This window comes from Thalassophryne amazonica, chromosome 22 (genome assembly GCF_902500255.1).
Source record: "Thalassophryne amazonica chromosome 22, fThaAma1.1, whole genome shotgun sequence".
In the NCBI taxonomy this organism is placed as follows: Eukaryota; Metazoa; Chordata; class Actinopteri; order Batrachoidiformes; family Batrachoididae; genus Thalassophryne; species Thalassophryne amazonica.
Window position 1 is genome coordinate 23,025,015 of NC_047124.1, and position 144,179 is coordinate 23,169,193.

Genomic DNA, 144,179 nt, shown 5'->3' on the forward strand with positions numbered 1-144,179 from the left:
CCGGGCGATGGTGACGCGTCCGTCGCCGTTTGTGGCATCTGGTCCCGCCCGGTGTGAACGTGGCATTAGCCTGTTTAGTGAACCACTCCATGCTACCAGGTACTATTCTTAATCTTGTCAGAATATGTTTCAAGACAGTGCCCTCTGGTGGACTTTTGCTTAACATCCATGCCAGCATAAAGGACATATGACCCATTTGAAACACGTTCAGTCATAATTTAATCTTTACTGCGTTTCTTTGGCTCTGTGGTGCTGAATTCGATCAAGTTTGCCACAAAGTGTGTCTTGACATCTTTTAGCTGGATTTAGAAAATCCACATGGATCAAAATTGTTTCCAGTCAAGGTGAGTTTTGATTATGATGGTGATATAAGATTGCAAATTCTTTGTCAAAATGCTAAGGAACAAAATTATAGTAGTACCTAATAAACCCTTTTTTATCAATGGCATAAAAAAATTAAAAGGGACTACACCGTTAAATGTTCTTGTGGCGCAGCAATGTGTGTGTGTGTGTGTGTGTGTGTATATATGACCCAATTACATTTTAGGTTTGCTTGCATCGTATATTTGGACTTTTAATAAGCATAAACTTAATTCAGTTCTGAACCCATTAGCTCACTAACAACACATGGTAGATAATTAATTCCTATGCAATAGATACCCTATATTACCTGTTTACATTTTAGGGTTCTTGGTCACCTCCCTGACTAAGGCTATTCCCCCTCGATCGCTCAGTTTAGACAGGCGGCCAGCTTTAGGAAGAGTCCTGTTGTGTCCAAACTTCTTCCATTTAGGAGGCTACTTTGCTCATTGGGACCTTCAAGGCAGCAGAAATGTTTCTGTACCCTTCCCCAGATTTGTGCCTCGAGACAATTCCTTTGACTTCATGCTTGGTTTGTGCTCCGATGTGCACTGTCAACTGTGGGACCTTATATGTAGACCTTATATGTGTGCCTTTCCAAATCATGTCCAATCAGCTGAATTTACCCCAGGTGGACTCCAATTAAGCTGTAGAAACATCTCAAGGATGATCCATGGAAACAGGATGCACCTGATCTCAATTTTGAGCTTCATGGCAAAGGCTGTAAATACTTATGTACATATGATTTCTTAGTTTTTATTTTTAATAAATGTTCAAAAATCTAATTTTTTTTTTTACTTTGTCATTATGGGGTATTGTGTGTTGAAATTTGAGGGGAAACAGTATTTCATTCATTTTGGAATAAGGCCAGAAGTAGAGAAGCTTGAATCTTCGACTGGACTGGGTTGCGTGACGCGAGGACGTTTCGCTTCAAATCGCAGAAGCTTCCTCAGCTAAAATTCTTGCTCTGGTGGTCTGACTTCGGTCTTGACTCTTGTAGAGAAGAATAATCAAGAAGTCACAAAAGCTGGAGGTTTAAACCTAACCAGACCCCTCCTACCGAGAGGCAGACTGCTATAGGCTAGTGACTAAACAATAGCTCTAATTAGCACCTATTGTACTCTAGTTAGCACCCTCCTAATGACAGGGTAGCTGTCCCTCCTAATGATGGGACGGACCCTCTCATGATGGCTCCCTTGACGACTCTGCTGATGACGTGAATGACTCATTACCATGAACAAAAGACTGAAACTGCTTTGACCTGAGTACCCCATTGTAAACAGGGGATAAAGCGTGTCTCAGACCCCCTCCCCGGTTAAGGCTGGGTTTCAAATGTTTCACAAAGAATGCCTCCTTGACCCCTCTCTCAAACCATTTCTTCTCTCTGGCTAATATTTTAACTTCCTTGTCCTCAAATGTGTGGTTAGTGTCTTTCAGGTGGAGATGAACTGCAGACTGAGGTCCACTGGCGCCCTCTCTGTGGTGCTGGTATAGTCTTTTGTGTAAAGGTTGCTTAGTCTCACCTATGTAGTGTTCGTTACAGTTTTCCTGACATCTGATAGAATACACTACATTGCTCTGTTTGTAACTAGGGATCCTGTCCTTAGGGTGAACTAATTTCTGTCTGAAGGTGTTAACAGGTTTAAAGTAAACTGGGAGTTTGTGCTCTCTGAAGATCCTCTGTAGTTTTTCCCATACTCTGCTAAATAAGGGAGAGACACTCCTCTTCTTCTTGTCTCCGTCTCCTGTCTATCTGGTCTCTTAGTTCTCTGGGACTTCTGCACTTTGTCCAGGGACCATCGTGGGTACCCACATACTGTGAGGGCTTTCCGGACAAGTTGTTGTTCTTTAGCCCTTCCCTCTGCAGTTGTGGGCACCTGTAGGGCTCTGTGTTGAAGCGTCCTGATCACCCTGAGCTTGTGTTCAAGGGGGTGGTTTGAGCCAAAGAGCAGATATTGGTCAGTGTGAGTTGGTTTTCTGTAAATCCCTGTCTGGAGCTGCCTGTTCTCTCCAATCGTAACATCACAGTCCAAGAAGGCTAAATGGTTGTTTCTGGCATCCTCACGTGTGAACTTGATATTGGCGTCCACTGAGTTGATGTGTTCTGTAAAGTCCTCAACTTCCTGTTGCTTGATTTTAACCCATGTGTCATCAACATATCTGAACCAGTGACTGGGAGAGATGCCTGTGAAAGACGTCAGGTCCATGTACAGATTGGCCACAATGGGGGATACCGGAGACCCCATCGCACAACCATGAATCTGCCTGTAGTAATTCCCCTAAACACGAAATACGTGGTGTTAAGACAGATCTCCAAGAGTTGGAAGATGTGGTCTGGTGTGAGTTTGGTCCTTTCAAGTAGAGACACATCCTCCAGCAGTCTCTGCCTCACAGCTGAGACGGCCTCAGCGGTGGGGATGCAGGTGAACAACGAAGTCACATCAAATGACACAATTGTTTCATCTGCCTCCAGCTGCAGGTCCTTGATCTTGTTCACAAAATCTTATGTGTTCTCCACATGGTGGTCTGAGTTACCCACTAGAGGAGCCAAAATCCACTTGAGGTGCTTGACCAAATTATACGTGATGGAATCTGTGCTACATACAATAGGCCTGAGTGGCAAATGAGTCATTCACGACTAATGAGTCATTCACGTCATCAGCAGAGTCGTCAAGGGAGCCATCATGAGAGGGTCCGTCCCAACATTAGGAGGGACAGCTGCCCTGTCATTAGGAGGGTGCTAACTAGAGCACAATAGGTGCTAATTAGAGCTATTGTTTAGTCACTAGCCTGTAGCAATCTGCCTCTCGGTAGGAGGGGTCTGGTTAGGTTTAAAACTCCAGCTTTTGTGACTTTTGTGACTTTACAGAACACATCAACTCGGTGGACGCCAATATCAAGTTCACACGTGAGGATGCCAGAAACAACCATTTAGCCTTCTTGGACTGTGATGTTACGATTAGAGAGAACAGGCAGCTCCAGACAGGGGTTTACAGAAAACCAACTCACACTGACCAATATCTGCTCTTTGGCTCAAACCACCCCCTTGAACACAAGCTCGGGGTGATCAGGATGCTTCAACACAGAGCCCTACAGGTGCCCACAACTGCAGAGGGAAGGGCTAAAGAACAACAACTTGTCCGGAAAGCCCTCACAGTATGTGGGTACTCACAATGGTCCCTGGACAAAGTGCAGAAGTCCCAGAGAACTAAGAGACCAGATAGACAGGAGACGGAGACAAGAAGAAGAGTGTCTCTCCCTTATTTAGCAGGAGTAGGGGAAAAACTACAGAGGATCTTCAGACAGCACAAACTCCCAGTTTACTTTAAACTGGTTAACATCTTGAGACAGAAATTAGTTCACCCTAAGGACAGGATCCCTAGTTACAAACAGAGCAATGTAGTGTATTCTATCAGATGTCAGGAAAACTGTAACAAACGCTACATAGGTGAGACTAAGCAACCTTTACACAAAAGGCTATACCAGCACCGCAGAGAGGGCGTCAGTGGACCTCAGTCTGCAGTTCATCTCCACCTTAAAGACACTAACCACACGTTTGAGGACAAGGAAGTTAAAATATTAGCCAGAGAGAAGAAATGGTTTGAGAGAGGGGTCAAGGAGGCATTCTTTGTGAAACGTTTGAAACCCAGCCTTAACCGGGGAGGGGGTCTGAGACACGCTTTGTCCCCTGTTTACAATGGGGTACTCAGGTCAAAGCAGTTTCAGTCTTTTGTTCATGGTAATGAGTCATTCACGTCATCAGCAGAGTCGTCAAGGGAGCCATCATGAGAGGGTCCGTCCCATCATTAGGAGGGACAGCTGCCCTGTCATTAGGAGGGTGCTAACTAGAGCACAATAGGTGCTAATTAGAGCTATTGTTTAGTCACTAGCCTATAGCAGTCTGCCTCTCGGTAGGAGGGGTCTGGTTAGGTTTAAAACTCCAGCTTTTGTGACTTCTTGATTATTCTTCTCTACAAGAGTCAAGCCAGAAGTCAGACCACCAGAGCAAGAATTTTAGCTGAGGAAGCTTCTGCGATTTGAAGCGAAACATCCTCGCGTCAAGCAACCCCGTCCAGTCGAAGATTCAAGCTTCTCTACTATGGAAACCACCTGGACAACTGAGAGCCTACACAAAAAAAAAAAAAATGTGGAAAAAGTGGAGTGCTGTGAATAATTCCAGATGCAATGTAAATGGCTGTAATAACTGAATGGTTTAATACAGTATTTTTGTTGAACTCCTTGAACTGAAGCTGAATGGTGTGTGTGTATCAGCATGAGTTGATACGTTTGGATGTCATCCGTAACACGCCATCCTGTCTACTCCATCTCTGCCTCTGTGTCAAACTGCTGAGCTTTTTTTTTTTGTTGTTTTTTTTTTAGCTGCTGGATGCTGTCTGCTTTGTTCTGTCAGAGCCAGAGAGCTTAACTCACCTTGGGGTTTTTTTTGTTACCCGACGTCATGAATGCATGCACGGCTGGTGCTGTTGTTGCACTTTATAATATGAGACGGTACACTTCATTGGAGGAAGGCAGATGTTGCAAATCACTCTTGTGTTCCACTGTCTGACATATCATGTGTTACAGAATATCATTAGGCTTGGCTATGACATTGCAAACTTTTTTTTTGTCTTAAATAGTGTTTTTGGGAGGCAGGCACACATGAAAGGATGCCACTGATCATTGCAAAATAAATTGCAATAATTAATTCTTTGCTCAATAATTGGAGGTCCTTAGAGGGTCTTGGTGAAGTTTGATTTTGCTCAAATTTATAGTGGTTTGAGATGCACATATTTGGGATGTCCACTTCAAATTTGGTACAAATCCATTTAATTGTGTTCAAATTATCATGGCAACAAGATTTAATACAGTTCAGCAAAATGGGTCTTGGTGACACTGGTTTATTCAACATACACTTATTTAGCATGTCCTTTTCAAATTTAGTGAAAATCCAATTGTGTTCAAGTTATTGTGGGAAAAAGAAATTGTTACTGATATGTCAGTATAAATGTGCACGATATCGTCCTGGATGATAAAGGAGAGGGTGACACTTTGTCCTAACCACCAGCCCAACAACACGTTTCCAAATCTTGCATTTCTTTGAATGGCTGCTTGAGATCGGCTCCAAAATCAAGCAAATTTCCATAGAAGCCCATGTTACAATGTCCATCTTTACAGAAGAAATAGCTATGTTTACTACCTGGTACATAAAAACAGTTTCTCTATACCTAATTTCCCCATATGACAATTGTAGGAGTGCAGAATTTTTTATAACTCATCAATTTAAGCTATTTTAAGATACAAAGTTATGAATAAATGGGGCCATGGTCACTTTGATTGATAGCTGTTGTGCTGGGTGAAGGTGGCCACTTGCTAGTTTGTCCTTTCTAAGGATTTTATTATCCCTTTGGTATGAAATACGGGGAGTATAGCAATCATTATGTCCGTCTGTCCGTTTTCACTCATTCGGGTGATATCTCAAGAACCAGTTGACCAATTGCATTCATATTTAGGATAACAGTGTACTTGGGTGATCCCCTGACATCAGTCAATTAGGGGGACATTGGTGTAAATGTCAAGCGACATATTCAAGATATTGTCATTACCACCCTTGTTTGCGCAATATCTCAAGAACCAGTGAACAAATTTCATTCCTATTTAGCATAATTCAAGGTCACTGTCAAGATATTGTCATCGCCACCCTTTTTAGCGCGATATCTCAAGAATCAGTTGACCAATTTCATTCAGATTTAGCATAAATACATGGGTGATCCCCCGACATTTTGTATTAGTGATTTGTGGGGACTGGGGGGATATGTGATGACCTGATGCGTTGGCCAGGAGTTAGGTGAAGTCTGTCACTGCCAAGTTGGCGACATTTGGAACTACTCCATTTGAGCTTCAAACCAGGTCTTCAGAAAACCTATGGGTGATGTCACAGAGGGTTTGTGTTGGTGCATTCCATTGTACTCTGTGGTTGTAATTCTGCAGGTGAGAGTAGGAGCTAATTTGAATTGGAACACCCCTTGAAGTCATAACTACAACTCGTCCAGTCATTCCAACATCACCTGCTCTTCACAATCCAAGATGGCTGCTACCAGCATCAACAGTTGTCGTTGATGAAAACTGTAGTTTTTAAAGCCTTTTTTGTGTCTATTCATAGAATGTTTGAATGAATGTCTGTAATTTCCTGCACAATTTGCTGAATTTAAGCAGGAAATGAAGTGTAGTTGGAAACTTCTTACCTTTTTTCGCATCATATCCAGTCCACTCATTGAGGAGTTACTGCTATGTGATCTGTATTACCTGCAAGCTCTTCACTCCACAAAAGGTCCATTAATCAGTTGGAAGCTGAGCAACATCTCTGAAATGGGTATTGCATGCTTTTCCCACGGTGGTTTCCTCTGTGTGCAGTCATATTCTCGAGTAACAGGCACTATCACATGACCAGGGAGTGTCTTTTAACCTTTAGACCACATTGTCCATACAACCAACATCTTAAATATACATAATAAAAATGTGCTTTTTTTATTTTAACTTTAAAAAGTTGGTGTCCAGATTGCTTTAAAATTTTTATTGAACTTGAGAAGACCAAGCAGAATCTGTTGTGTGGGCCGCCAGAAGAGGAGGTACTGCTGGCCCACCACCAGAGGGCGCCCTGCCTGAAGTGCGGGCTTCAGGCACGAGAGGGCGCTGCCGCCACGTGACAGCTGTCACTCATTATCTCATGACAGCTGTCACCCATCTACACTTCATCATACCACTCCATAAAAACCGGACGTCATCTCCACCTCATTGCCGAGATATCATCGACCTGTGAAGGTAATATTCTCAGCCTTAAAACTAACTGTGTCTTAGTCTGAACTCGTTTTACAGCTGTTTTCCTGTGGAGTGCCTTATCTTCGCTTCACACCCCAGCCAGATAAGTGTTTGAGACAGGAGCTGCACGAGTGTGTGTGAGAGGTGGAGGTGGAATCTCCACCATTGTTGCTACTGGGTGTGCACACACCCACATCTTATTGTTTCTGCTCCTCGCCAGCAGTACCAGATCCGACATTCGAGCCTGCCCACACGTCACCTTTGTGGATTGACTGTTTGCAAAATTCTGTATTCCTCTGTATTGTGGTTGTGCTCATTCACAACAGTAAAGTGTTCATATTCGACTCTTTCATTGTCCGTTCATTTACGCCCCCTGTTGTGGGTCCGTGTCACTACACTTTCCCAACAAGAATCATTATATTTGAGTTACCTCAACTTATCTTCTCAAGTTCAGTCAACTTAAAGTTTTAATGAAGCCCAAACATCAACTGTTGTAAGTGGAAATAAAAAGTACTTTTTTGAGAACGTATTCTCAAGTTCAGTCAATTAAAAATGTTTTAATGAATCTTAAGAACGAAGCGTAAAGTTGAAATTAAGAAATACTTTGAGAACCTATATTCTCAAATTTAGTCAATTTAAAAGTTTTACTCAGATACTAACAAGGCTATTTCACAAGGCACTGTTCTGCTACGATCCGCCACAATCCCCCCAAAAAAGTGCAAAAATGAGATTAAAGGGTTTAATCCAGTTTGCTTTGTAACAGGTGGGTTTACCGTCTATTTTTATTCTATTTGGATGCTCTTATTATGCTTTTATGTGTGTTTTTCGTACTGTTCTTTTTATTTTTTCTTTAGTTGGTGCTATTGGAAAGCACTTTGGTTCAGTGAAAACTGTTGTAAAGTGCTATAGAAATAAAACTTGATTGATTAATTGATTTTACAAAGTGCAGACCTGGCAACTTCCCCTCAGCCAGACATGATCAAAGTGTTCAACTTTGAATAAAATTCACAACAAATGCTGCTTTGGTTTCAAATTTTGACCCCGGTGAAGCACAGTCAAACAAATTTCAAGCCATAGTCATTACGAATTACGCGTATAAAGACATTTGAACATAACTGAAGCTGTTAAGACTGCAAATAGCCGGACGTTACCACGTAGTATCAACGATTTCGAGAATCGGCATGGGGCAGTTTAAAAATTGGATCTCGATAATGGCTGTAGCTACTGCGTGTACCGAGTTTGTTCAAGATTGATAAAGATGGTTCAAAACAATGCATCAAAACATGCCTTTGCTATTCAGGATTAAACAGGAATGGCACTCTGTGAAATAGCCTCATAATTTTTTAAAGTTGAAAGCTTTTTTTTTTTCTTTTTTTGAGAACTTGTGCTCTTAGTTTCAGTCAGTTGTGTCTGCCACCTGTTGGATGGTTAGTGTATGGTGGATGTTAATGTGAAATTAGAAACAACTGCCCGCCTTGATGTGAGTGTCAGTTAGCAAGCTAACAAATACAGAACAAAATATACAACAAAATGGGCAAGTAAAAGCATAATTACAGAATGGATAGAATGTGTGCCTTGGGATTATACTAAAACCTTTACACAGTACTGCATAGCAGTGATGGCAACCTCAAAACACTGTTCCTGAATACATTTAAACATTTGCAATGACAGTATTTCAGAACTTTCAGTGTCCTTATGAAAAGGTGTGCTATGCTAACTAGGACACCATTATATTAGCAACTATTTTCAAACAAATATTGAAACGTTGGAGCTCAAACTTTAATCAACTCTACCCTAACTTGAGAACCATCTGTCTGCAAAATTTGTTTGAATACCATCCATTTCTTTTTTAGATATGTGGGACAAAGCCAAAGGGAGTTTTGCCCCAATGAGGCAAAGCCGCTAACACAACCGGAAACAAGGAACACATTGAAACAGCCTGACCCAAAGCAAACCCTGTGCTGCCAGATAGACTCATTAGCTCACACAGCATCTGTTTTTTAGAGCACTATAAAGTGCTGACTGGGGCTTTTGTATAGCGATGGCTTCCGCTCGCCTTTTTTACCGCTGAGCCACAAGCTCAGCACTGCCGAGCAACAACGCGGTGGAGCCCTGTGGGCGGCGGTCAGCACTCTGCGAGGTGTCATGCGTAATGAAAAGGGCAGTTCAATTATTCTCTGAGAAATGGCCAAACCTTTGGGCATCCCTGATAATTTTCATGATTTTCCTTTATAAATCATTGGTTGTCTGGATAAGAAATTTCAGTTAAATATATCATATAGCAGATAAACACACTGATATTTCAGAAGTGAAATGAAGTTTCTAGTATTTACAGAAAGTGTGCAATAATTATTTAAACAAAATGGGCACCCTTGTCATTTTATTGACTTGAATACATTTAGCACTAATTATTGGAACACAAAATTGGTTTGGTAAGGTCATTGACTCTTGACCTCCTTACACAGGTGAATCCAATCATGAGAAAGGGTATTTAAGGTGGCCATTTACAAATGTTTCATCTCTTCTAATGAGTGGCAACATGGGAGCCTCTAAACAACTCTCAAATGACCTGAAAACAAAGATTGTTCAACATCATGGTTTAAGGGAAAGATACAAAAAGCTATCTCAGAGATTTCAACTGTCAGTTTCCACTGTGAGTAACATAGTGAGGAAATGGAAGACCACAGGCACAGTACTACTTCAGGCCCGAAGTGGCAGGCCACGAAAAAGCTCAGATAAGCTGAAGCAAAGGATGGTGAGAACAGTCATAGTCAACCCACAGACCTGCTCCAAAGACCTACAACATGATCTTGCTGTAGATAGCGTCTCTGTGCATCGTTCAAATATACAGCGCACTTTGCATAAAGAGATGCTGTATGCTTTTCTGCGTACACACCACAAACATTTGGACAAGCCAGCTTCATTTTGGAATAAGGTGTTGTGGACTGATGAAACTAAAATTGAGTTATTTGGACATAACAAGGCTGAAAAAGAACACAGCATTCCAAGAAAAACACTTGCTGCCAACAGTAAAATTTGGAGGAGGTTCCATCATGCTGTGTGTCCAGTGCAGGTACTGGTAATCTTGTTAAAGTTGAGGGTCACATGGATTCCAGTCAGTATCAGCAGATTCTTGAGAACAATGTTCATGGATCAGTGACAAAGTTGAAGTTGCACCGGGGCTAGATCTTTCAACAAGACAACGACCCTAAATACTGCTCAAAATCTACTAACACATTCATGCAGAGGAACAAGTACAATGTTCTGGAATGGCCATCTCAGTCCCCAGACCTGAATATTATTGAAAATCTGTGGTGTGATTTTAAGTGGGCTGTCCATGCTCGGAAACCAACAAACCTGAGATGTTTTGTCAAGAAGAATGGTCCAAAATACCTTGAACCAGAATCCAGACCCTCATTGGAAGCTATAGGAAGTGTCTAGAGGCTGTTATTTCTGCAAAAGGAGGATCTACTAAATATTGATGTATTTTTTTCTGTTGGGGTGCCCAAATTTATGCACCTGCCTAATTTTGTTTAAATAATTATTGCACACTTTCTGTAAATCCTATAAACTTCATTTTACTTCTCAAATATCACTGTTTGTCTGCTATATGATATATTTAACTGAAATTGCTGATCCAAACAACCAATGATTTAGAAATTAAAATAATGGAAATGATCAGGGGTGCCCAAACCTTTTATATATTTATATAAAATTTTTGCATGGTCTCAGACAAGTGGTGCACAAGGTCAAAGAGGAATGCATGAAATGTGCAAGTATTTTAAGAAAAAACATCCCTTGAAATATTGAATTCTTTGGCACCAAAAGCGAAAAAAGGGTATTTAAGGAGAAAGCTCATCTAAAGATTGATGTCACATAATGAGGTTAATGGGACTTGCATAGAAAGTGTCACATTTGCATAAGAGTGGCACCAAACATGTTATCATTCAATTTGCACGATTTTGCAGGAGGGCTACTACTGTTAAAAAAATAACCAAGACTTCTGTTTTGCACAGTGTGCTTTCATTGTCAATTTACTGAAATCCCGGGTGAAAATGAGAAACAAATACTGGCTGCTCAGGCGAGATCGCATTCACGGATGTCACAGTGTTTACATGTGTCTTCTGTTCCCTTTGTTAAAGCCTGTTTTGAATTATGCAAAGCTGAGAGGCAGACAGCGTGCAGCAGGCCACTGAGGCTTTATTTGACCTCTCAGATCGTAAAGAAACACAGCATTTATAAAGCAAACAAGCAGTGTTGTAGTGGATAATGCTGCCGCGCTGCACTTCAAGTGTTTTTCATAAGTGGTCTGTTAATGTCGAGTCCCAACCCATCCAGTCGAGCGTGTTTTCCACCTTTCACATTTGATCGAGTGAAACGGTAGCGCAGTGAGTAATGAGTCACTTTGTGTTCAGTGTAGACATGCACAGATTTTCACAGCCCAGTTTTAGCACTTGGTGTTGGAAATAAACAATATGATGCCAGACGCCAACAGGTTCTAGAGCTAAGATTTATACTCTTTGGTAAAATCACCCAATTGTTCTGGTTTAAAGCTACAGGGTATAGAATTATAGGTGTGTATTAGCAGAAACTCAATATCGCATTTATAACCATCTGTTAGTGAAGCAGTTTGTATCGAGTTCTTCTTACCTCATGCAATAACATTAATTTGCCCATTAGCTTGTGCTTGCTAATACAATGTTTATATTACAAATAAATAATGTGTTAATTAAATTTATTTTGCCTGTTGTTGCATGAAGTGGTAGCACCATGTTTTTAAAAATAAATGCAAATTGTAATCCAATTTTTTATGGATTGTTTTGACAGATGTAACTAGTATTGCAGTGCGGCATATACAAAAATAGGTTAAGTGACTAACTGCAGTCCCTTTGCGCCTTGCACCATACTTTGTGTTTTTCATAGTAAAGTCGAGTTGGGCATGCCCCAAATACACTCACAATATATGCTGGGCTTGTGACCAGAGGATTCTTAGTTCAACAGAAAATCATAAAATTGCTAAGGTCCCTTGGGCAAAGTCCTTAATCCTGAAGTTGCTCCAGATGTACATTTGAGCACTTTGCATGGCAGTGTTTGTGTATTGGTGTGTGAGTGTGTATGTGAATGGGTGAATGTAAAGAATCACTAGACGGGTTTCTATTTCATATTTTGGCAAAATTTCAGTGGTATTTTCAGAATGTTGACAAAACACAACTGCAAAATGACCACACCAGTCTTACACATTTTTTTTCATGCTCCTGTCGCGAAATGAGGCACATTTTCATGACGTTTTTTTTAACTATGTCTAACCCTACCCCTTTCCCCTAACTCTAACCACAACCTAATCCCTCCCTTCCCCTAATCCTCACAGGACTCCCCCACTCACATCACCCTGCATTTCATGCTTCTCTCATAAAATTAATTTGTGCTCCTGTCATGAAAATGTGACGCTTTTCATGACGGTATCACAAACCAATAGATTTATGAACTTTTCATGATGCCATCACAAAATGCCGTGAGATAGAGAAAATGACAGCGTTTCCATTGAATGATTTTTTATTTACTTATTTATGTTTGTAATACGTTGACTAGGTTTTTGTCCTCTTGCAAATAGCGGTCATTCCAGTAATCATGGCAACTAATGTACAACTCTGGCTAAATATTGGAATTTTTTTGTTACTATAACTTCTTTGTCACTTGTAAGGCTTCAGAAGATCGCGGTCTCTTCCTCTGCCCACACTTTCTGCACCACAGAGCTTAACATGCCATGTGACTTTTTCTGGATGTCATGTGACCTATAATTGCAGAAATTATTTCCATTGTAGCTTTGTGAAATATGTTTTTTTTTAGAAAAAAGCCCGAAAAACAACCAAACAAACAGGTTTTTGCCATTTTTGACAGTTTTTCAAAGTTCACGTGTTTCTACCGAACAGATTTTCCCTTTGCAATTTCAAATCGAGTAGTTTGAAGGGTAATGAAAACCCGACTTTTTAAAGCATTTTGAGCATGTGCATATAGTGCAACAGAAATCCAGCCCATTTACTGTGTGCTACAGATAGGGGAAGGTTTTGGGCCACCACAGGTTCATTGATCCAAGGCACTGAGTCTCAAAGTCTCTGGAACTCTGGAGGGATGGAATAATATTCTTTCAAAAAATATTCCTCATTTATTTGGGATTTTGATGATGGCAGTAAAGCGTGATCATGTTTGGTCCAAAATCTCCTGTAGGCTTTCTATTGGGGTGAGATCTGGTAACTGTGAAGACATTATGCTCATCAAACCATTCAGCGACCCCCTTGTGCCCTGTGGTGAGAGTATTTGTTGTGTGTCTCTGCCAATTTATTCAGGTTTTTCCTCTAATTTGTCACCGGTCTGTATGTCATAGCCAATGGCAGACGGCAGCAAACCCGTAGAAGTGAAATGCAAGTCCTCATTTTCCTTTATTGTCTAAAAATAGCTAATTCTGTCATTTCACCCGCTGCATTCACTCATTTCCAGATTTGATCTTCCTTCAAAGTACCATGTCTTCTTCATGTGGCAGCACTGGAGTAAGAATATGAGCTACTTGTCTTTTCTCTGTAGGCTAACACCGCAATCTGGTTTTGCTCTTCTCGCTGTAGTTTTGTGGATGTAAATGTTACACACGTTCCTGCCAGGCAACAACTGCGCTGCCAAATGGTTTCTAGACATAGTAATATCGGGGCACCATTGTTCCACATCTTTATGCATTTCTATTAGCTTGTCGCCTCTTCATCACAGCTTTGAGCTGGAGACGGAGGTTCTGTGAGGAGTCCAAAATTAACGAGTTCATAGAGAAATCCCCCTCCACTGGTGTTACTATTATTAGGAGGCCTTGATCCTCTGTTCTCCTTCTGCCGACTCCCTGTTATAGGTCGGAGATGTGTAGTCAATATTGGACGTATCCCAGACATCCTGTAGACATCCACACTGTTTACCCATGCTTTGTCAAAAGGTCTTTGTCGACCGCTTTCTCATTTCCACGTTCTTACTTCTATTTGCATTCTACCTGTTTGTTTCATGGCTCTCCTCTATCCTTCTCTCTATCTTTCTTTCCCATTCCTTTTATAGGTTTTCTTGTATAGATGGCACCATGGACGCACAGCTGAACAGTTCATATATTCCCGTATCCAAGGCTTTGAACCAGAAACAATCATAGTAACCAGAAACTTTAGATTTTTTTTTTTATGTTCTGGAACAGGAACATTTATTTAGAAACACTAAATGACTAATTTTATTATTTCAGTCTTTTTTTTTTTACAATTTAAAATATTCCAGGTTTCATTGACTTGGTGTTGAGTTCAATTCCTCTTTTTCTCCAGGCATCATGCATGCCTTTGAATGTAACAAAAGTTACGTGCGAAAAGTTACATGCTACATTATACGAGGTCTGTCAATAAAGTATAGGTCCTTTTTATTTTTTTCAAAAACTATATGGATTTCATTCATATGTTTTTACGTCAGACATGCTTGAACCCTCGTGCACATGCGTGAGTTTTTCCACGCCTGTCGGTGACGTCATTCGCCTGTGAGCACTCCTTGTGGGAGGAGTCGTCCAGCCCCTCGTCGGAATTCCTTTGTCTGAGAAGTTGCTGAGAGACTGGAGCTTTGTTTGATCAAAATTTTTTCTAAACCTGTGAGACACATCGAAGTGGACACGGTTCGAAAAATTAAGCTGGTTTTCAGTGAAAATTTTAACGGCTGATGAGAGATTTTGAGGTGATACTGTCGTTTTAAGGACTTCCCACGGTGCGAGATGTCGCGCAGCGCTCCCAGGCGCCGTCGTCAGCCTGTTTCAAGCTGAAAACCTCCACATTTCAGGCTGTATTGATCCAGGACATCGTGAGAGAACAGAGAAGTTTCAGAAGAAGTCGGTTTCAGCATTTTATCCGGATATTCCACTGTTAAAGGAGATTTTTTTTAATGAAAGACGTGCGGACGGATTGCAGCGTCGGCTCGCAGCCGCTGCGACGCTCCGCCACAGGAAAAACACCTCTGTTGGAAGCCTTAAGGACAAGTTGGAACATGTCCAGCTGTTAAACAATTTCTCATATACTCACTCCACTGAAAGCCATCAAAAGCCGCCTGGATTTTACAAATGGTTATCAACACAGAGGTGTTTTTCCTGTGCCGCCGCACCGCGCCGGCTGCGTCCCGACGCGCGGACCCATCCGCACGTCTTTCATTAAAAAAATCTCCTTTAACAGTGGAATATCCGGATAAAATGCTGAAACCGACTTCTTCTGAAACTTCTCTGTTCTTTCACGATGTCCTGGATCAATATAGCCTGAAATGTGGAGGTTTTCAGCTTGAAACAGGCTGACGAAGGCGCCTGGGAGTGCTGCACGAAGTCTCGCTCCGTGGGAAGTCCTTAAAGCGACAGTATCACCTCAAAATCTCTCATCAGCTGTTAAAATTTTCACTGAAAACCAGCTTAATTTTTCGAACCGTGTCCACTTTGATGTGTCTCACAGGTTTAGAAAAAATTTTGATCAAACAAAGCGCCAGTCTCTCAGCAACTTCTCAGACAAAGGAATTCCGACGAGGGGCTGGATGACTCCTCCCACAAGGAGTGCTTACAGGCGAATGATGTCACCGACAGGCGTGGAAAAACTCACGCATGCGCACGAGGGTTCAAGCATGTCTGACGTAAAAACATATGAATGAAATCCATATAGTTTTTGAAAAAAATAAAAAGGACCTATACTTTATTGACAGCCCTCGTATTCCTATGAATTCACATACATGTACAATACACATTTGACTTAAAACATTCCAAAACACAAGTTTATATTTTGGTTAGCATTAGGATCTGCAAAATAATAAGTAAAAGATGACTTACCACGTTTTATTTTCACTCGGATAATCTGGCATCTTGGTGTCAGGTGATATCATCACAGATTTCCGGCAGCAAATACGAGGGATATACAGTGAGGAAAATAAGTATTTGAACACCCTGCGATTTTGCAAGTTCTTCCACTTAGAAATCATGGAGGGGTCTGAAATTTTCATCTTAGGTGCATGTCCACTGTGAGAGACATAATCTAAAAAAAAAAAAAAAAAAAAAAAAAAAAATCTGGAAATCACAATGTATGATTTTTTTAATAATTTATTTGTATGTTACTGCTGTAAGTAAGTATTTGAACACCTGTGAAAATCAATGTTAATATTTGGTACAGTAGCCTTTGTTTGCAGTTAGAGGTCAAACGTTTCCTGTAGTTTTTCACCAGGTTTGCACACACTGCAGCAGGGATTTTGGTCCACCCCTCCATACAGATCTTCTCTAGATCTTTCAGGTTTGGAGTTTCAGCTCCTTCCAAAGATTGAGTTCAGGTCTGGAGACTGGCCAGGCCACTCCAGGACCTTGAAATGCTTCTTACGGAGCTCCTCCTTAGTTGCCCTGGCTGTGTGTTTGGGGTCATTGTCATGCTGGAAGACCCAGCCATGACCCATCTTCAATGCTTTTACTGAGGGAAGGAGGTTGTTTGCCAAAATCTTGCAATACATGACCTCACCCATCCTCCCTTCAATACGGTGCAGTCGTCCTGTCCCCTTTGCAGAAGAGCACCCCCAGAGTATGATGTTTCCACCCCCATGCTTCACAGTTGGGATGGTTTTCTTGGGGTTGTTCTCATCCTCTAAACATGGTAAGTGGAGTTGATTCCAAAAAGCTCTATTCTGGTCTCATCTGACCACATGACCTTCTCCCATGTCTCCTCTGGATCATCCAGGTCACTGGTGAACTTCAAATGGACCTGGACATGTGCTGGCTTGAGCAGGGCGACCTTGCTGCCCTGCAGGATTTTAAACCATGTCAGCATCATGTGTTACTAATGTAATCTTTGTGACTGTGGTCCCAGCTCTCTTCAGGTCATTGACCAGGTCCTCTTGTGTAGTTCTGAGCTTTCTCAGAATCACCCTTACCCCACAAAGTGAGATCTTGCATGGAGTCCCAGACCGAGGGAGATTGACAGTCATCTTGTGTTTCTTCCACTTTCTAATAAATAACCATAACAGTTGTTGTCTTCTACCAAGCTGCTTGCCTGTTGTCCTGTAGTCCATCCCAGCCTTGTGCAGGTCTACAGTTTTGTCCCTGGTGTCCTTAGACAGCTCTTTGGTCTTGGCTATGGTGGACAGGTTGGAGTGTGATTGATTGAGTGAGTGTGTGAACAGGTGTATTTTATACAGGTAACAAGTTCAAACAGGTGCAATTAATACAGTTAAAGAGTGCAGAATAAGAGGGCTTCTTGAAGAAAAATTAACAGGTCTGTGTGAGCCAGAATTCTTGCTGGTTGGTAGGTGTTCAAATACTTATTTGCAGCAGTAACATACAAATAAATTATTAAAAAATCATACATTGTGATTTCCAGATTTTTTTTAGATTATGTCTCTCACAGTGGACATGCACCTAAGATGAAAATTTCAGACCCCTCCATGATTTCTAGGTGGGAGAACTTGCAAAACCGCAGGGTGTTCAAATACTTATTTTCCTCACTGTATGTGAAACTCACAAAAAAATACAAATGAAATGCACAGATACAACTGAGTATTGAAAAATTCTTCGTCATTCGATGTCAAATTTCAATACCCAAGCTTTAATTATCAGTATTTATGAGTCAGAGCCAAAATAATCATGCTTGTATCAAGATTTATGAATGCTGGTGATAAACTGGCTAATGTACCATTATAAAAACATGTCATAGATACATTAAAGAAAAGTGCGAGTTCCAGGGAACTAGGTCACATGTTCATGTTGCTTTTTAAAAGCTAATATTGCAGTGGTTCAGGAGTTCCAGCAGTTGACCAAGTTTTTAGGTTCCTAGTTCAAAGTTGACTTTCCCTATGTTATTTTATTTATCTTATATTGCCAGATGTTCAAGTTGTGGTAGATATGTTTCTTTAGATCTTTGTACCTTTTAGTTATACTGTATGTTTTTATGTTGAGTGGGAAAAACGGCAAATTGCAGATTCAGGAACAGGTGTCAAACTCAAGGTATCAGCCCTGGTTGTGGAATCAAACATTATGGAATGATATCCATCACTACCACTGCACCTTACATCAGGGTATTGTTAAATTGTCAATACTAGTGCTTGTACTTTGCCTTTGATATCTGACTTTGAATAGGGCAGTGCAGTCTTGTTTGGGGGTGAGCACTAAAGGGGTAAAATATGATGCATTTGATGTAGTTTCTCTACTGCTGGGGTACAAACCCCAGCATTTTCAGTGGGGTTTTGGCCAATTACACACAAACAAAGTGAAAATGCAAAGAAAAAGTGACGACGCGGTAAGCAAATGGACATGTGTTACGGTTTGTTTCTGATCCGGAGGCAGTTTTGCAGGCGACAGAATGGAGCTAGTCTGGTTAGCTGTGTAGGCTAACACTTACTGACAGGGCGTCTCCAATCTCCACTGGGAACTGAAAAAAAATATTTTTCAGGACTGCTTTGGTGATTGCTGCCGAAAAAAAAAAAACCCGTACACCATTTATCCGTGTGAAATGTGTATATACTGTGTATATACACACTTCAATGGAGTTCCCCGTAAGTGGTCAAATCCCGCGATATCACGGAGGGTTCAAACGAGACTGTGGTCTCCTATACCTATGTATATATATTTGAACAAGAAAATTACATTACACATTACAGTGTAAGCTTCTTTTTTCAGCTCCATGGCACATTCTAAGGATTTTCATATCATAAAAAAACACAAATTGTGTATTTCAACAGTTCAGAGGGTGTTGACCTTGACTGGATTTTTTTTTTGTGGTTCAACTCAGGAAGAATTCAAATGTCAGTAAGCGTCAAAATACCAAACCCTCTATTCCCAATGCAGTGGGTATGCTGATCCTTAATGATAGCTCTCATGATATCAATTATCAGTGGTCTTTCTGCCAGCCCGTGTTTGTGAAACATTCATGATTGTCTGGCGTGGCGTGGAAACAGCTAGGATGGAAGAGTTGACCTCTGGAGGGAAGGAAAAACAAACATTAAGGCAGTAAATCTCTGATTAAATCCAGCTCCCTCTGACTGGTCCACTGGTACACTGTGTGTGTCAAGTGAAGGATGTGGCAACTGTTAAAATAAAAACTAAATACTCTGAGAAGCCATGGTTACCAACCCCAGTCCATTTGCCTTTCTGTCACATACAAACATTGCAAGGAATTGCAAGGTTTGAACTGTTGGGTGTTGACTCCAAAAGCACCTGGAACAACCATAATGACACTGACATGTGGCATTTTTCAGTCTCTTTACTTCAGTAACTATGAGCACAGTTGCAAGAATCACACAATCAGAGTGGAGAGTGCGTCTTTATCATTCAAATGTTGGCAGCTCTACCAAAGTGTTGCAGCCATCATTTCTACTGCAACTATATAGGAATTTCCCCGTCTTATCTGTCCAATGGAATTACAAGAGCAACTCCTCCCAAACCACTTTTAATTACTTCATGCATTGGGTATTGCCAAAACTAAAAAAAAAATGGCCTCAAGCGAGATATTCACGATGGCATCCAAAATGGTTACCTCAATAGGTTTGGTAATTAAAACAAATTGGATCGACATTCAAAGGATGTAATTTTCAAAAATAGTAAATAAGAGAGTGTTAAATTCAAAATGGCTTCCAAAATGGCCACCAAATGAAGTCTTCCATTAAAATGCCCCTGAAATGTAATATTAGCAACAAACCAACGAATTAACAACATCACATCACATCATGATGGCCATTTTGGACACCATCTTGAAAATGTGACTTTGGTGATCCGACCTGCTGTGCATTAGCTGATGTTAGCAGAGACAGAGCCAAACATCAAAGTTTTCCTAAAAGCAGACATTTTGTTGGTAAGCCGTTTGTTTTGCGTTTTATATTGCATTGCTTAAAATTTCCCTTTTTTCAGAGGCTACATGGCAATAGTAAGCCCCTTCAGCTGCTCCCTTGTTTGCACTCGGGGGGTGCCACGGCAAACCCAAGGTGGATCTGCATGTTGAATTGGCACAGGTTTTACAGTAAAAAAAATAGCTTATTTAAAACTACATTTAATGTCTTGATGCACACGTGTTTCACACAAATGATAGCAGTGTTTGGGAAAGAAAGCCAGAAAAACACCGGACTTTTCCATGAGGAAGCACCATCAGGCAGATTGCAGAACGCTATAAAAATGCAACGTTCCATTCATTCATCGAAAACATTAAAGTCGTCAGAAAAGAAAACACCAATTCAATATTTTTCAAGTGTTTAGAAACAGTAAAAGGTGCACTGTAAGCTCTGGAACTTTTGGCCAGTGGCGTAATTCTTTACTTTCGTTTTTGGGTGGGTTGCCAGGTCTGCGCTTTATAAACCAGCCTGTTAGGAGGCCAACGGGATTGAGCCATTTTATCCTGTTTTAGGACTTTTTTGGAACATGGCCAATAGTAGTAGAACAGCGCTCTGTGGAATAAGATGTGAGAGCCTTTCCTTATATGCATTTTGGACAAATAGGTACTTAACGTTACTCATGCCAACAGCGGAGTTCATGCAAAAGTTACACACTACTGAGCATGTGCATTGAGAATGCAACAGTCAAGTAGTGACCATCTTGAGTGTTTTTTTTCTTTTTGTGCAAGTTTTGGGCAAGTTGAGAAAGCTGTTGCCCCCAAAGTGTTGATGCCTCATAAATTTGAAAATGATCCCTCGACCAGCCTTGTCAATTTTTTCCGCTGGTCTTTGGTTCGTAACTTCGCCAAGTACTGGTGTCTTGTTTCATTCAGTTGTCATTATAGGTCAGTGACAGCTCTGTAAAGTATGTGACATTTTTGCAAACAGTTGTTTGTTGTTGGTTGTCGTCCCGTTACTTAGAAGTCAAACACTAACTAAAAGGTCCCCACAGAGTCTGGCTGGAAATGTGCCAGTGGATTATCTGCCATTTAAGAGATTATTTTATACTTTTTCCTCATCAGAGAGACAGGCATAGAAATGAGGTCAGATGCATTTGGATTGTAGTGAACACGTGCTATTGTTATAGCAAGTTCCAAGGTTCTAGCTACACCATTATTAAATGGAAAACAGCGCTACTGAAGCAGCTTTGCTCTACAGTTACTACAATAGTATTTCAAGGTGACAGCAGACGGTGAAGAAAAAGTCCATCGTATCTTCTCACTGGATTGACGAAGTATTGCACAGTATCGGGAAATAAATCAATCAATCAATCAATCAATTTTTTTTTTATATAGCGCCAAATCACAACAAACAGTTGCCCCAAGGCGCTTTATATTGTAAGGCAAGGCCATACAACAATTATGTAAAACCCCAACGGTCAAAATGACCCCCTGTGAGCAAGCACTTGGCTACAGTGGGAAGGAAAAACTCCCTTTTAACAGGAAGAAACCTCCAGCAGAACCAGGCTCAGGGAGGGGCAGTCTTCTGCTGGGACTGGTTGGGGCTGAGGGAAAAAACCGGGAAAAAGACATGCTATGGAGGGGAGCAGAGATCGATCACTAATGATTAAATGCAGAGTGGTGCATACACAGCAAAAAGAGAAAGAAACAGTGCATCATGGGAACCCCCCAGCAGTCTACGTCTATAGCAGCATAACTAAGGGATGGTTCAGGGTCACCTGATCCAGCCCTAACTATAAGCTTTAGCAAAAAGGAAAGTTTTAAGCCTAATCTTAAAAGTAGAGAGGGTGTCTGTCTCCCTGATCTGAATTGGGAGCTGGTTCCACAGGAGAGGAGCCTGAAAGCTGAAGGCTCTGCCTCCCATTCTACTCTTACAAACCCTAGGAACTACAAGTAAGCCTGCAGTCTGAGAGCGAAGCGCTCTAATGGGGTGATATGGTACGACGAGGTCCCTAAGATAAGATGGGACCTGATTATTCAAAACCTTATAAGTAAGAAGAAGAATTTTAAATTCTATTCTAGAATTAACAGGAAGCCAATGAAGAGAGGCCAATATGGGTGAGATATGCTCTCTCCTGCTAGTCCCCGTCAGTACTCTAGCTGCAGCATTTTGAATTAACTGAAGGCTTTTTAGGGAACTTTTAGGACAACCTGATAATAATGAATTACAATAGTCCAGCCTAGAGGAAATAAATGCATGAATTAGTTTTTCAGCATCACTCTGAGACAAGACCTTTCTGATTTTAGAGATATTGCGTAAATGCAAAAAAGCAGTCCTACATATTTGTTTAATATGCGCTTTGAATGACATATCCTGATCAAAAATGACTCCAAGATTTCTCACAGTATTACTAGAGGTCAGGGTAATGCCATCCAGAGTAAGGATCTGGTTAGACACCATGTTTCTAAGATTTGTGGGGCCAAGTACAATAACTTCAGTTTTATCTGAGTTTAAAAGCAGGAAATTAGAGGTCATCCATGTCTTTATGTCTGTAAGACAATCCTGCAGTTTAGCTAATTGGTGTGTGTCCTCTGGCTTCATGGATAGATAAAGCTGGGTATCATCTGCGTAACAATGAAAATTTAAGCAATACGGTCTAATAATACTGCCTAAGGGAAGCATGTATAAAGTGAATAAAATTGGTCCTAGCACAGAACCTTGTGGAACTCCATAATTAACTTTAGTCTGTGAAGAAGATTCCCCATTTACATGAACAAACTGTAATCTATTAGACAAATATGATTCAAACCACCGCAGCGCAGTGCCTTTAATACCTATGGCATGCTCTAATCTCTGTAATAAAATTTTATGATCAACAGTATCAAAAGCAGCACTGAGGTCTAACAGAACAAGCACAGAGATGAGTCCACTGTCCGAGGCCATAAGAAGATCATTTGTAACCTTCACTAATGCTGTTTCTGTACTATGATGAATTCTAAAACCTGACTGAAACTCTTCAAATAGACCATTCCTCTGCAGATGATCAGTTAGCTGTTTTACAACTACCCTTTCAAGAATTTTTGAGAGAAAAGGAAGGTTGGAGATTGGCCTATAATTAGCTAAGATAGCTGGGTCAAGTGATGGCTTTTTAAGTAATGGTTTAATTACTGCCACCTTAAAAGCCTGTGGTACATAGCCAACTAACAAAGATAGATTGATCATATTTAAGATCGAAGCATTAAATAATGGTAGGGCTTCCTTGAGCAGCCTGGCAGGAATGGGGTCTAATAAACATGTTGATGGTTTGGATGAAGTAACTAATGAAAATAACTCAGACAGAACAATCGGAGAGAAAGAGTCTAACCAAATACCGGCATCACTGAGAGCAGCCAAAGATAACGATACGTCTTTGGGATGGTTATGAGTAATTTTTTCTCTAATGGTTAAAATTTTGTTAGCAAAGAAAGTCATGAAGTCATTACTAGTTAAAGTTAATGGAATACTCAGCTCAATAGAGCTCTGACTCTTTGTCAGCCTGGCTACAGTGCTGAAAAGAAACCTGGGGTTGTTCTTATTTTCTTCAATTAGTGATGAGTAGAAAGATGTCCTAGCTTTACGGAGGGCTTTTTTATAGAGCAACAGACTCTTTTTCCAGACTAAGTGAAGATCTTCTAAATTAGTGAGACGCCATTTCCTCTCCAACTTACGGGTTATCTGCTTTAAGCTACGAGTTTGTGAGTTATACCACGGAGTCAGACACTTCTGATTTAAAGCTCTCTTTTTCAGAGGAGCTACAGCATCCAAAGTTGTCTTCAGTGAGGATGTAAAACTATTGACGAGATACTCTATCTCCCTTACAGAGTTTAGGTAGCTACTCTGCACTGTGTTGGTATATGGCATTAGAGAACATAAAGAAGGAATCATATCCTTAAACCTAGTTACAGCGCTTTCTGAAAGACTTCTAGTGTAATGAAACTTATTCCCCACTGCTGGGTAGTCCATCAGAGTAAATGTAAATGTTATTAAGAAATGATCAGACAGAAGGGAGTTTTCAGGGAATACTGTTAAGTCTTCTATTTCCATACCATAAGTCAGAACAAGATCTAAGATATGATTAAAGTGGTGGGTGGACTCATTTACTTTTTGAGCAAAGCCAATAGAGTCAAATAATAGATTAAATGCAGTGTTGAGGCTGTCATTCTCAGCATCTGTGTGGATGTTAAAATCGCCCACTATAATTATCTTATCTGAGCTAAGCACTAAGTCAGACAAAAGGTCTGAAAATTCACAGAGAAACTCACAGTAACGACCAGGTGGACGATAGATAATAACAAATAAAACTGTTTTTTGGGACTTCCAATTTGGATGGACAAGACTAAGAGACAAACTTTCAAATGAATTAAAGCTCTGTCTGGGTTTTTGATTAATTAATAAGCTGGAATGGAAGATTGCTGCTAATCCTCCGCCCCGGCCCGTGCTACGAGCATTCTGACAGTTAGTGTGACTCGGGGTGTTGACTCATTTAAACTAACATATTCATCCTGCTGTAACCAGGTTTCTGTTAGGCAGAATAAATCAATATGTTGATCAATTATTATATCATTTACCAACAGGGACTTAGAAGAGAGAGACCTAATGTTTAATAGACCACATTTAACTGTTTTAGTCTGTGGTGCAATTGAAGGTGCTATATTATTTTTTCTTTTTGAATTTTTATGCTTAAATAGATTTTTGCTGGTTATTGGTGGTCTGGGAGCAGGCACCGTCTCTACGGGGATGGGGTAATGAGGGGATGGCAGGGGGAGAGAAGCTGCAGAGAGGTGTGTAAGACCCCACCTCTGCCTCCTAGTCCCAACCCTGGACAGTCACAGTTTGGAGGATCCAAGAAAATTGGCCAGATTTCTAGAAATGAGAGCTGCTCCATCCAAAGTGGGATGGATGCTGTCTCTCCTAACAAGACCAGGTTTTCCCCAGAAGCTTTGCCAATTATCTATGAAGCCCACCTCATTTTTTGGACACCACTCAGACAGCCAGCAATTCAAGGAGAACATGCGGCTAAACATGTCACTCCCGGTCCGATTGGGGAGGGGCCCAGAGAAAACTACAGAGTCCGACATTGTTTTTGCAAAGTTACACACCGATTTAATGTTAATTTTAGTGACCTCCGATTGGCGTAACCGAGTGTCATTACTGCCGACGTGAATTACAATCTTACCAAATTTACGCTTAGCCTTAGCCAGCAATTTCAAATTTCCTTCAATGTCGCCTGCTCTGGCCCCCGGAAGACAATTGACTATGGTTGCTGGTGTCGCTAACTTCACATTTCTCAAAACAGAGTCGCCAATAACCAGAGTTTGATCCTCGGCGGGTGTATCGTCGAGTGGGGAAAAACGGTTAGAGATGTGAACGGGTTGACGGTGTACACGGGGCTTCTGTTTAGGGCTACGCTTCCTCCTCACAGTCACCCAGTCAGCCTGCTTTCCCGACTGCTCGGGATCTGCCAGGGGGGAACTAACGGCGGCTAAGCTACCTTGGTCCGCACCGACTACAGGGGCCTGGCTAGCTGTAGAATTTTCCACGGTGCGGAGCCGAGTCTCCAATTCGCCCAGCCTGGCCTCCAAAGCTACGAATAAGCTACACTTATTACAAGTACCGTTACTGCTAAAGGAGGCCGAGGAATAACTAAACATTTCACACCCAGAGCAGAAAAGTGCGGGAGAGACAGGAGAAGCCGCCATGCTAAATCGGCTAAGAGCTAGTAGCTACGCTAACCTAGCGGATTCCTAAAAACACGCAAAGTGAATAATGTGTAAATAATTTAGAGGTAATTCAACAGAAGGAGTGCTTTAGTTAAGGCACCAGACAGGCCATGAAGCAGCACAGGTAACGCACGGCAGCAGTGCTAAAAACTAAAATAAAATAAAAATCCACCAGACAGGCTGTGGAGCAGCACAGGTAACGCACGGCAACAGTGCTAAAAAATAAAATAAAAATCCACCAGACAGGCCATGAAGCAGCACAGGTAACGCACGGCAAGAGTGCTAAAAAATAAAATAAAATAAAAATCCACCAGACAGGCTGTGGAGCAGCACAGGTAACGCACGGCAACAGTGCTAAAAAATAAAATAAAAATCCACCAGACAGGCCAAGAAGCAGCACAGGTAAGGCACGGCAAGAGTGCTAAAAAATAAAATAAAATAAAATCCACCAGACAGGCCGTGGAGCAGCACAGGTAATGCACGCCAACAGTGCTAAAAAATAAAATAAAAATCCACCAGACAGGCCAAGAAGCAGCACAGGTAACGCACGGCAAGAGTGCTAAAAAATAAAATAAAATAAAATCCACCAGACAGGCTGTGGAGCAGCACAGGTAACGCACGGCAACAGTGCTAAAAAATAAAATAAAAATCCACCAGACAGGCCATGGAGCAGCACAGGTAACGCACGGCAACAGTGCTAAAAAATAAAATAAAAATCCACCAGACAGGCCATGGAACAGCACAAGTAACGCACGACAACGGTGCTAAAAAATAAAATAAAATAAAAAATCCACCAGACACGCTGTGGAGCAGCACAGGTGAAGTGAAAAAGCACAAGTGAAAAAGTCTTGAAAAAGTCTTGAAAAAGACTGTTAGTTCAGAGTCCAAAGCAGCAGGTAGCAGTCTCTGTGTAAACAGTTCGGCGTTCGGTCACGCAATGACTCACTAATGATATATATATAATAAATCTCTTCCATTCAGACTTGTGCATTTTGGAAACAATAGATATGGACTTACAGATGTTGAAATCATTGTATGGCTGAAAAATCTGGACACAAACTTTAGATTCATTAAGTTATTCATTCATTAATTTTCTGCTACTTATCTGGGTCTGGGTCGCGGTGGCAGTGTATCAAGTAGTCAGTATTCCCTACCCTTGGGCAACTTTTCTAACTCTATCCAGGGGATCCTGAGGCATTCCCAAACTAGGTGGGAAATGTAAGCTCTGCAGCGTGTCCTGTGTCTTCCCCAGGGTCTCCTCCCATTTGGACGTGCTTGGAAGACGTCTCGAGGGAGCCGACCATGGGACATTCTCATGAGATAACCCTTAGGGATAGGGTTATCTCATGGGAAATAAATCTCTCTCTGATCTGTATTCAGCTAACAGACAAATAAAAGGAACAGAAGAACTCCTTGACAGATACTTTCTTAAAGGAAATTGTATTCTTATTTCTGTCAGATCCGCCGTCTCTTTCTCCCATCTCTAATTTTTGTATCCATGGTGACGTATTGAGGGTCAGCTCTTCCAGCTCTTCTCTTCTGTTCTCTTTCCTTTTATATCTCTTTCCATCCCCCCTTGTCCCTTGTGCTGTGATGAAGCGCTTTTAGATTTGTCACTTAATAATGCATGTTTCTGATTCCCGTTTACCCTTCACGGTTTTTTTTGTTTTAAATGTCTTCTCTCTCCCTTTTGCTCCCGTTCTGTTTGTCTCCCCTCCTTCTCCTTGCTTGGCCCATCTCGCCGTGGTTTTTGTGGGACTTTCCCGTCGGCATTAATTAGCTTCTCCCTCTCTTTATTTTATTCCCCCAGTTTCCTTTCAGTGTCTGTCTTTTTCGGCCTCAGTTTCAGTTTTTTATTTCAGATAAAATCAGCTCAGTGGAATTAAATTCCATTTTTCAGCATCCCTACATTCATTTCTGTTTTCATCCAAAATATAGTTCAGCTTCATGACACTTTTAATCAGATACACCAATTTTACACATGACTTTTTTTAAATGATGCACTCCTCCATCATTATGTTTCCATAGCAACAGGTCATGGTTTTGCATTGGCTTTTTTTTCCCCTAATGGCACCCGTTCTATTCAGCGTATCCTCACCGGGTGGTCAACGGAACGGCCCCTCTCTCGTCTTTGACATTATCCAGAGGTCAATCAGTTTGACCTCGGCTTATTAATGACCACACACATAATCTGTCTCGTCTGAGCTAATGACACTTTTAATGGTCCCATGCCTAAATGGGATGGTGTTTTAGTGCGTAACATTTGTTTTGTTAATGTGAGATGAATGGAGAGTCTCTCTAGAGATTATCATAATGCATTCACAGTCACGGATGGATGCCTGTTTGCAGGAGGTGGGGGCTACTGTGGATGCGCCGGTGGCTAACCTTTAATACGTGTTACTACGCTGGAGGGAAAAATAATAAAAGTGACTGCAGATGTTTGGGTTATTGATAGAAGGCCTTGTGTTGAGTAAGACAAAGTAATTTACTGGATATTCCCTGAAGACTTGGGAATATGTTCATGTAGAGCCTTTGTGTCACACATGATGAATGAATTCTATTCGCTTAAAGTAGTGGAAATTTTCCTCGGGGTGCTTTCACGCTTACCGTCTCTGATCCGTTTCAATCAGACCATGGTTGTTGATGATATGGGTCGCTTGTGGGGAGAATGCAGCTGGGACTGAAGGACTATATGCAACTCAAACGTAGGGTTTGACACAACATATTTTCCAGAGTATAAGTTGTGTTTTTTTTTTTTTTACTAATTTTGGGAGGTCCTGCGACTTACGCTCTGTTGCAACTTATATAATGAAAAATCACGCTTTCGTCATTAATAAGTGTAATAATTATAACTATTTATATAGGGCTTCACTACAAATCAAAGCTCTAAACAAAATAAACTCCATTAATAAAAGAATAAATGTCAATCAACCTTATGTTCAACACATAAGGTTTCTGTGGTGTGCACAGGGCTTCCTGCATAAATCCATGTCACTGTGGGCCAGCAATCTGTGTCCACCTTACGATTTTCATCCGTCCAAACTAACGTCCAATATACTGTTCAGTTCATGTTTATTTGTTGACCTTGGTTATTTTTGGAATCTAAGAATCCTTATGTTCAAAATCAGCACATGATGTGGTGTGCACATGTGCTACACTGAGTTTCTGCGTATTGTTCAACTTAACCCCAGGGAAATGCTATGTTACAAAGTGAGATCCACATACAGAAACAAGGTGAGAGTTATACGCCGGTGTGACTTACATATGTTTTTTCTTTTCACAATACATTTTTGACAGATGTGACTTACACTTACTTACACACCTGTTAATTCCAGGAACATGTACTGGTACTGCACCTCACCACATCCAGCACACTATCAAACCACCTTGGGTCCCAACTGGCCGTTCGCCAGGCAGACAACTGGTCTGTCCCCATCTTTCAAAAGTTACCATCAATCTACCACAGCCTGGTTAAGTGTGGGTATCCCCTTGGTCTTCTCCAGCGTCTTCAACAATGAGGCACCTGCCTACTGGATCATCCCTAGAAAAACACGTGACATGGCCAAAATGTCATGTCTGACATTCTCTCACATTGTAAGGACTGTACTTGAATAGGTTTATCATACTTGTACTTTACTTGATTATTTCCATCTTGCGGGTTACTGGTGCACTGGTCTTGTTATCCAAAACATTAGTTAATTGTGTAACCCGGGTTAATATGTGTGTTCTCCATGACATTTTGGTGGACAACACACTGGGGCCCTATGTGACTTTGGATGAGTCCTTGGACTTCAGCCCAGAGTTGTAACAAAAACCTTAAAGCCCCGTTTACACATAGACAGTAAACTCTCCCGGAAGCGTCCCGGCAAAGATTTTGCCCCCTCTGGGCCATTTTAGGGATCAAACGCCGTAGTTAACACCGGGGCACGGGGGCGTGGTTTGGTTCCGGCTTCACCGGGAATCGTGAAAAAATTATTTAACATGTCGTACAATTCCGGGAGCGCTCGTGGAGAAGTGGCCTGATGACAGAGACAACGCGAACAACGGCGTTTGATACTTTTTAATCGCCATGTCAACCCGCCCCTTCCTGTAGTGCCGCAGTTTACACCGCAGTAATTGGCGGCCAGAGTTGTATCCCTAACCAACGGCGTGTAAAACGGCGATAGAGCCCACATCGGCGTCCTCAAAGGCGTTTTAACCCGCGACAGAGGCAGACAAAACGGCGGCGCTAGCGGACAGTACGCTGTTCTAAATGCCACCTCCTGGTTAACGGCGTTCCAAACGGCTGATAGGCGGCGGTCAGTATAAAAACGCTAGTGCACTGCATGCAGGTCTCTCACTCGCGGCCAGCTCCAGATATTTTTGCAGAGAAGCTCCAGTATGCCTCCTAAAATAAAATTGGCAGCGGCAAGGACTAAGACTGCAGCTGACCTGATGGTGTTCATTTAAACATTTGGACGATGCACTCAACCCAGTCACTTATGGCAGCACATATGCACTTTTATTGTTGCTAAAAGGATTGAGATGAATACTTTAAGATATTTATGTATTTTTCCCTGTTGCAGGTTTTCCACTTCTGAATATAGATGTAATCTTGGTAGGAGGAAGCAGAGATAAATCCCTCACAAGTAGGTATGTCAGATTTGTTCATGTCTCCATGTTGTCTGGTTTCTGTTTCACTGCTAAATAAGACCATGTAGTATCTTGTGCTGTCCGGTTTACAGCTCAGAGTACGAGTATGTACGGTGCATCCAGAAAGTATTCACAGCACTTCACTTTTTCCATGTTTTGTTATGTTACAGCCTTATTCCAAAATGGATGAATTTCATTTTTTTTCCTCAAAATTCTACACACAATACCCCATAATGACAATGTGAAAAAAGTTTTTTTTTTTTTTTTTTTTTTTTTTTTTTTTTTGTAAATTTATTCAAAATAAAAAACTAAAAAATCACATGTACCTAAGTATTCACAACCTTTGCCATGAAGGTACATCCTCTTTTCACTGATGGTCCTTGAGATGTTGCTACAGCATAACTGGAGTCCACCTGGGGCAAATTCAGTTGATTGGACATGATTTGGAACGGCACACACCTGTCTACATTTAAGGTCCCACAGTTGACAGTGCACGTCAGTGGACAAACCAAGCATGAAGTCAAAGGAATTGTCTGTAGACCTCTAAGACAGGATTGTCTCAATGCACAAGTCTGGGGAAGGGTACAGAAACATTTCTGTGGCTTCAAAGGTCCCAGTGAGCACAGCGGCCTCCATTATCTGTAACTGGAAGAAGTTCAGATCCACCAGGACTCTTCCTAGAGCTGGCCACCCATCTAAACTGAGCAATCAGAGGAGAAGGGCCTTAGTCAGGGAAGTAACCAAGAGCTGCAGCATTCCACTGTGGAGAGAGGAGAACCTTCCAGAAGGACGACCATCTCTGCAACAATCCACCAATTAGGTCTGTATGGTAGAGTGACCACACAGAGGCCACTCCTTAGTAAAAGGCACATGGCAGCCCACCTGGAGTTTGCCAAAAGGCACCTGAAGGACTCTCAGACCATGAGAATCAAAATTCTCTGGTCTGATAAGACAAAGATTGAACTCTTTGGTGTGAATGCCAGGCGTCATGTTTGGAGGAAACCAGTCCATCATTACAGTGAAGCATGGTGGTGGCAACATCGTGCTGTGGGGATGTTTTTCAGCAGCAGGAACTGGGAGACTAGTCAGGATTGAGGGAAATATGAATGCTGCAATGTACAGAGACCTCATAGATGAAAACCTGCTCCAGAGCACTCTTCAGAGGACAATGACCCTAAGACCACAGCCAAGATATCAAAGGAGTGGCTTCAGGATAACTCTGTGAATGTCCTTGAGTGGCCCAGCCAGAGCCCAGACCTGAATCTGATTGAACATCTGTGGAGAGATCTGAAAATGGCTGTATATGAGCTCCCCATCCAACCTGACAGAGCTTGAGAGGTGCACCAAGCTGTGGCATCACATTCAAGAAGCCTTGAGGCTGTAATTGCTGCCAAAGGTGCATCAACAAAGTATTCAGCAAAGGCTGTGAATACTTAAATACATGTGATTTCTTGTTTTTGTTTTTTAATAAATTTGCAAAAATATAAAAATAAATGTAACAGTTGTAATTGCAGCAGGCTATATTTATTCAACTCAAAAGTTAGTTTGTTTTCCGTTTCGATGATGAAAGTAGTTCCTTGGTCCTCTGTTGGGCTTTGGCCTCCTGCAGTTTCCACTCTCCTGCTCTGTGTCTGCCCGTGTGAGTAATCCTCATGAACAGATGGGTAGAGTCGGGAAAAAATGTGCACGCCAGCTTGTCGGGCTGCTACAACACCGCCAGTCCCTCTGCACGTTCATACCCCCAGAGGATGAATTTCCACCTATTTGGATGCTCCACCATTCTTTTGTATGACAAAACAAAAACACATAGACACCCGTCTCCTTCTTACATGGTCACTCAGTTTGTAGGAACTGCCGATTGCAGACATATTTACCATAGGGAATATGGTAAATATAGTAAATACTGTTTGTATTTATTAATGATTGCCTTGGAAATGTTCATGTATCCATCCCCTGATTTGAATTAAGTGGCTGTAAAAGTGATTGTTTCTATAAACAACAATCTTCATATTTATTTAGTCCAGTTACTTTTGGGCTGTGAAAATCGACTGAACTTCACCATGGTGGTGTTCAGAGGCAAAAATGATAAAAATGTTCACTGTCTGAATGTGTATGAACCTCTTTCTGTATAATATATATATATATATCTATATATCTATATAGATAGATATAGATATAGATATATATATAGATAGATGTTGCTTTGTAGTAAGTGTGGCATCTTTTCTGTTGACTGTTATCTCACACTTTAAGAGAGGATCACTTTTTGACCATTGAGCCCAGAGCAAAGGTGTAAAGAATCACTTGATGAAAGACGAGGCTGCTAATGTTCCCAGAACAGGGAACGAGAACAAGGCAAGGGGAAACAAAAATAAGACACTGCATTGTTTTTGTCAGGGTCAGATTGTAGATGCTTTTCCACTGCAGAACCAAATTCATGAGTATTGCACTACCTAGCTTTCATGTACCAGTCCCAATTTATTTGATTTATTAAATGTTTAAAGCTCCGTAAGAAATCTGAGTGTCTTGGATTGTGATGGTCCTGGATCAAGACTAAGATCGAGGCTTTTAAACTTAGATTTTATTGATTTTTTAAAAACAGAACAATTAGTGCAGGACATTCTTCAAAATGGTACAAACAAAGAAAACAGTACAAATTATACTTTCACATTAACAAAAATTCCAGTGGTTGCCATCGCAATTTGAATATTTGTAACTGCAGTCTTTTTTTTTTTTTTTTTAGTTTTATTTTTAATCCAAATTTCCTAATCTTACAGTGAAGAACAGAGCATAGAAAATATACCACGTATAGAACTTAGAACAGGTGGGTCACTGGGGGGGGGGGGGGGGGGGGGGGGGTGCATTTAAAAAAAAAAATAACAACATAGGCAGTAGATTTGAATAGCAACGGGTTACAATAAACCTTGATAAAATGCGAAGTATGAAGGAGTTGGGGCATTTGCTCGGTCCCACCCACCTTGAGTACATGAACCACCTAAGTTGGTCCATCTAGTACGGACTAATGGGGAGAGTGTCCCCTGGGGCTGTTATATTATCATGGACTACTCAACTCAATTTGAGGAAATTGACCGGTGCGAATGTACAGAATGATTTACGGGGGGGGGGGGGGGCATTATTTTATGCTTCTTTTGCCTTTGCATATGTTAACCATTTTGACCAATATTTTTGGGCCTTGTTACTATTAAGTCTTAGGGAAAAGGTAAGCATTTCCATTTCACAAATTTCTTCTACGGTGGCTGACCATTCGGCCATCGTCGGTGGGTCCCCATTAAGCCATTTCTTTATTGATTTTTTCCCTGCTATCAGTAATATTTTCAAAAGGTACTTATCCCGATGGTTAATTTCATTTGGTAGATTGCATAAAATATAGTTTGAAAATTATGTTGAATTTCCAGGCCAATAATTAATCTTATCTCTTTAACAACCTTTAACCAATAGGAGTGAATCGATGGGCAACCCCAGAAAATATGAAAATGGTCAGCCATCACATTATTACAATGTCTCCAACAATGCCCAGATTCAGCCCTGCCTGTCTGAAGATATGTCCTTTTGGGAGTTATAAAGAACCTAACAATATTCTTCCACGCAAATTCCCTCCATTGCCCTGAGCTTGTGGTGGTGGAATTAATTTGGCATATGTTGAGCCAGTCATCTTCTGTCAGTATTGTTTCTGCTTCCTTTTCCCATGTACTTTTAATGTATAGTGTTGATGTTTTTTGTAGGCCTCTAGGCACGCATATATTCTAGATAGCCTCTTCCTATAGGATTTGCCTTTGTAGGCATCAATAAAGATGTTAATATCTTGATAGTTGTTTTCTAATGTTTTAACATTTTTATTAAAATGATGTCTGAGCTGCAAATATCTGAAAAAGTCTCGCTTGTCGAGATCAAATTTTTCCTGCAATTGCTGGAAACTTTCAAGGTCAGATCCAGAAGAGATTACACCGTATGAAGTAATGCCTTTTTTGGTCCATTCTTTAAATCTAAAGTCAAGCTGTGCTGGTCTAAAATCCATATCGTGTTCAATCCATTTTAGTTATCGTGTTCCTCTCTCAAAAAGGGGATTACGGAGCTCTCTGAGCCAGATGCTGAGGGGGGGCTCGAGTGTAAGTGCATAACTTTTCTGACTGTTTAGTGATAAGGTATTTTTCACTCAGCAGAGCTTGAAGGGGAATGTCAAATTGACTCAATTCTAGCTCCTTCCATTTTGCATCATACCCGTCTTCACACCAGTACACCGCATACTGCAATTGTGCTGCTCTATAATAATTTCTCAAGCATGGGAGTGACAATCCTCCTTTAACTCTTGGTAGTTGTAAAGTTTTATAGCGTACCCTCGGTTTTTTTTCCCCGCCATATAAACCTAGAGATGGTTCGGTCCCACTCGAACTGTTTACTAGGGATTTCCAATGTTAAGGATTGGAAAAGGAATAATATTTGGGGTAAGACAATCATCCTTATTTCTATTCGGTTATATAAGTCAAGTGTTAAGGGAGCCCATCTGTCCAAATCATTTTTCATTTTGTTAGTCATAGTGCCATAATTTGCTTCATATATTTTGTTTAGATTTATAGTGATATTAACGCCTAAATATTTCATGATTTTTGTTTTCCATTTAAATTTGTACAGTTTACTTATATCCTCTGGGTGCGTAATTGAAGCATAACGTCTGAGTTTTTTCTATGTTTAATTTATAACCCGAGTAGAGCCCTAATTGATAGAAACTGGACATAAGATTAGGTAGACTGGCATCGGGGTCAGATAAGGTCACCAAGACATCATCGGCATATAGACATATTTTGTATTCTCTTCCCTTAAATACAATTCCCTTAATTCCTGGATCCTCCCTAATTTTTTGGGCAAGTGGCTCTATGAAAAGTGCGAAGAGAATGGGACTCAGTGGGCATCCTTGCCAGCATCCTCGTTCCAGGGGAATTACTCCTGAGAGGCCGCCATTTATTTTAATCCGGGCGACTGGCAAGTTATATATTGCTTTCAGACAATTTATAATTGTATTGTTAAAGCCAAAACGTTGTAGGACCAGATATAAATATTCCCAACGTACAGTATCAAAGGCTTTTTCAGCATCGAAATTAATTGATAAAGATTTCATATTACTCTTACTCATAATGTCGGTAAGGTGTAGTGCTCGCCTTACATTATCCTGTGTACGTCTGCTTTTAATAAATCCTGTCTGGTCCGTATCAATCAGTTCAGGGATAATATTTTCTAGTCTGCTAACAATTATTGAAGTAAAAATTTTATAGTCGGTGTTTAAAACAGAGATGGGTCGATATGAACTGCATTCCATTTTGTCTTTTCCTGGTTTTGGTATGACAGATATTATGACATGACAGGATGGTGGTGTCTCGCCTCCTTTAAGCACATGGTTAAGACAGTTTAGCAGTAAAGGTGTTATGGACTTCCTAAAAGTCTTATACCATTCAGCGGGTAGTCCATCTCCACCTGGTGCCTTGCTTGCTTTCAATTCTGAGATGGCTTTATCAAACTCCGCTTGTGTTATATCAGCAGTTATCTGTTTGTTTTGTTCTACGCCAATTGAGGGAAGGTCCAGAGAATCTAAAAACTGCTTTACTAACAGGAGTTCGGTTAGTTCAGGTTGACTATATAATTTTCTATAGTATATTTCAAATGATTTATGTATTTCATCTGGTGTAAAGCACATCTGGTTGGTAGCAGGGTTTTTAATTTTAAAGATGGATCTGTCCAGTTGTTTAAGTCGCCAGGCCAGTATTTTTTTTGCTCGAGGTCCATTTTCATAATAAGTTTGTTTACTATGTTTGAGTTTAAGTTCCACCTTGTGGTTGAGTCTCCTATTTAATTCTGCTTTTATGGTTGCAGTTTCCTGTAGTACATTAGGGTCTTTGGTCTCTATATGCTTTTGCTCTAATGTGTTTAGCTGTTTTGTCAAGTGATCGAGTTGCTCAGATTTTTCCTTTTTCTTCCTTGATGCCCACATAATGATTTTTCCTCGCAGTACAGCTTTTGCAGCGTCCCAAACGATGCTTGGGGACGTTTCTGTGCTGTTGTTAAATTTTTCATATTCCATAAATTCTTTGTTAATAAATTCTTCAAATGTATTATCATTTAACAGGGATGTGTTGAATCTCCATATCGATGTCTTAGGTTGGACATATAAATATAGTTTCAAGTATACTCCAGAGTGGTCTGACACATCCCTGATGCCAATTTTACAATCTAAGACTCTGTGCCTGTCTGTTCTGAATAAAAAAAAAAAAAAAAATCAATTTGTGAGTAGACGGCATGGGGGTGAGAGAAAAAGGTGAACTCCCTAGCCATTGGGTGACATTCCCTCCACACATCACATAGGCCAGTCCTTTTAATCATTTTTTTATACATTGATTCAGAGTTAATTTTTTTTAAAGGGTTTGAGGAATCAAGGGAGGGATGTAGTTGTGCATTCCAGTCCCCTCCACATATCAAGATACCTGAAGTTTCTGCCACTATGAGATCGAATATTCTATCAATTAATATTTTATCGTGTCCTGGGGGTCTGTATACATTAAGTAAAGTTACTTCATTTGAGTCTATCGTTCCCTTCACCAGAACAAACTGCCCTTCTTTGTCCGTGATCTGTTTGGATAACTGGAAGTCTACTTTATCTGCAATTAATATTGCAACGCCCCTTGTATGCCCATTTGTATGGGAAGAATAAAATGTCTTTTTAAACCCCATTTTTTTTTAATTTCTCATGGTCCTTCTTTGTTAGGTGAGTTTCTTGCCAGAAAATGATGTGTTGCTGTTCCCTCTTCATCTTAGCTATGAGTTTTCCTGTTTTGATTGGATTCTGTAACCCGTGAACATTAAGAGTTATCTTATATTGCCGTTGAAACATAAATCATTCAATAAAGTTGTTACCTCTAACTTACACATCCAGGGTGACCCTAACATTTGAACATAGATAGAACTCAAAAACAAGAAATTTATGACTTGTGAACAAACAGAAAAAAATAATAAAGATTCAACTTCCAAAACAAAGTGACTCAATATAGAGGCTTGGTTGAAGAGATGATGGGGGGTCTCTCCAGTGCAAGCTGACATAACTCAGTAATGAGTATTCGCTCAGTGCACAATCAGAGCCTCTAAACCGGCTCCCAAGACGGTCGGGTATCGTAAACTATATATAGCAGTCAGCAACGTATATTGTATTAACATTGGGGGGGGAGGGGGGGGGGGGCTAAATGAGAAATAGTTATCAGATGTGAAATCTGGCGCCATCTGGTGGTCCGTGACTCGTACGGGATGTTGCCTCAGCAGAGTTCTGGTTCTGGGTAAAATGCGATCGCTCCTCGTTAGGTTTGGACAACAAAACGCCATCAGGGCACAACAGAAATTCATCACAGACATCACTCCTTTAGACAGTCCTCACAACCTGAGAGAAAGTGTGATCGTGATCGCTCGTGAGCTCACTGAATTAGCGCTCACTTTGCCATTGTTTACTGCTGGCACTGCAGTGCATTCTGGGAAGTGTAGGCACCCGCCAGAGGCATCATGGGAATCGCTGAAACACCAAATGATCGTAAATCTTACTGCAGAGATGTTAAATATGTATATAAGTGGTGTTTATCTCGGGGACGAGGCCGTGTCCCCGGCATCATAACGAAATCCGCTGAGTTTTTTCCGTGCTCTCTCTCCGCGAGCACCCGGGTTCTGTCGTTTGGCCCCCACCTTCTCCCAGGACAATTTATCCAGTTTCTCCATCGGCGCCGTTGTGTGGGGGTCGTCATTACTGTTATGGTCAGGTGTGAGGCCCCTCTTCCTGAGATCCTTTAAGGCATCAGCTGCGCTGTTATATGTGACTGTGCCACCGTCAAAAAACACATGGAGCTTAGCTGGCGGCGGCGTTTGAAAGCGGAGCCCTTTTTCTTTCAGCAGTTTTCTGATAGGAGCGTAAGCTCTCCTCTTCTTTTGAGTCTCCGCCGGGTAGTCCTGGTCAAAGTATATGCGCTGCTAATTGAAGCAAATCTCTCCTTTTTTCCAAGCAGAGCGAAGCACCAAATCCTTGGTTTTGTATGCTAAAAAGTGGATCACCACGGAGCGGGGGCTAGCATTCTGCGGTGGTTTAGGACCCAGAGCACGGTGGCAGCGTTGTATAGCTAGGTCAATATCCTGGAGTGACAATTCAGCCTTAATGAAACTTTCAATAAATCCCAGCAAGTTGTTTCCCTCTGTGTCTTCGGGAATCCCGTATACACGGATATTATTTCTTCTCGAGTACGCTTCTAAGTCAGTCAACTTGGCCTGAATCTTATCTTGGTTGCTTGTAGTTTGAGACAGCACCTCTCTCGCCACCGCAATCCACTCCTCTATTTCTGCTATGCGTTGTAGCGACTCCTCCGCCTTGTCCTTGGTCTCTTTCATGTCAGCCACAATTTCGTTTAACTTTCCATTAACCTCCTCCCTAAAATTATTTAAGTCTCTCTTCATGTCACCGGAGAGGTTATCACGAAAGCAGCTTAGTTCTTCTTTCACATCTGAACGGATAGCTAAAATCTCTTTGTGGATAGCGCCGATGCTAACTTGCAGCCCCTCCATAGCCATGTGTTGGTCACATGCCTCCTCGTCGGTCTTTTCTTTCGAGTCCCTTTCGCCAGTTTTCTGTATCTGGCTCAGTTTACCGTTACTTTTTGTTGTCTTTCCCTTTTTCCTCATAAGTATATGGATTCCAGAAGGTTAATACAGCTCTAGCGTAGGGAAGTTAGCCGACCGTGTTGGGAGCACTTGTTCAGCACGTCTGCTCACCTCAGCGCCATACCGGAAGTCCAGATTGAGGCTTTTAATGACTCCCTGGATTCAGCCATCTGAAACACGTGTGTATGCAGTGACAGTGTTGAACTTGAAGAGACATTCATTGATCTTGGCAGTGGCCTTCATGTCTACTTGTCCTGTGAGATTGGGAAACACCCAGGAAGGAGATCTTTGCAGGAGATCTTTCCAGGAGAACAAAGGTCCAAGATTCTGGATGCCTTGTGTACTAAGTCTTTTGGGGGGTTCATTGGCTACTGCTGGAATGCCATTGTGTCAAGCAAGCAGATACTTGGGGAGACTCAGATGAGGAGTACAACTTGCATAGTGAGGGGGTGTTACCTACAGAATTTCAGCCATGTGGTACATTTCTCTCTGCATGATCCAGCATGCAGGTGCCTCAGCGCTGATGATGCTAGCGGCTGGAGGGGGCTAAAGGGACGCCCACATTTCCCCTAGCTGTCGAGGGAAGGTGGTTACTTTCGAGAGTTGGGGATGGAAAAGATGTCTTCTTGTGTGGTTGCCATCCAGAACAGAAGGCATTTCTATAGTGTGGTGGATGTGGCGACACGCTGCATCAACATGTTTCCAGACTTGACTTGCCAAGAAGATATAAGTCTGTAGCCTCCACCCGGTGCAACGCAGCAGTGATCCTCATATGGGTTGTGCACAGTGTGCAACCGTAAAGGGATTTCCACGTCGTAGGGCCTCGTGCCTCGCTTGCATTCACAAATTATGTTCATGTGTATCACTTCCAGTATGCATAAAGGTTAAATTAAAGTAGGCAAGAACTTGTTCAGGAATTTGTCTGATATTATATCGCTACATAACTTGTGCTCCATCTCACTGCTCATTGTAGGAAAAGAGGAACAACGTGATGGTTTTCCATTTAGCTCCACTATATTCACTTGAATTGCAGTTGCATCTTTTATTCTGGAGGTTTCACTTCATGTTGTAGAACACCCTGTCACTTCAGCGATGTCCCTTTTGTAAACAACATGGTAGGACAATGGCGCCCACGGGGGTTGGAGAGTCGGGGGAAGCGGCGGAGCACATGGCCTGGCACATGCTGACCATCAGCACTTCTAAAAGCATCAGAGAAAAGCAGGCGCTGGGGTATTCTGCAGACTGTGCGAGAATAACTGACCATGGCTGCTAAAAGGGGAAACCTATCTGTGCATGTGAGCATGCAAAAGTGGCTGAGATAGTTTATTTGGATTAGGCGGCTGCGCGTGATCTGGTTTTGGGGCTGTCAGACACAATAAGGCCGGCAGTTCTGTCTTTTGACCATAGAGCAGTGGTATTAATGTAGAGAATGCTTCTCTCATCCAGTATTACAGTTGGTAGCACCAAAGATAAGTTGCACCTTTCAATTCTGACATTGTAATCCCCTAGAAAAGGAAATATGAAATACTAGCTGTGCCAGACAGATGGACCTCATGTCTGCCCCCGTGATTGCAAGCCAGGACCCAAGGCGGTTCCACGGTGCAACACAAGTTAATGCCTTATTCCTATATATGTCTCTCCTTACCTGATGGGGTAGAGAAAGTGCAACATTATCCGCATATTGTCTGCAGCACAAATATGCTTCTTTAGCTCATACTGTATTCTGTAAAAAGATATGAATAGCATCTCATAAAATGGATTCTTGACACATTGCTAGTTTTCATCTTAGAAAAATCCAGTATCTTAACGTCAAAGAAGTAGGACGACTTTATCACGATGGCCTCGTTGTTTGGATTTGTTAAGGAAATGCAGAGCAATAAAGTTCTCAGAATGACACATGTGCAGCCAGAGCATGAGCGCTTGGTGCTTTACCCCCTCAGTGTTAGTCTTATATTCATAATTTTTCACACGGAGATGCAGTGTTGTCTTTGGATTTCATGTGGTGCCGTGTCTGTGGATGTGGAATGCACTGTGTTACTGACATGTCTTTTGGATTATTTGTGTTGTAAAACATCACACGATTTATGAATGACTTCTGCTACTGACAGTTGAAAAGAGAAGTGTGTGTGTGTGTGTGTGTGTGTGTTGGGGGGCGGGGGGAGACAACACAATTAAGGTGTAGGTTCTTTAAAGTATTCCCATCCGGCCTCAGCGTCAGTTTTCCATATCCTGTGAGACAGCAAGGTCAGGTTATCACCTGAGGCGTTGATCACACAAAGACGGTTTGTTTGGCATCTGCCTTTTTAGGTTTAGGGTATTAGATTTGGGATTTGGCTTTACAAAAAAAAAAGAAAAAAAAGAAAATGCTATTGTAATGACTAACCAGAAAAACTGTGCTAACCAATACCCAGGCTGAGCAATTCTTTTTCAAGTGGATTAATTGTTATTACTGTTGTAATTTCTATTAATGCTCCAAAAAGGGGATCTTTAACCGTATCATAACTGGTACAAAATTTTGTATCCTAAGTAGTCGCAGGGTGCCGTGGATGTGGCAAAGGGCGTCACCAGTGCATGCTCCCACACGACTTGATTCTGTCATAGAATGTGGTGTACCCGTTGTTTCATTTGTGCTTTATAGTATCGTAGACTTTGATCTAAATGTATCCTGATTATTACCGAGCTTTGATCCTGATCATTGAGGTTTCACTCATGACTTTAATGGTTACTGTGATTTAACTCTTGTTCACCTTTTGTCATGATTACCCATCTTTGATCCCAGTAGCTGAATGTGATGGTGATTGCTGAACTTTGATCTTGATCAAAGACCTTTGCACCCGATTACTGTTTGATAAGGCTCGAGTTACCATATCAAGAATTTGGAGGGGTTAGACCCTTTCTACCCTGATCTACAAGGGCATCTATCGATCAATCGACTTACCTACCTACCTACCTTTGATCCTGATTGATGATCTTTGATCCTGATTACTGTTTAATAAGACTTGAGGTGGGTCATATCAACAGTTTAGAGGGGTTGGACTCTACTTATCACTACCTAGCTACATCCTGCATTTAACGTGCTACATGTCTAGGTTCTATCAGTGGCTATGAAAACAATAAAAGTACAATTAAAAAAAAAAAAACCCAAAATGATCAAGAATCCACATCTGACCCCTGATCAAAACCAAAACTTTAGAGCTTCCTCCACAGTGTTTTATGGCTGTTTGAGTAATTAGACTAATTGTCAAACGCTGTTGACAGTTGAGGTCATGTAGGAGTTACAGTGGCTTCACATTTAGGCTTTGCACTTGTGGGAAACTGCACTGAACTCCTTTTCTGTCAAGCTGGTTGCTGGAGACACTCGCATTGTAGGAGATCCACTGCACTTCATTACCCTCCGAGTGATGCACTCCCAGGATGTCCATTCAACAGGATAGAATTCCACAGAACCCACACTGTGGTGGTAAATTCAATTTCATGACACACTGAGTGTTTTTATCTGTCTTATGACTGGTGGAGCTTTCTCATAACACAGAGCCAAACTCTTTGTTTGGATGTTTGACTTCTTTTCACCAAATTGTTCTTCATAAATTGCAGGTTTTTTTTCCTCGAGGCAGCTGCAGGCATGCAGTGTGTATAAAATATATCAAGAACACAGCATGATAATATTTAACAACTGATCGCAGGGATCAGACTGCAGATGATTAGATTGCTTCATATCAACACATTGCCTCATATCAGTGACAATAAAGCCTCATTGAACATGTACAAATTGTATGTAAGACAACAGGATCTTAATAATTAATTAAACAATTGCAAATCATAAAGAACACAAGGCTCATACAGCCAAGGGTATTTTAGTATTTAGTATTTTAAATTAACATGTTCTTTGGTATGTTGTTTTTGCTGTTGTATTTAATCACCTGTAAGGTTTCTGTGTAACTTTTTGTTTGTCTCTTTGAATAATTTAAAGTCAAATGTTGAGCACTTCCTGGTTTGACAATAAATGAGATATCGCAGGAATTCAATGGCAAATTGACACTGAAACAGGAAGTGCCAAATTTTGAGCCCACAGTGAAACAGGAAATGACAAATGTTAAACACTTCCTGGCATGGGTGTAGCTGGGTTGCACTGGATTCCCCTGAAATCTGAATGGGCACTCCAGGTGCCACCCAGATGACTGACATGTCACAGCACTGCACGGCTGGTCGAAAAGAGCCATTTTGAAATTGGTGACACATATTGACTGCTAGGTCCCTCCTGTACATTAGTTGGTGCTGTGTTCCACAAAAAAGTTCTAATCCACCTTAGAAGAAAAATGTTTCAGATTTGAAGCTGAACTCATCATCTGAACCACGAACTCCTAGTTATATTGGTGAGTAAACAGCTGTTTTCTAATTTCTAAAATTATCTTCTTAAACTCAATTCGTAAATAGACAGTTTTGTGCCTGTGGCCCCAAATATTTGAATGCATGTATTCATGTGAGTTAATTTCTATTTTGGAACGCTACAAGGTAAATCCATTCCATTTTGTGATTTCTATGCTGGCACATCTTCGAGTGCACACACTCCTAAACTACCCCAGCTAAAAGCATAACTTGGTGTGCTGGCTTAGAAATATCTTTGTTACTGTGATTTGATGTGACAGCAGATGACTGTTTTCAACCCTCATCCATCCCGCCAGCAGGCCGTCATCCCTCAGTGTTGCTCAGTGCAACTGAAGGCTGTTGACTGACAACATAGCATCTTTCTCCGAGGTTTTCAATCTGAGGGCCAGAAGAAGTGTTGAGTTGGTGTCAGCAGGCTTCACATCGTGGATGAACGTTATCTCTGGTTACATAAACATAGTTTACATCATGTTCAAGTTGAAGGATGTTTACTTTTATTTCCTGCTGTTCTGTTTATATTCAGTCTAAGGGCCCTGTCCCACTGGCGTTTAGGAGGATTTGCACATGAAATGGAGACAAAAGCTGAGCGTCCGCAACAAAGGTGGGCGGAAATGACAAATGTCCTGGGGTGGATCAGCGAATACATGAGGAAGAAAAGCGGATATAACAGGGAACAGAAGCGAAGGCGACTGCGGACGCGCCCCCATGAGGGGCGCGGCGGCTGTGATGCACCCGCTTCATCCGTGCCCACACTGTCTGCATGCGCGACATACCATTTGCGACCGTGATGTGGCCGTGCTGGGCACGCGTCATATCTGTTTTGCACGCTGTCCCGGTCCGCCGCCAAGCCACGCCAACCCGTCGGTTGCGGATATCAGCGGATGACAGGGGATATGCGGCGCATTGGTTGTGTATGTCCTGCGTATGTCTTCAGTATGTGTTCAGGCAGTGATGCGGATCTCATCCGCAGCAGGATTTTTGAGCCGCTCAAAAATCCTGGCTGCGGACATGCGTGGCTCTGCGGATGATCACGGACGTGTTCGGATGGCGGCCGACTTATTCAGGAATGTTACACAGTTACTGCGGTTGTTTGGCGGATGTGGGCCACTTTTGTGCGCATTCCATCCGCAAATCCTCCTAAACGCCAGTGGGACAGGGCCCTAAGTTCCCCAATGGCTGTTTATTCATGCTTCATCTGGTGCAAAGTAACACAGTTATTTGTTCTTTTCATCCAATGAAGTTGTGGTTTTCTTGTCCAGTACCCACATTGAATAAATACTGAGTATAATTTCACTCATTTGTGCACTTGTGGCTGTGTTCGTTTAAAACTGAGGTGTAGTCAGATGCAGATGTGTTGGTGTCACCATAGACCAGCAAAATTCTGAGGGAACAGTTTTTAGCTTACCTTAAACGGCGCTTCCAAAATTTTGGGATATTCTGCTAGCAGTGTGTGTGTGTGTGTGTGTGTTGGGGGAGGGGGGTCCATGTGTCTGTTGCCTTCTCCATGCCTATTTTGGCCATGTTCAGATTGGCAGCCCAAATCTAATTTTTAGCATACGTATTCAGATTGTATCTACATTTTATTTATTTATTTGTTCATTTTTCTGATAGCCTGAACAGAAAATATGGAAAAACAATGTGCATGCAGTATCAAACTGTCTAATTGTGTAAAACTGGAGGGCCACTACTTCCACCAAGGACCAACAGCCTATTGAGGCAATTTAAAAAAGAAAAGAAAAGAGAACTCTCTCGGATGAAGTGTGCTGCCGCCTTCAGTAATAATCATGAATGCTCAGAGCAAAAAAGGACCTCAATAATAAGCAATAATAGGACTTTGTGGCATCAGTACTTTGACCCGAGTCAGAGAGAAGGACCTCCACAGGAGACAAATGTCATCCTCCTCTGAGACCCCTTTGCCATCTTTGGATTTGTCATTTTTGTCTGCAGCCTTTGAGCAAAATTAAAACAGGATTTAAAAAAAAATTTATTTATTCAGTTTTCCATTGTAGCTTTTTAAAACGTGCATCTATGTGAGAGAAATATCTTTCACATTACTGCACAGTACATCCTTGTGGCATGTGTAAAGAATTTTTAACTGCAGACAATTCACTCAACAATCTGAAGCATCACTTCTGCATATTTAGCTTTACCAAAGGTAATGGAGCAAAACAAACACTATTTTCCAAAGTGAAGTTATGGTCGCTAGCACTTAGCATCACTTTAGCTGTTGAAATGTGAAATTCATGACATTTTGCACAGCAGCTAATTATGAGCTGTGTGTCTGATTTAGGGGTGATATTACTAAGGACCTCATGATACAAATATATCCTGCCATCTGTCCGTCTACTGAAGACGATTGTGTAGCGTCCAGTTTGTTTGTTTGTTTTTAAACCTTTTTATCTTTTGGTTTCATATTTGTATAATATATATATATATATATATATATATATATATATTATACAAATAATGCAAGGTAAGGAGTCCATCATCCAATATTTCTCTATGTTGGACGACTTGCCATCCATCAGTTGTTATGTTCTCCACCCCCCCTCCCAAATTAAGCAAACAACAAAGAGTCAAGTAAATTAGATCAATTTATTTTGTTGTGAACAGCATGATTGACTCTGATGCGATGAATGCTTCTAAAACGTCAGTAGCGTGCTTGTCTACCTTCTTAGTGTTTTTGGCATCCTTGAAGTTCAATATTTCCACCAGTTCCTCCTCTGTGAACTCAGCAAACCTCGCTGGCAGACGATTTTCTGCTGCTGTTGACGTGTTTGTTGGCATTTTTTCAACCAGCGTCTGTCAGCTAGTTCCTGAGCTTCATATACCGCGCTCTGATTGGCTAGCTGTTGGCAGTAAGCTCTAATGCTATTTGTCATTGGGAACCTATCTGATATATTTTTTGGTCCTAGCCTTTTTGGATCCTTTTGGATCCAACATAACTTTCTGATGCCAAGCATGCCAAAATACAGGTAAATGATGGACAGAAAGACTAATCTGTGATTGGCTATTGTAAATCTGAGTGGAGAATATATATATATAGATATATATATATCTATATATATATATATATATAGATATAGATATATATATATAGGCCACAGTAGTTAAAATAAACGCCTTTATTAATGCCATTATTTTTGCACTAACGGGTACTCTGGTTCCGTCGTTACAACGCTGTTATCATTAAGGACAGTAAAATGCAGCTCGTTACTATAATTAAAATCAATGAAGCCCTTTTCATCTGCAGACTCTCAGCAGAGTTGTAGCGTATGTATCACGATACTTGAGCTGTGATATGCTACATATTCATGTTACATATGCCATGATATGGTAAGTATCATGTTACATGGTCACAATGTAAAATGTGTTGCAATACAGTACACTACTCTTCATGATACACACAATTTACTGCAAATAAAAACTACAGCTGAGAATAAAAGTTATTGGGTGCCACCTAGAGTTAAGACCACATAATGCAATGTGGTTTCATAATGACTGAATTCAGGTTTTCCACTATGACAAACCTTGTAAACAGCATTTGTTTTATCTGAATATGTATGTCCTGTTTTTGTTCTGAAACCAAAGTGGACCCACATGTCAGCTTTAAAAGATTACTGCTCCTATATTTTTTGCAATGCTAGTGGCTAAAGTAATACGGGAAGCAATGGGTACTGGCAGGCAACCAGCCTACTAGCACTATAGCATCATCTACAGGAGTGAAGATCATAGAGATCACAGGAATTGGAGGGAAATGTTAGGACACTTCATATGACTGATGGGAAAATCAAAACAGTATTGTGGAAAAATACTGTGGCACTGCCATGCTGGGGGACCTATCTGCGTAATCAACCGATTTTAATTTGTTTATTTATCTCACTGGAAGGTATCCCCCTGCCTCTCAGGACGACCAGTGGAGAAACAGTGAGTTCCTGTCTTGATTACCTTATGCTTTTCTGCTACAGCAGTACAATGCAGTAATTAATCTCACCATGAGTTATCTTTGCGTGATATCTGAGGCATTGCCCTTTTCAGAATAAGATGAGATTTTGCACGCATGGCGCGCATCTCTTGCAATCAGTCATGTTGCCGTCTCTCTCTGTGTTGTGTTTCCTCTTGATTAACTGGCGAGAGTAATGTCCAATTGGATGTGTCAGCGTAATTAGCCATGTCCTGGGGTTGTGTTAGCTCACACACTCCACAGAGCTCAGCTGGATAAAATCTGACACGCCGCCTTCTACTTGTCTGAAAATATTTATTTCCAGTCTTGCCGCGAACTTCATCGCCAGCAGGGGCGAGATGTGACTCCCCTGAAACTAATGCTGAGCTTGACTTAACTTCACCTTGATGTGGCTTGAAAAATGCTTAAGATGTCACACAAGTCAAGTGGTCAATTTAGCAGAATTGGCAGGCCTGGAAGCTAAATATTACACGCAGTTATCAAATATGATCAATGCAAATCATGAACTGGATAGTAACCTAACATTAGTAGATGAAGACCTGAGTAGAAAATATTATGTTCTGTAACAGCCTCAGCAATTTTGCTCTTAAGCGATAAACATGCTAGCTAACTAGCCACTCGATTAACTGAGTGAATAAAACAAAATTTTACTCCACTGAAGTATAAAAGCTTGCAAAACCAGATTAAGTTAAAGTTAGTTATACAACAAGACTGTACAGTAGAAATAGGTATTTTTTAAAATTTATTTATTTTTTTGACTGCTCCAGGTAGCCACTTGATGACCTGAGCTACGCTAGCTGGCTAGTTCAGTGTCAAGCAGTTAATCTCTTAAAAGATGTACTTCTACTGTCCAGTCTTGTTGTACAACTAACTGTAACCTAACAGTCTAGTTTTGGAAGCATGTACTCGTATACATCAGCAGAGTATATTTTTGTTGAATTATATAAGTAGATAAAACAAGATAGTTGTCCAAAGAGACTTCATACCAAAGACATTTGAACACATGTGATTCTCTTAGCTAGGTAGCTAGCTGGCGCTGCATTTTAGAGCTGTACCAATTAATCAGTTAACTGATTATAAATTAACTATTAAATTAATTTGCAACTATTTTGATAATTGATTTTTTTTTTTTTTTTTTTTTTGAGTTCCTGAAAAAAAAACAACTAAATTTTCTGGTTGTTTCTGAAATGTGAATATTTTCTTGTTTATTTTACTCTTCTCATCTCTGGCAATAAACAGAACATCTTTGTTTGTTGTTACAAAAGAAGACATTTGAATGCATCATCTTCGGCTCTGGAAGCCACTGATCAGCACTTTTTCACCATTTGTCTGTCTTTTTATGGAACTAACGATTCATTAATGAATTGAGAAAATGATCTTTTGATTAAATGATTATGAAAAGAATCAGTTGCATCCCGACTGCATTTTACAGCGTGCAGAGGCTTTTCCAAAAGACTTGGAATAGCACATGAGCACTGATGTGAGTGTCCAAGTGCAGGAGACTGTTGAACCAGAAAATTACCCGTTATTGTTTCTGCAAGTGACATTTGATTGACAGGAATGGTAATGTTGGAAAATGTGGCTTTTCATACACTGGGACACGTTTCATATTGTCGGACACTGGATAACACCCCCCCCCCCCCCCCCCCCCCGACACACACACACACACACACACACACACACACACACACACACACACACACACACACCGATTTATTTATTTATTTTACGTGGTTGCCTCTCCATATGGTGGTTTATGCAAATACCAATTTATGTGTTTGTATCCTGAGCATGTCGATCTTTTCCACTCTGGACTGAACCCAACCCCAAAGGGTCTGCACCCATGTGTAACATGAGTCACATGACAAAAAAAAGGCTATTAATAATGCAGTGCGCGTGTGTGTATGTATGTATGTGTGTATGTGCAGCTGTTTGTGCACAGTGTTGGTGATTCTTCTGGTCGACTGCAGTCACGTGTCATATGTTTACAGGAAAACACGAAAATCGCACACCCGCACATGTGAATAAAAAAAAAAGCCAACTACACAATTTCAAAATACAAGCAAATAAATGTAGATCATCTTACTTTGATGGATTTTTTTGTAGCCTAATCTCATTACAAATCTTTTTATTTTTGTTCAAATGTCAGATTTTTGTGTGCATCATATATGTTTCCATACTGAACACTATTTATTGTCAAACATCTGACTACAACTCCGATGTGATTCCCCTTCAGACGTCTGTTTTGCAAATGTCAAGGTCATTGGTGTCAAACATAAAAATTATGATTTGGGTTTTTTTGTTGTTGCTTTTTTTTTTCATTCCAGTGTCCACCAAATTTAGTATACATGTGAAGGTGGATTCTGGAATTGCACAGCTGACATTTAATTTACGAGAGGTCAAAGGTCAAATTGAAGGTCATAGTTTACCCTCAAATGTGCATCAAATGTGGCATACAAATGGAAGTGGGTTATTTGACTCTCTGTTGGCATGGTCTACCCAGGACATTTTGCTGATTTCGACTTGGTGTGTCAATGAAGGTCATCTCTGAAATTGCTGTGTTTAAATAAGTAACGAAAGAAAATCATTTTGGCAAAGGTCAAGGAATTTGATTATCAGCCCAATTAGAACCAAATTAGGTCCATTAACTGGATTTGAGATTTGCCCTGGAAATGCCAACCTGAGCCCAATCATCTGGCCATTGGGGTCAAATGTCAGATTGCCATCGTCATTAGTGTCTTCTTGCCCACAGGTGCCGTTACCTAGTTTTGTTAAAACCAAAGAGAAAAAAAAAAATCAATCTCAGTAAAAGGCATCAAACCGATACAAGAACACAAATGGGTGGGTTGAGTCGTAATCTGATTTTCTCAATTCCCTTTCTGTTTGTGTGTGTTGCTGAAACAGATTTCTTCAGGTTGATCGGCTTGTTGACGCCTCTGACTGCTGAACTAAAGGTTTTCCTTGTGACACAGCCGACAGCCAAAGACGGGAAGATGAGGTGGTTGCTTTCCTTTAGGGCTGTGATTTTGATACTCTTGAGTCACATGACCTCTGCGCTAGAAGTGCCTCTTGATCGTGAGTATTTCCTTTATTAACATCAAATTTAGCCATTTTACTTGCGTTGTTTCACGAAAACTGTGATTGAAATTGATATAGCAGAAGGTTTACTTTGACCGAAAACATCATAACTAAACCGAAACAGGATTTATGGCAGTTGGTGGGTATTTCCAAGACAAACTCATTGTCCTCAAAAAGTAGAATTATCGCAGTCGGTACTAATTTGTCAAGTTTTTTGAAGCAGTAAACTGGTTCTCATCCAGTGAATGGGATGTGCATCAGCACCTCCAAATCTGATATCATGGACCTCTGTCAGTAAAGGGTGGACTGGGTCAGGGAGAATTATTGCCAGAAGTAGAGGAGTTCAAGTTTCCCGGGGTCTTGTTTACAAGTAGTGGTAAGATTCAGCATGAGATCGATAGACAGACTGGTGCTGCATCTGAGGTCCATGTTGGTGAAGAAAGAACTGAGCCAGAAGGCGAGACTCTAGATTTTCCAGTCGAGTTATGCTCTTGTCCTCACCTATAGTCAAGATTGCAGACACAAGCCACGGAAATGAGATTCCTCCATCGGGTATCTAGGCTTACACTCAGACAGGGTGAGAAGCTCGAACATCTGGGAGGGACCCTAAGTAGAGCCACTGGTCCTTCTCATTGAAAGGAACCAGCCAGAGGTGATTCAGGCATCTGGTGAAGGTGCCTTCTGGTCTTCTCTGTAAGGAGGTCTTGCTTGTATGTCCAAGTGGAAGGATGCCCTGGGGAATACCCAGGATACGCTGGAGGGATTACATCTCCCAACTAGCTTGGGAACACCTCAGGATCCCCCAGGAGGAGTGAGAGGACATGTTCAGTGATAGGGAAGAGTGGGATGAGCTGCTTAGTGTGGCGCCACTGTGACCCAGATCCAGATAAGTGTCAAAAGGAACAAATGAATGGATGATCAAATGGTTCTCAACATTTGATCAGTAATTTAGTATGATCGTTCCTGAGTCTGTACCGTGACATGTCACTTCTACTCAAAGTTTTATAGCTTTGAAAACTACTCTGTTTATCCAATAAGCACTTTCGTGATATAGAATGCAGTCACCATGGCAGTCTGTAGGGGCACTAGATGGGCTTTAGGGTCATATTATACACCTTTACAGCAGCTCAATTGAATGTTTAAAAGTAGAGGCCGACTGATATTGCTCAATGCTTTACAGTTTAAACATGAACTTTATTTTAAATAACTATAAATAGAACCAAAAACCAACCAGTGTACATCAGGCTGCCTTTAGTTACCGTGTTGTAGCTCTCAGCATTTGCATCAAATAGATTTCTCATCTATTTTGGCCTCACCTAGCTGGTGGTATAGTGTGATCACTCGTCACTGTAAAACGCCCACTCTGACTGAAAATGAATTGCAGCTGGTTGCTTTGTTTCTGTCTCTTGCAGCTAATGTGACCAAGGGGCGACGGGGTCCCAGCCATGTTTGACAGCATTGTAAACAAAGTAGTCAGCGCACCTTCTGCTGGACAAAATATATAATACTACCATTCCCAATAGCCAAAGTAATTTTTTCTGTATTATTTATTTAGTAAAATAAAAGTTTTCATATCAACAAAAATAACGCAGATACCAATATGTTCGCAAAGGGCTCAAATTGGCCAATATGATTGACCAACTGATGTATTGTTCAAGCTGTACATAATCGTATGTGAAGACTCAACACTGCAAAAACTAATGCCTAGCCTCTCCTCACTATTCCTTCACTGTGGTATGGCACATCTCGGTGGACATAAAGCTAAAGTTCTGGAAGGATGTAAGTTGACTATCACTCACAAGTGTGGAGATTTTGCTGTTTTTGTAGCTTTTGTGCTCATGTGCATGCTTTTTTTAATGTGTAGTAATACAAAACCATCGGTTTAGCGTTTTACAGCGTTTTGTGGTGAGCTTGAGGGTTCGTTTTCACCCCCAGTTGTTCTTGTGGATTGTCCAATTTGATTAAATGTGAAAGCTCGATGCACGCTGCTTGCTTTGCTTGCTGAGATTTGCACACACTTTTTTCCCACTGCATTACGTGCGCATTTTTCTGAACTCCCATTCCTGTTTTTCCAGTGCCACAACCCCCCACGATAACACTGCAGTCACCGAAGGATTACATCTTTGATCCACGGGAGAACATCCTCATCCACTGTGAGGCCAAAGGGAAGCCTCATCCCAGGTGGGAAAATCAGCCATCACACTCACGAGTTGTTAGCAAAGCTGCCAAAAGACATACACTGATCAGATAATATAGGAAATATGTCTATAAAACAAGATGCTTGCACATGGCACGATGATGTGCATCCATTATTAAGGAAATTCTTGAGATTAATTTTCAAAACCTTTATTTTGAAGTCATCATCATTATAGGCACAAGGCAGAACGTTCTTAGGCATCAGCTTAGACAAAGATGCCTCACTCTCTGCCTTAAACAGATACCTATCTCTAACGCGTTCACAGGGGAGAGACGGAAGAAATAAATTAAAGAATTAAAAAATACACAAACAATCTGAGATTTGCGAGCCACAGACACACAGACAGGCACACAGACACTTCTTACTTTCTTATACAAGGTGGAATGTTCTCACGCACCAGCTTTGATGAAGATCATCAACAAAGCTCCCACTTTTCTATCGGAATACATACTTCCTACGGGCACTGCACTAGTTTTGTGTAACGACAGAAGAGGTAAGTCCTGTTGATGTCAGTACTTTTCCTTGGATACTGTAGCGTGAAGTGGATTTGATAAGACAACTCCGCCTGGATGGGATGCCAGTCCATCATCACATATTAGTTCTTCAACCAAGACCAGTACTGGGACAATATAGATGAACTGTCTTGCCCAAGGGCGCAGACAGGTTACGTAGCATGACCAGGAATCCAATCCAGGTCTACATATTAGTAGCTCCCTGAGCAACCAACTGTACTAATCTGCTTCTGGATTTGAGTTCAGATGTTTTATGGTTGATGAAGTGGGGAAGAGGTAGATCAGTAGGACGTTAGATGGGCTACAAGTCAGTAGACCCCGGTTTGATTCCTGGTCACGCTGCCCGTCTGTGCTCTTGGGCAAGACACTTCATTATGTTGCTGTGTGGTTCCACAAGTGTGCAGGAGTCCAGCTTGACCCAGACGAGTGGCAATGTGAGTCGCCATAGAAACGGTTTTCATGGAGACCACGTCTGACAGAATCGATGAGCTTCAGGATGCCGCCATTAAATCAGACTACACATTAATCCACAGTAAATATTGATCTGAGCAAGCGGGCTACACCGTGACTTTCTATTTACTTTCTCTCCGTTGACATTCTCGGTGAGACAAACATTGAGGTCAGCGTAACATCCACTGTTCTTTGTGTGAAAGTTTTTCATGGACAAGAAACGGGACCCACTTCGATGTGGAGAAAGACTCCAAAATCCTGATGAAGCCGGGTTCCGGGACTCTGGTCATCGACATCAGCGGGGAAAAAGCCGAGGCCTACGAGGGCACGTACCAGTGTACGGCGCACAACAAGCACGGCACTGCCGTGTCCAACAACATCATGATTCGACAGTCCAGTAAGACGTCTTTGACTGTTACAGTTACTACCCACAGTGCTCAGTGGCAGATTTGAAGACTTCAGTGTCTGTCTGTGACTCTCAGGGTCCCCCTTGTGGTCAAAGGAGAGGAATGAGGCCATCATGGTGCAGACGGGGGTCTCTCTGGTTCTGCAGTGTCTCCCCCCAGCCGGACTGCCCCCTCCTGTCATATTCTGGATGGACAACAGTGAGTCCATTTGCACGTCTGCGTTATGCACCGATCTGTCATGTTACTTCATTCGGGGCTTTTTCTTTTTGTTTTTAGACTTCCAGCGGCTGCCACTGGATGAACGAGTGTCCCAGGCGCTAAACGGTGACTTATACTTTTCCAGCGTTCTCCCAGAAGACACCAGGAGTGACTACATCTGCTACGCCCGCTTCCCACACACGCAGACCATCCAGCAGAAACAGCCCATCTCAGTCACTGTGCTGGAAAGTAAGTCCGACCGTGTCAAAGCGCCAAACTAAACTGGTACATAATTTAACAAGTTCTGTTTTTCAATCAGGATTTCAAAGGAAGTTGTACAAACTGAGTCACTATGTGGATACACATAGTGACTCAGCATAATGCATGGTAGGCACTTGATACTTACACCATAAGTAAACCGTGGGGAGTAGATGTGTGATTCCCTTCATCTGATTTGCTTTTTCAGGTGTCTGTTAGCCTTTGATTGGCCGAGCAGCTCTGATGCTAATGTTAGCTTATTCAGAGATGAGTTAACAGGAGTTAGCAAAATAACTGCTCAGCAGGAAACTACACTCTCAGATGTAATCGTAATTAGTCATAACGACATGTAAAATATATCAATAAATAAAATGCCACTTTTAAATGTTATGAGGTCAAAAAAGTTAGCAGTACTGCAATGAGCAGTGTTTAAAAGAAATTATCGTAATTTTATCACATTATTGGCACAAGATATGTTTGTGATGATGTTAGTTGAATTAAACAAATAAACAGAGTGAAATTAATTAAGAACAATAACATTTCAATTACAGCATTTTTAAGGTGGTAAAATTAATAACTAGAAGTGATTTTTCACATTTTTAGACAAATATGTGGCTGTTTCAAGACTCTGGAAATCAGTATCACTATCAGTCAATCGTGTGTTTTAATGTCAGAAATTCTTATTATTATATTATCATTATTATTATTATTATATTGTTTAAGTTCAAACATGAAGCTCAGTTTATTGTTTCAGAAATATTTCAGTCTTCATATTTTTAATGTATTATATGTGACTTTATGATTTAGCTCTCAAAAAGCATCAGAATACATATCAGAGCATGTAAAATTTATCTTTGTTTTTTTATAAGATCTCAAAGACTTATTTGGTGACTCTGAGCCTCATGTCTTACTGTAAGTGTTAATTTATCAACAAAAAGCTTTTTTTCATCTCACTGTGGTTAATGTTTGAATCTTACACCATAGGTACCCCTCGGCGAGTAGGTAAGCCAATAAATTTTTGGGTTGTTTGAATATATTAGCATGTCAATGAAGATGAGAGTCTTTTATTATGCGTGTGACATATCATTAATAAAACATGCTAGACACTTGGTACTTACACCATAGATACCCACTGGGGAATAGACAGTGATGTTTGGTTCATATATTTTCACATTAATGATTGTTTCTTAATATAGCCATTAATTGAGACTTCGTTACCTCTGCCAAGGAGGTTATGTTTTCGGTCGCGTTTGTCTGTTTGCCAGCAGGATAACTCAAAACGTTTTGAACGGATTTTGATGAAATTTTGTGGAGTGGTTGGAAATGACAAGAGGAACAAGTGATTCAATTTTAGTGGTGATCCGGATCACAATCCGGATCCAGGAATTTTTTTTAAAGGATTTTTCACCATTGCGGGATAGGGGGAATTTTGACATTGTAGTTTCTCACTCCACAAAAACAAGGCAGAAAGGCTTGAAAAAAATTAGGGTGTAACATAGTCAAATGTTCTATCAAACAACAAAGTTTGGTGATGATCGGATCCGGATTCCGGATCTGGTGATCCAGAATATGCAAAAATATAGGGAAAATAGAAAATGTGTCAGTGTGAGGTGACAAATGAAGCTAGAGATGCCCAACTAACACCAAATTGTAGCTGAATCTGTAAAACCGCCATTACCGAAAAATCGTTTTTATACAATAACTTTTGAACTAATAAAGACATAAAAGTGATTCCAAGTTCTAGTGGTATGTTTTCATGGTCAAGGATGTCAAATATAAAGGAAAGAAAAGTGTATGTATCATAGTTTTGGTTGTAACACTGAATTGTTGAATAGATCACTGTGCCAAGGATGGAATCTCTTTAGGGTCAGTGACCCTATGGCCTTGTTTAGAGAAGTGTTTCATAAATGTTAAAAAATTCATATATTTGCAGTTTAGTTGAATAATAAATTGAATTTTGTCTCTTATTTGTTTTTGTCTATAAGCACATGCAATATCAATATCAGTGCTCAGATGACAGTAGCTTCTGGGAAAGGTGCAAGTTGCAATAAACTGTGATGCCAAGCGCTAAGGATACATGCTATCCAGTCACAGCAGATGAAACTTTTTTTTTTACTACTGAGCAAACATCATTAAGACTTTTTTTTAGGTTCAATGATTCCACGGCGTGTAGATGTTATGGCGTCAGTGACCCCATGGCCTTGGCGGAGGTTTGCACTCTCTGAGTGCTTCTAGTATTCCAGATGTATTTATATTGAATTGACACAGAAACGTGGACGATGTGTCCCAATTAGGGTGCTGATTTGCAAACACTGCATTTAAAAAAATAAATAAATAAATAAAATTTCATGTGCCTTTTTTCAAATAGTCCTGTGACAGTGATGTTCACATTTGCAAACTGTATCATGTTTTTATGCAAAATTGAAATCATGCAAAACTCTCCTGAACCTTTCAGATGCTGACCTGCATCCATTCCCCATTAATCCTTCATTTTTCTACATTTCACTGTCACAAAATAACAGATAGATATAATGTTAAACCCATAAATGGACTGCATTTATATAGCGCTTTTCCATCTGCATCAAAGCGCTTTACAATTATGCCTCACATTCACCCCGATGTCAGGGTGCTGCCATACAAGGCGCTCACTACACACCGGGAGCAATAATAATTGCCATAATGCCCATAATGAACTTGAAAGATTGTTATTGCTGCAATGCAATACATTTCTAAAGGTTAATGTATTCTGTAGAGGGTTAGGGTTAATGCATTATGAATTGTGAACTGTTTTCCCTTTTTGGTTTTGCATGCTTAAGCTTTTTTGTTACATTTCAGTTGAAGCAATGAATCAGACTGTGGCCGCTTTATACAATGTCACTGATTACTTTTGTGGTGAGTTTCTGTTGGTTTTTTCATACTCAGCTCCTTCACTGTGAACCCAGCCCCGCTTTACTCCCAGTCTAACCAAACCTGACATTCAAACTCACCTCCAGCTAAGACCCCAACCCCTCGTCTCTGAGTATCTATCTAATAAATAAAGTGGCTTATGTGTGTGTGTGTGTGTGTGTGTGTGTGTAACGTCAGTCACGGAGAAACTGGGGAAAGTTGACATTTTCCATTTGGTATGCTTATGTATTTTAGGTCAAGAATGAATGCCGCGAAAACGGAAAGTTAATAGGACTAATATTTTTGGAGAAATTAGGGATATTAGGTAACAGTGAACTTTGATATCACGATTAATCAGTCCCTGGTAACCACACAAGCTCTGAACAAAGAAATTGTCTCAACCTTGCTAAACATGACATCAACTAAGTGTGCCAAATAATAAATACATTAGTCACAAAATCTCATTTTAATTTCCTACACTTTCAGTTAAAATCATTATAGAAACATTACATAATTTATTACCACCCTTGAAAAATGCAACTACCTATTTTATAAATACTACCCAATCTAGAACCTGTGGATCTCCACGGGCAACACACCGGTAGACATTATAACGTTACAAAACATGATGGAATTAACCATATTCACAAACACACACACAAAATGGTAACATTTAGCGAGAGGTTAGCTAGGATGACAGTTATTGCAAGAACACAGAACCCACCTATCACATTCCATCAGTTAATGGAAATGCTGTCATTTTGCTACTTTGTTTTGTCGAAATACTGGAAATATCACTAAACATTTGTGCAAATCTGTAATGGAAACCCAGTGCTTGTCTACTGATAGCTAGCACAAGCTAACAATTTTAAGAACCCTCATTTTTGTGAAATAGAGGGTCACACATATTTCTTATCACAAGAGAAAGCAAGGGAGCATGAATTCTTGTCAAGAAAGAAGCAAAAATGCAAAAGGAAACACAGTGGTGACTTGTGACCATATAATGCAGTTTTCAGCCTCTCCACTAAATGACTCTAAATCTTACATACTGTAGCTTTAATGGTCTCCAAGTAGCCTTTAAAATGCAATGCTGGCTGAACTTAGAAGCCTACTGTGGCAGCCCCAAATACGGACTTACTTACTAGTAGAAGAAATCCTAAACAGGAGGCAGAAACAGGTCTTTGGAAAGGTGAGGGTTAGAGTTCAGGGAGATGGGAATGTTACAGGCCAGCAGAATCAAGCAAACAAAGACAGTGAAACAGCTGGAAAATGACAAAAGTGTAACAGAGAACTAGTGTACAAGTTAGAAGCTATATGGGTCAAACAGAGGTTTGAGTAATCAGCAGCTTCAAGCAATCATGCAACGGTATGGAGACTAAACCAGTACTTGTATATTATTTCAGGATATTAAAACCTGTCTCTGTTCCCTGAGTTCACTTTGATAAATCCCTAATATTTACACACTCTATTCATGGCTTTGGCCCTCGTGTGACCGTCAGTGATCCCCTAATCCCACTGTTTTGACTTCTAAAACACCTCACGCCGAATGAGCCGCAGTCCCCGTGGTCTACTGCTCTGATCTGGATCTGATTTGGTTTTATGTTTACATGTTTCCAGAGAGACCAGCAGGAGAGCGGCGGCCTGGTTTCATGGCACCTTTGGGTGCCAGCAGCACCAAAATGGTCCTGAGAGGAGAGACTCTGGCGCTGGAATGCATCGCAGAGGGCTTGTAAGGCAGAATCACCGACACTTGTATCGTTTTTCATTCTCGTGATTAATCACATCAGAGCCAAGCTAGTTTTTTTATTACGATGGAAATCCCGCTGTTTTGCAACCCCACAAAACAAAAACCCAAAACACATTTTTAGATTGGTTGATTTAGGCCAACATACAAAACTGTTTTCCTTCTGCAGTACAAATCAAACAAATTCTGCTGACTCATTGCGACTGATATACATAAGCCTTAATGTATATCGTTCCCTTAATGATTAAGGGGACAATTCACTTGGGTTTTAGGTCAAAACCATTTAACCTAAATGTTAGCTTCGATTATCCATTAAAGTGAATTCTGATAATGCTAAACCAATAAACTACTAAAGCCTTTAGCTGTTGCTGCTAACTTTTATTTTATGAATTTAGCTTTGGCTTAGTTTCTCTAAAACCCTGAAAACCAGACTGAAAGATCTGAAATTTTAACATATTGAAGTGTAAATCTGGAGCTTCCCAAAAATATCTGGCATGCCAAAATGATCAAGATGTACAGAAATGGTTAAATGAATAAATAAAATTAAACATTAGCGTACATTCAACATATTCAACGTACAGAAAGTATGAAATGAATAAGAAATATAAAGAACTAAAATAAATGAAATAAAATTATTTTAATAACGTAACATGTGCATTTACTCCATTTTAATGTCCTGCGTCTCCATCTCCTCGAGGTGATGCTTCGTGCTTTCATACGATGATGAGTTCACTGTTTTTGACCATTAAATTTTATTTGAAGAAAAATGTTAGCTGACTTAAAATTAGCGGAATTCAATTTAGTGGAAGTGAATTTATCCACTAATGGTTTTCAAAGCTAGCTGAAAAGCTAATCTGTGAACAAAAAATAAGCTTCATGAATTAGCTTTTAGCTGGTTAGCTAAACTGTGCCCAGCACTGGTCGAAACAAATATTTGCAGTTATTTTCAGATTACACGTTCAACTGGATGAAATATGAATTTGGGATCAATGAGTAATTTAACACCAAAGTCTGGTCTCAGTGAAAACAGAAATCTGAGTAGCGTATGATCTTTGTCTGTTTTCGTGTTAACATGGTAGCGCTGCAATTTTGGCTAAGTTTGTCATTTAGAGCCTGTAGAAACTTGTATTCAACAAATAATTTAACACCAAAATAAAGACTGTTTGACCAGCAGTTCATTAAATATGGCATGTTATTGTTTAATCAGGTTAGTTTAGTTGGGATGTGCAGTTTTAACACAAGAGCTAAAACAGATCATGTAAAATTGTCATGGTCATGTAAAATTGACTATATATGTAGATGAGACAACAAAATCCAACTGGACTTTTAAAAACATTTCTACCAATACAGAAGCGTGGATTCTTCCACAACAGTGACAAACTGGTCTTTCACTCCACAAAGAAGACTACAGCACTGAAGTTGAGTAAATGCTATTTCCCTTGCAGGCCTACTCCGGAGATGTCCTGGCAGAAGGATGGTGGAGAGCTCCCGAGCACCAGAACATCATTCAGTAACTTCAAGAAAACCTTGAAGATCGCTGACGTTAATGATGGTGATGCGGGAGACTACCGCTGTACAGCCAACAACAACCTGGGCAGTGTGCATCACATCATTAAAGTCACTGTCAAAGGTACACAGATTACTACAGTTATCTTCAGGTTAGGTCTGGGAGCATACAACACTTTTGTGCACCCACCATATTGCAGAACCCACTTTGGTCTTTGATGGCAACGACCTAGGCAGACAATCTGCAAACTCATTCCAGTGGTACCCAAGGATCCTCCTAAAAGACCTAGAACCAAAGACAACTAGTTCACTGGTTAAGATCTAAGTCTCTCAATCATACAATAAGACAGGAAGCATCAGGACCTTGAAGACTTAGATGAGAGGTCACAACCCTGCTCCTGGAGATCACCTGCCCTTCATGCTTTCCATATGTACTTACTACAACCAAAGCTGATTAGTTAGGTGTTTCCTTGCTCTTGATTGAATGAGCACACCTGCTTGGAGTGGGAAGAGTTGGAAAACGTGCAGGATCGTTGATCTTCCTGAGCAGGGTTGGTGACCCGATTTAGACCTTTGCATTCCTGCAAATGTGTCAGCATCACCAAACACAAACATCTGTCCATCAACCTCATGACTTTATAAGTTCTTCACAGGGGCCTCCTGATGTCAAAGGCAGAGGACCCAGAAACATAAATGAATCCAAAGCCAAATCCAGGAAATCACTGAGAGCCTGGATGTTAGTCTTGATCCAGGGCAATCACAAATGTAGATACCATATTTTCCATAATATAAGTGATCTTTTTTTGCCTGTATGTTTTTTTTTTTTTTTTTTTTTACTTGTTTGGGAGTTCCTGGGACTTTTACTCGAGTGCAACACGTTTTTTTTTTCCTTTTTAAGAGGCATTTTGGTGACAGGTATGACATACAGCAGAAAATACGGTACGCTGACTACTTACTTTCTCGAGTGCTGTGGTCACATTCTGGAAAGTAAAGGTCTGGATTGGAACAACTGCATTAGTATTACACTACTCTCTGTGCTCAGAGCGGTGCTTGTAAGAACTATTCTAAACATGATTCAATCCCAGTTCCTGGTCAGCAACTAGAGTAGTTTGTCTTCATTCATAATACCTTGATTCATTCAGGCAGCAAAGTGTCAAGTAGTCAAAGCAGCCACTGGGCTGTTATAGTTGTTGATCTGCCTACAACCACTATTTTCAACACTTTAACAACATCCAAAGCTGAAAATTCAACAATACTGCTGACAAAACGAGGAATTAACAGGGTTAACTTTATAATCTTTATTCCATTTGAACAGCGGCTCCATTCTGGGTCAGTGCTCCCAGGAACCTGATCCTTGCACCAAATGAGACTGGTATCCTGACATGTCGGGTCAACGGAGAGCCAAAGCCAAAGATTAGGTGGTTTGTCAATGGAGTCCCCATAGCAAGTAAGTAAAATTATACTGTGCTTTTTAAAAAAAATGGGTATACCCCACTCCTGCACATTTTTATTTGTCTGACAGCAGTGTGAGTTTAAACTTCATTATGTGGAGTTTCACCAAGAATTAAATTAGCTTTTTTCCCCCCATGTAAAGGTCTTTGTATAATATACCAGCAGGAAAAAGTATTTATTTTGTCTTTGGAATAGACCTGCCTCAGTAACGTTATTTAGTCACTGAATGCTCTTATTCGTCAGTACGAGCCCGATCCACAGTTTGCAAACTACCCAATCTACCATTTTACAACTGCTGCTTTCCACAAGTCTTGAAAAACTGCAAGAGGATACAGAATCACAATCTTTTTTTACTCATTAAAACTCCTGAAATGCACTACAGTTTGATAATTCAGTGACCAAAGCGTCACTGGATTCTCATAGGGGCCTTTCCCATCCGACCATCGCCCGTTTATTAATGCGTTTTTTATTTGTTAGTAGATGTGTGAACATATTCGAAATCTGGTGCGGACCAAACAACTACACCGTGGTCGGCCTGAAAATGTGTGACTCACCCTGATTCCATGTGGACTGTTGTACACTTCATGTTTGGTGAGAATGGAGTGTGAACCTAATTTTGTTTGGCTTCTCCCATTATTTGCTTGGGGTCGCCACAGTGGCTCATATATGGATCCACTTGCTGATTTGGCACTTTTATGTCAGATGCCCTTCCTGACAAAACTCTAGATGCACAAAGAGAATGGGGGCATGGGTGGCCTCGAACCAGGGACCTTCCCATTGGATTGGACAAGTATACCAAGCGCATACAACAACTGATGAAATCGCCAATCTGTAAATCCATATCATGTTGTAAATCTGTCCAGAGAACCACAACTCTGCAAAGTTTGTGGAAACCAACAAAAATATTACTAGTTACAGTGTATAAAGTGTTTCCATCGATTTGTCATATAGCATTATGTCAAGCAGAAAAAAAAAAGCTTGTAATAGGTTTGGTAGTACCACCATAGTTTAGGAAGTTCCTAAAGTGCGAGCATTTTTGACTTTTTAAGTAGGTTTAGTATTGCTGCCAGGTGAAAGCAAACCAAACCAAGTGAAACATTGAAATACTTTGGTCTTTGGGGCAGTATCAAACAAACAAACTATAGATGTGAAAGCATCCGAAATGTGTGCATGAGAATGTTAAAGTTAACGAAGAAGGTCTCAAAGTTGTCTGGTAGATTCAGTGTATTATGTAGTCTTATCCACACCAAATACTCCACTTGGTCGAGTCAAGCTCGATAAGGTGGGCCGAGGGTGACTGCACCACAACAATACCACTGTCTGGCGAGAAGGGGCAGAGTTAAAAAGTCCAGTCATTACATCCTGAAGCCTCTATGCCATCATGATACACTTGATTATCGACCAGTAGGAGCATCTCATGACTAAACAGAGTTATGAATGAGTTCCAGTCAATGATTACATGAATGCTGCCCAAATATTTGCATTTAAAAAAATAATACTGAAAAACATGCCAAGTGGATCATATATCTTGACATTTTATAGATGTGCCTGAGGACCACAGCCGGAAAGTGGAGGATGACACCATTATCCTTAATAACGTGCAGACGGGATCCAGTGCCGTCTACCAGTGCAATGCATCCAACGAGTTTGGCTACGTGCTGGCAAATGCTTTTGTCAGTGTTCTGGGTGAGATTTAAGAGATGTGAACTTCTTTTAAGCTTGTATGGTGCAAATCTTCAACTTGTTGTGGTGGTTGTTTTTTAGCCGAGTCACCGAGGGTGCTAACTGCACCCAACCAAGTGTACCAAGTCATCACCAACAACCCCGCCTTACTTCACTGTGCCACGTTTGGCTCACCAATACCAACAATCACATGGTGAGAATTATATTAGGATTTCTGAATTTCCTTTGTAGACAATGTATAGAAATGTTACAAAGTATACTGTATAGTATCTGAAATTCCCCAAAATAAAACTACTTAAATTATATAGTTTAGTAAATGTATTATATTAATTTAATGAAGTATCTCCCTAATAACAGTAACTATTTTAGTAGATTTCCTTAGTTGCAGTATTTATGAAATATGAGTTAATAAATAAAATATATATGATCACAGCAAAGAAATTTTGTATAATCTGTTGAATCAATCTTTTCTTAGAGCAATTTTGGGAAAATACATTTAATGCAGCAGAAAATACATTTAATGCAGCTGGAGTTTATAATTGGTCAATACTGTCATTGTAGCACTGTCCAGTGCACCACTGGTATATGTGCTTAAAAATACATACTTACATACACATTCTAATATAAATACAAACATGCTTACATTAAGTACTTAGGAATACTAATGCAATGTTATCAGGCTAACATTAGCATGTAAATTCACTAGCATCACATCATGTTATACTAGCTATAATGTTAGCATGAAACCTTGCTAACAGGCTAACATTAACATGAAAACTCGCTAGCATCACATACACTATGCTAATGGACTAACATTAGCATGTGCTGAATAAGTGCCTCCAATAGGATTTATAATGTATTTAAAAAAAAAACCAAAAACAATTTTGCTTAGAAAAATCTTACAGTGTTTCTTCAGGTAATTTTACATGTCTGAAAAAAATGACAATCTAAACGTTTGACTTTTTTGCCAGACTAACTCAAACAGATTGGGCCATTGAGAATCATGGTATAGAGATGAAGTGTTTTGTTTTCGGCAAAAAATGTCTTACACTCAGAATTAAACATTGATTGGACACACTTGCAGGACGCTACATTGTCCCAGTCCACCCAGTTTGTCAATGGGTACCAGCCTTGGTTGGGGAAGTAACCTGCATCCGACTGGCATCCTGTCCAGGGCGTGTCAGACTCTCAGTCGCTTCACACGATGAAATCGGAGAATAAACATCGGCATCAATGGAAATTAGAGCCTATATAGAACTTGGACAGGCTTTGGCAAAAATATCTTGAATAACTTTCATGCAGTTTTTTTTTGAGGAGTAATGCTGTTGAGAAGCCAGACTTTGTCCTCCACACAGTCGTTATTTCTTCTTCCACTTAGCACCAATAAACCATTAAATTCTTCTCTTTGTTTGCGTTTCCATGCAGGTTCAAAGACAGGCAGACCAGCATCCACAATGGAGACCCGTTTGTGATCCATGAAAATGGTACACTTGAGATCCATGTGGCCCAGCCGCTCAATAGCGGAAAGTACACCTGCATCGCCACAAACTCACTGGGAATCAAGGAGAATCATGCCTACCTAGAGGTTAAAGGTCAGACTGTTTCTTTACAGATACCAGTAGGTGTTTTCACATTAACTGTACTGAAAAGCCTAAAGAGTAGAATAAAAGCAAATGTCGAGGTTACTGCTGTCGCTTGACCAATTCAGATCTTGTAAGAAGGATAGGCGGGAACATTATGCTTTACTAAATTCAGTAGTTCACGGAAACTTGTATACTCAATTTTTCCCAAATATATCAGTTTCCAGTTTGCCTCAGTGATGCCAAGAACCTTCTCTTAGCTTAGAAAGACTTTCTAGTAACTCAAAGACAGATTATAGTTTAGGCATTTTAAGCATTAAGTCATGTAGCCAGTGTTGGGCACAGCTAGCTGAAAGGTTAGCTTCGATAACCACTAATCCGCTAACTGAGAAGCCAACTTTTATAACGCTAAACCGATAAACTCCTTAGAAAAATTAGCGGAAATTACAGATAAGTGCTAACTTTTAATATAGACTAGGCACAATGTTGGTAACTGACAAACCAGAAACCAGTTTCAACTTTTAGTGCCACAAAGGCTTCTGATTAAATTTAACGTGAAGCGATCACAAACCCAAAACAACAAGCCAGCACTTGTGTCTTTAAACACCCTGTCAGCTGCTGCAAAGACATCTCACTTACCTTTCACACTGGCAGTGTAGATCAAATGCAAGGCACTCTCCCTCATGGTTTCATTTATAAACAGACTAATTCCGGACAGTTTATTAGCGCATTAACAGCAATTCTGTCATTTTTTCGAAGAGAAAATATTGCACTTTTAAAGTAATGCGCCCCATCAAAATGCATAGAACACTGCCATCTACTGGATGGGAGTGTGAAAAGCGGCCAACATGCTGAGTCACACTTCACAAACAGAATTTTTCAGTTTTGCAAATGCCTTTTTTTTTTAACAAATGGAAAAAAATTACACTTCTATTTTTAAAAACAAACACACAAGTTACAAATCAGGAATTTGTGCGTGTGGATCACAAAATACATGTGCAAATCAAGGACTATTTGTAGATCATTTGCAGGTATTAATGAGACAAATTTAACTACATAAATAAGTGTCTTTTCACTTAAAAAAAAAAAGAAAAAAAAAAAAAAAAAAAAGGTTTGCATGTGCACACTGCCTTCAAAGCAGACACACTGTCGATTACAATGCATTGCAGCAATGCATTGTAGCAGTTTGGGGTTTGTTTGTTGTTTTATTATTATTGTAGTACATGTTAGTTCAGGAGTGTTGTTAGCATTATAGATTTGTTAGCGTTATAGATTTGTTGTATTTTTATAGTTCAAGGAAAGTAGTTAGTTTAGTGAAGAGTTATGTTGTGACCATGAGTGAAGACGACGTTGCGATTTACCACTGTCTGAGCTGCTGTATGTTGAAAGTAAATGACGGGGTTTTTTTTCCAGCAGCAATGGCAGCCGGCCCGCCCCCTTCTGCTGGGGGAAGGCTGAGTTCCTTATGGCAGCCTGGCTGTTACAAAACATGCAACAGAGAGGAATTAATGTTTGGTTTTAGGGTTTGCAAACATTTTTGACCGTTCGGTCTTACTCACTATGCCAGAAAAGATATGTTAACGGACTGAAAGCTAGCGGAACTAAATTTAGTGGAAGCTAATTAATCCGCTGATGGTGTTCAAAATGAGCTGAAAAGCTAATCTGCTAACCAAAAAGTTAGCTTAGCTAATTAGCTGTTAGCGGATTAGCAGAACTGTGCCCACCACTGCATGTAACAAATGTGTTTCAGGCATTTCCAACTCTCGTATTCTCGGTTCCAGAGCCCACCCGTATCCTGAAGCAGCCAGAGTACAAGGTGGTGCAGCGCGGGATGAGCGCTGTGTTTGAATGTAAAGTCAAACACGACCCATCTCTCATTCCAACCATGACCTGGCTCAAAGACAAGGGAGAGCTGCCTGATGATGAGAGGTACTGGACTCGGCCGGAGAGGTTATATGTCACAGGTGGCTTGGGAACACCTCGGGATCCGCCGGGCAAGGATAGGGAAGAGCCCTAAATATGAAGATGTTGGGCGATTGCAGGGCATGGATGGCTAAATCATAAGAATTATGGTGGCCTGGAATGGACCAAAGCTCAAAAATGTGCTGTTGGGCCATTATTAGTATCTATTCCTGTACTTTATTTTACTTTGTCTTTTCATGTGCTTTTTTTACACTAATAACAGAATTAAAGTAAAATTATTTATAAATGCATCACTGTTGCATGATACGTTCAGGTTTGAGGTGGACATGGACAGCCTGACCATCAAAGATGTGACAGATGAGGATGAGGGCACGTATACCTGCATCATGAACACCACCTTGGACCAAGACTCAGCCACTGCCATGCTGACTGTCATAGGTACGTTCAGCCCTTAAAAAAAAAGGCTGCATACTTCATGGGGCCGCCCACTTAGATTCTTTAAAAGAGACTAAATTTCTCAGTTTGACAACTAAATGATTTGGCGATTTGTCCGATGAATCTCGTGCAACATTATGACTCCGACATCTGCCTCAGGGCCGTGTACTTATTAATCGGCCATTCATTGTTTGCAGTAGTTCTTCAGAGATTGCATACCAACAAATAACAATGGAAATAAGTTCACAATGACAAAATTACTCAACTTTTTTGCAGTTATCCTCTTGTAATACAACTCTTTCTACAATGAGAGGCCGTTTTATTCCAGAACCCGAGATTATGTCGTCTTACTTGAATGACGTATGAAGGCACATTAATAAACAAAACAGACTTGTTTGGGTATGCTTTTTTTTTTGCAGCACCGGGTACCTGTATTAATGTCATTTTCTGTGGTTTATTAACTCTGTCACTAATATCTAACCTCCTCCTTGTACTTCACTCTTGCTTTTTGCTGACTCAGAGGCAACTCCTACTCCAGCTATTGTCTACGGTAAACAAACACTGACCATAGTGTCGCATTTTCTCCGATTCACCATATTCATTTACCCTTGTTTTCATCTTAACATTTTACATGGATTGCATTTTTGTTACAATACTTCACTTAAAAATGGTTTTGCTCTGTTTATCATGGGACATGCATGTTTCTCAGTGTATTCTAACATCCAAGGAAAAAAAAAATACCATAGTTGTATCCGTGGTCAACCTCCACAGGTGATTGCAAATGTGCAGTAAATTGTATACCTATAGCTATGCTTTCTACAATTTTAAAACTACAAATAAAATTCTACTGCTTCTCTCACGTGTGACAGTTTTTTTTTTTCCAGAGGTTGTTAATATGTAATCGCTTTGGTTGCCATGTAAATAATTGCAACTATAAAGGAGATGTCAGCCTTGCAATTAATGTGCAAATAGTTTGCAGATTATCAACATTTTTTCTGAACATTTCCAAACCTCTATGATAACTCCGCGGCTATTGCTACTTCATTGCAATGTTGACAGTTGCCTACAATAAGCAAATTATGGCTGTATTACAGTGAGTTACCCCACCTAAATGCGGGCTTTTTGATGATGTCTGCAGAAGAAATCTTTATGAATTTATATAATCTATAGAGTAATTTTCATGCATGACTTCAAAATGAAAAATAATAGTGTGAAAGACAATGTGCGTGTATCTATACTATCTAATGTAGTAACCATCATTGGGTACCCCGTTTTCCATCTGGAGTTGTGTGAGGAGGAGCCTCCGGTGTAAAACTTGTGCCAGATTAAGAAGAGGATCTATACAGGATAGGATCTGCTGTGGCGACCCCAAGCAAAATGGTACAAGCCAAAAGAAATTAGTTTAGTATTGTCGGCTATTAAATACATTTTCCTTCTGTACCTAATAAAGTGGTTGGTGACTGTCAGCCATTAGTCTGTCTAAATTATTTTGGTAAACTAATTTTACTCCAAAGACTTGAAATGTCGGCCGTTTGTACACTTCGGATCCTGACTCAAGCACTTTACATCCAGAAGTAGGAACTGGGAAATTCTATCTAAAGGGACTTTCCGTATTATCAAAATAACAATTTCTAAAAGTGAAAATCTTAAGTGGAAAAGTATTAAACTAGTTCTTTGACTTCGAGCTGCAGCAGGAACACATTTTCCACTGAATGGTTGGCGACCACATGATGTTACGAAAAGCACAAGGGGATTCCAGTTTCCTGAGGTTCTGATTCATTTGTTGTCTTTGCAGAGAAACCGGACCCTCCTACTGACCTGGAATTGACTGACCAGACAGAGAGAACCGTTCAGCTCACCTGGATCCCTGGAGACGAACACAACAGTCCCACACAACGTAAGAAATGCTAATAAAGGAACAAACGTCAGGAAACAAATAGATACATTTTAAATCCAACACTGCAGATTTGAAGGTGAATTTGCTGTGGTATGTATGGTTTTCCTCAGATTTCCTGATCCAGTATCAAGACCTGCTCCACCAGCCAGGCGTTTGGGTTAACCTTACTGAGGTTGATGGTACGAGCACCACAGCACAGCTGAACCTCTCGCCATATGTCTACTACTCTTTTAGAGTGCTGGCTCTGAACCAAATGGGTTATAGTGAGCCCAGCCAGCCCTCACGCCAGTACAGGACCAACCCTGCAGGTAATGAACATCGGCATGACAATCATTAAAAAAGAAAAGAAAACTTTTATAAAGATGTTTGGGTGCACAAACAGTCAGTGCCAGTGGAGTTGAATTAAGACTTTAATTGCCTTTGGTTTTTCCAGCTCCTGATGAAAACCCGTCTGATGTTCATGGAGAAGGCTCTGAACCAGGCAACTTGGTCATCTCTTGGACAGTAAGCAATCTTTGACAGATTTGAAACTCTCTAGATAAACATGTCTATCTAACTAGAGCCCAACCGATATACCAGTTGGTTGATGATATCGACTGATGTGAGCCTTTCACCAGCATATCAGTATCGCTGTTATTTTTGTTGACATGAAAACTTTCATTTTACTGAATAAACAGTGCAGAAAAAGCACTTTGGCTGTTGCAAATTCTGTCATTACATAGTTTGTCCAGCGGAGGGTGCTTCTATGGTATTTGTTAGAATGCAGTCAAGCATAGTTGGGACCCCGTCACCTCTTGGCCACAATGGCTACAAAAGACAGTGGCACAGTGACCAGCTGCCATTCATCTTCAGTCAGAGTCTGCATTTTACAGTGACAAGAGACAAGCAATGCTGCTAGCCAAGCCGGGCTAAACTAGACGAGAAGTCTAACTGTACAAATGCTGAATGATGCAACATTTATTTACAGTAAAACTCGCCTAAACCGTCATATTCGCACTCACTGGACAAAAGCAGAAGTCCCAATGCTTTTGTATGATTTTCCATGCAATAAACGCCATATATGCCAGATTTTGTGTAACAGATTTTGCTCACATTGGACAAAATGTCCTGTCTGATCGCAATGCATTTTCATTAAAAACCCCTCACATGTACTGGACAGAACAGTCTGGACATGCCCAGTAACAGAGGTACGAAATGAAGTTCAGCACTGACACTTGCCGATTCGAGGAAAGTGTGACATATTTCCTTGAAAAAGCCCGGGTATTTATTTTTTTCGAACCGTGCTCAAACCTACACCTAAATGAGGCTGGTGATTATTCACAAAATGCTGCTTGCTGCCTGCGCTGTAATATAGTGTTAAGTTTCACACATCTCTGGGTGTGGCGACCCAAAGACAGCCGCTTTAGATCAGAGCCCTCTGCGTGGCTCTCCAGAGCCTGACGCGCACCTGCTTTAATGATGGAGACTGCAAGTACTGTGATTTGTCACGTTTACATTTTCACTCCTTCCTCTCCTGTCATATTTTAATTGTTTTTGCAGTACACCCACCGATTACATTTTGATCATGGATCAGATATGTTTGGCAGAAAAGTCCACAAATATGACCAACTTTACAACACTAAGTCAGAAAAAGATGCTCAAATGACGGAAAGCCCTCACAGTATGTGGGTACCCACGATGGTCCCTGGACAAAGTGCAGAAGTCCCAGAAAACAAAGAGACCAGATAGACAGGAGACGGAGACAAGAAGAAGAGAAGTGTCTCTCCCTTATTTAGCAGGAGTAGGGGAAAAACTACAGAGGATCTTCAATCAGCACAAAATCCCAGTTTACTTTAAACTGGTTAACACCTTGAGACAGAAATTAGTTCACCCTAAGGACAGGATCCCTAGTTATAAACAGAGCAATGTAGTGTATTATATCAGATGTCAGGAAAACTGTAATGAACACTACATAGGTGAGACTAAGCAACCTTTAAACAAGAGGCTATACCAGCACCGCAGAGAGGTCGCCAGTGGACCTCAGTCTGCAGTTCATCTCCACCTGAAAGACACTAACCACACGTTTGAGGACAAGGAAGTTAAAATCTTAGCCAGAGAGAAGAAATGGTTTGAGAGAGGGGTCAAGGAAGCATTCTTTGTAAAACAGTTGAAACCGAGCCTTAACCGGGGGGCGGGTCTCAGACACGCTTTGTCCCCTGTTTACAATGGGATACTCAGGTCAAAGCAGTTTCAGTCTTTTGTTCATGGTAATGAGTCATTCATGTCATCAGGAGAGTCGTCAAGGGAGCCATCAGGGGAGGCTTCCATCCCATCATTAGGAGAGTGCTAACTAGAGCACAATAGGTGCTAATTAGAGCTATTGTTTAGTCACTAGCCTATACCACTCTGCAGCGGACTTAGAAAAAAAGAGTAACTCGACCAACTGTTGTCTTTTTTAATGCACATAATGCCCGCCACTTGTTTAAAGCAGGCGTTTAATTTTTTTCAGGTGAAATTTTTACCTGGCCATTAAATAAGGCAGGCCCCTATTCAACGACATTTAATCAAGGAAATTTGTAAGACTAATTGGTGCTGGGGGATTCCCCATAGATCATTCGGCACCTGACTAACTACAGTAACCTGTTACATGCATATAACGGATTTTCTCTGTTTTATACATATAACAGATTTCCATTATAACGGACAAAATTGGCTGGTCTGCCTAAATCCATTATATGTGAGTTTTACTGTATAATAAAGTTCATGTTAAAACTGTAAAAAAGCAAACCTCAATTACATTTCTTTGTCATAAGTGTTTGTGGAGTTTAAAGGTTTAAATTTTCAGTGTACTACAACCCCTGGCAAAAATTATGGAATCACCGGCCTCGGAGGATGTTCATTCAGTTGTTTAATTTTGTAGAAAAAAAGAAGATCACAGACATGACACAAAACTAAAGTCATTTCAAATGGCAACTTTCTGGCTTTAAGAAACACTATAAGAAATCAAGAAAAAAAGATTGTGGCAGTCAGTAACGGTTACTTTTTTAGACCAAGCAGATGGAAAAAAATATGGAATCACTCAATTCTGAGGAAAAAATTATGGAATCACCCTGTAAATTTTCATCCCCAAAACTAACACCTGCATCATATCAGATCTGCTCGTTAGTGTGCATCTAAAAAGGAGTGAACACACCTTGGAGAGCTGTTGCACCAAGTGGACTGACATGAATCATGGCTCCAACACGAGAGATGTCAATTGAAACAAAGGAGAGGATTATCAAACTCTTAAAAGAGAGTAAATCATCACGCAATGTTGCAAAAGATGTTGGTTGTTCACAGTCAGCTGTGTCTAAACTCTGGACCAAATACAAACAACATGGGAAGGTTGTTAAAGGCAAACATACTGGTAGACCAAGGAAGACATCAAAGCGTCAAGACAGAAAACTTAAAGCAATATGTCTCAAAAATCGAAAAATGTACAACAAAACAAATGAGGAACGAATGGGAGGAAACTGGAGTCAACGTCTGTGACCGAACTGTAAGAAACCGCCTAAAGGAAATGGGATTTACATACAGAAAAGCTAAACGAAAGGCATCATTAACACGTAAACAGAAAAAAACAAGGTTACAATGGGCTAAGGAAAAGCAATTGTGGACTGTGGATGACTGGATGAAAGTCATATTCAGTGATGAATCTCGAATCTGCATTGGGCAAGGTGATGATGCTGGAACTTTTGTTTGGTGCCTTTCCAATGAGATTTATAAAGATGACTGCCTGAAGAGAACATGTAAATTTCCACAGTCATTGATGATATGGGGCTGCATGTCAGGTAAAGGCACTGGGGAGATGGCTGTCATTACATCATCAATAAATGCACAAGTTTATGCTGATATTTTGGACAATTGAAAGGATGTTTGGGGATGATGAAATCATTTTTCAAGATGATAATGCATCTTGCCATAGAGCAAAAACTGCAAAAATATTCCTTGTAAAAAGACACATAGGGTCAATGTCAATGAGCAGATCTGATTTGATGCAGGTGTTAATTTGGGGGATGAAAATTTACAGGGTGATTCCATAATTTTTTCCTCAGAATTGAGTGATTCCATATTTTTTTCCTCTGCTTGGTCTAAAAAAGTAACCGTTACTGACTGCCACAATCTTTTTTTCTTGATTTCTTATAGTGTTTCTTAAAGCCAGAAAGTTGCCATTTGAAATGACTTTAGTTTTGTGTCATGTCTGTGATCTGCTTTTTTTCTACAAAATTAAACAACTGAATGAACATCCTCTGAGGCCGGTGATTTTATAATTTTTGCCAGGGGTTGTAATTGTTACTGTGCGCTAAATACTAAGAACAAACTACCGGTCTTTCTACCTGTTCCTTTCTACCTGTTCTATTTAACTATCTTCCTGTTCAGCCTTTGACAGGATTTCAATCAAATGGACCTGGAATGCAGTACAAGGTACAGTGGAGACAGAAGGACGTGGATCAGGATTGGTCCTCGGACACTGTGGCCAATGTTTCACAGTATATTGTAACTGGAACTCCAACATACAAGCCCTTTCAGATCAAAGTTCAAGCTCTGAATGACTACGGCAACGGCCCGGAACCTGAAACAGTGACGGGATACTCTGGGGAAGACTGTGAGTGGACCACCTTTATTGGTCAGCTAGTTTTGGCTTTACTAGTTTAGTCATCCCTGAAACTGAATCAGGAGCTATGGCAGAATAGTCTGGCGCAAACTACTTCACTTTAAGTTAGAAGCAGCACTCCCACCAAAGCTACTAAAACAAACCCATTTTTGCCACGTTTTCTTCTTCTCTTTGTTGTCTTGCAGTGCCTTCATCTGCTCCTGACATTGTGCAGGTGATGGTTCATAACAGCACTTTAGCAGAAGTGCACTGGCAGCCTGTGTCTCTACCATCAGTTAGGGGGAAACTACAAGGATACAAGGTAGATCTGATCTATGTAGGCTTATTTTTACAAGACATTGTGGATGTTCTTTTTGCAATCTGTATTTTAATGCTTTATTAATATAATAAGTAATAGAATTAAATATTATTATTTAAAAGTCATGTATTAATTATATTAATATTATATATGCGTGTTAATATTATTATATAATTATTATTAAATAATATCTTAATACTTGATGTACCAAAACCAATAAACCACTGTAAACACTGAACCGTAATTTATTGTCATTGAAGTGGTGGTAAAAGGACCACAAAAATTTTTTTGTGGTATTCTGTTGCTGCTTTTTATGGTTTGTGAATATTTTTGAGATTACACTTTGAAAAATACTTTTCATCACCATTTTTTCATAGTACGACAGTCTTCAATATATATTAACTCCAGGTGTGGTTCTTCTAGGTGTACTACCATCGTGAGCACGGCGTGCATGAGACAGAAGAGGAGGCGGCGCAGCAAGAGCAAGTGTTGACGTTCAGCGGGAATCGCAGCGAAGGAAGTCTGCCGGGTCTCCAGCCGTACAGCCGCTACGCCCTCTTCATTAAGGTTCTTAACAGCAAAGGAGAGGGGCCACCGAGCTCCAACAAGATGTTTGAGACACCTGAGGGAGGTGTGGGTTGACTGATTTTCATGTTACCAAATACGTTTTTTTTTTTGTTTTGTTTTTTTTATCCCGGACAAATTGTTTTTATTGTGGGTTGTAGCTCAGTTTCATCATCCTGAAATACACAAGCCCATTTTCTTTGTGTCTGCCGCTGTCAAACAGAAATGTTATAAAGATAAAACAACCTGTTCCTTTATTCGTCCCAATTGGGGACATTTGCAATGTCACATCGGCAATGTTAATAGAATGTTGTTACACAGTGTGTAGGGTAAGTCCAATGTGTGTACAGTAAAACGGATTTAACAAGTGTTTGTTGACGGGATATACATAAGTAAATATATACACTTACTGGAAGCAGTGCAGATTGTAGACTATAATAGCAGTAGGAAGGAAAGACCCATGATACGTCTCCTTCAGACATTTTGGGCGAATCAATCTGTCGCTGTAGGTGCTGCACAGTGCCCTGATAGTGTCCTGTAGTGGGTTAGACTGCTTCTCCAGCAGAGATGATTGGTGACATCCATGGTTCTTCTGCATTGGCACAACTGTGATTGTGATTTTGGATCTGTGTCCAGTCCCAGGTCCCCCTTCTTTTCTGAACGTTATCAATCCAAATCTGGACTCTCTGACACTGGAATGGGGTCCACCAGTCAAAAATAATGGACGCCTTGTTGGATACACACTTGAATACCAACCAGGTAGGCTTTGAGAATTCAAAGTTTGATATACTAGGTTCATGGAATGGAAAATCTTAACATCAGGCATCTAATAATTATTAATAATAATGGTCTTAATCTCATTTTGGTGATTGAATTTCCATTTCTTTGCAGTCAACACAACCAATGAACTGGGGCCTATCAAAGTTATGACATTTCTAGCCAATGAGACATCTGTTACTTTGACAAACCTGAATGCCAACAAGCTCTACAGGTTCTGCCTAAGTGCAAGAACAATCAAGGGTTCTGGTCCCAACATTACAGAAGAGGCCCTGACAGTCATGGACACAAGTAAGTTCTGTGTACATACGTAAACTTTATGTTTTGTCTTCATCAGTGGTAAATTACAAACACGTTAAAAAAGGTCTACACCAGACTGAAAGGTCACAGAACAAGTAGGTCCTTCGCAAACTGCTATACTCCTGTCTTTTTGTCTTTCTTCTCTTTGAAGCTCATATTGAGCCCACTATACAGACGGGCAAAGGTAACCTGTGTTTGCCACTGGAAGTACCTGCATGTTATTCATACCATTAGAGTTTAACTGTCACAATGCAGATATCACTGTAGATGCTTTGGCTCTTTATACCTGCATGATTAGCATGTCCAAAAACCCGCTATGTGGCTGGATCTTTGAACGTGGCATACTTCCATGGCATCTACAACCACAAGTGTGTCCTATTTTGACATCTTAGTCCACATACTGTATGTTGTAACATCAGCAGATGATTTGACACATGAGTATTTGCATCAGAATGACTCGTGCTTGTAGGGTTGACTTTTTGGATTTGTTCTTTTCAAATGCGCACCTTTTAGAAGAAGCCTCATGCATGATACTCAGATACTTGCAAATGTTTTTATTGTAATCCATACTAACACCCCTGATGCTACAACCCCATAAATAGCATGCAAAAAAAATTAACGACACTTTGTGCTGAACAGATAATATGCATGCTGCAAGCTGTCAGTCATGCACATCTTTTGTCTGTATCTTTTGCTTAATCAAGTCAATTAACATAAAGGAAAATAGTGCAAATATGGCCATTACAGGTAACACCAAGTCCACAGTGACATTAAAGAGCAAAAAAGGAGTAACTCCTCACATTTGAAAATTTGGAACAAATAAGCCCCGTTCTCACTTTCACAGATATGCATCCTGGAGGGTCACAGTCTCTAACCAGTGTTATCACCCACATGGTTTGTAGATGTAACTCACCGGACTTGAACCATATGATATGTGCAAACACCACCGTAGCACACCTTTAGTATAACATTAGCACAACTTTGCCGCTTCCAGAAAACTTCCCGGTAATGTTAAGGTATGTACAACAGCGTTAGTGGGCCCTATGGAAATGCAGTACATTCTCAAAGTATGTTAACATTTATTTTGTCACTTTGCACACTAATAGAACAGCCAATAAATAGTTTTTATGGAAAGATTTCATGGATTAATGGCATCCTGTGCAGACAATTAAGCAAAACTCCCTCTGTGCTATGAGCTTTTCTGTCCCCTGTTTATATTCCCATTCTGGCTTTCTGTCTGTGTGTGTGTGTGTGTGTGTGTTTAGTGCATGATATTTCTACGTATGAGCATTTAGTACATGAGTCCGGCCCTCCCTACCTTTATACAGAGTCAGATGTCCTCACTACTCACAATATAGCTGTTAAAGTTTTCCCCCCAATATGACAGACAGCAGTGTCTTTTCAGGAATGCATCCAAAAATCACAATTACATGCCTCTGACCAAGAATATGTTTGGACTACAATCCACATACAACCAGCTTTTTCCACAAATAGAGCAGTTATATTTGTTAAAACGCTCCAACTGCCATTCCTCCTGCTCTGTGCAACAGATGAGGGAGGGTTGGAAAGGAGTGGCTGAGGAGGAACTTTTTGTTTGGATACAAAAAATACAACTAGTATTACATCTAGTAAAACAAAAGTACAACATATCCTGGTTTATCACCCTCCTGGACCCTCGAAGGTTTGCTAAGTTTTCTAATGTGACCTTTTGGAATGTATTGAAGTAGAATTGAGAACAGGGCTTTAATTTTTGGTATTTTTCCATGAGACATTCTCTAAACAATTAATCAGCAGATTCATGACACCTAATTTAAATCTTGCCGGAGAGGTTCCTGAATGCATGTTATGTCTGCATGCTTCTCTGTAGAACCATGACTCTGTGCAGTTGTTGTGGTGTTTTTGTGCTGTCTCACTTTTTTCCATGTTCTTTCAGGCCCCACAGAGCCCCCACACCCAACCTTCCCCATCACTCAGTCTCCGCATCCCCCATTTTACAAGGGTATAAGCACTTCCCGTGTCCCCTACTGTACAAAAATTCAAGCTAGTTTGAATCTAATGCCAGTTTTCAAACGTTACTTGTCTAAAGTAACATCATAAGTTAAACAGTTAAACAATAATAGTATGTACTGTACTGTGCAAAGGTGTAAGCAACCTAGAATTTCAACAAAACTATTTTGATGTTTTGGCTCATTTAAAGCTACAGTATGTGTGATTTAGGGGTGTTTATTTTGAAAAATGGAATGACAGCATCTGTAGCCATTTAATCCTTGATGCTAAAACACTGTAAATGTGAAGTGAAACAAAATCATGCAATCAGAAATCTCACCACTAGATGACACTAAACCCTACACTCTGTAGCTTTAAGTGTATGTATATGCTTTTGTGGACTAAGCACAATTCCCACAGACTGAGGACACAGGGACACATGTCATTTTTGAATGATTATCCTGGTAAGTTCGTCGAAAAATGTTTGCACAGTACTTTATGGACTTGCTCATGAATTTAAGCATAGTAGTACTTCTACATGAGTATTTCAAAGTTGTTTTTTTTTACTATCTGCCTCTGTTTATTAATTAGTGCATTTTTGAATTTAAACTATTTACTTTTCCCCTTGTGTGCTCAGTGCCTCCTTTAGGGCCTGTGTTTGGAACGGTTAACACGTCAGTATTGGAGGATGGTGCAGTTATCAGTTGGGAATACTTTGGACACCATAAGAATGTGTTTGTGGAATATACTGTAGAAAACAGTAAGGCTTCCTTTACTTTGGAAAACCTGGGCACATGCATGGAATTTCTGCTTACATTTATCTCCCTTTAAAATAGTCATTTAGTTTTTCCAAATCTCATTCCTCTCTATCCACATCCCTTATTCTAGGTAAAGAGGACTGGAAAAGAGAGTCAGTAAATGGTTCCCACTCATATCTGATAAAAGATTTAAAGCCGGGGACGTCCTATCGGGTTCGGGTGGTAGCTAGAGACCATGCTGACCCGTCGGCGGTCCACAGCACAGAGGAGCTGTTGGTTCCAGTGCCAGGTGAGGCGGCATGCCTCAGGATGGATGATAGTTGTGTTTGTGGTATGCCTGCATCATTCTCCAGATCACTGTGTGTCCGTTTTCAAGCATGCCACCATCAAGTTAGTCCGACTTCACGCTAAAATGCATCCCTTCAACAGCCAACATTTTTCACCGTCTTTCCTCGTGTTTCATGTTTATGGTGCTCAAACTGCTTCTGCACATTAACTCATTTTAGTTTCACGGGGTAATAGCTGGAGTGCGACCGATATAGATTATTGAGGGCTGATACCAATTTTAGCAAGTAAAAAAAAAAATGATACTGATATATCTGCTGAAAAATATAAGAAAAAAACTGGCAATGATTCCTAGCATTTCATTATCAAGCCCTTGTGACAAAGAAATACAATTAAGGCTTGATGTTTTTCAGTTTCAACATAACTTTGTTATGAATAACTATAAATATGGTATAAGCAACAACCAACCAACATACACCTCACCACTTGTCTCTTGTTGCTGTAAAACACAAATCACAAAATGAATGGCAGCTGGTCACTTTGCCTCTGTCTTATACCTAGTGTGACCAAGGGGTGATGGCGTCCCAGCCATGCTTGTCAACATTATAAACAATACTACTGAAGTACCCCCTGCTGGACAAACTGTGCAGTAACACAGTTTCCAACAGACAAAAGGCGCTTTTCCACTAAACAAAAGTAGCACTACTCGGCTCGACTCTACTCGTTTTTTTTTTGCTTTTCCATTAGGGTAGTATCTGGTACCGGGTCCTTTTTTTTAGTACCTGCTCGGGAGTGGTTCCAAGCGAGCCGAGCCGATACTAAAATGTGACGTCAACAGGCTGCCAGCCACTGATTGGTCAGAGAACGTCGTCACTGGATGAGTCATGAGAGCGCCGTCCGAGAGGAAAATCAAAACCCGCCATTTTTAAATAGTCACAGCAGCGTTACAGCGACCGTTGTTTTCTTTCGTTTCACGGCGTTTTTTTTTTTTGTTTTTACTCGCACAAAACCACACTGTGGTCTGTGGATGAGCTGCGGACATTTATGTTTGGTGGCGGAGGAGAGAATACGGAGAGGTGGGTGAAGTGATCCGAAATGAGGCCGCACTCGGCTCACCGGACATTACAGCAACTCAGAGAACAGCTGAAAAAGCTTAAAAGTGATTAAAGGACCACAATGACCGGAGTAGGTCGGACCGCAAGGGCTGGAAACGGTTTGACCGCAGGAACGCTATTTACGGACACTGACCGGTGAGCAACGGGAGGCAGGATGACCGCGACTGGGCCACGGCTTTGTTGGAAGCAACGGATGGTAAGTGTTTTTGTGACTGTAGTCTGCTTGAAAGCACCGTTTAATGTTCCTTATCCCATGGGTGGTGGGAAGCACACTTTAGACTCACAATCTTAGTTTGTTAAACTTGTGTTAAAGTAACATCGTTGTCTCATGTACGCGGACACAGTGAGCTAGCTGACTGCTAACTAGCGAGCTAGCTAACTCCGTGCTCCGCTTTAAAGTATTAACTTCTGACAGAAAAACACCTCAGTCAGTCAGCAAGACAACAAACGTGTACATTTGACTCATTTAGTGCCATTACAGTGATGTTTTTTTTTTTTTTGACATGTCGCCATTTTGTGTTTTTGTTGAAGAATCCAGTTCCATAAGCGAGGAGGGTTCGAACACCAGCTTCAACATCTGTATCAATGTCCAGCACCACACAGCAACGTATCATCACAGGTAAGAATAACGTGTCTCACACATCACCTTAACTTTCCTAAATACGATATATATACAGGGTGACACCCCCCCCCACCACCAAAAAACAAAAATCCAGAACCCATAAATGTTGTCATAAATCCCACAATGGTCCAGCAAAATTTGCTGGACCTTCCCAAAGTTTCAGTTATCTTGATCGCTTTGCATAAAAGTCATGTTCTTTCAAAATGATGCTCCAAATGATCTGATTTGTTGGAGGATAATTTTGAAAGAACATAATTTTTATGCAAAGTGACCAAGATAACTGAAACTCTGGGGAATGATCATACAGAGACTGAAGGTTTTTTTTTTGTTTGTTTAAACTTTCTTTCCCATTTCTACCTTCATTATTGTCCAGGCAAGAGATAAAGGGAGCCTGTTCCAGCAGGAGAATCTCACCGTCTTGAGTGACATTGAGGCTGAAGCTGAACTGGGTTCAGTGTGATCGACACATCCAGCTGATCCTTGAGGAAGCAACGGTGGTGGATGCTGCATTTAATCAGGCATATCTTGGCATGCTGGGTGACCTTGTGCAGGCAATGCATGACCGGGGCATGTGACCTGCACCCCCAACCCAGACTACAGACACATGAAACTTTTGTATAGTTTGTGTTGCTTTTTTTATGTGTGTGTATTTGCTCTTTTTTGTTGCAGTAAACAATTTGACTCATGTGACTATCATAATTTGTCATTTCATTCTGTGTCAACAGTAATAAACATTTTGGTTCATTTCTAAGAATTTTTAATTTGGGTTTTAGCCTCTCCAGAAGACACTGCACACTACACCTGGCTGAATCTTTACACAGATGCTGGAATAATCATGTCTAAACTGAGATTTTACCAAATGGTATTTAACAAACAAAAAGGTTTAGTCACTTCAGTGAAGGCACCATTACATCAAGGAATTTTGAACAACCAGTTTTACTGTCTGTTACATTTACATTTATGACCCCATTAAATGTAAAGCTTATTTTACTACTGGATTATGCTTAAACAGCTTTTCAAACTGTTAGCCTTTAAATCAGTAAACCTTGGTAACTTTTACAAATCAAAATGATGTTACACAAAAGTGGAGACATTTTAGCAAACAGTACAAAAATTTATTAAAAATTCACAGTGAAACATAACTGGTGTATAACATGACGACAAAGGTGTCCCATTCCGTGGCATGAACCTCTGCAGCGGTGACTCTGAGAAAACCATCTGAAACACACACATACAGCATACATATTTTAATTAGTGCTGTCACATTATTAAAAATAATGTAAGTGATTACAGGGTTTGTGATTAGTTAATCTAAATGAATCATTTAATTGCAGGTATATATATAAAAAACTCAGATCTGTGTGTGATCTGTGTAATAATCAGGTAAAAAAGGATCAGGGTTATTTTTGTTACATATCAAGGAGGTATTAAGCTGTAAATTGGTCTTAAATTGGGAGAACTGTCTAAGTGTAATTTGGATGGGTTAAATGCAGGCAAATTTCATTGTATTTATGTGTACAATGACAATTCTTCTTCGTCTTTCGGCTGTTCCCGTTAGGGGTCGCCACAGCAGATCAATCGTTTCCATCTCACCCTGTCCTCTGTATCTTCCTCTGTCACACCAACCACCTGCATGTCCTCTCTCAGCACATCCATGAACCTCCTCTTTGGTCTCCATCTTCTCCTCCTGCCTGGTGGCTCCATCCTCAGCATCCTTCTCCCTATATACCCTGGGTCCCTCCTCTGCACATGTCTAAACCATCTCAATCTCGCCTCTCTGACTTTGTCTCCAAACCGTCCCACCTGAGCTGTCCCTCTGATATGTTCATTCCTAATCTTGTCCATTCTTGTCACTCCCAAAGAGAATCTCAACATCTTCAGCTCTGCCACCTCCAGCTCTGCCTCCTGTCTTTTTGTTAGTGCCACTGTCTCTAAACCATACAACATAGCTGGTCTCACTACTGTTTTGTAGACTTTCCCCTTCACTCTTGCTGATATTCTTTGGTCACAAATCACTCCTGCCACCTTTCTCCACCCACTCCACCCTGCCTGCACTCTCTTCTTCACCTCTCTACCACACTCTCCATTACTTTGAACAGTTGACCCCAAATATTTAAACTCATCTACTTTCACCACTTCTACTCCTTGTAACTGCACTATTCCACTGGGCTCCCTCTCGTTCACACACGTACTCAGTCTTGCTTCTACTGACTTTCATTCCCCTTCTCTCCAAAGCATATCTCCACTTCTCCAGACTAGACTCAACTTGCTCTCTACTCTCACTACAGATCACAATGTCATCTGCAAACATCATAGTCCATGGGGACTCCTGTCTGATCTCATCTGTCAACCTGTCCATCACCACTGCAAACAAGAAAGGACTCAGAGCTGATCCTTGGTGTAATCCCACCTCCACCTTGAATGAGTGTCATTCCGACTGCGCATCTCACCGCTGTCACACTATTTTTGTACATGTCCTGCACTACCCTAACATACTTCTCTGCCACTCCAGACTTCCTCATACAATGCCACAACTCTTCTCTTGGCACCCTATCGTAAGCTTTTTCTAAGTCCACAAACACACAATGTAACTCTTTCTGTCCTTCTCTGTACTTTTCCAACAGTATTCTCGGAGCAAACATTGCATCTGTAGTGCTCTTTCTCGGCATGAAACCATATTGCTGCTCACAGATCTTCACCTGTTTTCTAAGCCTAGCTTCTACTACTCTTTCCCATAACTTCATGCTGTGGCTGATCAGCTTTATGCCTCTGTAGTTACTGCAGCTCTGCACATCACCCTTGTTCTTGAAAATAGGAACCAGCACACTTCGTCTCCACTCCTCAGGCATCCTCTCACTTTCCAAGATTTTATTAAACAATCTGGTTAGAAACTCTACTGCCATGTCTCCTAGACATTTCCATGCCTCCATTGGAATGTCATCTGGACCAACTGCTTTTCCACTCTTCATCCTCTTCATAGCAGCCCTCACTTCTTCCTTGCTAATCTCTTTTACTTCCTGATTTACTCTCACCACATCATCCAGCCTTTTCTCTCGCTCATTTTCTTTATTCATCAACTCTTCAAAATATTCCCTCCACCTTCTCAGCACACACTCCTCACTTGTCAGCACATTACCATGTGCATCTTTTACCACCCTAACCTGCTGCACATCCTTTCCAGCTCTGTCCCTTTGTCTGGCCAATCGGTACAAGTCCTTTTCTCCTTCCTTACTATTCAACTTCTTGTACAGCTCGCAATATGCCTTTTCCTTTGCTTTTGCCACTTCTCTTCTCGCCTAACGCCGCATCTCCTTGTACTCCTGTCTGCTTTCTTCATCTCTCCGACTATCCCAAAACTTTTTCGCCAACCTCTTTCTCCTTATGCTCTGCTGGACCTCTTCATTCCACCACCAAGTCTCCTTGTCTTCCTTCCTCTGTCCAGATGTCATACCCAGTACTGCCCTAGCTGTCTCCCTCACCACATCTGCAGTACTTTTCCAGTTGTCCAAAACTGCTTCCTCTCCAACTAGTGCTTCTCTCACCTGCTCGCTAAATTTCACACAACAGTCTTCCTCCTTCAGCTTCCACCATCTGATCCTTTGTTGAGCTCTCACTCTCTTCTTCTTCTTTACCTCTAAAGTCATCCTACAAACAACCATCCTATGCTGTCTAGTGACACTCTCTCCTGCTACCACCTTACAGTCTGTGATTTCTTTTAGCTTGCATCTCCTATAAAGAATGTAGTCCACCTGTGTGCACCTTCCTCCACTCTTATATGTTACCCTGTGCTCCTCCCTTTTCTTAAAGTAGGTATTCACCACAGCCATTTCCATCCTTTTTGCAAAATCAACTACCATCTGTCCTTCCCCATTCCTATCCTTGATACCATATCTATCCATTACTTCCTCATCACCTCTGTTCCCTTCACCAACATGCCCATTGAAGTCTGCTCCTATCACCACTCTTTCATGCTTGGGCACACTCTCCACCACCTCATCTAACACACTCCAGAAATCTTCTTTCTCCTTCATCTCACAACCTACCTGTGGGGCATATGCACTGATGATATTCATCATCACTCCTTCAATTTCCAACTTCACACTCATCACCCTGTCAGACACTCGCTTAACCTCCAACACACTTTTAAGATACTCTTCCTTTAAAATGACCCCAACACCATTTCTCTTCCTGTCCTCACCATGGTACAACAACTTGTACCCACCGCCGATGCTCCTGCTCTTACTTCCCTTCCACTTGGTCTCTTGTACACACAATATGTCTACCTTTCTCCTCTCCATCATATCAGCCAGCTCTCTCCCTTTACCAGTTATACTACCAACATTCAAAGTCCCTACTCTCATTTCCACCCTTCTAGTTTTCTTCTTCTCCCGCTGTTCGTGGCAACGTTTTCCTCCTCTTCTTCGTCGTCTTCGCCCAGCAGTAGCCCAATTTCCACCGGCACCCTGTTGGGCAATAGCACCGGTGGCGGACGTTGTTAACCCGGGCCGCGACCGATCCGGTATGGGAATTCGATTCTGAGTCTGCATAGTTGGGTTGGTTTGTTTTACGCCGGATGCCCTTCCTGACGCAACCCTCCTCATTTATCCGGGCTTGGGACCGGCACTCAGAATGTACTGGCTGCACACCCCATGTAGCTGAGTTTGTGTACAATGACAATAAAAGGATATAAAGAATGTCTATAAAAACAGAATTGTGGGAGTTTGGAGGCTGATTCTTTCTGCACAATATGACTCGTTTAATAATTATCTTATTAGATTTCATATTTTAAATTTGTCCATTGAACATTAAAATCTGGATGAAAAACAAACATTTTTAATGTGTTTTAAGCCTGTTCGAGTTCAGTGACGACGTTAATTAACGGTCATTAAAACCGAATCAACATTTTGTGCGTGAACGTCAGTAAACGCACAAACTCCCACATTTGAGATTTAACAATAAGTTATCAAAGCAAGTTACTTTGGTAAAAAAAAAAAAAAAAGCATTGACATTAACACGTTTATTGCTCTCAGAAACGCGTCTTTATTTACAGACCAAGTCACTGACGTCAAAACAAAATGGAGCAAAGTGTGACTGAAGGCCTGATAGGTATTGTAATTAATCTAAATTAACGCTTTATTTTGACAGCCACAATTTTAATAGTTAATAGCGACAGCCTGCAGTTATTAATTATTTACGAGCTTAGGAAGCTAAGGATTAGCTTACCGTCATGCTTTGCCTCTTCATCTCTAGCAGCTTGTATCTTCTCGTCTTCATCTTCATATAAATTCCCAGTCTTCTGTACATCTCAAGCGTGTTTTTCTCGCCGCCAGCAACTTTCTCTTAAAAACTCACAGCAGTAAACACACGGAGTTTGCCATTGTTTATGTTTGTGTCGCGTATAAAACGACATCACTGCAGTTTGCTCTGCTGACCCCGCCCACGTTGAAGAGGTACTATTTGCAGTAGAAAAGCTTGCGCTTGGAACCAAACCGAGTAGAGCCGAGTAGTGCTGGAGCTTTGTAGTGGAAAAGTGGCTAAAGTGTTTTTCTTCATTGTTTTTTTGGTAAAATAAAAGTTGTCATATCAGCAAAAATGATGCCAGTACCGATATGTTCATGAAAGGCTCACATTGGCTGATATTATCGGCCAACTTATATTGCAGTTAGACTCCAGTAATATAATTTATGGGCATAAAGGTGCTAAGCCAGTGGTTCTCAAGCTGATCAAATGCCACCAAACCTAGACATTTTCCATCTCTCCCTGCTCTGCTAGAAGCTGATTAGCTCAGTCAGATGTCTGTTAGTACTTGACTGGTTGCACACCTGAATGAACTAATTGACTTCTAGCAGAGCAGAGAAAGCTAGGATAAGTGTAGGTTAGGAACCACTGCACCAAGAGCTACAGCAATTTGATATTTAAGCCCAGTAACCTTTATCCAAGTGATTAACCTTGGGCTAACCATGCTGGGGCAGTTCTGGAACCCACTTATGTGTGTTCTTGAAGGGTAATTACAAGGTCAACCTTCATTGACATCCCAGGTTTGGTAGAAAACAGCAAAAGGACCTCAGAGGAGGAGGCCAGCAACCAATATGGAGACATGCCCTTTGCCCCAATGATTGGCCTTTGACAAATTTGACCTTGCTGGGCAGTTCTGGAACCCACCTCCACATATCTGCCAAATTTTCCACTCCAAAGAGGAGTGGAAAAACTTCAATTTTGTCCATTGACCACAATGACCTTCACCCCAAGGAATGAATAAACTGGTAAATCTGATCTCACCTGGACATTTCCAGAACCCACCGACATATGTGTGCCATTTGGTGGACACTGGAGTGAAAACTCACAATCACGACCTTTGATCCCATTGGCGAATTCTGAGGTCAGCTGTCATCCACAACATCAGTTTTGGTGGAAATGTGTTGAAGGACCTGGGTGGAGTCTAGGAGCAAACAGACAAACTTTTCATTAGTTGTATTATGACTCCAACATTTTGTAGCTTCTGTTGACATCAGCTGTTTCCATCATCAGTCTCTCTCTCTCTCTCTCTCTCTCTCTCCCCCCCCCCCCCCCCCATCTCTCTCTCTTTCTAACCAGCTGTTGCCAGCCGGCAGGTAGACATCGCCACCCAGGGATGGTTTATAGGACTGATGTGTGCCATCGCTCTGCTCATCTTAGTTCTTCTAATAGTCTGCTTCATCAAGAGGAACAAGGGCGGCAAATACCCGGGTAACACACGTTATCAGTGTGTGTGTGTGTACACACATTTGAATGTGTTAGCTGAGTTAGTTTCAGTTGTACTTTCTTAATTTGTTCATGAGTTCTTCAGATTCACTTCTTTTTAAGATTGATTTAACTGTATATGAAGTTACTTTTATATTCATTTGGCTTTATATTATTTTAGCTATGTTTTAAATAGTTTTATGTACAGTTAGCTAAATGTATCCAAATGTCTGAATTGAAAATTAGCAACATTTCCAGTTTGGTGATTCATATACAGTCAAAACCATTCAATGTTTTATTTTTGGTACAGTTCCGGTTTCATGTATTTTGACCAACTATAACTATGATATAAATTATGGTGAAGGCTAGCTGATGTAAGGGGTAGCCCTCAACACCTGCTAGACGAGTTAAATGTTCAGGTGAAAATAATGTACGACAGTCTGTCTCTGTGCAAGATTAGCTGCCGATCACCTGGTAGCACTATACCCATACCCCTGCGCCCCGATGCTAACCCGCGGTTACCTGCTGGTTTGAAAGGATCTTTCTGGTGATGTGGATTCACTTGACACTTGTTAGTTTTTGGTCAAATGTTAAACATGTGGTTTGTGCGAGGGGCGATTGAGAAGTTTTGAGCCTGATACAGACAAAAGTAGGGCATGGTTCTCCATCATTCTGAGAAACAAACACTTCTCAAGAATATGTGAAATTTTTCCTCACTGGGCGCAATGTTGAGAAATGTTGGTTTCTCAGAATCCAAAAGATGGAGAACCACGCCCTACTTTTCCTACTCCCTATGAAGGCGCTATATCATGCAGCCAGCCCCCTCTGTTGGCCAAAAGGAGCATAACATGAGACATCTGCTGTGCTGTTTCCAGTGTTTTTAATCCACAGTTCTGCGTTCTTCAGTTGTTCATTAGATCATGTTTGGTTTCTTTTTAAGATTCATATAACTTAAAATTCATCATGTCCAAGTGAGAGCTCCCACTCTTTTTTTTTTCTTTTGTCCTACTAGTTCACTCACTGGATTAGTTGGTCTTTCTAGGCCAAGTCCTCCTGCCTTTAGTTTGGATGCTTCTAGATCAGGCTGTCTTCCAAGTTGTGGCGTGTCAGCAACACCTCCACCTCCCACAAGCCTTCATAAGAGCCGTTTAATTGAATAGTCATGAGCTTTACGCCATCTGTTATCTTCCCCCAGGCAGCTTTGGCCACACCCCCATCCACAATATACACATAAACTATTAGCCTGTCAAATACTACATCTCCAACAATGATGCTCTGTAAAATATTAAAAGAAAACTGCTGTAATCAACAGTGAAAGAGAAAGAAGATGCTCACCAGGACCCAGAGATCCAGCCCATGAAAGAGGATGATGGAACATTTGGAGAATACAGGTGAGCGCTCACCACCACCACAATATGTGCACTTTTTTCTTCACGATCCTGTGGCCTGATGGGAGTGTTTGTACCATATGTAGAGCATTTTACCAGGCTGCAGAGTCACTCTTCCACCAGGCTCCATTACCAAACACCCCATCGAGGCAAGACCAAATCCACCCTCCTCCGAATTCACCCTGATAACCCCCAAGTTCCCCGCGAACCAGACACTTAATCAATAAAAGACAACATGTCCATTTCAAGAAGCAGTTTCATCTCATTATACACTGAACTAACTACTGTTAGAATGTGTAAAACAAATCGTCTTAGGGTGAAGTAGTTGTAGTTTTTCCATTGTATTCACAAGACTTCAGAATGCAGAAAGCAAAAAGTCAATCTATGTCTGTTTTAACGGTATGAACGTTTGCCATTGTGCTTTTTTCATCTGCATGCTTTTTGTTGTCAAGATGTGAATTCATTGTATGTCAAGTAAGCGAAGATGTTCATGAATTGCTGTTTATGTGTTCCTTACATTTTTATTTTCATTTTTTGGGGGGGTCGGGGGTGTTTAGGTCTATGGAAAGGTAAGAGGAGATGCGCTAGACCAGCATGCCATCCCACCCGTCCTGTAAAACATGTCAGGCCAGTTATTGGCTCGCGACATTTATGCATTTCTAAAGGAAACAGAAAAACCATCGACTGACCCCAGTTTATAGTAGTGGAGGTAGGACCACCCCAAGAAGTAAACCAAACCAACTTTGTTTGGTTCCTCAGATGACCGAAAAACACAACCAGAATGTTGCCTCAAGTCAGATATTCAAGATGGTGTCCAAAATGGCCACCAAAATATATGTGTTGCTATGATACATTTTAGGGGCATTTTAATGGAAAATGGTTGTTTGCCAGCCATATTGGATACCATTTTGAATTTTAAACTCAAGAATGAAATTATCTTGGCACAAATTATAATCATGACCTAAATGTTTCTTGTTTCTATTGTTATTATTATTTTTTTTATTTTTTTAATTAAGTCCTTTATGTAATAAACTCCATTTTAATTGAAAAGAAGAAAAAAAAACATTTTGGTGACCATTTTGGACGTCATCTTGAATATCTTGAAGCCAGTTTTTAAATATTTATTTTCAATGTCTCAATTGTGTTTCATGGTGGTATAAGGAATCTGAAAAAGTAGATTTGGTCTTGTCCTTTAGCGGGTGCAAAGGGGGCGGTCCTAGCTCCACCAGCTGTGGCTGTGCCATCATACTCAGCGCTGTGATATCAAGTAGTCAGTGCTATACTGTAGTAACACTTTCAAACACTAAAATGTAACATTAAAATTAACAAGTTCGTTATGCCATTCTGGCTTCTTTTGTTTTTCTGTTTAATAAAAATCCATTGTGGTCATGTGAGATTGTTGCACACTTGGAAAGTTGCAGACAAGCAGGACAAAGGCAATAACAGACTTTATCTTTTTAAAATGAGACTGCAAAGTAAAGTGCATTTTTGATGAATGCATGCACAATGAAAGCACACTGACTGCTCATTTCAGAAATTGCATTCTGACGAAGAAGACAAACTATAGCCCCTTCCAAAAGTATTTAAATTACATGGCCGATTCAGCTGATTTTGCAGTACGCTAAAGACATTCCAATTACGATTTCTATATCATTGTTATTTTTTATATTTAGTTCCGTTTCATGGAAACGGTGGAAACTAGCAATAACGTTTTCTTTGCACCGTACACTGCTTTTGCCAGCTGTAAGACTGGCGGGGCCCTTTGAGAGCCCAAGTTTCTAGGCCACATCTTCATCAACAGTTAGTCAGGAAGGCAGACTAGAATTTGGAGTAGTACAGATGATCCATAACAGTTCTGAAACAAACTGGACTGATGAGACAAAAATTAACATCTACCAAGTGACAGAATTTCCATATTATTCAGCAAGAACTTTCCTATGCAGCAAGATTTACCTAATCATTATTTTTGGCTCAAGAGTTGGCTCAATGTGTAGACAGGGGTTTGATTCTCGGTGTGTGCCTCAAAGTACATGTGTCCCCAAACATGACCGAGGCACATAACAATGCACAAAAATCCAAATTTAAGAGTTCATAATACAGAAAGAGGTGCGACTTGTACTCCGGAAAATACCGATCTTCAATCCAGATGTCTTTGGTGTAAAGCAAAAACAATTAAATTTGCTTTGTTGTTCCAATACTTTTGTAGAGGACTATACAATAGTGCAGGGGACTGATACATCCTTTTTTTTAAGTGGTGGTCACTAACTCTGGATTCCTACAACCACCACAGCACTAACACACAATAGTGTAGAGCTGAGCTGATCTACTGTACAAGTGCCGTCACTACCTGTCCAACTGTAATTGCATTATAATAAACATTTGGATAGTTATAGCAATGTTTTTGCATTTGTTTGCCTCGTCTCCGGTGGTATAGCTGGATGACAGTGTGCACTTGTGCAGTGGAAAAGCCAGATTATCTTAATTTAAAGTGGTCGTGCTTGAGCCTGTTTTTTTTTTTTTTTTTTTTTTTTTTTTAAAGGGATTCTGACCACTGAGCTTCAATTCCAACAAAGTGAAGGAAGTATTATTATTTTTAAAATAATTTTACCTTCAAGTCAACTCTCCTCTTCCTTTACAGTGACACAGAGGACCACAAGCCGTTAAAAGGCAGCCGGACGCCCTCCAATGGAACGGTACGTCGCGACGAGAGCGATGACAGCCTGGTGGACTACGGGGAGGGCGGGGACGGCCAGTTCAATGAGGACGGCTCCTTCATCGGTCAGTACAGTGGCAAGAAAGAAAAAGACACGCACGAAGGCAACGAGAGCTCAGAGGCACCGTCACCCGTCAATGCCATGAACTCTTTCGTTTAGCAAAGCCATGGTTTGGTGGCAACGGCCACACCTTCAACAATCGGGACTGTCTCTAGGGTGACAGTAGCTGAGGTGGCAGTCATTATGGTGGCTTTCATTTCAGCAGGTGTCCCCAAAACTACTAACATGCCCTCATATCCATGCTCGCCACCCCGACCCTCTCACCACGCTCCACTGCAGCCTCCTTTGATCAGTATACAGACGCTCAACATGCCCCTCCCCCACCGTAACCGATTGAAGGAGGTGTGGCGAGGGACAAGAGGACTTTCAGAAACCAAGAAGAAAAGAGAGGAGAAGCAATATCGCAAAGCTGAAGGAATGTACGAGAAGACGTTTTATCGCTCCGCATGGAGATTAGTGGCGAAGTGTGTCAGTGCCATTTTGACATTTATAGAAAATATGATGTATCCAAATATATATATTCTATCAAAACATGTGACCCACAGGCAGGCAACGATCCGCTAAATTTACTTTCATAAACACTTGCATGGAGTAAGACATGACCCATTTTGCATCCACGTGTTGCAGAGGTGGACTGTTAGACTGTATATGCTGCACGCCTTCTAGCCGCTGGGTTTGCCTTTTGTATATTTTTGGGGGGTGGGGGGTGGTGTAAGTGTTACAGCATATTATATATAAAAAGGAAAGTGACAGCAGCGTTTTTGCGGTCATGGCTGTAAAACGTTTCACTAAGTAGAAGCTAGCCTCTTGTGAGACATATGAACTGTACAGATGTAACAGAAGAAGAGAGTTTTATTGAATAGTTAAGAATTTTTTGGGATTCATGGACGACGTTTGCGAGAACCGCCACACTGATTACCAATTTGGCTACTCTCGTCTTCTCAAGCTTGCTCTCTAAATTTTTTCTCTTTCAAATTTACAATTCCTAACACTAAATGAAGAAGAGTGAGTTGTGAGCACAGCGAGTTCAGGCAGCCAACTGCAGTTCTTGATATACCATAATTTCTGGAGTATAAGTCATGCTTTTTTACTAGTTTTGGAGTCCCTGTGACCTTTACTCCGGTGCGACTTATACTCCGATAAATATGGTACCCTCAAATCCACCTGTTGGCTCCAACTGTCATCTTCAAGTGAAACAATTGTCCAGTCACTCCCTAGTTTCGTCCTTAGTGTCTGCTGCTGGGAGGGACAAGGTTGGAATGTTACAACCACCAACCTACATCCAGTGGTGGGCACAGCTAACCAAAAAGTTAGCTTCGATAACCATTAATCCGATAACTGAAAATTTATCTTTTGTGACGCTAAACCGCTGAAAAATTTATCTTTATTACAGATAACCGATAACTTTTCGTATTGATTTGGACACGGCCACATCAGATTACACTGTCGGCCTCTGATAAACCAGTTTCACTTTAAGCACCGCAGGGGCTGCTGGGTAAATTCAAGGATCACAAACACAAAAAGAACACACGGTATTATACACACTGTCATTTACAAGCTAAAAGCTGCTGCTTTTTTCACACGCTTTGAACCCTGCGGCTTAAACAACCAAAATACGTCCATTAATGCATTGATTGGCAGAGTAAAAATTCTTACCTGTTAGTTTCAGTGGGATTCATCTGAAGAAATAATCAACATAAAGCGTCCTGATTATCCAAAACAGTGTCTAAAATGGTGAAGAAAAGTCCCTCTATAACACAGCTGCTCTGTGAGATCTCCTCTCTCCCACCGAGTCTTGGCGATTAAATTATCGAGTAAGCCACAAAGAAATAAAATAAAATTAATCCGTTTTGTTTGTGTTGAGCGGATGGTAATGGTGTAACGCCCAAAGTGAACCTGAACTACACTACCCACAATGCTCCTTGTGTCGACCGGCCAATCACGTCTTGCGCTTAATGATGACTTCATCAGCAAGTGACAGTCAGTCTGCCACAAACCACTGATCTACACAGGACAGGGACTAAAATGTTTGATTTTAGGGTTTACAAATGTTTTTGACTGTTAAACTTTGCTCACTTTACCAGCAAAAAAATGTTAGCGGACTGAAAGTTCAGAATGAAATTTATCGGAAGATAACTGGTCGGCTGATGGTTTTTAAACTTAAATGAAAAGCTAATCCACGAGCAAAAACTTTGCTAGTTATTGGATTAGAGGAACAGTGCCCACTATTGCCTACATCTACTTAAATAATGAAATGTCCTTTAAGCATTGGCTGACTGTAAAAACCTTTTGGTCGTGGTCGGTTCCAGACCATCCAACAAAGAGCCACCCCATCATCGTTTCCAATACTATCTTCACTCATTTGCCTTGTGTCCCACAAAGAGACAAAAGCGTTTTAGGTGTACAGTTAAGCACCTGAACAGGATAAACAGTACAAACTGCAGATTCCTAAAAGAAGTTCAAAAAGATCTCAGCATAGTTTCTCGTGCCTTTGTAGAGAATGATGGTTTAGATACGGACATCCTTCTTCATACACAGTTAAGGTCTTGGAATAAATAAATTAGGTGCATGTCAAAAACAATCTCACATTACTCTTACTGCAGCTGTGAAGACAGTTTTCATAAAAGCATGGAAAACTTTGCAGTCTTGACATTGAGCTTCTGTGGGTAGTAGCGTTATAGGTGTCCTGACAAGACAAAGTTGAGAGGAAAAGGCCAGCAAACACTAAAAGTGACAGGGTGTAAACTGTTGACAAATATGGGCTGTCGATGGACTTGCAACCAACATGTTAGAGTTTGGTGCTTTTATCGTACCGTATATTTAGTTTGTGTAGAAGTGGTGAGTCAAGTCAAGTCAGAGAGCATGTGCTGGTGCCACACTGTGGCACATACTCAAAACTCAGAGGTGTCTTGGAATGCAAACACCCAGACAGACAAGTGTTACATCCCCACCTCTCAAAAGTAACCACGTAATGTACCGCAGCCAGGGTAAGTGTGGCGTCCCCTTGGCCTTCTCGAGGCACTGGGGTCTTCAACACTCCCACAAATCACCTATGCATTGGATCTTGCATTGAGAAACGCGCCACATGGACAGAATGTCGAATTTGACGCTCCCTCTCAATGAAAAAGATACTTCTCATCTTAGTCTCCCTAAGTAACTGTTTGATGCAAAATCATTCCAGCGGTACCCAAGGATCCACCAAAGAAACAGAATACCAAAAACATTCAGTCATCACTTTAAATGACTGCCAACAGCTAAGTCCATTGAAGCTCTGAAGTCACCAGCTGGATTTCCAATCCTATGGTCAAATCCTTTGGGTAATAACTGACAGAATGAGATGAAGCAACAAGTTGAGGTAATTTGGATGTGTTCAGGATACATCAAAATAGGAGTAGATCTCACAGTAGACCCAGAACACACTGAAACCACTGCTGGAGGCCAAAGCAGGCCACACATCATTTCATAGCCTCTTACCACTACGATCCAATCTCAAAGAAATGGTGGAAAATGAAAGAACTGAATACGATCTTTATTTCCAAGAGTGATCTTTAGATGTTGACTAATGTGCAGTCAATCAATCATGATTGATTGGTGACTAATGTGCATGCCCTTTCCTGTCATATCTGGAGGATTGTTGAAGACCAAAATGCAGAAATCAGTAAAATCATCAGGATTTTGATGGTACTTCAGAATATCAGAAGAAGTCTGTAATATCAGGAGCTGCCTGGACTCTAGAGGCTGGAGGGCGCCTGGCTGTGGCAGATAGATGGTTACTTTTGAGAGGTGGGGATGGACTGGATGCCTGCCTGGGTGGTTGTCTTCCCAGAATGTGTGGTAGATGCGGTGACGCGACTTGCATTGGGAACATTTTGTGGAAGAACAAAACGGGCTTTGTTCAGCCTCATTTACATTTTTTTTTTAAAACCCTTCCATTCAAGAACCAATCAAATCATGCAGAAGAAGACCTTTTTGGAGTCTTGATTCTCCTTCTCCATTTTTGTTATTACACTGGGGTTTGTGGTGTACCACCCCTTTGCCAAGTCCTCTGCTCTTTGACAAAATGGCTCGAGAAGACCATGACCAAGAACATGTTCCAACCTTTCCAGTGCCATTTCAGCTGACATTATACTGTGTGATTTTAGCTTTATTGCTCCGAGGTATAAAAATACTCTCCCAATTTTAATGCACGTCAATGGCGTTCGCTCCTACGGTTCCGGTGTTTTACGGTTTTTCAACGAACAACTTCTTGGATCTCACAGTGACTTTTATTTTGGTTTGTAGTGGTTTAATACGCTTGAACCAGAACAGATCTGGTTCTAAATGGGTAAAAATACCCTACTGTTGTTGTTCTGGGGCCAAAGTTTACAATACTGAGGAAAAATTCTAGAGAATTTGTGGACTGATATTAATAAATAAATTCAGCTCAAACGTTCGAATATTCTTGACAATCACATGACGCAGCCTGTAATGAACGCCTCATGTCATCGCGTCCATTTCCACTCGCCAAAATACTGCCAAACGAGTTAATGGGTAAATCCAGGCTTGAACTGGTACCACAGTGGAACAGACTGGACTGCAGAAATGAAGTAGACTGAAACCTGCAAGCAGAATATTGATTGTAAGTGAAAATACAGCTTGTTTCACTGCAAACACTGGTGACGTTTAAGCATTTAACCATATTCATGTGTTGTCACGTTTCACTGGAACTCTCAACGCATCAGTGTTTTTCTATTCACATAAACAACCAAGGCTTTTGCGTGATTGTTTGGGCGCACGGGGGCGTGCGTGCTGCACATGCATCCCACTGCATTAATGCGTGCTTATTGTACTTTATTATTTTTACGAGTAATAGTCGGATGGTGCGTCAAGCTCATCTCAAGAAGATACGTGGTCCACATTTCCATGTTGTACGTAAATTTATCATAACTTGCATCAAGTTTTTAGGTTGCAATCGCAACCCCCCCCCCCCCCCCCCCCCACACACACACACACATACACCTATGTAGATATTTTTTGGGCAAATTTTGTACAATGCAGTGGCTTGAATTGATATATTGGGGTTGACACTGAGCGCTTGACCTCAATCAGATCTGCTGTATTTTGGGTCGGCGGGGTTTAATCAGGGCAAAATATGGCGAGAAACCGGACTATTTACAATTTTCACTTTATTAATTTGCTGTGAAACTTATTTAATTTTTCTTTTGGGATCTGGGGAGTCAGGTCACTTTGCACACTCAGCTGTGTATCGGTTATAAGGACATTTATTAACTTGTGACTGAGCTTTTGTGACACCTGTATTGTTTCTGTATCTGACAGCTCATGCACTTTTTTTATTTAAAAAAAACAAACTTTAAAAGGATGCATAATCAAATATCTGACAATATGATGGCATTGTGCTGCAGCGCTATATGGATGTGTGGTGTCCTAGCAACAAACATCCTTTTAAGAGCTTGCATTAAAGCTACACTGTGTAGGATTTAGAGGCATTACCATAAATGGTATATAGCATGTTCATTAGTGTATAATTACCTGCAATAAATGAACTGTTGTGTTCTCATTAGTTTAGAATGAGCCTTTCTTATCTATATGGGAGCAGGCCCCCTCACGGAGGCCGCCATGTTGCATCGCCACATTGTTAAAGTTGCCCAAAATGGACATACTTGGCATCTCACATTTTCAGCGCATCTGGAAGGCAAGAAAACACAAATCCCTATCACCAAAGAAGCAAAAATGTGAAGAGAAGCAAAATCGTGACCAGCAACAGCATAATGCAATCTGCAACATCACCAATAGATGACACAAAATCCTACACACTGTAGCTTTAAAATAAAATAAACGCACACAACTAAACTGTAATTCGGAGCCAATACAGTGTGAATATATTATGACTGTTGGACGTGGCGTATAAAATGTGATATTCTCGTTTACATTGATGCTACACAAGAAGCATGAAAGGCTGTGAAAATGGTTTATTCTACAACATGAAAAATTTTGTATTTTAAATGACGTTTAAATTAAATAAATGTTGGTTTCAGGATTTCAAATGGTTCTTTTTGTTGCCCCATACAGTAAAACACATGGAAACCTAAAACCGCACAGTGTTTAGAAATTAAAAGGATTGTGGATGCAGAGTGAGGATCGCCCACTAGATGTCGCCATCATAGTAATTTGTGCATTTGAATGTTTTGTTGTTATGATTCAGTGCTTTGAGTATTTTAATTTTAAACAGCATAATTTTCCGAAGCACTTACTTCCTTTTGGAGTCAGAAAACAACTTTCACTTACAGGTGTTTCATTTTGTGTTACCAAATCATTTTTCTAAAGGAATTGTTTTACTTATAGTAAACACTTATTATAGTGTACACTTGATACCATCGTCCTATGTTTTGGACACTTCAAAACAATGAGTTGTGTTCTGAAACAGCTGTTTCATCGAGGGTTTTGAGTATTTTCAAACAACGAATAATTTCTAAAACAGCTGATTCATATGTTTCAAAGAGTATTTCAAAACTTTATGAAACAGTGACTCATTCTGAAACACTTACTGAAATTATTATTTTTTTATCATTTCAAAACAGTGAATAATTTTATCAACCAATCCCCACTGTGTTCTGTCACCATGCTATAGTGTTTCAAGCAATTAAAAAGAGTGAATTAAGCTGCAGTGGTTCATTTTGTTTTTAGCATTGCAAGACAGTGGATATTTGTGTGAAGCGGTTACTTCACTTTAGCTTTTGAGCATTTTTAACAAACGGAATAAATGTGTGAAGCATTATTTCATTTAATGTTTTGAGCATTTCAAATGGGTGAAACCTCTCTGAAGCACTTGTTTCGTTTAGACTTTAGCCAATTTCAAAAATAGTTTTATTCAGTGGGTTTTGAAACAGTGAAATATTTTCTGAACCAAACAGTCCCTACTGTTGATTTTCATTACACTGCTTCAGAAATGCCACAACAAAATCATTTTCTGAAGTACCTGTTTCAGTAAGAACATTGACATTTCATAACAGTTAATTTTGTGCTTTAAGTATTACTAAATAGAATCAGTCTGAAACATTTAACAGTTAATCAATTTCTGAACCAAGCAACCCAATTGTAGATATCATACTAGTGTATCAAGAAATTTAAAAACTCATTTTGACTGTTTCAAACCAGTGAAGACATGTTTTGAAGTGTTTTGGCATGTCAGAGAATCAGTTTGAAACAAGTTTTTCAAACAGAGTGAATTATTTTCTAAATACTTCAGAACAATGATTATTTTGTTTAAATTGAGGCTTTTCAGGTTTCAAATCCCGCAAAATCTCAGAGAGGTCGCTGCGCTGCGAGATCTCAGTAACATTGAGAACTGCATTGAGACGCTCTGATCACGCTGCACTTTAACCGTTGCACACAGACAACACCATTAACATTGCATCATAAAACTATTTTTATAATCAATCAATCAATCAATCAACTTTTTTTTTATATAGCGCCAAATCACAAACAGTTGCCCCAAGGCGCTTTATATTGTAAGGCAAGGCCATACAATAATTATGAAAAACCCCAACGGTCAAAACAACCCCCTGTGAGCAAGCACTTGGCAACAGTGGGAAGGAAAAACTCCCTCTTAACAGGAAGAAACCTCCAGCAGAACCAGGCTCAGGGAGGGGCAGTCTTCTGCTGAGACTGGTTGGGGCTGAGGGAAAGAACCAGGAAAAAGACATGCTGTGGAGGGGGGCAGAGATCGATCACTAATGATTAAATGCGGAGTGATGCATACAGAGCAAAAAGAGAAAGAAACAGTGCATCATGGGAACCCCCTGTTTTGAAACACAAGGTTCGGTCAGATCGGCACACAGAAATGATCACACAGACTGCATTTTGCTAGAATAAAAAGGCGTATATTTATTCCCCACAAAAGCAGTTACATCAAACACAAGTGGTTGCAGCGCATTTTTCTCTTACCGTGACGCCTTTAAGGTGGAGAGCCAACACCTTCAGCAGAGTGCGCCTGTCAACCGGCTGGGCGTTCGTACGTTAACCCGCAGCAGACTCTGTTGAAGCATGGTTCTACTCCCTCTTTTCTAGTGTGTCCGCGAAGGGAGGGTGAGTGGCCAACTCAACCTCCCTGGCGCACATAATTTCTTTAATCAACAGGCATCTGAAAGTTATTTCAAAGATATAATAAAAGCAGTTCTTCACTCCCAGTTCAGAATGATCCCAGCATGCTTCACTCCCAGTCGTTAGTGGCTACGAAAACAAAGTCGTGCTATCAGTGTAATAATAACAAGTACATCCAGCTCTTCGCTCCCAGTTCAGACTGACCCCAGAGTGCTAAAACAAAATTAAATAACAAATACATTCTCAGGGTTACTTTAAGACAGGTGCAAAACAGCACAATAACATTTTTATTATACACCCCCCCACAGTCTACGTCTAAAGCAGCATAACCAAGGGATAGTCCAGGGTCACCCGATCCAGCCCTAACTATAAGCCTTAGCGAAAAGGAAAGTTTTAAGCCTAATCTTAAAAGTAGAGAGGGTATCTGTCTCCCTGATCTGAATTGGGAGCTGGTTCCACAGGAGAGGAGCCTGAAAGCTGAAGGCTCTGCCTCCCATTCTACTCTTACAAACCCTAGGAACTACAAGTAAGCCTGCAGTCTGAGAGCGAAGCGCTCTATTAGGGTGATATGGTACTACGAGGTCCCTAAGATAAGATGGGACCTGATTATTCAAAACCTTATAAGTAAGAAGAAGAATTTTAAATTCTATTCTAGAATTAACAGGAAGCCAATGAAGAGAGGCCAACACGGGTGAGATATGCTCTCTCCTGCTAGTCCCCGTCAGTACTCTAGCTGCAGCATTTTGAATTAACTGAAGGCTTTTTAGGGAACTTTTAGGACAACCTGATAATAAAGAATTACAATAGTCCAGCCTAGAGGAAATAAATGCATGAATTAGTTTTTCAGCATCACTCTGAGACAAGACCTTTCTGATTTTAGAGATATTGCGTAAATGCAAAAAGGCAGTCCTACATATTTGTTTAATATGCGCTTTGAATGACATATCCTGATCAAAAATTACTCCAATGTGCCTAAAACTCTTGTGAATATATCCTCTGGGTTTATAGACGTTGTTATTGCGTTTATTTTATGTAAATATGTGAGAATCACAGGCTGTCTCTCCGTTATTTTCAATGGGAGCTGCTGTGAGCTACGCTCGCTTCCTGATCATATCGTTCTGGGGGAAAGTGAAGTTTGCTCTTTAACGTCTTGATTATTGTTCTTTACAACACTGTTTGTCCTCTTTGTTCCAGACTAATAAATATAATATGTCTGAAATTCGGTTTGCGCTTATTAAATTCCACGCAGATTAAACGTAGCAGACATGGATTTTTTGTTATAATTGTTTTAGCACGTTTTCAGGGTATCATGCAGCAGTCTCTTAACATGATGAAAAGCATAAAAAAAATGAAATTTTTGTAGTATAATATTCATTTACAATTGTCATCGTGTGGATTCTCTATGTTTTGACTGCAGCGACTCTCTGGCACGCAAGGGATTATGGGATACGTGAAAACCCTGAATATTGTAAAACCCTTTATTGACTAATTACGTACATGATTAATATTGTGGAAGGGGCTGTACGCCCTCCCCCCATGCCTATGCCTATTACTCAGTGGTGTATCATGAAAAATATTGTGGTAAAACTGTTGAACCGTTTGGTTTGCAGTTCGGGTCTGAAGCACTTGTTTAGACTTTTGCCAATTTCAAAAATAGTTTTATTCAGTGTGTTTTGAAACAGTGAAATATTTTCTGAACCAAACAATCCCTACTGTTAATTGTCATTACACTGCTTCAGAAATGTCACAACAAAATCATTTTCTGAAGCACCTGTTTCATTAAGAACATTGATGTTTCAAAACAGTTTATTTTGTGCTTTAAGTATTTCTAAATAGAATCAGTCTGAAACACTTAACAGTTAATCAATTTCTGAACCAAGCAACCCAGTTGTAGTAACTGTAATTGATACAAGTGTATCAAGAAATTTAAAAACTCATTTTGACTGTTTCAAACCAGTGAATACATTTTTAATATAGGTTTTGAAGTGTTTTGGCATGTCAAAAGAGAATCAGTTTCAAACAGTGAATTGTTTTCTAAATGTTTCAAAACAATGATTATTTTGGTTAAATATTGTAAAAACCTATTGACTAATTATATGACTAATATTGTGGAAGGGGCTGTACCCCCCTCCCCCTCCTCCGCCCCCCTGCTTACGCCTATGACCCAGTGGCGCATCATAAAAACTATTGTGGTAAAACTGTTGGGCCATTTTGTTTGCTGGTTTAAACACCTTAATAAAGTGTTATTGTGATTAAATAACAGAAAAGTTGTTCACATCGTGCATCCTGCTATGAGCGCGCGCGCGCTAATCAATCTACACGGGCGCAGCAGCAGCTGGTGCCCACGTGTGCCCCATCCTCCGTGTATTCTGGACCAATCACGGCCATTCCTCGCTGCCACCCGGAGGTGCCACTCATCCGCTCTCCTCCAATAGAAAAGTTAATCCGAACGGGACGCTCCGGTCGGTCGGGGCTGACGTGGGACGATGCGGTTCGGGTCCAGGTGTGCCGCGCACACAGCGTCCTGATTCTGCCTCAAAGGTAAGAGCGTCATGACATGGACGCGCGTGCATGGCTTAATAGGAGCTTGTGGGAAGACAAAAAATATACATTTAAAAAAATGCATGAATAAAAACCGGGGACGTGTTGAGCTCCGCGCTGCAGAAGTGGACCGGCACACGTGCGCAGTACCGCAATGCAGAACGGTGCCGCTGAAGTGATGTCAGGGACCGCGCGCGCGCTGTGCACAATGAATTTTAGGAGGCTGCTGTTTGTGGGAGAGGGACCGCGACAAAAGTCAGCAAAGGTCCCACAGAGGTTTGGTTTCACACAGAAAGCAGACTCAAGGTTAAAGTGTCAACTGGGCGTCAAGGACGCGCCGAGCGGGGCAACACCCTGCTCATGTTGGGAACTTAACAGGGGCCTAGTCACACATGTGGGTGTCGCACGAGATGTTGCCACATTTTGAAAACAGTATATGGTTAATTTTTTTTAAATACCTCATATTGTCCGTCCCCCACCCCTCCGCCCCAATTGATTGGAGGGTTGTTGTTTTCTGTTTCAAACATTTTGAAGCAGTGAGCCATTTCCATTAGAGTTTCAAATACTCTGAAGCAGTGAATCATATTTTGAAGCAGTTATTTCATTTAAGTGTTTGGAATATTCCAAAACAACTTATTTTCTGACATTGTGTTTCAAATATTCTGAAGCAGTGAATCATATTTTGAAGCAGCTATTTCATTTGAGTGTTTGGAATATTCCAAAACAACTCATTTTCTGACATTGTGTTTCAAATATTCTGAAGCAGTGAATCATATTTTGAAGCACTTCTTTCATTTGAGTGTTTGGAATATTCCAAAACAACTCATTTTCTGACATTGTGTTTCAAATATTCTGAAGCAGTGAATCATATTTTGAAGCAGCTATTTCATTTGAGTGTTTGGAATATTCCAAAACAACTCATTTTCTGACATTGTGTTTCAAATATTCTGAAGCAGTGAATCATACTCTGAAGCAGTTATTTCATTTGAGTGCTTGGAATATTCCAAAGTGTTAAAAAAATTAAAGAAATTAAAGTTCTTTAATGTAAAGGTGGTATTATTATTATTATTATTGCTGGTGCTGCTGTTGTTGTAGTTACAGTAGTAGTATTTTCAACACATTTTGAAGCAGTGAAACATTTTCTTTAAGTGAGCAGTTTAATACTATAAGCAATGAAGCAGCAAACCATTTCTTAAATTAATATTTCACTTAATGTTGAAACATTAGACAGCAGCAAGACCTTTTCCAAAGTATCATATTGTGTTTTGACGATTTAATACATCTTATTCTTGAAGCAGTGAATCATTTTCCAAATCAATTGGTGCATTCTGAGAATGTCAAAACCACAAAAAATTTAGATACAATTTTCTCATTGACACATTCACAGATTTTGAAACAGCTAATTATTTTCTGAAAATGATTGTTTCAAACATTTTGATGCAGTGAATCCTTTATTTAAAAAGTTTCAATAAGTATTTAAAATGTTTTAAATGCTTTTGAAAATGATTTGTTGCACATGTTTCATTTAATGTTTTGAGCATTTCAAGACAATTATTTGGCAACATAATTAGTTTATTTATTGGTTGGAATGTTTTTGAAAAAGTGAATTGGTTTGTGGCACTGTTGATTCATTGGGGCTTGAAACATTTCATAACAATGAGTCATAGTCTGAAACACTATTTCTTTGATTGTTTCACATATTTTGAAAGAGCTGCTTTGTAAAACAACAGGTTTGTTTGATTTTAATCTAATTAATGACAAGTGGAAGGTAATGTCTTCCTGACCTAAAACCAAAATTGAACAATAAAGTTTCATTTTAGTTCAAATAAACAAACAAATCCTGAAAACTGACATGACTGCAAATCTGTCAAACAAGCACTTATTTTTACCCTGACATCCTCTAAAAACTGCCTCTGGACATTGAATAGGAACCTAGAAAAACAGAATGCAAGAGGAATTAATCAGTCATTTCTTGAGGAATTTACTTAAAATGTGTTTTCACAGACCCAACCAGGGTTCAGTCGGTCACTGAGACACCAGGCTTAATACACAAACTGACCTAAATTTCACTGGTCTGTCCAAAGACGATCTGTGAAAGGATTACTGCCACCCAAAACACAAAATCACATGAGCTCCAATGGTCATCTAAAAAGCCAAATATTACATTTTTTTAAGGGTTGCCTTGTCAAATTATATAAAATATGAAATTCTTGCAAACCTTCCAAATAAAATCAGATTTTGATTGTTTTATACAGTAATGTGAACGCAGTCTTGAGGAGATAAAAATGGGATTTAGTTGTTTTGTTACGTAAGAAGCATCAACTCAGTGGGCTTTTTGGTTGCATGCTTTAATGTCTTTAAAGGGGTAGTACTCTTTTCGAGCAAGCTAACACAAGTCACCAGGTTTCTTAAAACAGATATTGAAGTTACATACTCCAGAGACACTCAGGTGATGCACTTAAAAATAAATAAAAATTACAGGGCTATGAAATATATGTGTGTGTGTTGCACTTCCGTGACATATGTCACACATTTTGCATACAGCAGGGGAGTTTCTATGTGTACAGTCATCAAATTGTAAGATTTTCACAATGTTTAATGAGAAACTCCACATATATTTAACAGTAAATGTACATAAAAACAGACTTCCCAGTATAATACATCTGGTGACGAACATTAGCTTGCTCATAAAGTGAATAATATGATCCATTTAAAGGGAATAAAGAAAACCTAAATTTATGTAATAAAAAATGACAAAGGGTTCTTAAACGATGTTTTTATAATGTTAATTATAAAAAATCGTATTTTCAGTGCGTGAAGGTTCAGTATAGTTTGTGTGTTAGTACCCTTAGCACTAGTACGTAGGTATTGACTGCTGGGTAATGTTAGCTAAACTGATGTAGCCACAATGATTTAAGCTATGTGTTGGTCATAGTTTTTAATACCCGTGGCCAGTCTACAAAAATATGTATGAATTTATCACCTAACCCCAGTTTAAGGTTTGTTTGTCTTAGCTAGCTTGTTATCTTTGAGATTAATGGCCATTTTTGCTCTTCATTCATCCCACCCTGGTCATGTAGGCCTTACATACATTCTACTTCTTTATCCATTTCTGGTTTGGCCGTGAGTTAGGAGCAGTCAAACACCCGTTTGAGCTTTAAACCAGCTCTTCAGTAACCCTGTAGAGACTTTCAGGGTCCCATTATCCCCTGAGTGCTTGGATGGGTTCCGGTCTGACTCGCCAGTTGCAAACAGCGAAAATGGTGTCACCACTCGTCACACTCAAGGAAAAGAAACGTACAGTAGTGTTCAGAATAATAGTAGTGCTATGTGACTAAAAAGATGAATCCAGGTTTTGAGTATATTTCTTATTGTTACATGGGAAACAAGGTACCAGTAGATTCAGTAGATTCTCACAAATCTAACAAGACCAAGCATTCATGATATGCACACTCTTAAGGCTATGAAATTGGGCTATTAGTAACAAAAAAGTAGAAATGGGGGTGTTCACAATAATAGTAGCATCTGCTGTTGACGTTACAAATTCAAAACTATTATGTTCAAACTGCATTTTTAGCAATCCTGTGAATCACTAAACTAGTATTTAGTTGTATAACCACAGTTTTTCATGATTTCTTCACATCTGCGAGGCATTAATTTTGTTGGTTTGGAACCAAGATTTTGCTCGTTTACTAGTGTGCTTGGGGTCATTGTCTTATTGAAACACCCATTTCAAGGGCATGTCCTCTTCAGCATAAGGCAACATGACCTCTTCAAGTATTTTGACATATCCAAACTGATCCATGATACCTGGTATGCGATATATAGGCCCAACACCATAGTAGGAGAAACATGCCCATATCATGATGCTTGCACCACCATGCTTCACTGTCTTCACTGTGAACTGTGGCTTGAATTCAGAGTTTGGGGGTCGTCTCACAAACTGTCTGCGGCCCTTGGACCCAAAAAGAACAATTTTACTCTCATCAGTCCACAAAATATTCCTCCATTTCTCTTTAGGCCAGTTGATGTGTTCTTTGGCAAATTGTAACCTCTTCTGCATGTCTTTTATTTACCAGAGGGACTTTGCGGGGGATTCTTGCAAATAAATTAGCTTCACACAGGCGTCTTCTAACTGTCACAGCACTTACAGGTAACTCCAGACTGTCTTTGATCATCCTGGAGCTGATCAATGGGTGAGCCTTTGCCATTCTGGTTATTCTTCTATCCATTTTAATGGTTGTTTTCCCTTTTCTTCCATGCATCTCTGTTTTTTTTTTTTTTTTGGCCATTTTAAAAGCACTGGAGATCATTGTAGATGAACAGCCTATAATTTTTTGCACCTGCGTATAAGTTTTCCCCTGTCCAATCAACTTTTTAATCAAACTACGCTGTTCTTCTGAACAATGTCTTGAACGTCCCATTTTCCTCAGGCTTTCAAAGAGAAAAGCATGTTCAACAGGTGTTGGCTTCATCCTTAAATAGGGGACACCTGATTCACACCTGTTTGTTCCACAAAATTGACGAACTCAGTCTGAATGCCACACTACTATTATTGTGAACACCCCCTTTTCTACTGTTTTTTTTTTTTACTAATAGCCCAATTTCATAGCCTTAAGAGTGTGCATATCATGAATGCTTGGTCTTGTTGGATTTGTGAGAATCTACTGAATCTACTGGTACCTTGTTTCCCATGTAACAAGAAATATACTCAAAACCTGGATTAATCTTTTTAGTCACTTAGCACTACTATTATTCTGAACACTACTGTACATATTCAAATGTAAGTTAATCAATATATATAGATAGATAGATAGATAGATAAAACAGCTGAGTGGATCCTTGTCATTTGATTGGTGCTTTGTATGTCACGTGACATGGATTATTCATCCCATTTGTGTTGCATTGCATTTAGAGTGCAATTTGGTTCCATTTAGCATGCAAATTTGGTTCCATACATTTGGTACCATTGCACTCTGCGTGCACACACACACACACACACACACACACACACACACACACACACACACACACAAAACAAATCCACTGCTGCTGTAGGAGCTGTTAGGAGGAAGTTAGAATGAAAAGCTGGACTAATTTCTGACGTGATTTTTTTTTTTTTCGCTGCATTGAGGAAGTACAGTCTTTTTTTTATTTATTTATTTATTTTTGGAAGTACACGTGCGCACAAGTGCCATCCCAGGATGTTAAAACAAACATGGCACGGAGTGTGTGTTCCTGATGGACGATGATTTTTTCTAACACACACACACAACTCCTATTTAAAGTTCATGTTGGACTTTAGCAACAGTGGAACACCAAACTGTGAGTCCCTTTTTTATTGTTTAGAAATTAATAAAATAGCAAATGACAAGGATCTATTGCTATCTATAGCTGTTATATAAAACAAATAATGAATGTTTTTACATTCTTTCAATGGTACGGATGTTTAATTCGGTGAAAGCTGGAACAAACCATTCAACGAGGCGAAGCTGAGTTGAATGGTTTGTTCCAGCTTTCACCTCATGAAATATTTGTACCATTGAACTCATAAACATTCATTATTTGTATAGGATATTTTAAATCCCAGGATGAATTGCACCTAGGTTATGTGCCACCAATATTTTCAATTCAGAAGGACCTTAATTTCCCGATAACTGGAAGGAAACAACAAATCTCCGCACAACGCCATGTTAGCGCGTGACCTGAACCACTCCGTGCGTGTAAAGGATCATGGGACCCTGAAGTCATCATACATGATGTCATTGATGTCATGTTATCAGTAAGGAAATTCTTCTGTGTTTACAGTCACACAAGCTGGTCATTTTTAACATAGTTACATGGTTAGTGGTCTGTTAGAAGCCACCAGTTCATTGGTTGAGAGTGGTCACATGGTCTAGAGTCAACTTCCTGTTCAGCCGTTTTATCAGAACAGATCCACTGGAGAACATTTTAATGCCTTTGCATTCTTGAATCTTCTGCTTGTTTAACGACTTCCAGAAGCATTGCGTGTAAGTAATTAGTTAAAATAAGTGCGATGAGTCAGTATTTCCGTTTGTTGTGTTTTTATACACTTTGTGATGCTGTGTAACACGAGCAGCTCACTGGTGTCATGTATGCAGTGATATTTAATTACCAGTCTCACTCAGGAAATTTGTACTTTATGTTCTGACTTAATTTACATGATTTGCAGTGTCTCTGTATGAGAATTACATTATTTTTACTGACAGTGGAGATAATTATACTCAAATGAAATGTTATTTTGTGATTAGTTTCGCAGATTCAGTAATTAGTAAGCTGTGTCCAAGACATTCCCAAGTAAAGGAGACGGAACTTTATTCCCCGTGTCTGGCTCATCGTTCAACCTACAATTACTGGCTGTTTAGCTAACTGTCAAACTGATTGTTTAGCTAACTGTCAACTCGTGCACAGTAGGCACGAACAGAATGCATGATGTCATTCGACCTATTGAGAAATCCCATAATTCCTTCTGCACCAGAGAGGCGCTGCAATCAAACAACATGAAATCCGCCACAATGTAAATTTTTATGCCTATCGTAACATTTATAAGAGACGGCATGCATGAGACCCTGAAAACTTGTAAAAAGCAGTATTCCAAATATTGTGTGCCTGTTACCTTCAACCTGAGTGGAACTTCATGAATGCAAACCCAATTCCAGACATCTTACATGTATGTTACTCTGGAACAAACGGTACAAACAGTGTTGTAAAGTAGAGGTGGGTGATACCGGGAATTTTGGTATTGATCTGATACCAAGTAAATACAGGCCCAGTATCGCCGATATTGATACCGATACTTTTTCATATTTAAGCTTCATAGATCCAAAGGCTCCAAAAGACCTAGGATAGAATTTTGCCAAACATTGTATGTGAGAACAAAATACTTTATTATCACAATCAACATTTGTGTTTAAAAAATATCACTCAACACAAACTTAAAACAAAATCTACTGAGGTAGAGGGCTGACTCGAGGAGAGTGCTGAGTGGGCGGGCCAGGCTGGGCCTATCCGCATGGCTGTTGGGTGGCGCCGCTGAGCCATGTGATGGCACAACAACAAAAGACCAGAGGGGGGAGGGTGCGCTGCTCCGTGTTGTGTGACATAGCGCAGCGCTGCTCTTACAGAGTGTAAACTTTGATGAATCTGCATGCGCAGCAGTCAGTGCATGCGGGAGAGAAAAAGCTTGAGTATCGTTCTTTTTATAGGGGTCGTTTAATATCAATACCAGCATTGGTATCAATATTATCGATATTAGGATCGATCCGCCCACCTCTATTGTAAAGCACAATAAGCAGGATGTTGAGAGCAAACTTCACTTTCCACCATAATGACATGAAGAGGACGAGATCGCGGCTCACGGTAATTCCCATTGTAAATAACGGTGAACTCACTTGAGATTCTCACATGTTTACATAAAACAAACAATAACAATGTCTAAAAGCCTAGATAATATATTCATTTATTATATTCAGTTTTAGGCACAAAGAGTTTTACCTTGCGATGTTAATGCCATTGTCCGTGTGAGCGTCTCAATGCGGGATTTTGTGGGATTTGAAATCTCAATCGGGCAAATGGAGGGTTTTTCCAATAGTCTGTGGATACACAGCGACTGTGAAAGTCGAAAAGAGCACTCAGAAGTTTGATTGTGAACAATATTTTAATATGACTCGGATTGTAAAAAATGAGAACTTGTCCTTTAAAATGGTTATCTTACAGGGGGGTTTGAGTTACATTTTAACGTAACTCAAAAGTACACATTATTTTGCGAGCTATTCTGATTTTGTTCTTTTAGCCTCTTCTTACTCACTCACACACACACACACACACACACTCTCTGGCCTGTTATTTTTCTGAATCACTGTGCGACAGTGGGAGTTCAAATGCTGCACTTGCTAACTGGAGTATTTGCAGTGTCATCGTGCAGAATTGATGTATAAGCAGCAAGGGTGTTGGCGCCGCACACGCTGTCTGGCACAGTACTGAAAGCTGAATGTGCACGTACTCCTTTATGGCTGTGCATAACTGCTAGCAGCTTCTGCTGAGTCATTCCTCATTCTGAGTCATTCATAGGCACAGTGGGAGATTCCAGCTAGCTGTGTGCGTCCATCATATTGTACAACGTTCACATCATCAGACAAGCAGCAAACAGTCTCTGTGCACTTTAAATATAACGCATTGAGCATTGTCTTCTTTATAATTTGCAGTTGTTTAATTAGTATCCCAGTGCAAAGTACAAGGATGTGTCTATATATATATATATATATATATATATATATATATATATATATATATATATATATATATATACATAGTTATTTATATTAATTATTAAGATAATATTGTCTATTTGCCCCATTGACGTATCCCATAATCCCTTGCGTGCCAGAGAGTCGCTGCAGTCAAACAACATATAGAGAATCAACATGATGACAGTTGTAAATGAATATTATACTACAATTATGTAATTTTTTTATGCTTTTCATCACGTTAATAAGAGACTGCTGCATGATACCCTGAAAACTTGCTAAAACAATTATAACAAATAATCCGTGTCTGTTACGTTTTAATCTGCGTGGAATTTAATAAACACAAACCGAATTCAGACATATTATATATATTAGTCTGGAACAAAGAGGACAAACAGTGTTGTAAAGAACAATAATCAAGACGTTAAAGAGCAAACTTCACTTTTTCCCAGAACGACATGATCAGGAAGTGAGCGTAGCTCACATCAGCTCCCACTGAAAATAACGGAGAGATAGTCTGTGATTCTCACGTTTACATAAAACAAACGCAATAACAACATCTATAAACCCAGAGAATATATTCATGAGAGTTTTAGGCACAATATAAAAATAGTTTTATGTTGCGATGTTAATGGTGTTGTCCATGTGCAGTGGTTAAAGTGCAGCATGATCAGAGCGTCTCAATGCAGTTCTCAATGTTACTGAGATCTCGCAGCGTGGCGACCTCTCCGAGGTTTTGCGGGATTTGAAACGTCAATAGGGCGAATGTGCAATTTGTACATGTTCAATAAAGCCCCTCTATCAATCAATCATATTTACATTTTAACAGCATTTGCAGGAGGGCGTGCATGTACGCATACACGAGCGGATGTTAGCATTCACACTGACATCTGTGAAATATCTTGTAAATAACTCCATAGGTGTTATCAGGTTACAAAAACAGCATTTTCAGTTTTAGAAGTGTTTATTTCTTGCTAGCTATAATATATGACAGAGGTTGTATTTACAGACAAACGAAACAGAGTTTGCAGCTAGCTAGACCAGTCTGTGACGTCGCCACGCTAAGATCTGAGAAATGTCTTGTAAATCACTTCAGAGATGTTATCAGGTTCCAGAAACAGCGGTTTCAGTTTTAGAAGTATTTATTTCTCGCTAGCTTTTACATAATATATGACTAAGAGGTTATATTTACACATAATAGAGTTTGCAGTTAGCTAGAGCAGCCGCTGATGTTAGTTGATTTGATTGGATGTCACCCCCACCCCTCAAAAAAACAAAACAAACAACAACAACAAAAAAAACAGAACAGAATGAAACAGAATGTGACTTTTTAACCTCTTAAAATACGCCAAGGTTAGCCATCTCTGAACTTGTCCAAGGTCTGTGTCCCAAGAATGCTCCCTGTGAATTTGAAAACTCTGGCAGTAATAGGACTGGACCTATGCTAAGCACAAACAGATGGACGGACAGACGCAACGTCTTCGCAGTACCCGATGGCCATATTTGATGGTGTCTGGTAATAAAGAAAGAACCTAACAAACATGTTGCATATAACTTCAACCACACATGCTCCTAATTTCCATCATCCACCAACCATCCAGCAGGTGGCAAACAAGTCTATGGATTATTACATAAAGCAAAGCATTTGTGCATCAAAGTTTTATATATATGTATATAATATACACACACACACATACATACACACCATTCTAATCCAATTACATTTTTTCCATGAATCTGATTGGTTAATCGTGTCAAAGATGTATTAATCTGACTGGTGTTCTGACGAGATGTCATTACTGCTGAATGTCATTCCTGTACTCCACACGCAACAGAAACTGCGCAAGTGCAGTATTGTCGGGACGCGGAACTTTCGAGACTCCATTCGTCAGAACACCATCTGTGTGCTCTGCTAGCTGTTAGTAGTGTTTGCTCAAAGTGAGAGAAAGTCGGGTGCCACCGCCGAAAAGGGTGAATTTAAACTACTGTACGAAAGTACTGATGTGGCTTCCGATACAGAATTACCGTTTCACGTTTGATGGATTTTCACATTTGATGGATAACTCCGCGCCCTGACCGCTGTTGGAGAGACGACTCACTGCTTCACAGTAAACCTTCCCTCACCGACCGAATTACCTACAGAAAAATAAACCATGCACATGATGGAATCGGATTAGAATGGCAATAACCCCCTTCGGACATTCATGCTGTTATATACGGTCGAAAATATCCGTTTTATCAGCTCCGCTAACGCGTCGCCCATAAAACTCCTTTTACCAGCAACACGTAGCGGGGCCGGTAAAGCAATATTTTCGACCGTATATCCCAGCATGAACGTCCAACACGTGATCGGACACAACAGAGTTATTCCCTAATTTTAATTTGGAGGCATACAAGATAAACGCATTCGTTGTTTTTGATTTAACCATACACTGTTAGTGGACAAACTCTCAAACGAGGTGGATCTGGAAGTCACCATGCTGGCAGTGTTTACTCCGCCAAACTAATTGTCAACCTCAACATGGGTAATGAGGTGGGTGGAGTGTGGGTATGACTGGTCTGACATGAGTGAGACAAATGAATTCCAAATATGTCCCCAACCCAGAGTTACCAAACAAGCTAAAGCTAACCTTGGTATGCAGGTTTCGTTAAAGTATATTTTTTTTGCAGACTGAGCTGTGGTTTGTTTGTTTGTTTTTTAATGGGTGGCTTGGGTGCAAGGTATGAAAATTCTAACTTGGCCTCTTTTACTGTAGATTAAATACATCAAGCTACTGATACCTGCTAACAGTGTTAATGGTGCTAACATACAAATCACATAATATAAGAAATTCATTCAATGGAAATATTGGAACACAGACTCTACAGGCGGCCATTTGGGACAGTTAACAGAAATGCTCAAAAAGGACAAACACAGTTGGTGCACTATGGCTCCTAGTTTCTTGTACCAGGACCGTGGACACGGCTCGCTGGTACACATTAGCTGTGACTCAAAGTGACTATGCCTGTAATTATTCATAACTTTGCAGTTTTAAATATCTTAAACTGATATGTTATCAAAAATACAGTTGGAAACTAGCTATACAAACCAAAATCAGGTTGTAAATATGTTTATTTCTGCTCTAAAGTTGGGGTTTTTAACTTAGAAGTCTTTTCCAACCAGCCTCAAGTGTTACAGTTTCATTTAGAAGCACCGGCGGTTGGGTTGTGGCTTTTACAAACTGGAGGGGATGGATTCATTTATTTATCAATGTAACTATTCATTCTAACCATTTCTAGTTCATGTCCCATCCATCAGCTTCTCCAGAGTGCCCAGCAATTCATTTGCCTCCCTGACTCTGTTTTGGTCATGACTTTCGCCGCTTTTATACTTGTGGCCCTCTCGTCCTCAGTCTCCATCACAGGTAGGCGATATGCCTTCTCTGTATCAAAATGTCTGTCGACATTATTGCACATTTAAAATTAATTCACAGCTTAATAAAACGTCCACAGAAAGCATTTAATTGGGATATTTGTTGGTGTTTTTGCATGGCAGTGGCGGTCCTGTTTGGTGAGCCCAGAATTTATGGAGGTGAGTTATGTAACAGATATTGTAAAATATACTGTAACATTTAAGGAAGAAAATGAATAAACATCATATCTGATGTGTCAGAGGATGCTACTGGCTACGGCCCGATCTTTGAAGAGGAGCCAGTGGATGTGGTTTACACTGAGGACTCGCCTGACAAGAGGATCTCCATGAATTGTAGAGCTCGGGCTAATCCACCAGCTTCATACAGGTAACACATCATGTAACCTTCAGGGGTGTAGCTATGAGGAATCACATGGGTGGGCTATGCAAATAATTGGGTGACATTCAGCTATGTCCCAACCATACATTATAAAAGTAAGTCCCTTCGGCTGCTCCCTTGTTTGCACTTAGGGTCGCCACAGCAAATCCAAGGTGGATCTGCATGTTGAATTGGCACAGGTTTTACGCCGGATGCCCTTCCTGACACAACTCCACATTACATGGAGAAATGTGGCAGGGGTGGGATTTGAACCCGGAACCTTCTGCACTGAAACCAAGTGCGTTAACCACTTGGCCACAACCCCTGCTCGTCCTAACCATACATTATAGAGATATATAATGCTTCATTAACCATGATATACCTAAGTCAAAATGTGGGCATGGAAATTGTAAAGAATTTAGAAATTGTATGCGTTTTCGTAATGCGATTATAAAAGTTAAACATTTAAAGAGGCTTACTCTTGTTGGATGCCCGTGCAACATTATGAAGTAAAATTTCACAGCCCTTTAAAAAATATCAGATCACACACTGCAATTATAAGGCATACTGCTGGCTGCAAAATAGTATTTTGAAGGCTGCATCTGGCCCCCTAGTCAGGGTTTAAGACCCTTCACTTGCAGTATGAAATGATGGTTAAAAATCACAGCTTCTGCTGTATGTAAATGCTTTCAGAAAGCACTTTCTTTGTGACCAGTTTCCCAAGGTCTTTTGCTAGCTAATTGCTGGACTCGTGTCATGACGTTATGGTAATGTCTTTCGTCATATGATTTGTTTTTATTGCTCATTAAATCACAGTGTTTTAAGATCTTATGCTGCTCTACTGAGTATGGTGAAGTCTAAAACATGAGTGATTAGCAAAATTGTCATTTATTAGCACTTCAGTGGGTCTTCAAGGGGTGTCAAAGTCCAATCCCTCATCCAGATTGTGACACCTAGGAAATGGATCAAGTAGGAAATTGTCTGTTGGGGTGAAACACCGTTGGGACCTTGTGCTCCCTGTGCCACTATGGTAGCCATGAAGGCCCAACAGGAAGACATCTTCTGGGGCTCTGATGATGCAGGAAGTCCTTAATGGTGGATCAGGAGAAGGAGGTGACGTCTTGTAACACAATAGCCGTGAAGGCGGATTAAGACTGCAGCAGGTCCTCGGCCCTGACCATTTCTGATTTCCCAGCCATCGTATCAGGCTAAGGATCTGTCAAGGACCGTGTGTTTGTCAGCATGCAATGCCATTCCCACGTTAAACAAACCCACGCACAGGTGTTTCTAGATTAACTTTAACAAGAGATCATCTTCCTCACCACCAAGGACTTGCCACCACGACGGGTCTACAAAATGGCAGCCATCGTCAATGTTAGTTGAAATCCATGCATGTGTTAAAAGCTACATCATGTCCAATTTGTAGGTGAGACATCAAGGACCATTTTGGCTCCAACAGTCCACTGCTACCAAATATTCTCGATGGCCACATGTAAATACTCATACTAGCCTACTATACATTAGGCAAAAATGAGTATGTCACCATCCATAGAGTATTTGAATACTCAGTAAGCCTTTAGTAGTAGTCTAATAGTACCTGGATGATCTACTGCCTCCATGCTGTGCAAATGGGCTGCAACGTGCCATCCCATGAGGCAGATGGTTCCTGGTAACCAAAGAAATCAACTTCCCGAGAAATTCAAAGAAGACAGTGGACATACATGAAAGCGGCGTTTTGCGATTGCAAAATCGAAATTTTCACAGCATACATGTGTATGCACTTATGTGTTATCTGTAAACATATGGGTCAAATGATAAGTAAACTGGCGTTGGTGTAGTATGTCTGATTTGTGTCCGCAATACTCACATACTTACTTCTAGAAGACACTACAGTAATGGTTGGCCTTTAACCGACATTCTTACATACTGAGTTTTCAGATGTAGGGTATGTTTACTAGTTCTCTGGAACTTGGAAACCAGTATGCTGAGTGAAGCAAAGCCATGCACAGGAACCTTAGCAACATTACCAATAAGTTGGACTCATCACATCACATTAGCTTTGTCAACGAGTTCTAACGGGACCTCAAAAATTCAACTGATGCATTGGCTCAAAGTGCACGACTTTGACCTCACGTGATTAGATGTATACGAAAATCACACCAGGAATATTTCAAAATGTTTTCCCATCGTCTTTTCTCCATGCATTCTGCATCACCACCAGGTGGCGGCGTGACAACTGGGAGATCAAGCTGATGGAGCAGCCAGATGAGTACTACAGCCTGGTCGGGGGGAACCTTGTTATCACAAACCCTAAACAGAAGAAACACGCCGGGACGTACACTTGTGTAGCGAGGAACATATACGGCACCGTCATCAGCAAGGAGGCCAGGGTCAAGTTTGGATGTGAGCACTGTTTTTAAACTTGCATTGATCAAACAATTTGGATTCAAAAGTCACATGGCTTTGTCAATCCTGTCCTACTGTTTATGGATGGCTGTTTCTCCAGATTGTGCAGAAGGGACAATTTTCAGAATGTCAACACTCCAGTTTTTATAGCTTGTATTTTTGTTTTTGTTCCTGTGCGGTTCCATTCTTTGATATTATTGCTTCATCGCCTTGGAGTTGTGGAGGAGTTTCCTCAGGAGGAGAGAGACCCGGTTTATGTCAAAGAAGGACAAGGTGCTGTTCTACTGTGTGTACCTCCCAAAGCCTGGCCAGGTATGCATACTTCACGTCCTTATGTCTCCATCAGACATGACCAGTGTAAATATCAGTAATATTTTACGATGGATTGTGCAGTCTGTCATTGGATTTAAAAGATGGGATCATTAGAAAGGTGACTAATATTGTTAATAGTCACCAAAGATGTAACCAATTCCTTGGAATAGCCATAATAAATATTCTAAGTATTGGGCCCAAATTTAGATCTTGGACCTGTGGCCTTCACTTTTTACTAATTTTTGTAAAGGTCATATTATTTTTTTTTTCTTCGGCCAACCCTCAGTCATTCCACCAATTTTGTCCAAATCAGACCAATTCCAACTCTTGGAATGTGAGGGCTCTTATTAGAAAACAAGGTGCCATCTTTGACTTATGATCATATTGCATTGTTTTCCATTGGCTCCCAGTTGAGTCTAGACTCACTTTTAAAATCTTGGTCCTGACGTTCCGAGCCCTTCATGGTCAGGCTCCTGGATATATTAAAGATCTGATTCAGCCTTATATACCTCTGCCCGTAGTCTCAGGTCTTCAGGTCACAACCTGCTGATGGTTCCAAGAACCTGCTTTAAAACCCAAGGTGACAGATCTTTTAAAGCCACAACTCCTCGTCTCTGGAACGAACTGCCACTTTTCCTGCATTCCCTGGAATGTGCTGAGACTTTTAAGAAGCATTTGAAGACTCTTCTCTTTAATAAGGCTTTTCAGAACTGACCAATTGTTAACCTTGTCCTTTGTTTTATGTATGATTTATTATTTTTTTTATGGTATTTTAACCTGTGAAGCGCTTTGTGACCTATGTCTGTGAAAGGCGCTATATAAATAAAATTTACTTACTTACTTTTCTTATTTCTTTTCTACAAATAATTGCAAAGTGGCAACTAAATCTGTGGGATTAGCAAGTCACAGTGGTTGACATAGAGCTTAGACACCAAGTTAGCACAGACTGTGTATACAGTATACTGGGCAAATCCCTAGGTGATGTCACCTATGGACATCATGAAGCGTGGGTTTGAGGTTCAAATGGAGTGACTCCAAATGTCACCATCTTGGTACTGCTTAGCTCATGGCCAACCCATAAATGAGTAAAGAGGTAGAACACGAGCCTGACCTGGACAGGAAGAATGAAGTCCGCACATCTTACGGTTACCAATCAAGCGCAACAAAGGCTAAATGGTAAACTTTAGTTGAGGAGTTTTCTGATAAATATGTACTTTTATGGACTGATTGGTGCCTTGCAGGTGGCTTGAGTGTGAGTATTAAAATGCATGACCATCGTATTGCTTTATTAACCGCTGCACCACTAGTGGACCTGATGTCACCAAGCTAACTAGCATTTATTTTTACAATCTTGTCTTAACAATATTGAACAAATGTTTTTACAGAAAGGTTCATTCAAAGGATGGATTTTTTAAAATTACATAAAGCATCGTAGTTTGCTATTGTGATGCCGTTCAAGCCATGCTTGTGACGTGGAAGTGACTTAAGTTTCACGACAAGAAGAATATGTTCATAAAGTGAATCTATTTCAATTTTACTTTATAGCGATGCCACATGGGTTTTACTTGATTTCGTCTCTTCCAGAGGAGGTGACCTACCGCTGGATCTACAACGAGTTCCCAGTCTTCCTGCACACAGATCATCGACGGTTTGTCTCCCAGAAAACAGGGAATCTCTACATTTCCAAGGTGGAAGCTCAGGATGCAGGAAACTATTCCTGCTTTGTTTCCAGCCCCATCATTGGAAAAAGCGTCTTCTCAAAGTTCATCCCCCTCATTCCTTTACCACCTGATGATGGTTAGTGTCAGTCTTTCAGACTACATTATATATATGTCCATCTCGGTGCATTCATATTCATTATTGTCTGTAATATATTCTAAATAATAGGTATCATTTTCTTTCAGGTGAGGAACGTAAGTATCCTGCAGACATCAGGGTGAAGTTCCCGGATACTACGGCCATGTTGGCCTCTAATATTACATTGGAGTGCTTTGCTCTGGGAAAGTAAGTTTTGGTGATGTATTGTTCCGTTTTAATCTCTGTACTGATAACGATTATCGACCTGCTTGATTATCGGCACCGATATCAGTCGACCCCAAATATATTGACCTAGAACTCAAACACTGTAACAGGCTAACCGGCTAGATAATGTACAGTAGTGTTCAGAATAATAGTAGTGCTATGTGACTAAAAAGATTAATCCAGGTTTTGAGTATATTTCTTATTGTTACATGGGAAACAAGGTACCAGTAGATTCAGTAGATTCTCACAAATCCAACAAGACCAAGCATTCATGATATGCACACTCTTAAGGCTATGAAATTGGGCTATTAGTAAAAAAAAAAGTAGAAAAGGGGGTGTTCACAATAATAGTAGTGTGGCATTCAGTCAGTGAGTTCGTCAATTTTGTGGAACAAACAGGTGTGAATCAGGTGTCCCCTATTTAAGGATGAAGCCAGCACCTGTTGAACATGCTTTTCTCTTTGAAAAGCAGAGGAAAATGGGACGTTCAAGACATTGTTCAGAAGAACAGCGTAGTGTGATTAAAAAGTTAATTGGAGAGGGGAAAACTTATACGCAGGTGCAAAAAGTACAGGCTGTTCATCTACATACAATGATCTCCAATGCTTTAAAATGGACAAAAAAAAAAAAAAAAAAGACACGTGGAAGAAAATGGAAAACAACCATCAAAATGGATAGAAGAATAACCAGAATGACAAAGGCTCACCCATTGATCAGCTCCAGGATGATCAAAGACAGTCTGGATTTACCTGTAAGTGCTGTGACAGTTAGACGCCTGTGTGAAGCTAATTTATTTGCAAGAATCCCCCGCAAAGTCCCTCTGTTAAATAAAAGACGTGCAGAAGAGGTTACAATTTGCCAAAGAACACATCAACTGGCCTAAAGAGAAATGGAGGAATATTTTGTGGACTGATGAGAGTAAAACTGTTCTTTTTGGGTCCAAGGGCCGCAGAAAGTTTGTGAGACGACCCCCAAACTCTGAATTCAAGCCACAGTTCACAGTGAAGACAGTGAAGCATGGTGGTGCAAGCATCATGATATGGGCATGTTTCTCCTACTATGGTGTTGGGCCTATATATCGCATACCAGGTATGCCCTTGAAATGGGTGTTTCAACAAGACAATGACCCCAAGCACACTAGTAAACCAGCAAAATCTTGGTTCCAAACCAACAAAATTAATGCCTCGCAGATGTGAAGAAATCATGAAAAACTGTGGTTATACAACTAAATACTAGTTTAGTGATTCACAGGATTGCTAAAAAAGCAGTTTGAACATAATAGTTTTGAGTTTGTAGCATCAACAGCAGATGCTACTATTATTGTGAACACCCCCTTTTCTACTTATTTTTTTTTTTACTAATAGCCCAATTTCATAGCCTTAAGAGTGTGCATCTCATGAATGCTTGGTCTTGTTGGATTTGTGAGAATCTACTGAATCTACTGGTACCTTGTTTCACATGTAACAATAAGAAATATACTCAAAAACCTGGATTAATCTTTTTAGTCACATCGCACTACTATTATTCTTAACACTACTGTACCTGTATGAGGCAAACTAGAAACACTCATTGTAAACAGGTTGTTGTTGCCACCCAGTGGAAGAAAATGTCATTCAAAGTTTCAAAGTATTTAGTAGTAGTGTGGAGAGGATCCCTATAGGTAAATGTGTGTATATTTACCTAACTAAATGTAAAGAAGCTTTTAAAAATAAAGTTATTACAGTTAGCCACTTTACCTTAGCCTTCTGGTTAACCAGCGGGGCTCCTGTCTGCTGAGTCTTAGCAAATAAATTGCTTGTCTTCAGCATTGAGCTGCTCATAAACTGTACAATTACATTTTGTATATTTGTTCATTAAGTAAATGTTCAGACCATTTTCTGGAAATTATTTCACTGAAATTCACACCTTTTCTAGTCATTTTCTTGACGTATGCATTTAGAGGCATGGATGGATGATTAATGGGTGAAAGCATCAATGATTAGAGGGATGGTGGATAGGTGTAAGCATGGATGGATAGATGGATGATAGATGATGAGTGGAGACATGCATTGATTAGTGGATAAATGAAGAATGGGTGAAGGCATGTGTTGATTGATGGATGGAGTATATGGGTACATGCTTCTTTTGTTCTTATAAGGTCTTCGAGTGCTTGTTAAAACAATTTAATTTCCATGTTTGTGCGATATCTATTTAGTCCCATCCCTCATATCGTATGGAGGAAGGTGGACGCCACAGACCTGCCAGCAAACCATGAGATCAGTGAATCAGGAGCTGTGCTCCACCTGTACAATGTACAGTACGAAGACGTGGGAGGATACGAGTGTGAAGCCATCAACACAAAGGGAAAAGACTGGCACAAGGCCTGGCTCTACGTGGAGTGTAGGTGCTCTTTCATTCAGGAATATTAGTGACCCCTGGTGGAAATACGCAGCAAACATATAAATCAGAGCCTTTCAAGTTCCCAAATAAACTGCTGTATTCTGCGGCTTCTTTTATTGCACATAACCAGGTTTAATTTCTAATTTTGTTTGGCAGCTGCCCCGGAGTGGGCAGAGACCATCAATAACACTCAGGTGGACATCGGCTCGGAGCACACGATGCGCTGCGTGGCATCAGGGAAGCCTTTCCCGTTCATCCGCTGGTTCAAAGACGGATATATGGTGAAAACTTACACTGTCTGATGTTAAGTTGCCCTTTTTTAAAAGAATGATGTTGTAGTTGTAAGTGCAACTTTGAGCTTTGTGTTTTTCTAGTATGGGAAAGGCGAGTTGAAGTTCTCCAGTCTGACCTTTGAAGATTCGGGGATGTACCAGTGCGTTGCCGAGAACTACTGGGGCATCAAGTACGCCAATGCTGAGCTGCGAGTGATTAGTGAGTCCTGTCCAGCAACTGTACAAGGACACACTGTCGATTATTGGCAACAGAAATACATATGAGACATATAACAGCATTCATGCAACAATGCTATTGTCCTTTTTGGACAGTTATTTAAAATAGTGAACAGTCACCGCTCATCTGTTGAAAAGGTGCAAGATTCAGTAGAAACTTTCAAGTAAAAAGAAAAAAATCTGCACACTTCAGGTCTGTTCCTGAAGTGAACAGACCTGAAGTGTGCAGATTTTTTTTCTTTTTACTTGGACAGTTATTTAACAAATTTCCTGTTAGGCATCACTTCAAAAACTGTCATTAGCAACAAAGATGATTGCAGGTCTCTTCTTGTTAAAGGTGTAGTCCCAATTGATTAAAAAAAAAAAAATCAAATATTTTATTATGCACCACTATAAATTTGCGCTATATGATGCTAGTGAGTTTTCATGTTAGCATCACAGTATGTAACGCTACTGAATTTTCCAGATGTAAATCCATCGTGAATCACTGCTTTAAGGTGTTCCCCTCACTCAGATCCTCAACTACCACAAGTATATATTTTTAAGCATATTATAAAGCCTGTTGCTCATAGTGGAGGCGCTCACCTCATGCTAACGGGAGGTTCCTGTGCGGTTACATGCTTTGGTATTATTGCTTCATCGCTGTGGAGTTGTGGAGGAGTTTCCTCAGGAGGAGAGAGACCCGGTGTATGTTAAACAAGGACAGGCTGCCGGACAATGTCGAATTTAACTGAAAAAAAATCCTGTGAAAACGTGAATTTGGGCAAAAATTGCGTGTTTTTCTGAACGTTTCGGGCGTAATCATGCGTAAACATGAAAATTGGCCAAAAAAAAAATTTTGTTCCATTTTTTTGTCAGAATGGTGTTCGCTTGATCCAAGGGCATGAGCAATGTCGGATTTGACTGAAAAAAATCCTGTGAAAATGGGAAATTTGGGCAAAAATTGCATGTTTTTCTGAACGTTTTAGGCGTAAGCCCTGGACATGAAAACTGGCCCAAAAAACTTTTGTTCCATTTTTTGTCAGAATGGTGTTTGTTTGATCCAAGGGCATGAGCAATGTCAGACTTGACTGAAAATTTCCAGTGAAAATGCGAATGCAGTGCAAATAAAATAAAATAACTGCCCTCAAATGTTAGATTTCAGCCCGGTAAGCACTGTTTTTGCTTCAAATACCAAAAGCAAAGCAATGGGTTAAAAACCTACCATTTTGGCAAAGTCCAGCATGACGTCCTCTCTTAATGAATAAAACATGATTGATAATCTCTCTCTAGCCTGTGCACCTACATTTGAGTTTAACCCAGTGAAGAAGCAGCTTCTTGGTGCCAAAGACGGCCGTGTGGTAATCGAATGTAAACCCCGAGCAGCTCCTAGGCCTCGTTTCACCTGGACCAAGGAGAAAGAGCTTCTCTTCAACAGTACACGGTCGGTATGAGCCATTGAGAGAAAATATACTGCAGTCAATTGGCAGAAAACTCTAACCCACCTGTATTCACCTGAAAGTCATTTTTGGTCTGAATATTTTTTTTGTTTGTTCATTTTTAGCATTTCCATCATGTATGATGGGAGTCTCGAGATTCTCAATGCGACTAAAAATGATGAAGGCTTCTACACGTGCTTTGCTGAGAATAACAAAGGAAAAGCCGAAAGTTCTGGATATCTCACCATCACAGGTCAGAGCACAAAAGCAGAAGAGACAAAGAGGGTGACGGCATTTTTAAAACCACCTAATGTACTCGCAACCTAGAGTCTAGCCCTGTGGTATATGTAGACTGCCATATTTTCCTGAGTAGAGGGACGGGGGGGGGGGCAAGTGTTTACATGCGGTTGTTTCCAGTGCAGAAAGTTCCTGGTTCAAACCCCACCGCTGCCCATTCTCCATGTAATATGAAGTTCTATATAAAGACTTGCACTTGCAGGACCCCCCAAACTAGTAAAAAAAAATGAAAGAAAAAAGCAAAAGAAAAAGAAACGCTTCATGTGTGACTTATACTCCAAAAAACATTGGATGCTGGGAGGCATTAGTTGGCAGTTGCTGGATTCTGACAGAGGGCATCTTGCAGCCGATTAACCCATTCATAGGTTGGGGTGTTTTCACTTAAATCCTCCTAATGTAAACATAAGGGTACATTAGAATCTATCCCAGGGAAGGGGTACCCCTGGGATAGAGTACATTAGAGTGCATCCAGAGAAGGGTACCCCTAGGGTACAGTAGAGTTTATCATAGGGAAGGGTACCCCTGGGTTAGAGTACATTACAGTCTATCCCAGAGAAGGGTATCCCTGGGGTAGAGTACATTACAGTCTATCCCAGAGAAGGGTACCCCTGGGGTAGAGTACATTACAGTCTATCCCAGAGAAGGGTACCCCTGGGGTAGAGTACATTACAGTCTATCCCAGAGAAGGGTACCCCTGGGGTAGAGTCCATTACAGTGTATTCCAGGGAAGGGTACCCCTGGGGTAGAGTACATTACATTCTATCCCAGAGAAGGGTACCCCTGGGGTAGAGTTCATTACAGTCTATCCCAGGGAACGGTACCCCAGGGTGTAGACTTTACCTTGGGGGTGTTCCTACTTCGATCTGATTTTGGGTAACAGAAACTGATCTCAGATGGCACCACAAAAACTTCAGTGAAATTTTTCAACAAATGGTCTCCAGTTTTCTCACATCTGTCTCCATGGACACATGCTCTAGTAAATAACTGCTCATTGATGCTTTTGAGATTTGTCATCCTCAAGTGAAGGGATACGAATTCCATAGTTGGTTTTCTTTGCAGAGGCCACCTCGATCACGGTGCCTCCTGAAGACACAGAGGCAAAAGTTGGGGAGGACGTGTTTCTGAGATGCTCTGCTTCATACGACCCCATGCTGGAGGTCACTTTCATCTGGGCTATAGACTTCAGAGTCATCAATTTTAATGCAGAATGGCGGCACTATGAACGTGTTATGGTGAAAGTTCATTTGACCTTTATTAAATCTCACTTGACATGTTGCATAAATAAAAAAATCCAGTGTACCTTTCATTCTTCCTCTTACACTTATTTTGCTTCTTCTTGATCAGGGCGACAATGGTAGAGGTGACCTGAAAATCATGAATGTCCAGATCTGGCATGAGGGCCGCTATAGCTGCATGGCTCAGACCGTCGTGGACAACACTACAGCTTATGCTGACCTCAAGGTCGTAGGTCAGTCCTGCGATGATTTGCCATGTAGCTAAACATCTATACCATGATTCTCGAACGCCCAAATCGATGTATCTGTCCGGTTTAAAACCCACACATACTTAGTCTTTTTTCCAGGTAAGATGTAAAATTACCTGAAGATGTGCAGTAAGAGTTTTCAAAGCAACCCTTACCAAAAAATAGTACTGATAAGTATATAAAAAGTAAACTGGAAGTATACTTGAAACATACTTGCATGTACTAGTAAGGGAAAATTGTAACTCATAAAATCCTGTTGCTCACAATGGAGGCATTCAGCTCATGTTTTCGTTAGCCTGTTGGCATCTTACATTATGCTATGCCCGTTAGCATCAAGTTATGTAACGCTGAGTTTTCATGCTAACATTAGCCAATTAGCATTGCATAATGTGACAGCCACTAGCATGACATTATGTGATGCTAGCGAGTTTTCATGCTGTTAGCACCACATTATGTGATGCTACAGAGTTTTTCAGACATGTGAATGATTAAATCTATCATGAATCACTGCTTGAAGGTGCTCCCCTCACTTGGTCCTCAGCCACGACAATTATATGTATTTTTAACCACATTATAAATCCCATTTGTTCAGTGGAGGTGTTCAGCTCATGCTCACGGTAGCCTGATGGCATCTTACATTATATGATGCCTGTTAGCACTGCATTATATTGCAGGTTTTTTTTAATGCAAATTAGCCCATTAGCATCGCGCTATATGATGCTAGGGAGTTTTCATGTTAGCATCACAGTATGTAACGCTACTGAATTTTCCAGACGTAACTCCATCGTGAATCACTGCTTTAAGGCATTCCCCTCACTCAGATCCTCAACTACCACAAGTATATATTTTTAAGCATATTATAAATCCTGTTGCTCACAGTGGAGGCGCTCACCTCATGCTAACGTAGGTGCGATTTCAAGGCACACCTAATGCCAAGATACCACCAAGCCAATTTTACAACATATTGTCATGATGGTGATCGATTCGGTACAGTGTCCATGCAGCACCTTCTGGTGGTTGCGCCTTATAACTGGGACAGTGTTGTAATAAAATGGTACTTACGACGTTAAGACAGAGCTGTCCGAGTCTGATTCCTAAGGCTGCCATCCTCACTCACTCACTCACGTTCAACCGCTTACTCCAATTAAAGGTCACGGGGGGCTGCAGCCTATCCCAGCAGTCATAGGGTGTGAGGTGGGGTACACCCTGGACAGGACGCCAGTCTGTCGCAGGGACACATATAGACAAACAAACACATTCACACCCACACGCACACCTACAGAGTACCAAGTTTCCAATCCTCTTACCCTGATATGTCTTTGGATGTGGGATGAAGCCAGAGCACCCAGAGGGAACCCACGCAAAAACGGGGCGAACACGCCAACTCCACACAGGAAGGCCACAGGTGGGAATCAATCCCATGTCCTTCTTCATGTTAGGAAACAGTGCTAACCACTAAGCCATTGTGCTGACCACCATCCTAAGGTAAAACTACCAAACCGTGGTGTCAGAAGTTCTCTGGAAGGTGGAAGAACGACAAGTAGGAGAAGCGCTTACTCATCGGAGAGAACTCGCGCTGTATGCCAGAATCAGAAGTTACAGTGAGAGTGAAGCTAACAAATTAACAAACGCTAGCTACCATCTCCCGATCAACAGCATGGCAGCTGCGCTGACAGGATTTCAAGCTTCACTGTCTCCAAAGTTCGAGTTCTCAAAGCCAGAAGAGTGGCTGAAATGGATCCTAAACTCAAATTGCAGTTGGAGAAAACCAAGTTAACACTCTGATATTTAAAAAGGGTGATGAAGCGGAGGGCGTAATTACCTCACTGAACCTGCACAAAGAGGAGGCGTGTGAGTACCGCACTCACAAAGAGTGCGGTACTCACACGCAGATTATATATATATTTAAAATAGAAATGTATGTACAAAACTGTGGGTACTTCAGTGGCAGTGGATATTCCACATGAACAAATACTGCACTAATTTCAAGTGTGGCATGTGACCTGGCTACCATGCGCTCATGCTAACAGCAATGGCGCTTAGCTTAAAAACAAACATGGCGGGGTTTGTTTTGGTGACAGATGATTTGAACGAGCTTATGGACGGTGCTCATTCTGACGCAAAAAACAAATGCAGTACATCGTTAGCCATCTGGAGGCATTTGCAGTATTCACTGGGACGTCTGTAGCTGAGGTAGAAACGCTGTCGGATGAAGAGCTCGACAAATTTCTGTCAAATTTTTCACGGCACTGTGGAAAGCAGACGGCAGTCTGTATGTGAAGAAGTCAATGCACATCATCAGGTACGTACTAAGACCGTGAGAGATGTTGATATCAGCAAAGCTGATACGTTTTGTCGTTTGGATTGGACTGGACTGCTATTTAAAGTTCGTGTTGGACTGTTTGGAACCTCTTGACCTCAAAGGATCAGTGACACACACCAAAATGTAAGTCCCCTTTCTCTTGTTTATAAATTAATAAACTATCAAATGACAAGGATCTATTTTAGTTGTTATATAAAACAAATAATGTTTTTTCATTCGTGCAATGGTAAGAACATTTCATTCGGTGAAAGATGAAATGTTGCTTTCTACAAGGTGTAGCCGAGTTGAATGGAACATTTCATCTTCATGAAATATTCTTACCATTGCACTCGCAAACATTCATTATTTATTTTGGAGATTTTATATACTTCAGTTATTATTTTAGTAAATTTACTAAAGTGTATTAACACTGGGCGAAGAATAAGAAGAGGAGGAAAACGTGTCCAGAGACAGCGGGAGAAGAGGAAAACGAGAGGGTGAAAATGAGAGTCGGGACTGTAAATGTTGGCAGTGTGACTGGTAAACGGGCAGAGCTGGCTGACATGATGGAGAGGAGAAAGGTAGACATATTGTGCGTGCAAGAGACCAACTGGAAGGGAAGTAAGAGCAGGAGCATAGGTGGTAGGGATATGAATCGTACAACAACTCACGATTCAATTCGATTCCGATTATTGAGGTGACGAGTCGATTCAGAATCGATTTTCGATTCAAAGAGCTCTGAGAAATAGTTATATTACTTAAAAAATGTTTATGTTTAAGAAAATACAGCTTTACAAGGTTAATCAAGTGATTCTAGATGTAAATTTACTTATCTGCTTTGCTCGTTCAGAGTTGGCTGGCAGTTTAGCGAAGCGCTGGTCAGTAGTCAGCAGATATCGCTGCTCCCCTCTTTTAGCTCCGGGTGATAGAGTAGCATGTGGGCTTGCGGATTTGAAGTGTTTCCGAAGTACTTGACTTTAATTTTGCAGCTTTTGCACACTGCATAAGTCATGTCAAGCTCCTTCTTACGCAGCAAAATAATAAAATCCAAAATGCGCCCAAAAATTTGCCTTCAGCAAAGACGGTGCTGGCTGAATTAGCTCTTCATCCGCCATGCTGAGCTGCAGCTCACGAATGTTTGAAGCACGCCGGACCCTCCCCTCGCGGGTACGCTGTAGTACGGAGGCCGTTGCCTGACAAACAGTACACGCAGGGAGTAAGCAAGACAATGTTTAAAAAAATGCTTTTTAAAAATGGATTCTTGGACATTTTGGATCGATTCAGAATCGTAATAAATAAGAATTGCGATTCGGACGTGAATCGATTTTTTTTCCGGCACCCCTAATAGGTGGTGGGTTCAAGTTGTTGTGAGGATAGGAAGAGGTGGTGGGGTCACTTTGAAGGAAGGAAGAGTATGTTAAGAGTGTGTTGGAGGTTAAGCGAGTGTCTGACAACTGAAGGGGTGATGATGAATATCATCAGTGCATATGCCCCACAGGTAGGTTGGAAAGTGCAGGAGTTTCTGGAGTGAGTTAGATGAAGTGGTGGAGAGTGTGTCCAAGCATGAAAGAGTGGTGATAGGTGTGGATTATAGTGGGCATTTTTATGAAGGGAACAAAGGTGATGAGGAAGTAATGAAGTATAGAGAAGGCCAGAAGGAGTTATGTTGTGTGTGTGTGGATTTAGAGAAAGCTTATGACAGGGTGCCAAGAGAAGAGTTGTGGTATTGCATGAGGAAGTCTGGAGTAGCAGAGAGGTATGTGAGGATGGTGCAGGACCTGTACAAGGATAGTGGAACAGCAGTGAGATGCGCAGTAGTAATGACAAACTCATTCAAGGTGGAGGTGGAATTCCACCAAAGATCAGTTCAGAGACCTTTCTTGTTTTCAACAGTGATGGACAGGCTGACAGATGAGATCAGACAGACAAAGCTTGCACTGTGCATAATTTCTCCAATCACAGCCACGTAAGCCTGTAACTTCTTCTGGGTTGTCTGGGTGTCTTGGTGGCTTTCCTCACTCTTCTCCTTCTTGCACAGTCACCCAGTTTTTGAGAAATGTCTACTCCATGCAGACTTACCATAGAATGCCATCTTGTTTGTATTTCTTTGTAACTGATGTAAATAAAGTCCAAGACATATTCAGTGGCAGCTTCACCATCAGAGAGCCTCGTCCACAACCACCACAAAAGACTCCAAGCTGTCACTGATGTTAAAGGGGGCAATACACAGTATAAAGAACAGGGGTATGTAAACTTTTGATCAGGGTCATTTGGGTAGTTTCTGTTGTCATTATGATTTAAAAAGAGTAAACACTGTTGTTTGCCAATAAATGGCTTCACCCAACCACTAACCATGAGTGAAAAAAGTTTTTGTGTTATTGTTAATATTCTCTGAAAATGAAAAAAAAAAAAAAATCTGCCAATGTATGCAAACCTTTGAGCACAACTGTAACTTGCATGTTTCATGCATCTTCCTGTCCTCCCTCATCCCACCACCTATTCTCCAGGTGTCCCCGGCCCTCCGGGTGTGATCCGTATAGAAGAGATTCGGGATAAGTCTGTGAAGCTGGTGTGGACTAAAGGATCAGAACACAACAGCCCAATTCTCTATTACACCATACAGACCAGACACTACTGGGCTCTTTATGAAGATGACTGGAGGAACGCTAGCACATGTGAGTACACCTCATCGCCATTAGGGGGCAAACTTGCTCTACATTGTGACAGTGCAAACTGAACCACTGACAGACGCCCTTTGTGTCTGCAGCTCCAACCTTTCTCGATGGCAATGCAGAGACAGCAGAAGTGACCGACCTGTACCCGTGGATGGAGTATCAGTTCAGAATCATCGCCACCAATATTTATGGCTCTGGAGAAGCCAGCATCCCGTCCCTGAAGATCAAAACTTGGGATGCCCGTAAGCAGACAAAGAGATTTGAAGTTCATTTTTGGAAATGTTCCACCTAAAGCAATATTTTTCCCCCCAGCTCCAGTGATAGCACCCACGGACGTGGCAGGTTACGGAGGCAGAAATGGAGAGATTGTCATCACATGGACAGTCAGTGTTCACATTTGACGCTTCAGATTTTTTGCTAACAATGGCAAAGGTTAACTCTCTCATTTCTCTCCTTTCATTACACCTCAGCCCATGCAACCGTGGGACTTCTACGGTAAGAAATTTGGCTACATCATGGCATTCAAGCCTCACAATGCTTACGACTGGTGGTATGAGCCCATCTCAGATCCTGAGACGAGGCGTTATGTCCACAAAGACTCCTTCTTCATTATTACTGAGGAAGACTTCCAGGTCAGAGAGTTTCAGGTGAAGGTCAAAGCATTTAACGTGAAAGGAGATGGACCCTATAGCCTCACCAAGGTCATCTACTACCCACGAGATGGTGAGCATCTTCAGTTTTGAGATAGTCAAAGGAAGTGCCAAAATTGTGCTCAATGGCAAACTTGTCAAGTTAAAAATTAGAGCCCGACTGATATTGATTGGCTGATGTGAGCCTTTCATGAAAATGTCAGTATCTGTGTTATTTTCGCTGATATCAAAACTTTTATTTTACTGAATAAACAATGCAGAAAAACACTTTGGCTGTTGGAAATGGTGTCATTATGTACTTTGTCCAGCAGTGGGTGCTCCAGTGGCATCAAGCACAGCTGTGACCCCCATTACCCCTTGGTTACATTAGCTACAAGAGACAGAGGCAAAGCGACCAGCTGCCGTTCATTCACCCCAGCTAGGTGGGGCAAAAATATTCAACACATCTATTTTATCCAAATACGGACTGCCAATCAAAGTTAAGACAGCGTGATTTGAGGTTGACATACTGTGGTTGTTTACAGTTATTAAATTTAAATTGTAAAACATAAAGCCTCAGTTATATTTCTTTGTCATAAGGGTTTGATAATGAAATTTTAGGGATCATTTAATTTTTTATGTATATATTGCCAGATATATCAGCATTGTAAACTTTATACTTCCTGATATTGGTATCTGTATCGCTCCTCCAAAAATTAGTATCGGTCGGGCTCTAGTAAAAATTATGGTACTGAACTGCATTACATTTTCTCCTCCCCATTTCCTTCCGCCTTTTACAGTCCCTATCGAGCCACCGACAAACATCTATGCCAGGCCAGTGTCCTCCACTGAAGCTCTAGTGTGGTGGTTGCCAGTGGTAGACACTGGAACCGGACTGCAACAGTACATTGAGGGATACCAGGTACAGTTCAGTAGCAGTGGTATAGGAGTTGGTCAGCCATCAACAAAAAAAAAAAACAAAAAACAAAACCAAAAAAAAAAAAACAAACAAAATGCATTACCCATGTCTGCTAGTCATTTTGGAATAGAACTGCTTAGACAGGTTTCAGCTGATCTCCATGGAATGATCAACCTTTTCAGGAGGAAGATACTGTAATTCCAGTGCTTTTTCTTAATATACGATGACCAGGTGAAATACTGGAGAAAGTACGATGACGTGGAGCCAGGAGCCAATCGTATATTTGTTCCAGCCACAGTCAATCAGACCCGGTTGGAGAACATGCTGCCAGACTCACACTACCTCATCGAGGTCCGTGCCTATAACGGAGCTGGTTTTGGGCCCCCTGGAGAACATTGTGAGATGTTCACCAAGAGACCACGTAAGACCAACAGAAAAAAAAATCAATGCACAATAAATAATATGCAGCAATTATGATCAACAAACAGTTTAAAAACACTTGTCACAACTCACCTTAATTGTAATTTATTTTATTTGTAGCACCACCTGATCCTCCTAGGATGTGGCGCTATATCTCCTGGACAGGAAAGTGGTTGTACGTGTGGTGGGACCATATCCAGTACGACTGGTTTGGCAATATTTCTTTCCCATTGTACTATAAGGTGGGTGTTTTTTGTTTGTTTATTTTTTAAAGCTTTGTAGCCATGTCAAGCGGTGTTCATATTATCACAGTAAAACATATTTTGAGTACATTATTGCATACCTTGTCTAATCCTACAGTCGTACTGGCTACCACTGAGGATGACAAGCAGTCAGCATTTGGCACTTAATGGGGATTCCTGGGGCGCGGCTAGCTCGTGGTTACTTTGCGTTAATGTGTACAAAGTTTAATGATCATATTAAGGACGGGAAAAATTTCCTCCATGCCTGACCAAATGGAACCAAAGTTCAGTCCAGCGTCTTTCACAGTGGCGTTCCTGTATCACTAGTTAGCATGCTAACATGTCTATAAGATGTCTTGTAAGTCACTTCAGAGGTCTTAGTTCCAAAAACAGCATTTCTAGATTTAGAAGAGTTTATTTCTCGCTAACTTTTACAAAAATATATGAGGAAAAATGCCAAACTGATATGTACAAAAATACTGTTGTTGGATGTTTTCCGCTATCATGGTTTATTCTGTTTGAGCGAGTAGTCACTGTGCCTAGCTGGCGGCGTAGCAACATTTGTCTAATGTCACTGCAAAAGGCCAGCTCTTTGAAATTTGTTGGCATATCATCACTTTGCTTCTGTTGGTTGTAGTTAATGTGACCGTAGGGTAAAGGGTGTGTCAGTTTTTTTTTTTTTCCTTTTTGTACTTTGCTGATATTTTAAGAAAAACTAGAAACTGCAGAGTAGCACAGCCACTTTACAGAAGCTAATGCTAATAACATACGTATATGGCACAATTCCAGAGTTGTGACACAGCAGATTATGAAGCTCAAAGTTAAAAATAAATAAAACAAAAATTGGATTTTTAAAATGTTGCCTTTTCTAGCTGTTCAGTTTCTTCTCAAATAGTTTGAAGTCTGAAATAGATGCAGCTAAGTGCTCATTGTCTAGCTCATGCTAGCAACATGCCTTAACAATTAATTGTAACACATTTAGTCTTACAGTTTATGCTAAAAACCTCATTTTTTGTGTTTCTCAGGTGATGTTCAGAAAAACAGGCTACATCTACGGGAAGGTTTACATCACTGGTTGGCACTTCATGGACTTCCCCATGCCTCAAGTTGGAGATTATGAGCTGATGGTTCGAGGCCGTTACGAAGGAGGTGATGGACCAATCAGGAAAATTAGCATTAAGGGTAAGACATAGATGACTGGTAGATTAACCATATAATGTTTTTATTGCTATTAGATTATAGATTACAGCTGTCACATTTAGTTCTGCCTTTTTAGTCATTTTGTGTCATTGTGTCTGTCTGGTTCTCCAGGTAAAGCATCAATGACGATGCCGAGTCTAAACCTACTGTCTTTGATGTTCCTGGCACTGTGCATTGTGGGATTGAATATTTAAGACTGACAGAAGCAGCAACTGTGGCATTTAGTGAGGGACAACTGTCCACTAGATGTGTTCTTCATACTGAAATGTCATCTTCCAAAGCAGTTGTTTCATTTTGTTATTGAGCTTTTTGAAATAGTGAATAATTTTCTGAAGCAATTCATGATTTTAATGTTTCAAGATTTTGAAACAATGAATAACTGAAGTAACTTTAATTTAGCCTAGTTTTTCAAGAATTTGAAATACTGAATCATTTTCTGAGGCAGTTATTTCAATAAGTAAATCAAGAATTTTGAAAACAATGAATCATTTTTTAAAGCAGTTGTTTCATTTAGTGGTTCAAGTACAATGACCAATTATCTGAAGCAATTGTTTCATTTTGTTTCAAGCATTTTAAAACACTGAATCAATTTCTGAAGCAATTGTTTCACTTAGTGTTTAACTATTTTGAGATGAATAATTTTCTGAAGCAACTCTCATGTAGTGGTTCAACCATATTAAAACATTTTTTTGACGTGTTTTGTTCAAGCATTTCAAAATAGAAAAAAATGTCTTTAGAATTAGCTCGCTTTACTATTGCAATTAGATGCAATGAACAGGGTCTCAATCAACTGTTTCACTTAGTTTTTTTAGCTTTTGAAATTGACTGCCTTTCTGAAATGACTCAGCACTTTAGTAGTGACTTCAGAGTTATTCGGGCATTAAAACAACAATGTTCAGACAAATTGGATCATTTACTGGTTTGAGTGAATAGATATATCTGAGGTATTCATTCGAGCATTTTCTGAATTAGCTCGCTTACTGTTTTGAATCATTAGATGCAGTGAATACCATCACAAGCTTCTTCTTTTTTCAAGTTTCAAGCATTTTGAAACTTAGTGGTTCAAGTATATCAAAACAAACCATTTTCTGAACTATTTCATTTTGTGCTTTTAGCATTTTGAAACTGAATCATTTTTTTGTGTTTCATTCAAGCACTTTAACAATGATTTTCAGATGAATTGGTTTACTTACTTGTTCACAATTTTTTTTTTTTCCATTTACCATTTTAAGCAATATGAAACAGTGACCGCCGTCTGAAACAATTAGAGTATGTCCTGTTTTGAGCATTTCAAAACAGTGAGTAAATATCTGAAGAATAGTGATTAATTTGGTTCAAAGCCTCCAAAAAAAATGGTGTGGTGTGTTGTTGGAGTTCAAACCTAATTTATTTATTTATTAATTAATTTATTTAACTCTTTATTTATTGAACTCTGTTTTTCATATGAGTACATATGAGTAAATATATATATGTATTATTCATGCTAATCACCATCCATCTGTCAGACAGGCAAAGCAAATAAATGCACATTTTAGAAGGTTTGTGAATTATGTGGAGGTGTTTCACTTTATTCTTCACATTTACAAGGTGCTGGGGCAGATTATTAAACCAGTTTGTAAAGTCCATATGTGTATGACTAATTTTCCAGAATGTTTATTTGAACTTGCGATTTAGGAATACTAATGAAAGCCAGATCACATTGATGATGATGGTCAAATGTTTCGTTTAAACATGACACCACTACTGGATAGAAATTGTGTCACCTGTGTGTGTATATGCTTATTTATGTCTTTTATTGAGTCGGCAAAATCATTAAACAGATTAGAACATGTTGTCTCATTGTTTTGATGGTGTATGAGTTATTAATAAAATCCATCCCAGAATCTCTGATCTGAAATAATTAGATAAAATTTTTAAATATCTAATATACAGAATGTTAGGATTATTTCTTTTAAAATATATTTTCTTGATGTAAATCATTTAAAAGCTGCAGCCTGAGCTTCGATGACTAGATTGAACTTGCAAATGTAAGAGTGCTGCATGATTTCTATCAGCAGGGGGCAGTATATGATCTTACTTTTCAGCAATACTACAGGTTGCCACACTACATACTAACAAGAACACTACAGAATAATAAACACAGAGTAAGAGAAAGAGACAGCAGGTAAAATACGGTGAAGCAGAGCTGAAGAAGTGATTATGGTACTGGCAGGATTCAATTAAATATTGTTCAGTTAAATTTGAATTAAAATTAATTCTCTGTTAATATGAGGAAAATCACAGGTCCCTGTGTCTGTCATATTCTACTGACTAATGCTCAGTTTTGACTCTGATATTGCTTGCTGTTGTATGTCTGCGCGAGGTAGCCTCCAGCTTGTAAAATCACACTAAGTGCTATACTATACGCAAAGCCCTGAACTAGGCATCAAAACCATTTCCAAGACTTACGCCTCTTTCACAGTGGATCAATCAATCAATCAATTTTTTTATATAGCGCCAAATCACAACAAACAGTTGCCCCAAGGCGCTTTATATTGTAAGGCAAGGCCATACAATAATTATGTAAAACCCCAACGGTCAAAACGACCCCCTGTGAGCAAGCACTTGGCTACAGTGGGAAGGAAAAACTCCCTTTTAACAGGAAGAAACCTCCAGCAGAACCAGGCTCAGGGAGGGGCAGTCTTCTGCTGGAACTGGTTGGGGCTGAGGGAGAGAACCAGGAAAAAGACATGCTGTGGAGGGGAGCAGAGATCGATCACTAATGATTAAATGCAGAGTGGTGCATACAGAGCAAAAAGAGAAGAAACAGTGCATCATGGGAACCCCCCAGCAGTCTACGTCTATAGCAGCATAACTAAGGGATGGTTCAGGGTCACCTGATCCAGCCCTAACTATAAGCTTTAGCAAAAAGGAAAGTTTTAAGCCTAATCTTAAAAGTAGAGAGGGTGTCTGTCTCCCTGATCTGAATTGGGAGCTGGTTCCACAGGAGAGGAGCCTGAAAGCTGAAGGCTCTGCCTCCCATTCTACTCTTACAAACCCTAGGAACTACAAGTAAGCCTGCAGTCTGAGAGCGAAGCGCTCTATTGGGGTGATATGGTACTACGAGGTCCCTAAGATAAGATGGGACCTGATTATTCAAAACCTTATAAGTAAGAAGAAGAATTTTAAATTCTATTCTAGAATTAACAGGAAGCCAATGAAGAGAGGCCAATATGGGTGAGATATGCTCTCTCCTTCTAGTCCCCGTCAGTACTCTAGCTGCAGCATTTTGAATTAACTGAAGGCTTTTTAGGGAACTTCTAGGACAACCTGATAATAATGAATTACAATAGTCCAGCCTAGAGGAAATAAATGCATGAATTAGTTTTTCAGCATCACTCTGAGACAAGACCTTTCTGATTTTAGAGATATTGCGTAAATGCAAAAAAGCAGTCCTACATATTTGTTTAATATGCGCTTTGAATGACATATCCTGATCAAAAATGACTCCAAGATTTCTCACAGTATTACTAGAGGTCAGGGTAATGCCATCCAGAGTAAGGATCTGGTTAGACACCATGTTTCTAAGATTTGTGGGGCCAAGTACAATAACTTCAGTTTTATCTGAGTTTAAAAGCAGGAAATTAGAGGTCATCCATGTCTTTATGTCTGTAAGACAATCCTGCAGTTTAGCTAATTGGTGTGTGTCCTCTGGCTTCATGGATAGATAAAGCTGGGTATCATCTGCGTAACAATGAAAATTTAAGCAATACCGTCTAATAATACTGCCTAAGGGAAGCATGTATAAAGTGAATAAAATTGGTCCTAGCACAGAACCTTGTGGAACTCCATGATTAACCTTAGTCTGTGAAGAAGATTCCCCATTTACATGAACAAATTGTAATCTATTAGACAAATATGATTCAAACCACCGCAGCGCAGTGCCTTTAATACCTATAGCATGCTCTAATCTCTGTAATAAAATTTTATGGTCAACAGTATCAAAAGCAGCACTGAGGTCTAACAGAACAAGCACAGAGATGAGTCCACTGTCCGAGGCCATAAGATCATTTGTAACCTTCACTAATGCTGTTTCTGTACTATGATGAATTCTAAAACCTGACTGAAACTCTTCAAATAGACCATTCCTCTGCAGATGATCAGTTAGCTGTTTTACAACTACCCTTTCAAGAATTTTTGAGAGAAAAGGAAGGTTGGAGATTGGCCTATAATTAGCTAAGATAGCTGGGTCAAGTGATGGCTTTTTAAGTAATGGTTTAATTACTGCCACCTTAAAAGCCTGTGGTACATAGCCAACTAACAAAGATAGATTGATCATATTTAGATCGAAGCATTAAATAATGGTAGGGCTTCCTTGAGCAGCCTGGTAGGAATGGGGTCTAATAAACATGTTGATGGTTTGGATGAAGTAACTAATGAAAATAACTCAGATAGAACAATCGGAGAGAAAGAGTCTAACCAAATACCCGGCATCACTGAAAGCAGCCAAAGATAACGATACGTCTTTGGGATGGTTATGAGTAATTTTTTCTCTAATAGTTAAAATTTTGTTAGCAAAGAAAGTCATGAAGTCATTACTAGTTAAGTTAATGGAATACTCAGCTCAATAGAGCTCTGACTCTGTCAGCCTGGCTACAGTGCTGAAAAGAAACCTGGGGTTCTTCTTACTTTCTTCAATTAGTGATGAGTAGAAAGATGTCCTAGCTTTACGGAGGGCTTTTTTATAGAGCAACAGACTCTTTTTCCAGGCTAAGTGAAGATCTTCTAAATTAGTGAGACGCCATTTCCTCTCCAACTTACGGGTTATCTGCTTTAAGCTACGAGTTTGTGAGTTATACCACGGAGTCAGACACTTCTGATTAAAGCTCTCTTTTTCAGAGGAGCTACAGCATCCAAAGTTGTCTTCAATGAGGATGTAAAACTATTGACGAGATACTCTATCTCCCTTACAGAGTTTAGGTAGCTACTCTGCACTGTGTTGGTATATGGCATTAGAGAACATAAAGAAGGAATCATATCCTTAAACCTAGTTACAGCGCTTTCTGAAAGACTTCTAGTGTAATGAAACTTATTCCCCACTGCTGGGTAGTCCATCAGAGTAAATGTAAATGTTATTAAGAAATGATCAGACAGAAGGGAGTTTTCAGGGAATACTGTTAAGTCTTCTATTTCCATACCATAAGTCAGAACAAGATCTAAGATATGATTAAAGTGGTGGGTGGACTCATTTACTTTTTGAGCAAAGCCAATAGAGTCTAATAATAGATTAAATGCAGTGTTGAGGCTGTCATTCTCAGCATCTGTGTGGATGTTAAAATCGCCCACTATAATTATCTTATCTGAGCTAAGCACTAAGTCAGACAAAAGGTCTGAAAATTCACAGAGAAACTCACAGTAACGACCAGGGTGGACGATAGATAATAACAAATAAAACTGGTTTTTGGGACTTCCAATTTGGATGGACAAGACTAAGAGACAAGCTTTCAAATGAATTAAAGCTCTGTCTGAGTTTTTGATTAATTAATAAGCTGGAATGGAAGATTGCTGCTAATCCTCCACCCCGGCCCGTGCTACGAGCATTCTGACAGTTAGTGTGACTCGGGGGTGTTGACTCATTTAAACTAACATATTCATCCTGCTGTAACCAGGTTTCTGTTAGGCAGAATAAATCAATATGTTGATCAATTATTATATCATTTACCAACAGGGACTTAGAAGAGAGAGACCTAATGTTTAACAGACCACATTTAACTGTTTTAGTCTGTGGTGCAGTTGAAGGTGCTATATTATTTTTCTTTTTGAATTTTTATGCTTAAATAGATTTTTGCTGGTTATTGGTAGTCTGGGAGCAGGCACCGTCTCTACGGGGATGGGGTAATGAGGGGATGGCAGGGGGAGAGAAGCTGCAGAGAGGTGTGTAAGACTACAACTCTGCTTCCTGGTCCCAACCCTGGATAGTCACGGTTGGAGGATTTAAGAAAATTGGCCAGATTTCTAGAAATGAGAGCTGCTCCATCCAAAGTGGGATGGATGCCATCTCTCCTAACAAGACCAGGTTTTCCCCAGAAGCTTTGCCAATTATCTATGAAGCCCACCTCATTTTTTGGACACCACTCAGACAGCCAGCAATTCAAGGAGAACATGCGGCTAAACATGTCACTTCCCGGTCCGATTGGGGAGGGGCCCAGAGAAAACTACAGAGTCCGACATTGTTTTTGCAAAGTTACACACCAATTTAATGTTAATTTTAGTGAACTCCGATTGGCGTAACCGGGTGTCATTACTGCCAACGTGAATTACAATCTTACCAAATTTACGCTTAGCCTTAGCCAGCAGTTTCAAATTTCCTTCAATGTCGCCTGCTCTGGCCCCCGGAAGACAACTGACTATGGTTGCTGGTGTCGCTAACTTCACATTTCTCAAAACAGAGTCGCCAATAACCAGAGTTTGATCCTCGGCGGGTGTGTCGTCGAGTGGGGAAAAAACGGTTAGAGATGTGAATGGGTTGGCGGTGTACACGGGGCTTCTGTTTAGGGCTACGCTTCCTCCTCACAGTCACCCAGTCAGCCTGCTTTCCCGGCTGCTCGGGATCTGCCAGGGGGGAACTAACGGTGGCTAAGCTACCTTGGTCCGCACCGACTACAGGGGCCTGGCTAGCTGTAGAATTTTCCACGGTGCGGAGCCGAGTCTCCAATTCGCCCAGCCTGGCTTCCAAAGCTACGAATAAGCTACACTTATTACAAGTACCGTTACTGCTAAAGGAGGCCGAGGAATAACTAAACATTTCACACCCAGAGCAGAAAAGTGCGGGAGAGACAGGAGAAGCCGCCATGCTAAATCGGCTAAGAGCTAGTAGCTATTGATTCAGCAGAAGGAGTGCTTTAGTTAAGGCACGTAAAGATTACACTGGGAAACAAATCATAATCTAGATAACTAGATCAATCTAACTGCGCAGATTAAACAGCTAACAGATACAGAAAAACACCGCTGTGCTCTGGAACAGGAAGTGATACAATACTGCAGTGAGAGCCAACCCACTGCGGTTAGGATCAACGTAGAGTTAGGTAATGTAGCGTATCGACTACACCAAACTTATGCAGCCCTATGTGGCAATACACTGAGGGACGCAAAGGGGTTCGTGAAATGGACACAAAAAATTAAACATTTTAATAAAATTTTTTGCGAACATTCATCTATGCAACACTCCACTAGTGTATGCAAGTCTATGACACTGCACTACTCTACACCATGCCACATTACCCTACGCCAGTCCGGCGAAACCTGCATCTACTAATCCTGCATTAGTAGATTTTATTCATCTCGCTGGACTTTGTTGAAGTCTGCTGGCAGTGAAGCTTCAAAACCACAGAAGAAGAAGAGGTGGGCCAAAGCTTCCCCCTGTGCGCAACAGCCATTCCTATGTAATAGATACGCTGCACAATGCAACTCTATGCTGTCCCGGTGTGAAAGGGGCTTAAGAGGGAAACCAAAGACAGTAATTAGCCAATGATAGATAAGCTAGGAACACTGCTATTGGATGCGCCAGGTCTGCATAAGACATAACGCCATGTTGGGTAGCAATGATGAAAACATTTCCTAGTGATACCACCCCATCTTGCGTTCCTAGTATCTCTTATTCACCCGTTTGCCAAACTGCTTTTTTTTTTTTTTTTTTTAACCCAATCAGGTGTGTGAGTTCACACGGAGAGGAGTTATGGTCTTGCGCATGCGCGAAAACATTCAACCAAGACAGACACTAGTGGTTGAAAAACAGTGATTGGAAGCTTTATAAAAACAGAAGCCTGTGTTACAAAACACAAAAAGACTTCCGGAGGGATAAAACCAAAGTAGCACTGGGAGAGTAATGTGAAATGGAAACGGAGCTAAATTTATGTATGCATTGGATTACGCTACCAGGCTAAATGAAGCGTGAGTACACAATCAGATCTTGCATTTATGTATTACTTGTGGATTTCATGACTAATGATTACATTGTGCTCTGATTATTTATACAATTTTTAAATGCTTAGTTCAGGAAGGCAGTAAGTACCGTTATGAATGATCACAAAATTAACAAGACTGAACAGAATAATAATAAAAAAAAATACTGGTATCGATTGCATCCTGAATTCATTTAACTGCCCAAAAAAATGACCATCTAAAACCTACTGTCTTTGATGTTCCTGGCACTGTGCATTGTGGGATTGAATATTTAAGGACTGACGGAAGCAGCAACTGTGGGGTTTAGTGAGGGATAACTGTCCACTAGATGTGTTCTTCGTACTGAAATGTCATCTTCCAAAGCAGTTGTTTTATTATGATTGAGCTTTTTTGAAATAGTGAATAATTTTCTGAAGCAATTCATGATTTTAATGTTTCAAGATTTAGCCTAGTTTTTCAAGAAATTTGAAATACTGAATCATTTTCTGAGGCAGTTATTTCAATAAATAAATCAAGAATTTGAAACAATGAATCATTTTTTAAAACAGTTGTTCATTTAGTGGTTCAAGTACAATGACCAATTATCCGAAGCAATTGTTTCATTTTGTTACACGCATTTTAAAACACTGAATCAATTACTGAAGCAACTGTTTCACTTAGTGTTTAACTATTTTGAGATGATGAATCATTGTCTGAGCAATTCTTTCATGCAGGGATCAACCATATTAAAACATTTTGCACAAACTATTTCATGTTAGATGTAACAGTTTTGGCTTGTTAGATTGTGCTTGCATTTTCTGTTTAAACATTTATCATCAAATCAAATGGATGATTCACAAATAAATGTTTAAATTTGACAACACTTGCAGATTTTCACTGTTGGCTTCAACTGTGCCTGGTCTTACTATAGTACCACCACCAGATGGCGGTTTGCACTATTTTTTCCTGTCTTCAATGGAACATCAAATAGTCTACAGAAGTAAGAAAACCTTTTCAAAATAGCTGAAAGTAGCAGGTATTATTATATTTAGTAGAAAAAACACTATTTCATGTATAGTTAATATACCTACAAATGGACTGTGCACCTTTAATCAATGAATTGCATCATATGGCACCAATTTGAATTGTTCCATAATAATAAAGTATTGCCTCTGAATTGTATAATAGTCTACAGAAGTAAGAAAACTGTTTCAAAATAGCTGAAAGTAGCAGATATTATGTTTAGATGAAAAACACTGCACATTTTGACATTGTTTACTGGTCCTCAGCTCATGGTTGGACTATTCCGTGTCCATCATGCCATAAGAAATCTGCTTTATACATTTTCACTTTTGTCAGTCTCCTATATTTCCACCTCCATTTCTCCTATTTTACCTCCTTCCTTTCAAATTACTCGTGCACAGAAGGTCCCCCATGAAGCTGAAATCAATGGCGCCAGCTTTTTACAAAGGCACAGCAGATTCACGGAGGTGAGTTCTGCCGCTGCAGGGTGATTATCAACAAAGACAGTAAAAACAATTGAAATGCTGCTGATGTTTTACTGCACGGTTGTTTGTGTTTGATCAGACTGATATTGTGATAAGATATGTGCAGGAAGCTGTGAGCGGTCGCTGGAAATCAGAGGTGAACCCGCCTGATGAAGGACACACATGCAAACTCTGACACTGTGTCGTACAAATAAAACTCAGCAGCAGCCCTGAAATTAAATGACACAGGAAGGAAATTCCTCTTCGAAATTCTATCCACAAATCTAGTCTATTTTTACACTCGACTTGATACTTCTTTTTTTGGGGGGGCTGTACAGGTGTTTTCTATTTAACAATAAATCAACCAGAGGGGCACCTAAAGTGCACATACGTGTGCCAAGTAGAGGTGGGCGATACTGGGAATTTTGGTATTGATCCGATACCAAGTAATACAGGCCCAGTATCGCGATATCGATACCGATACTTTTTCATATTTAAGCTTCATAGATCCAAAGGATCCAAAAGACCTAGGATAGAATTTTGTCAAACATTGTACGTGACAACAAATACTTTATCACAATCACATTTTTGTTTATAAAAAATATCACTCAAAACACAACTTAAAATCTACTGAGGTAGAGGGCTGACTCGAGGAGAGCGCTGAGTGGGCGGGCCAGGCTGAGCCTACCTGCACGGCTGTTGGCTTTCGCCATTGAGCCATGTGACGGCGCAACAATAAAAGACCAGAGACAGAGCGTAGACTTTGATGAATCTGCGTGCGCAGCAGTCATTTCGTGCGGGAGAGAAAAAAACTTGAGTATCGATCTTTTTATACGAGGACTGTTCAATATCAATACCAGCGTTGTTATCAATATCATCGATATTAGGATCAATCTGCCCACCTCTAGTAAAGAAGTTTGAGCATGATTGAAGCCGTTAAGACTACGAATACCACAAAGTTACCACGTACTATCAACAATTTCGAGAATCACGATTGAAATTTTTTTAATGGTACAAAA

General features: G+C 40.5%; 2 protein-coding genes and 1 long non-coding RNA gene across 12 annotated transcripts; all 3 read left to right on the forward strand.

The window, feature by feature from the left end:
* The first annotated feature begins 25,797 nt into the window (after positions 1 to 25,797).
* Positions 25,798 to 38,279, forward strand: LOC117503912. Its single transcript, XR_004558692.1, has 3 exons — positions 25,798 to 25,808; positions 31,417 to 31,420; positions 38,013 to 38,279. It is a non-coding gene; the product is annotated as an uncharacterized LOC117503912 (long non-coding RNA).
* Positions 38,280 to 50,343: 12,064 nt separating this feature from the next.
* On the forward strand, positions 50,344 to 92,709 carry nrcama (neuronal cell adhesion molecule a). 9 transcript variants are annotated; one of them, XM_034163195.1, is made up of 30 exons: positions 50,344 to 50,511; positions 52,276 to 52,293; positions 52,590 to 52,695; positions 53,877 to 54,070; positions 54,156 to 54,278; positions 54,357 to 54,527; positions 59,040 to 59,151; positions 60,612 to 60,796; positions 61,988 to 62,119; positions 63,667 to 63,810; positions 63,889 to 64,000; positions 65,233 to 65,399; positions 67,169 to 67,316; positions 67,624 to 67,748; positions 68,266 to 68,295; positions 69,541 to 69,642; positions 69,753 to 69,950; positions 70,076 to 70,146; positions 74,041 to 74,266; positions 74,461 to 74,576; positions 74,997 to 75,204; positions 75,774 to 75,896; positions 76,029 to 76,205; positions 76,366 to 76,398; positions 78,148 to 78,213; positions 78,838 to 78,960; positions 79,089 to 79,247; positions 87,575 to 87,706; positions 89,013 to 89,091; positions 91,727 to 92,709. In XM_034163195.1, exons 1-30 carry the CDS (start codon positions 50,430 to 50,432, stop codon positions 91,959 to 91,961), a joined length of 3,897 nt encoding a protein of 1,298 aa, XP_034019086.1. In that variant the 5' UTR covers positions 50,344 to 50,429; the 3' UTR covers positions 91,962 to 92,709. The 9 variants fall into 9 exon arrangements, with proteins under 9 accessions (XP_034019086.1, XP_034019089.1, XP_034019088.1 ...); XM_034163198.1 differs by lacking the exon at positions 78,148 to 78,213; XM_034163197.1 differs by lacking the exon at positions 68,266 to 68,295.
* A 9,664-nt stretch (positions 92,710 to 102,373) lies between these two features.
* On the forward strand, positions 102,374 to 142,041 carry cntn1b (contactin 1b). Of its 2 annotated transcripts, XR_004558691.1 has the most exons (25): positions 102,374 to 102,503; positions 114,050 to 114,174; positions 114,306 to 114,341; positions 114,423 to 114,549; positions 116,762 to 116,943; positions 117,163 to 117,258; positions 118,843 to 119,055; positions 119,163 to 119,262; positions 121,475 to 121,659; positions 121,816 to 121,940; positions 122,034 to 122,151; positions 123,441 to 123,591; positions 123,712 to 123,839; positions 124,943 to 125,115; positions 125,228 to 125,351; positions 130,176 to 130,343; positions 130,436 to 130,585; positions 130,656 to 130,726; positions 130,814 to 131,066; positions 131,773 to 131,894; positions 132,123 to 132,312; positions 132,432 to 132,553; positions 133,579 to 133,735; positions 133,865 to 133,997; positions 142,008 to 142,041. XR_004558691.1 is itself a non-coding variant. In XM_034163204.1 (24 exons), the coding sequence occupies exons 2-24, from the start codon at positions 114,120 to 114,122 to the stop codon at positions 133,945 to 133,947; spliced, it is 3,129 nt and encodes a 1,042-aa protein (XP_034019095.1). In that variant the 5' UTR covers positions 102,374 to 102,503; positions 114,050 to 114,119; the 3' UTR covers positions 133,948 to 135,595. The 2 variants fall into 2 exon arrangements, 1 of the variants encoding a protein (XP_034019095.1); XM_034163204.1 differs by lacking the exon at positions 142,008 to 142,041 and having other exon boundaries at positions 133,865 to 135,595.
* Positions 142,042 to 144,179: the final 2,138 nt, after the last annotated feature.

Coding starts and splice junctions, on each gene's coding strand:
- nrcama (XM_034163195.1), top strand. CDS start 50,430: ATGAGGTGGTTGCTTTCCTTTAGGGCTGTGATTTTGATACTCTTGAGT. Junction 59,152..60,611: donor GAATGCATCGCAGAGGGCTT/GTAAGGCAGAAT, acceptor TTTCCCTTGCAG/GCCTACTCCGGAGATGTCCT. Junction 62,120..63,666: donor CAATGGAGTCCCCATAGCAA/GTAAGTAAAATT, acceptor GACATTTTATAG/ATGTGCCTGAGGACCACAGC.
- cntn1b (XM_034163204.1), top strand. CDS start 114,120: ATGACTTTCGCCGCTTTTATACTTGTGGCCCTCTCGTCCTCAGTCTCC. Junction 130,727..130,813: donor AGATTGTCATCACATGGACA/GTCAGTGTTCAC, acceptor ATTACACCTCAG/CCCATGCAACCGTGGGACTT. Junction 132,554..133,578: donor CTTTCCCATTGTACTATAAG/GTGGGTGTTTTT, acceptor TGTGTTTCTCAG/GTGATGTTCAGAAAAACAGG.